At 41.6% G+C, this 106,370-nt stretch overlaps 3 protein-coding genes across 3 annotated transcripts in view; 2 read left to right on the top strand and 1 right to left on the bottom strand.

Moving 5' to 3' along the window:
• Window positions 1–2,635, bottom strand: part of fgb (fibrinogen beta chain) — a 15,813-nt gene extending 13,178 nt beyond the window's left edge. The window contains exon 1 of the mRNA XM_067991666.1: window positions 2,464–2,635. Within this exon, the coding sequence (XP_067847767.1) occupies window positions 2,464–2,559 (96 nt within the window). The 5' untranslated portion in view covers window positions 2,560–2,635. The remainder of the gene's footprint in view (window positions 1–2,463) is intronic.
• Window positions 2,636–24,713: 22,078 nt separating this feature from the next.
• LOC137344586 (fibrinogen alpha chain-like) lies at window positions 24,714–30,813 on the top strand. The gene is made up of 6 exons (XM_068007691.1): window positions 24,714–24,821; window positions 25,101–25,211; window positions 25,299–25,482; window positions 25,978–26,123; window positions 28,417–29,434; window positions 30,688–30,813. The coding sequence occupies exons 1-5, from the start codon at window positions 24,768–24,770 to the stop codon at window positions 29,410–29,412; spliced, it is 1,491 nt and encodes a 496-aa protein (XP_067863792.1). The 5' UTR covers window positions 24,714–24,767; the 3' UTR covers window positions 29,413–29,434; window positions 30,688–30,813.
• Window positions 30,814–57,142: 26,329 nt separating this feature from the next.
• On the top strand, window positions 57,143–105,404 carry plrg1 (pleiotropic regulator 1). The gene is made up of 15 exons (XM_067991680.1): window positions 57,143–57,298; window positions 64,228–64,334; window positions 67,320–67,453; window positions 73,435–73,488; window positions 75,585–75,678; window positions 80,370–80,460; window positions 80,611–80,712; window positions 85,098–85,190; window positions 91,000–91,149; window positions 91,279–91,380; window positions 92,579–92,681; window positions 101,072–101,180; window positions 101,376–101,515; window positions 102,078–102,271; window positions 104,881–105,404. Exons 1-15 carry the CDS (start codon window positions 57,290–57,292, stop codon window positions 104,938–104,940), a joined length of 1,542 nt encoding a protein of 513 aa, XP_067847781.1. The 5' UTR covers window positions 57,143–57,289; the 3' UTR covers window positions 104,941–105,404.
• Window positions 105,405–106,370: the final 966 nt, after the last annotated feature.

Here is a 106,370-nt window from a genome sequence, read left to right on the forward strand (position 1 = left end):
CCACAGGACGCACTGCAGCAACTCGCCAAGGGTTCTTCGACAGCACCTCCCAAACCCGCAACCTCTACCACCTAGAAGGACAAGAGCAGCAGGTGTATGGGAACAACACCATCTGCACGTTCCCCTCCAAGTCACACACCATCCTGACTTGGAAATATATCGCCGTTCCTTCATCGTCGCTGGGTCAAAATCCTGGAACTCCCTTCCTAACAGCACTGTGGGAGAACCTTCACCACACAGACTGCAGCGGTTCAAGAAGGCGGCTCACCACCACCTTCTCAAGGGCAATTAGGGATGGGCAATAAATGCTGGCCTCACCAGAGACGCCCACATCCCATGAATGAATAAAAAAATTATGGTTAATATAGCTATTATGAGCAAGATATTTTAAACTTCATTCACTCAATTGAGTGAGACTAGATAGATGCAACCAAGGTTAGTTATATGGTAAACTTTGCCAGCCTCTCTTCCCACCCCACCCCCTCCACCTTGATATATAGCTTTGAGGACATGTCTCAGTGCCGACCCCGATGCTCAGTGCGACACCAAGAAGCCTAAGAGGACCTTTGCCACCTGACAGTAGACATAGGTCTCTTACTGGGCCTTACCAAGACCCCAAAAAAGCTTACTAAGATCCCGTTAAACTAATGGCCAAGTTTGCCATTAGGTAAATTAAGAAATACTCATAGTTGTTTTTTTTGGCCCTATAAGGGCCTTAGACTCGGCCATCGGAGCAACATAGTGTCACTCTGATTTCCTGGCTGGCAGTGTAGGCAGTTGCCTCTGTTGTGCCTGTAGAGACACAGACCCTACCCCCACCCCACCCCAACTATGTTCATAATCTAAACTGCAATGTGCATTAAAAGCTGAAGAAAATTGGCATTAAAAGGCCAAGTTTGGTATACTTATACAAGCTTTATTACATAATTATAATTTCTTAGTCAACACCAGATATTGTATGGCAATAAAGGAAATTTGAGAAAATATTTCTTTATCCAATGATTTTAATGGATTACATTTTAAACAAAGTTTTTGTAGGAATCAAATATATTTTAGCTTGAAGTCTGGATGGATAGCAGAAATAAAGATTGCACAATGGGAACAGCAGGAATTTGGTTAACTTCAGACATGAGGAAAGGCTCTTAAGTATTGCATTCTTTAACATTTTATGTGTTCTTTCAATGACTGACGATGACATTGCTTCAGACATTTACTTTGTAAAAAAATTTAGCTTTAATGTAGATTATTACAAGCATAGAGAGCACTTTAAAACTCCACTCTGGCTCATGTGAATTATCTCTAGCAGTGACAGGTTGACATCTTAAACATCCTGTTAGTGGGGGATGAAATATTAAATTCATGGCCATAAGGCCTCAAACATTGTGACTGTCATTGCTCCATAGAAAGAGAAAAACAAATTAGAAGATTTTTCCAAAAATGCTGTCAGCAGCTGTGAGGAAACACTCTTGCATGACGTGAAGATGCCAAATTTACTGCAGAAACCTAAGAGGCAGAAATGGCTCTGTTAACTAAGGCTGCTATTATGCTGCAGATCCCTAAGACCAGTACTTCCTTCAGTAGCTGTGCAAATCAGTGTCACTGAGTTATACTGCCAGCTCCACACTACTCGCATCAAGGAAAATCGGAACTCTGCCCCATAATATTTAAATACATACAGGAGGATCTTCTACTAGCACTGGAATGTTGATGCAATTTTTAATATGAGCGAAGAGTTTGCAGCACAGTTGGCCCTTTACTAAGGGTTAAAGAATTAGGCTAGAAATTAAGCTGTGTGATATTAGCACATGGATGATTAATGTGTTCTTTGCTATTTTAATGGAGGAGTTAATCCATTTATTTTAATGAATGCACCAAGCACCTATGTTTTAATATCACATCATATTATTGCAGCCCCAGGGAATTTTTCAACCTTTAATTTTAAAAATTGTTATCTCACACTGGTTGGTTGTATATTGCAGCAGTATGAACCCCAAGTGATTTGAGACTCATACCTGGTGGTGGTCTCACACCCAAAGTCAAAACCCAAATTCACACTATTTCAGATACTATTATACTGCACATTCTGCGTTATTGAACAGCTTAAAGCATTTCACAGCAATGTATAATGTTATATTGACTGATTCATATAAGGCAATCAATTTTATCACACATAGGGGTAACCTATCAGTGTACTTTTCTTAAGAGTTCTGTGGATTTTAACTTGATAAAGCATCGCCCTCATTTCTGAAAGATATCTGAAAACAAAGTTTTGAAAAAAGTGCCATACATGCAAACTGTTCACGTTGAATACTAAGGTTTCTGTGTAGAAGGAATACAAAATGTCAGAAAAAAAATAAAGGTTTGAACTTTGCAAGAGCACTAAAGTACAAATGTGTGTGTTGTTCAGTAAATTCACCACAGACACCACAGACACTACAGCACAGCATAAGTTAAATTTCTCACCTCAACATTTGGTGTTTCAGTCTCATCCCCATCGTATTCGAGAAACACTGCTCGAGCTGTTGAGATGCAGAAAAGAAGCACCAAAATCAGTTTCATGGTGCTTAAGTGGTGAATTTTCTTTGCTGATTTCCCACTAAAAATCTTGCTCTTGCTCTCAAACTCTTTCTCAAGTCTTTATCACTCGTTTTTATATGTTTCAACTGCTGAATTTAGGGGATGGAGGGTAGAGATTGGAGCAATTGGTTGCCACATCATCAATCTTTATCAGTGAGTTAATATTTAAACACTAGCACTTGTTTACTATAATCAGATTGGTGAACAGAGCACTTGTTTCATCCTTCACTATTGTAACATGACTGATGTGTCACAAACAGAAATGTAAACTGATAAATGTTTAGGGTCCTGAGGATCACTCTTGTTTCAGGAACATAAAATATATAAAATCTCCACATATAGTATCATATCTACCGACATAATCTAAATGTAGTTAGGTTCCAGGTAACAAAACAATTAATCAGCAGCATTTCAGGATGAATAAGATTAGAATGATATCCTGTTTCTCAATGTTTCCTTTAACCTTTACTCATAGGATGTTACAGCACAAAAGGAGGTCATTTGGCCCATCATGCCTGTGCTGGCTCTTTGAAAGAGCTATCCAATTAGTCCCATTCTCCTGCCCTTTCCCCATAGTCCTACCATTTTTTCCCCTTCAAGTATTTATCGAATTTCCTTTTGAAAGATTTTATTGAACCTGCTTCCATCACCCTTTCAGGCAGTGCATTCCAGATCATAACAACTCTCTGTGTTAAAAAAAAAATTTCCTCTTCTCGCCTCTGGTTCTTTTGCCAATTACCTTAAATCTGTGACCTCTGGTTACCGACCCTTCTGCCACTGGAAACAGTTTCTGCTTGTTTACTCCAACAAAACCCTTCATAATTTTCTTTAATAAAGCATTTTTAAAAAATCTTTTCCGTATTCAATCTCTTCTGAGTAAAATATATAATATGTCACTTGCAGAAGTCACAACATACTTATTTTGAGTAAAAATGAATATGTGGTTTTGGTTTTACCAATAATTTCAAATGATTCCTTTCTGCAAGCTTGCAATGGTTTTCAATACTCTGGTAAGAACTGTGAATAATAGTTGACACAGACTTTCACCTTAAGCTTTAATTGTAGGATTTTAGAGTATCATAGAGTATCATTACATAAAAATATTACTGATATTTTGCGAATTTCAGCTTGAACAATCAGGTAAAACTCCCTTTAGCTCATATAGATAGACACATACGTATTTGCAACCTATTTTGATAAACTGCGCAATTACACTATTCTGATTAATGCATATTTTTCAACCTGGTTTAAACATCTTTTCTGAATACTGTACACTAAAACCTTGCATAGAACACTGGTTTAAACACCTATTCAATTCAGTACACTGTTAATAGCAGTACACCATGAAATTCAGTGCATTAGTTCAAAGAGAATACTCAAGGAAGTGCAATTATTTGGCTGCTCGCACATGATTTACTTGCAGATAAGCATAACTAGGGTTGTGATTAAGATATGTGCCCCATTTGCATTGCTTTCCTCCACTTTACTTAATAACAGGGCCAGTTTTACAAAATCACACTGAAAATGGGCAGCCTCGCCCATTGTGAGTGTGGTTTTGTAAAATCAGTCTTGCTATTAGGTAAAATGGAAGCAAACAATGCAATGCCATTTCAACATTTCACTATTTGGTACCAATGCCAACTTTTTCTATAAAATTATTGACAGGAAGAATTTTACCCCATTAGAACCCTGAGCCTCAGAATCATCTTTTGTGCTCTTCTCTGAACTCTTTCCAACTTAGGGTGTTTGAAACTGAATCTGATGTTCCAAATATGGCCTCCCCGAGGATCTACCTAAAAGTCAGAATAACTTTTCCACTCATAGAGCCACAAATATTTTTGAGTTGGAGACACTCTCCACTGCATGAGATTTATTCACTCTAATTCCTTTCCATTTGTTACAAGGTGTGTGTTGCAGCTATAACCCAATTACATCTGCAGCAAAAGAAAATGACAGAATATTTCTCAAACACAAGCAATGGTACAAACGTAGATACCATCAATTAAAAAAAACCAGCTTTGACATTTTGCGAACTGAGCCTTTTTGATGTTGGGTGACTTGGTGACAAGTGTACCTGGAGATAACTGGAAGCAGGGCAGATGTTTCTTAAAACTGACCTTCGAAGTTGCTGAGGACACACATAAGCGTGGAAATTGTTGTGAGCAATGTAAGTGTGAAAAGTTAACACCTTCATGTCAAATTCCTTTCTCTGTAATTTTATTTAGAGACATTGAACAATTTCAAATAAATCTGAATGCTTCTATTAAAATAGTGGGAAGAAGATTTGATATGAGCACATTTTGCATTTGTATGATAACACTGCACACAGTAATTTCCAGGGTTTAGATAAATTATAGTTGGATAAAAGTGGGACTCACATTTCACACAGTCTAACCTATACTACAATCATCCTAGCTCATCAAGTGATGGGTACCTTCCTGAATTTGAACTTCTGCAAACAAAGGAAGAGTTCCAGACAGTGGCATGGTCTGGGAGAAATGTAAGGAGTCTTACAACACCAGGTTATAGTCCAACAACTTTATTTGAAATCACAAGCTTTCGGAGGCTTCCTCCTTCGTCAGGTGAGTGTAGGATTCCATAAAGGTACAGCATATATAGTCACAGAACAATGCCTGGTGATTGCAGAAAATCTTTCCAACTGCCCGTTATCAAAGCAATCAAAGGAGTTGAATGGTGTTCAGACAGAGAAACATTACATACAAGACTACTGAATACACAAACGGTCAGAACACAAAGACAGAGAGAGAGAGAGAGAGAGACACCCGAAAGGCAGAGAAAGAGAGAGAATGACCAGTTGTATTAAAAACAGATAACTTTTTTTCACTGGTGGGGTTACATGTAGCGTGACATGAACCCAAGATCCCGGTTGAGGCCGTCCTCATGGGTGCGGAACTTGGCTATCAATTTCTGCTCGACGATTTTGCGTTGTCGTGTGTCTCGAAGGCCGCCTTGGAGAACGCTTATCCGAAGATCGGTGGCTGAATGTCCTTGACTGCTAAAGTGTTCCCCGACTGGGAGGGAACCCTCCTGTCTGGCGATTGTTGCGCGGTGTCCGTTCATCCGTTGTCGCAGTGTCTGCATGGTCTCGCCGATGTACCATGCTCCGGGGCATCCTTTCCTGCAAGGTATAAGATAGACAGCGTTGGCCGAGTCACAGGAGTATGAACCATGTACCTGGTGGGTGGTGTCCTCTCGTGTGATGGTGGTATCTGTGTCGATGATCTGGCATGTCTTGCAGAGGTTGCCGTGGCAGGGTTGTGTGGTGTCATGGACGCTGCTCAGGAGAACAGCGTCCACGACACCACACAACCCTGCCACAGATACCACCATCACACGAGAGGACACCACCCACCAGGTACATGGTTCATACTCCTGTGACTCGGCCAATGTTGTCTACCTCATACGTTGCAGGAAAGGACGCCCCGGAGCATGGTACATCGGCGAGACCATGCAGACACTGCGACAACGGATGAACGGACACCGCGCAACAATCGCCAGACAGGAGGGTTCCCTCCCAGTCGGGGAACACTTTAGCAGTCAAGGACATTCAGCCTCCGATCTTCAGGTAAGCGTTCTCCAAGGTGGCCTTCGAGACACACGACAACGCAAAATTGTCGAGCAGAAATTGATAGCCAAGTTCTGCACCCATGAGGACAGCCTCGACCGGGATCTTGGGTTCATGTCATGCTACATGTAACCCCACCAGCGAAAAAAAGTTATCTGTTTTTAATACAACTGGTCATTCTCTCTCTTTCTCTGCCTTTCGGGTGTCTCTCTCTCTCTCTCTCTGTCTTTGTGTTCTGACCGTTTGTGTATTCAGTAGTCTTGTATGTAATGTTTCTCTGTCTGAACACCATTCAACTCCTTTGATTGCTTTGATAACGGGCAGTTGGAAAGATTTTCTGTAATCACCAGGCATTGTTCTGTGACTATATATGCTGTACCTTTATGGAATCCTACACTCACCTGATGAAGGAGGAAGCCTCCGAAAGCTTGTGATTTCAAATAAAGCTGTTGGACTATAACCTGGTGTTGTAAGACTCCTTTCATTTGTCCACCCCAGTCCATCACCGGCATCTCCACATCATGGTCTGGGAGAGTTCTACACAGCAAAGTGTTAAATGAAGCATTGTATTTTGTGCAGGCTAAATATATTGAGATTTCATTTGGCAGAATGGTACGGTAGTATAAATAGTGAAACTGGGGGATAATTAATGGTTGATTGATTATTGATTAGAATCTTGACAGATCAGAAACTAATACATCCCTAATGTGCTATGCCGCTGGTAAAATAACTGTTTGTTCATATAGTTTCATATTAATCTGTTAAAATGAGCCTTAATTTAACATATAGTACATAGAAAACATAAGTCAAATCAATCATTTGATATTGGCAAATCACAACAAATATTTTCTTTCTACCACAAAGACAGTATTTGCAATTGATTTAGCAGAAAGTTATCAGTAAACTCTCACATCAGTAAATGTTTTCCATCATTTCACCAGAGCCACATTATGCAAGACTGATAAATCTGAAAAAAAACGCTTTATTTGCTGAGAGCAGTGCAATATCCTTTTTCCACTTGACCAGTTGACCTTTATTGATTAAAAAAAAAGCTTGACCTTGCTGTACCAGTACATTTTTCTACTTGAAACTGCAAATTTTAGTTTGCTAATCAATAAAAGTCAATTAGCCAATGAAAGCTCAGTCAGTGTTTGTCAACATGCACTGCCATTAATAAACATTTACTGTTCTGAACAACATGATTCATTGTTACAAAAATGACTAAGATTTATTGTACAATATTAAGGGGCAAGTGTTTTTCCAACTGCATTATGAAATTCTACTTATGAACGACAAACTGTGTCAAAATCTAATCATGAGTGGCATATGTCAAAGTAACATTCAACACTAGAACCTGGTGATCGTGCATTTCAAAAGTTTTGGTCATTGGAATAAAACCAACTACAGTACATTCTGGAGAAAGACCAGGTCCCATATTGCTTTATAGTCCTCTCCTTCATTCAAATTTTCTCTCTTCCCTACCTCTACTGAATGTATTGGTTTCCTCACTGGGATATGGTTCCATGGGTGTCAGCAACCCTCTGGCATCTTACTCAAGTAGCCACTTTTCATGCATGAACCTTGACACTGAATGCTAGCAACCAGCCTAACTATGGAGGACATCACAGCCAAACCGGTTATGTACTCACCTGGCTTCTTGAGTCATTTTAATGTTATTTCTGTCATAAGATTGATTAGCTTGTGTCTGGCTTAATTGGTATTTTATGATGTCTAGTACCATGGCATGGAATGGTGCAAAAGCTTCACGTCAGTTGGATGATACCTCCTTTAGGTGTTCAAAGCTATTGCGATCAGTGTGGCAAATGATCCAACTGTTGATTGATATTGATACCTGGGGTCCAGATGGATGTCAACTCCAGTTAGGTCACGACCCTTTGGGACCAGGCTGAGAAGGGGAAAAAGGCACATCTTTCTTCAATGACAGCACACTAAACTTATGGCATATAAGATAATTGTTCCAACAGTTTCCCTTCATGGTTCAGAACTCCGAGGCATGTAACAGAAGGGCTGCCTCTAGCCCATCTGTGAGATTCAGAAGAAACTAGGAACTGAATTTGTGGCAAAAAAAAGTGAAGCAGTTGCAGAGGGTGAGAGCTTCAGCCTTTGGCAACCTGCCATTGAGTACCCTGGAAGGGAGTCAGCCTCATAACAGGCACATGTCTGACAAAACCGCTTACATGAGGCAATTGGTGATGAGTAACCTGGTATGCAGCATGATTGGGTTCCATGATTGGGCTCCAAAAAAGCAAGCAGCAGTTGTGAAGCTCTGCACTTCCAATTGGCTGAACCATTATTTAATGGAATACATTATGTGTCCTGGAAGATGGTGTCAATTCACTCATACATTTATGGTGAATTGTGCTGCTCACCCTACTGATCATGAGGAGCACCTGGTTCCTTCTGTCCACCTAACAACGGTTTTCAAACCTGTAGTTGTTAAATATCTGATGGCCAGTTAATGACTACTGTCTGGGGATGGTGGTGGGGGGGTGGGATTTAGTGGAGTTTCTTTAGGTTCAACGTGGTCTCAACATGATGTGCCTAGTGATGGGATTTCAGAACCAAGCCAAACCTCTGTGACAGCCTCTGCAATCCGGTACCTGAGCCACACAGGCCTGCAGTACTCCAGTGTACTGTTGATAATTGACCAGTCACCCAGACTCATGAATGGAACATGGAGGGGCTGACCTGTCACTGGTGCTGGGATTTTTCCCAATCGGCCTCAGATAATCATGTAAGCATATGGTTAGGGTGCTCCTGGCTGGACAATCAGCAGAAAGTTTAACAGTATTCCATGCCTGTAGGCTCCTAATTTTACTTGTTAAGCTCCAGCAGGACCAATGTGACCATTTGAGGGGTGCTAATCTTTAGCTTTGTTAACCAACACCTAAGCCATCTGAACTTGGAAAGTGATGTGTGTCCTTACACGGAGAGAATATCCACTGCAAATAGAAAGCCTAACTGTATGGATTTCTCAGTAGCTTGTTTGGGGGCTCTTAAACATCATAATGGATTTCATGCATGTCAGACTGACCAAAAATAATGATGATCTTTAGAGGGAAAAATGGACACAATGAACACTATTCAGTAATCATAGCCCCTAATGTTTTAATCAAAAAAATGTTCTGCCACAGTTAGCAGATTGAATTCTGTTGTACAAGGATCAAGAAGTATGCAGTTCCCAAATGTGACTTATTACACAAGCTGCCTGAAAGCTTAAGCTCAACAAAGAAAGGAAGAAAGCAACAAAGTGTTTTGTATTAACAACTTTCTAATTGTTGGAAACGTTCAACGTAGTTCAACTTTCAATTAATGATCAATAATCACATCAATTTATTTTTCTTTTCTATCTTTGCTTGGACACTCTAGCTTGGTCAGTAAATGATCAGTAAATGGTACGACATTACAAATATTCTTGTTCTGGTCATTTATGAATAGTGTGAAAAGTATTTTAAAAAAGCATCACCAGGACAGTATTTTGAAAGTTATTTAAATACCTATGGATACCTAACATGAGAGTGCAGCATTTTATTATTGAAGAAAATATGTAAGGAAAGTCACAACAAAGATTTAAAAATAGATTGCGCAAAATGTTGAAGAAACATCCTCTAGACACATCTTTTGTTTCTCTAATTTATCTCATTATCACCTTCTTTTACTTTGCACCATCATCATTTTCATCATTTAATCATCTCCTGCCTTCCACCAAATCATGGACCTCACATTTCTTCTTTTCCTGCCCCCGTTTCCCAGGCCTGTTTAAAAGATGTTCATCTGCATCATCTTCCAGTACTGATGAAAGGTCATTGACACGAAACATTAACATTAACATGAAATATATTCAAAGATTTATTCATTTCTGTCTCTATACAAGAGCTGCACTCTTGTCATGAGCATGAAAATATTTCAGTATTTTTAAAAAAATGCTTAAAAAAGCATTCACACACTCAAACCCACAGGGGACAGGATTTCCACTTGCTGATAAAATACACCTCCTAGTGGTTTCATGTAAACTGTCAAAATATTTTCATATGAGTGTCATCGAAAGAATACTCCAAAACAGTTTATCGGCTGTAAGTTCTGCCCCCATTCATATTTTGAGTGCCAAAGATCAGCTTTGAATGCTGTCATTACTTGAACGATTCTGAATGCATGCAAGTTGATTTATTGATTAGAATGGACAGCAGACTAAGCAGCTGGGTTAAAATTGATCATAATGCTTGTAATGCCTCCACCTGCACGGGGTTACATTATCTCTCTTCTCTACTTTGCTATTTATGTCGGGCAGAGATCTTCCGCAACCTCATCTCTGTCCCTTGTTTTTTTTTGGGAGGGGGTATGGTGGTGTACTGGTTATGGTGTTGGACTAATAATGCAGATGTTTACGATTTCAAATTCTCCCATTCCCTAAATGTGGTCATTAATGGACCAGTACCAGGAAAAATGACCATGAAACCTGCCATTTTGTTGTAAAAACCCAGATGGTTCACTAAAACAGTTCAACAAAGAGAACATGCCATCCCTACCAGGTCTGGCCTATACATGACTCTAGTCCACACTATGTGGTTGACTCGTAATAACCTCTGAAGATTCCTAGCAGGCCACTTGGTTGTAAAAATTCATGACTAAATAGAATAATAAGAAAAATATTAAACAAACCTCGGCATCACATCCGGCAATCTCAGTTTAGTCCCCACTACACTTCCCACTCTCACCTGCCTCAAAACCACCGCAACACGGGCAGTAAAAAAGTGGGAAAAAATCTGTCCGTAGTAACTAAGTGATAAAACGTGCAACAATTATGTGAGGCAAAGAAGTCTTTTCCCTTTAGTTCTGAAGTTACAGCTGCAGTTTTACATGGGCCTGGAAATTCGGTGGAGGTTCTCATGATCTGCAGCTGTAACTTCAGTGGGAGACCAGCCGAATCCCAAGGGAAACAGCATAAATGGCTGTTTATGGCATAAACAGCTGAAATGGCAGAGAGATTGGAGCAGGTCTCTGTAGTAGACAACTACTTCCAGCAATGGACGCATCCTGCTAGTGTCCAATTTTGGTTTCCCATATCAACAGCCATAAAGTCCCTCTACACAAGTTTACCTTCAGCTCCCTTCCAGCACTGATTCATTTTCCATGATCCTATCCAACAAATACTTTCGATAGAAAGAGGAAGTAAAAAGGATATCTGAAACTCTCTTCCCCCCAAAAGCTGTTGAGGTTAGGTCAGTTGAAAATTTCAAAACTGAAAATGATAGATTTTTGTTAGGCAAGGCTATCAAGGGATAGGGAACCAACACAGGTAGATGGAATTAAGATACAGATCAGCCATGTTCCTTTCTATGTTCCTAATAAGATCTAGATTTATCAAGTATTATTTACAATGAACATGCGCTCTAAACCCACACTTGGTGATCCTGCAAAGTTTGTTTGTCGTACTACTGTGTTGACTTTGAGAAGCTTCGGCCCCCACACCCCCGATTCCCGCCTTGAGTTAAAATCGGGGCTACGCGAATTGAAACTGCAAGCCTTGTGCTAAACCAAGCCACTATTTAACCGGCACGGGCTCGATGGGCCAAATGGCCTCCTTTTTGCTATAACGATTCTATGATTCTATTTCACTAAATACGCAGTATTAAGTTTACAAATTCAGCAGATTATTGTTAATATTTATTGTTGAAGGACCTTCAAGGTTATGTTTATATTTAGCTATTTTGGACCTGACATTTCACTTGTACAACAGTGACCAAACAAAGGTAAATTTGTCTTTCTTAAATGTATCATTTTGTCAATATTTAAAAGCTACATCCTGTGTTCATTTTTCTTTCCCAACGCCTCTTGATTAAAACAGCATTAATTAATGTATTTAGCAAGAGAACAAAAGGTCATTGGTTTCTAAATCAATGTGATAAGCACAGTTCAGGAAGAAGTTTGCAAGCAAATATATTGATAGTTAAGCTTCTTTGATAAACATCCTGCAAAGCTTAGTGAAAGATTGGCAGTGAAATTCCCCTTATAACAAAAATGGGCAAATGCCTTTATGTCGCCATAATTAATTGTGTTGTCAGAAATCATACACTTCAAAGCCACACATTTTTGAGATTTGATTGGCAGGTAATTAATTACCTGGAAAAATCAGCGCTCTCCTGTTTTTTGTTGAGAGAGGAATTTCACCCCTAATCTTTAATGTTATAATAATGCTGCCAATGTTCCCACCTGTACAGCGACTCTGCCATTGTGGTATGGCAAAAGTGACCATGTAAGAATGATAGGAGAAGCCATTGCAGGAAATGTGCTGACTATAGGAATGAGACAGTAGGAGTGGAACCATGAAAGGATGGTGCCACAGAGATGAATCAGGAAGATGTATGGTCTTGAGACAGAAACCACACTGAAGAGATTTGAATAGGGAATGATTAGAGAGATGTGCACAGAGGTGGATGGCAATAATACTTTCAAGGGCCTTAGATTGGAAGGGGAAACTAGATATGGTGTGCTGGTTGGAGAGGACAGAGGAGATGAAGGTTAGCTTTTTAAGGAGGGTGATAATTATACCAGTTTTGGGAGGAGGGTAAAATGTTAAGCAGACAACTGAAGCCCTATTTTGCCACTTAATTAAGCTACATGATTTCAACAGGGACCAACACCAGCACCAGCGGCAGCTGCAGTTTGTACCATATTAATAATTTACTCAAAGTACAGAGCATCAGTCATTGTACACATGTAGCTATTCATGCATTTACCAACAATCTTTAGACATACCTAAATAGCAAGGTTGATTGATCCATCGACAAGCAAATGATATGGGATACTTGCCAGAAAATAATTCCCCTCAGTGCATGCTTCCTAGACGTGCACATGATGCTTTTATTTGAAGGCACACAAATATCATACCTTTTTGAAGAAGAAGGAACAATGGAAGACTAATTCATCAGAGATATGAGTTGCACAGCTCAACCATTGCTGACGACACCTCATTAGAAAATAGAGATAATGCATATGGCAAACCAGAGTCCTCACTGAGCAACCACTCACATGCTAAAATAAGACTTCAGGTGTTTGGACTTGTTGAGGGAGCCTCACAGCACACCACTGTGAAAATTGGATGTTATAAATGTACGTTGCATATCGCAATGTATTGCTGTGGATGGAGGCCTCACCATGAAAATGAAAGAGCAGTAGCAGCAATCAATGGAAGACCAGGAGAACAATGGTCCACAACAGTCACCAGCAGCAGACCACCCATTGCAGGCAGACAGGCATTATTGAGCTATTGCTTTCTATTGGATATGACTGCAATAATGGAAATAATATTTATTTTACCCATTTAGCATTTGCAATGAACTGAACATGTTCATTGTGTTCTATTTGGGAGAACTTATGCTTTTTGTTCTACTCAATGACATGTGACAGATTGCAGGATTTATTTTTTTAAAACATTTTTATTGTGTTTCAATGCCAATGATGTTTCAATGATTGAGGTGTACTTGTTCGGTATGTTTTTGGCTGCATTTACCCCTTTTGATTTGTATACCTCTGCATGTTCCTTCTGTATGTGAACTATTGCTAAGTGCTCCTCTAGCCAAGGAAGTAACAGTGATGATAATGGGTGACTTCCTCACTCACATCACTATATAGGGTAATTTTGTGAGGTTTTACTTGCAGTACAAAAGTTTGCTGGCCAGGACCATGTGCCAGAGAATCAGATGCTGAGGAATCATAGTGCACTATGTTTCATGGCAATCAGGCTGCTGACCAGCACAAGCCTCATTCAAGCTTTGAATTTTATTCAAGTGGTACCATGGTGTCAATTTTCCTCAGTACTTTCTCTGGCAAAATGATGTAACCTGGCAGGCAGGTGCATGAAATGGGACAGGGAATCATTATATCCACCCATTTTTGCGCATGTCAGAAATGGGGACGGGCACAAAAAGCCCTATGAAAATCATCCATTTGCCATGCATCTGGAGGAAGAAAAAATGAGAAGGAGTAGAGGGAGGAAAGGCTCATCTAACATCACAGGAGAAGGATGAACACCTCCTGACAGTACCAGTGACCAGGGTCTACCGGCCTCAGTGCTCATACCTACAACTGAGCCAAGAGCTCTGTATGAGGAGCCTGCACTTCAGCAGGGAATCCTGGATGACCATTTGCTACAACCAGACCTCCAGCCCACCTCCACCATTTGGACTGCTCTGTCAATGACTGACATAGCCAGCACAGCCCTGAATTTCTTTGTCACTGGATCATTCAAGACTGCTATGGGAGCATCAAGATTATCGGCCAATCTGCAGTGTGTACCTGCATCCAACATATCACTGATGCCTTATTTGCCAAGGACAGGCAGTTCATCAGTTTTAGAATGACCCCCAATCTGCAGAATGACAGGGTCATTCACTGCTACACAGTTGCTCGCTTCCTCAAGGTACAGGAGTTTATGGATGGCATCCAGGTTACCATATCGCCACCATCTATCTATCCATTAAATCACCTAAACAGAAAAGAAATCTATTCGGTGAATGTGCAGATCACTTGCAACCAATATCACTGCATCCTTCATGTAGATGTTGGTTATGCTGGCAGTTGCCACAATGCCATTATTTTAAGTCAGTCGTCCATGGAAACACTGTTTTACTCGGATAGCCAAGTGTCTGGGCGATGACTTGGCAACCAGGGATACCTTTTGTTTCCTTGGTTTATGACACCTGTGCAAATGCCTACCACACCTGCAGAACATCACTACAATGAGGCCTATGCTGCCACTGCAGTCCTCATCAAGCACACAATCAGAATGCTCAAGGGTTTTTACAGGTACTGGATCATTCTGGAGGAGCTGCCCGATAAAATCTGGCCAGAGTTTTACAGATGTTGGTTATGTGTGCATGTTGCATAATTTCACTCTGCAAAAAGGCCTGGTTATGGACTTCACCAAGGAGGAAGGTGAGGCACTCTGGTTGGATACAGACACTGAGCAGAGTCATTGTGAGGGGGGGACGACAAATAATACACTATCAACTGCAAGATCCATATACAGCCAGATAATTAAGGAGGCCTTCTCTGGTGACAATAGTTTGACACTACCTAAACAGTCCTGAGTGCACTTACACACTCCCTCTCACCTATGTGTCCAATCTCCAGACTATGCTGCTCACTGGACAAGACAGACAGCTTTTTTCATTCATCACATTGGAAATATTTCCAAAACTATGCTCGTAATAACCACACTAAGTTCACATCTAACAAAATTAATATTATCTTACCCCCTACTCTCCCATCATTATAGTCCTACTGTTTCTTACCACCAGGCTTTCCCTTCTAGGGCTAGGTCACAAGAGGTGGCTAAGTCTCTTAGGATTGAGGGGGCCCTTGTCTTAGGACAGCCAAGTCCTGGGACAGACATGCTTCAGGCTGCGTTTCTGCTGCTGCTACTTGGCAGCCTGACTCTGCCGCGTTTCTGTCACATCTGAGTGAGCTGACTGACGAGCTTGCATGTACTGCTATCATGAGAGATGGTGGCATCATATGAGCAAATTCCTGCCATGACGCAGGACCCTGGATCTGCCTGGCCACTGATCAGTAGGAGAACTAATCTAATTATTCCAGTCAGATGCTGGAAGCCCTGAGAGATGCTTTACTAGATCCCAGCCCCAGTAGAATGGAGGCCAGAAGATGCCGCTTTCTCAAATCTCACACCCTCAATGGCAGCAGTCTGCACATGCATGAAAGATGCACTGACTTGACTTTGGGTTTTTGTGTTAAGACATGCCTGCAGCTGCCACATGCTGCAGTATGCTCTGCAGTTCTGAGAAGCCTTCCTTTATGGTGCCGCTTAGAATGACAGTGGATTCTTATAGGACTTCTGATTTCTTCTGCACATTCTGGGAGACAGTCCTTCGTGTCTACATGTATGTGTAATGTTAGGCAAGCATCCTTCTTTTCAAAGCAGAACCCATGAGATGGCTGTTCGTCCAAGGGTTAATGTCTCCTGAGCCTCTTCTGATAACAGAACTGAGATGTTATCAGGAAAGATCAAATAGAAGCCTGGTGGTAAGAAACAGTAGGATTATAATGATGGGAGAGTAGGGAGTAAGATAATGTTAATTATGTTAGATGTGAAGTTAGAGTGGTTAATACATTTAGAAAGGATTAATCAAGGACAGTCAACATGGATTTGTTACGTGAAGGTCGTGTCTGACTAACTTGACTGAATTTTTTGAGGAGGTAACAAGGAGGGTCGATGAGGGTAGTGCATTTGATGTAGTCTACATGGATTTTAGCAAGGCTTTTGACAAGGTCCCACATGGCAGAATGGTCAAAAAAGTAAAATCCCATGGGATCCAAGGGAAAGTGGCAAATTGGATCCAAAATTGGCTCAGTGGCAGGAAGAAAAGTGTGATGGTCGACGGCTGTTTTTGTGACTGGGAGGCTGTTTCCTGTGGGGTTCCGCAGGGCTCATTACTAGGTCCCTTGCTTTTTGTTGTATATATTAATGATTTAGACTTAAATGTAGGGGACATGATTAAGAAGTTTGCAGATGATATAAAAATTGGCCGTGTGGTTGATTGTGAGGAGGAAAGCTGAAGGCTGCAGGAAGATATCAATGGATTGGTCAGGTGGGCAGAAAAGTGGCAAATGAAATTCAATCCAGAAAAGTGTGAGGTAATGTATTTGGGGAGGGCAAAGAAGGCAAGGGAATACACAATAAATGGGAGGATACTGAGAGGTGTAGAGGAAGAGAGGGACCTTGGAGTGCATGTCCACAGATCCCTGAAGGTAGCAGGACAGGTGGATAAGATGGTTAAGAAGGCATACGGGATACTTTCCTTTATTAGCTGAGGCATAGAATATAAGAGCAGGGAGGTTATGCTAGAACTGTATAAAACATTAGTTAGGCCACAGCTAGAGTACTGCGTACAGTTCTGGTCACCACATTACAGGAAAGATGTGATTGTACTAGAGAGGGTACAGAAGAGATTTACGAGATGTTGCCAGGACTGGAGGATTTTAGCTATGAGGAAAAATTGGATTGGCTGGGGTTGTTTTCTTTGTAAGAGGAGGCTGAGAGGTGATTTAATGAGGTGTATAAAATTATGACAGGACTAGATAGAGTGGATAAGAAGGGCCTATTTCCCTTAGAAAAGAGGTCAATAACCAGGGACCATAGATTTATAGTAATTGTTAGAAGGATTAGAGGGGAGCTGAGGAAAAGTTTTGTCACCCAGAGGGTGGTGGGGGTCTGGAACTCACTGCCTGAAAGGGTGGTAGAGGCAGAAACCCTCATCACATTTAAAAAGTATTTGGATATTCACTTGAAGTGCCATAACCTACAAGGCTACGGACCAAGTGCTGGAAAGTGGGATTAGGCTGGGTAGCTCTTTTTTGACCAGCACGACACAATGGGCATCCTTCTGTGCCATAAATTTTCTATGTTTCTAATAGGCTGGAGCTCATTTTTCTAGAAAAGAGAAGACTGAGGGATGACCTGATAGAGGTCTTTAAGGTTATGAAAGGGTTTGATAGGGTAGATGTAGAGATGTTTCCACTTGTAGGGGAGGCAAGAACTCAGGGCCATAAATATAAGATAGTCACTAATAAATCCAATAGGGAAGTCAGGAGATACTTCTTTAAGAACATAAGAACATAAGAAATAGGAGCAGGAGTAGGCCAATCGGCCCCTCGAGCCTGCTCCGCCGTTCAATAAGATCATGGCTGATCTGATCCTAATCTCAAATCTAAATTCATGTCCAATTTCCTGCCCGGTCCCCGTAACCCCGAATTCCCTTTACTTCTAGGAAACTGTCTATTTCTGTTTTAAATTTATTTAATGATATAGCTTCCACAGCTTCCTGGGGCAGCAAATTCCACAGACCTACTACCCTCTGAGTGAAGAAGTTTCTCCTCATCTCAGTTTTGAAAGAGCAGCCCCTTATTCTAAGATTATGCCCCCTAGTTCTAGTTTCACCCATCCTTGGGAACATCCTTACCGCATCCACCCGATCAAGCCCCTTCACAATCTTATATGTTTCAATAAGATCGCCTCTCATTCTTCTGAACTCCAATGAGTAGAGTCCCAATCTACTCAACCTCTCCTCATATGTCTGCCCCCTCATCCCCGGGATTAACCGAGTGAACCTTCTTTGTACTGCCTCGAGAGCAAGTATGTCTTTTCTTAAGTATGGAGACCAAAACTGTATGCGGTATTCCAGGTGCGGTCTCACCAATACCTTATATAACTGCAGCAATACCTCCCTGTTTTTATATTCTATCCCCCTAGCAATAAAAGCCAACATTCCGTTGGCCTTCTTGATCACCTGCTGCACCTGCATACTAACTTTTTGATTTTCTTGCACTAGGACCCCCAGATCCCTTTCTACTGCAGTACTTTCCAGTTTCTCGCCATTAAGATAATAACTTGCTCTCTGATTTTTCCCGCCAAAGTGCATAACCTCACATTTTCCAATATTGTATTGCATCTGCCAAATCTCCGCCCACTCACCCAGCCTGTCTATATCCCCTTGTAGGTTTTTTATGTCCTCCTCACTCTCTACTTTCCCTCCCATCTTTGTATCATCTGCAAACTTTGATATGTTACACTCGGTCCCCTCCTCCAAATCGTTAATATAGATTGTAAAGAGTTGGGGACCCAGCACCGACCCCTGCGGAACACCACTGACTACTGGTTGCCAGTCCGAGAATGAACCATTTATCCCAACTCTCTGCTTCCTGTTAGATGACCAATCCTCCACCCATGCCAGAATATTACCCCCAATCCAGTGATTCTTTATCTTGAGCAATAATCTTTTATGTGGCACCTTGTCGAATGCCTTCTGGAAGTCTAAATACACTACGTCCACTGGTTCCCCTTTATCCACCCTGTACGTCATGTCCTCAAAGAACTCAAGCAAATTTGTCAGACATGCCTTCCCCTTCGTAAAGCCATGCTGACTTTGTCCTATTAAATTATGTTTATCCAAATGTTCCGCTACTGTCTCCTTAATAATAGACTCCAAAATTTTACCCACCACAGATGTTAGGCGAACTGGTCTATAATTTCCAGCCTTCTGCCTACTACCCTTTTTAAATAAGGGTGTTACATTAGCAGTTTTCCAATCTGCCGGGACCTTTGCCGAGTCCAGAGAATTTTGGAAAATTATTACCAAAGCATCCACACTCCCTACTGCCACTTCCCTCAAGACCCTAGGATGTAAGCCATCAGGTCCAGGGGATTTATCCGCCTTGAGTCCCATTAATTTACTGAGTACCAATTCCTTAGTGATTTTAATCGTATTTAGCTCCTCCCCCCCTAGGGTGGTTAGAATGTGGAACTCACTACCACAAGGAGTAGTTGGGGTGACTAGCATAGATGCATTTAAGGGGAAGGGGAGAAAGGAATAGAAGGATATGCTGATAGGGTTAGATGAAATAGGGAAGGAGGAGGCTCGTGTGGAGTTTAAACACTGGCAAGGAGCTGTTGGGCCGAATGGCTCGTTTCTGTGCTGTACATTCTATGTAATCTATGTAATTTCAGGGCCATCTTCCACTCCAAAGTTCTCTGGCTCACTCAGGTTCAGTACTTCGGCGAGTGCAATCTTCCTATCTATGCTATATATTTCCCCCCTGGTGGATCTCTCTGCACTGACGAGTGGTAGAGATAGCATGAATGACAACATGGGTGAAGATGTGGTGGCACGTCATGAAGCGGATAGGCCTGGCTTGCGAGATGAGAGGTCGCTGCACTTAATCCAGATTTTATGGCTTCAACCAGGGAAAGATTGAGAACCAGACAATTCTAGTTATTTTTTTTAGAAGAGATGCAGAAATCAAAGGGGGGAGAGGGGTAGCAATACTAGTTCTAACAATTATAAAAAAAGGATATTGTCAAAGATGGTGCTCAGAGTAAGAGGTGGATTATCTTGTTAATTTTGCTGCTGGAAATTTCGAGACGCTTATGTATGAATTTGCAATAATCGCTTTTGCCCCACCAAACTCTTATGCCCAGAGCTGAAGAAGAAAATCTTCCCCTGAGACTCTCTGGATTGAATTCCCTGAGACTCTCTGGATTGAATTAAGGAATAATATATAAAAGTTTTGCAACAATATTGCACATCCATTATAAACTGTTAAAATGTGAGAAAGAAATAGAGAAAGAGAGTTACAGATAACTCAAAAAGATATATAGAAGTGATAGAGCTGTAGTAATGGTAAGGGCTTTATCCAGAGTTAATACAGGGTAAATTTTATGATTCAGCACTCTAGGCTCAGAGCTTAACAGGGCAGGAACGTATATCAGGAATTTGGGCGCAGAGGGCAGCGTGCCCCAATTTATGTCCCATATAATTTTTCCATTTGTTAAAACTAATGGATGGAATATCATGTCGGCCACTGATCTCTACACTCAAATTCAAGATATGTTCCCATCGCATGAAGATTTACGCCAGGAGTGGTAAATCATTCAATTTACCCCAAGTCTCCAACACAAAGAAGAAGAAACTTGCATTTTTAAAAATTTGTTCATGGGATGTGGGCGTCGCTGGCAAGGCCGGCATTTATTGCCCATCCCTAATTGCCCTTGAGAAGGTGGTGGTGAGCTGCCTTCTTGAACCGCTGCAGTCCGTGTGGTGAAGGTTCTCCCACAATGCTGTTAGGAAGGGAGTTGCAGGATTTTGACCCAGTGACAATGAAGGAACGGCGATATATTTCCAAGTCGGGATGATGTGTGACTTGGAAGGAACATGTAGGTGGTGTTGTTCCCATGCGCCTACTACCCCTGTCCTTCTAGGTGGTAGGGGCCGTGGGTTTGGGAGGTGCTGTCGAAGAAGCCTTGGCGAGTTGCTGCAGTGCATCCTGTGGATGATACGCACTGCAGCCACTGTGCACCGGTGGTGGAGGGAGTGAATGTTTAGGGTGGTGGATGGGGTGCCAATCAAGCAGGCTGCTTTGTCCTGGATGGTGTCAAGCTTCTTGAGTGTTGTTGGAGCTGCACTCATTCAGGCAAGTGGAGTGTATTCCATCACACTCCTGACTTGTGCCTTGTAGATGGTGGAAAGGCTTTGGGGAGTCAGGAGGTGAGTCACTCACTGTAGAATACCCAGCCTCTGACCTGCTCTTGTAGCCACAGTATTTATATGGCTGGTCCAGTTAAGTTTCTGGTCAATGGTGACCCCCAGGATGTTGATGGTGGGGGATTCGGTGATGGTAATGCCGTTGAATGTCAAAGGGTGGTGATTAGATTCTCTCTTGTTGGAGATGGTCATTGCCTGGCACTTGACTGGCGCGAATGTTACTTGCCACTTATCAGCCCAAGCCTGGATGTTGTCCAGGTCTTGCTGCATGCGGGCACAGGCTGCTTCATTATCTGAGGGGTTGCGAATGGAACTAAACACTGTGCAATCATCAGCGAACATCCCCATTTCTGACCTTGTGATGGAGGGAAGGTCATTGATGAAGCAGCTGAAGATGATTGGGCCTAGGACACTGCCCTGAGGAACTCCTGCAGCAATGTCCTGGGGCTGAGATGATTGGCTCCAACAACCACTACCATCTTCCTTTGTGCTAGGTATGACTCCAGCCACTGGAGAGTTTTCCCCCTGATTCCCATTGACTTCAATTTTACTCGGGCTCCTTGGTGCCACACCCGGTCAAATGCTGCCTTGATTTCAAGGGCAGTCACTCTCACCTCACCTCTGGAATTCAGCTCTTTTGTCCATGTTTGGACCAAGGCTGTAATGAGGTCTGGAGCCGAGTGGTCCTGGTGGAACCCAAACTGAGCATCGGTGAGCAGGTTATTGATGAGTAAGTGCCGCTTGATAGCACTGTCGACAACACCTTCCATCACTTTGCTGATGATTGAGAATAGACTGATGGGGTGGTAATTGGATTTGTCCTGCTTTTTGTGGACAGGATATACCTGGGCAATTTTCCACATTGTGGGGTGGATGCCAGTGTTGTAGTTGCACTGGAACAGTTTGGCTAGAGGCGCGGCTAATTGTGGAGGACAAGACTTCAGCTCTTCAGCCAGGATGTTGTTGGGGCCAATAGCCTTTGTTGTATCCAGTGCACTCAGCCGTTTCTTGATATCACATGGAGTGAACCGAATTGGTTGAAGACTGGCTTCTGTGATGCTGGGGATATCGGGAGGAGGTCGAGATGGATCATCTATTCGGCACTTCTGGCTGAAGATGATTTATATAGCACAGCACCACATTTTAAAGGTGCCCCAAAGTGCTACACATCCAATTAATTACTTTCGTCAATGTTATGCTGGTAAATGCTGTAGCCAAATTACACAGAGCAAGATCTTTGTACGGTAAATAAGATGAATGACCAGTTAATCTGTTCTTTTTTGTGGGGTATTGGTTGAGGGATAAATATCAGCCAGGGCACCAAGATATTTCCCTGTTTTGCTTCAAATAGTGCCAGATGATTGTTAATGTCTCTTGAGCAGGCAATGGAGCTTAACATCTCATATGTAAAATGGCACCTCCAAAAATGCAGTTTAGGAATACTGGAATTGCTAGATGAGAAAAGACCAAAGTTCATCTAGTTCACCTTCCACCATCCAGGTAGTTGCATAATACAACAATAATTGGGTTGTTGACTAATCACAGCAATCAATCGCTATCAATTAGTCTACAACAGACCAAGACATGAGGTGAGGAAACCCCCAAGTGGTGGAAAGCTTTAGGAATCGTGGGAATGAAATTGGATCGTGCCGGCCCACCGGCACAAACTGGCCGCAGGGAACGATCCGGAATGGATGGGCCAGAGGCCCAATCGAAATTGTAGCAAAGGGCTGGAGAGTGGCAAATGTTACATCCTTGTTCAAAGAAAGAAGGGGTAAACCAGGTAACTGTAGACCAGTTAGCCTCATGTCAGTAATAGGTAAACTACTAGAAACCAAATTAAGGGATAACAAGAATGAATACTTCGAAAGATTATTGGCTAACTATTGGGATTTGTAAAGGGCAGATCATTCTTGACTAATTTAATTAAATTCTTTGAGGAAATTACCAAGTGTATAGACAAAGTGAACACAGAAAATGTGATATATTTGGATTCTCAAAAAGCTCTTGATAAAATGTTACTTACGAGACTTGTTGCAAAGATTAAGGCTCATGATATTAAGGGACCGATAACATGGCCCCAACACAGAGGTACCAGGGCCACTGCTTCTTGGGTGCTGTGTCTCTGTGGCATGGTAAACTTATTTTTTGCTATAATGTAAGGTCAGCTCATTTGCATAATGTACTGAGAGCACCACAGTGTCAAGGTACCTGTCATCCAGTGGCAGCAGCTCTTAAAGTACTGCTGGTTGCCCCTAAAGCTGTCTCACTCCCGAACAGGAGAAGAAATAGCTCAAGCAAGTGCACAGTAGGATGACTCCATTTAATGAGGCAGCTTTGGAGATGGCACTGGAAAAGATCCTACAAAAGAAGGTAGTTCTTTTTCAGCTGAGTCACTTCCAGTGTTCAGGAGAAGACCCTGAAGATTTTGAGCATGGAAGTATTTGAGGATGTGGGAAGGAAAAGGTTGGAGGTCTTCTCCAAACTCAGGGCTAGTACCATCATTTGTTTTTCATTATTTTTTTCCTTTTTTCTAAGTTTCCTTACACTTTGTTGCTCACATTCGTTGCTGCACTGCAGCACAGTACACTGGAGTGTATTCTACATAAGCTCTTTGTCAAGGGATATCCTACTGCCAGCATTCTGAAATATGTTCTTCTTCTGCTCAAGTAGGTGCGCAAGAGGAAGAGATGGCTGAGCCCAATATGCAGTTTCAACTGAACACCTCACAACACCCGGCATCACCCACTTCTACAGTGGCAATCATCATCATCAGAGACACAACCATTCTGAAGGGGGCAGGAGGTCAGTTACTGAGTTATCAGAGGGAGCACTTGGTGAAACATAGCATGGATGAAGAGCAGCAAGTGCAGGTGACACAGGATAAGCTATAACCTACTGGCTGAAAGACTTTCTCAAAGGCTCCTGCAGTTGCTGAGCCCAGGGATTTGAACCTGATAAGGCTGCCTACCAATGCAGTTTGGTAGCTCAGCATCAGCAGTTCATACAGTCTTTTCAGAATGTGTCAAGCAGCCAGTACAGTTCGGAGCATCCATGGAGGAGCCCACAGCTCACAGTGCAGTGCTATATGGCCACCTGACTGCATTGCAGGCTACCATGAAGAGGATGCTCTCTGCACTTGATCAAAGTCCTAAGCTCAACTATGGCTTCCTTAGTGAGTGATATGACTGGGGCCTTTTTTCATTAAAATTTGTTGTTCATATTAGATTATCTTTGCAGAGTAAAATATTCCACATACCAATTCTATGAGGCGCATGTCGTAATTGTAGAAGAATATTCTGGCCATGAGTGCCCACTGATCTTTGATGTGTCAACAGATATTTCGAACGGTCAAAGACATGGACAGTGCATTGTGCAACAGTTGAATGGTAAATGATTGACAGGGTCTCCGCATTTCGGGTAAACAGGATGTCTACGTATTCACTGATGCTGATTTTAGGATTGAAACTTGATGAAAAGGAGAGAGAAGAGACATTTCCTCAAGTCGTTGCTGCGGAGCTGGTAAAATGAGAACAGCACTGGCCTTGAGTTTGATGGTGTGCCTCACGATAATTAATTTGGTAAGTTTGGCCAAGAACTAAATGCAGATTTAGCTGTTCAGTGAGTCAAAATGGCACATTTTAGTTTTCTTAAATTGCTTCTTGCACATATTAAAAATAAATGAGAGTTCAGTATTTCGATTTCAATTTGTTTAAAACAGCAAACTCTTCATTCACACTCTCAAGATTTATTTGGTTCACTAGAACCTAGTTGGATGAAATGTTTGTAGCTCAATGTTGTATGTGTAAAACCAATGCCCTTTTCTTTGATTTCTTACAAACTCACAATTGAAAATTCAGTCAGAGACCAGTCTTGCACCTCGCGGTCCTCGGCCTGTCTTACAGCGTGAACATTACAGATCTAAACAGTGTTCAGAGAATGAATGGCCGAGTTGTACAGACGATGAGTGGGTAAGTGGTTCAGTTGGCATCTCATTTTTTTGTGAAATGATACATTGCAAAGACCTAAATTAATATAATTCTGCATTATTCAAATAGGGCCCGAAATGTCCATCTGGATGCAGAATGCAAGGATTAATAGAGACCGAGAATCAACAAAACGATGGCAGAGTACAAGAGGTTCGACAGCTGTTGGAAAACTATTCCAACATGTTTGGGAATACTCACGTTACTGTGACTGAAACTGTCAAAAGAATTAGACAGACCCTGGACGGAATGGGAAGTGAGTGGCTGCTGTTTTTATATTTCACAAAGAAGGTTTCAGCTTTTGTTTCCACAGAGAAACTTACGGAGTTTAAAATTGTTCCTATTTGGTGCTTACTGATTTTCGCCTTAAAATTGAATTACTAATTCACTTGAGTTTTCGAAATTTTGGGATTTTTGTGACAAGTGAGATTTTTCTCTTGTGTCTGCAGTTACCCGTACAGTATTGTTACGTTTCTCCCTGCACCCGCTAACATTTTGTATAGCCTAAATAAAACAAAACTACCAATAAATATTGAAAAATTCTATCAGACGACATTAGTAAGTAGGAAAGGTTCTTGCTTAGTTTTTTTGTAACTTTGACTTCCTCCCTCTCATTCAATTTTACATCTGAAAAATATAACGTTTTCTCTCATATTCTTTGGACTTTTAAAAAATGAAGAACTCTATTCATAGCCTGTTTCAATCACAATAATTTCTAACAGAATTCTTGTATCATTTACTACATTTATAGGGTTTGGGGACACCTACTATCAGCTGGTGGATCATCTGAACTCCAGACTTACCATCTTGCAGACCAGAATCAATGAACAAATTTACAAAATAAAACTTCTACAAAACACTATATTGGAACAATTCAAAGAAATCTCAAGACTGGAGGTAAAGACTTCATTTGCTTTTTATTCCCCTACTTTTGGGGAGGGTGTTCGAGCTCATATTTTAGATTACCTTGCTTAAATTCATAATTTCTGTGGCATATTAACAAAAACTATTTTTTTTGATGATTTTTGTTTTGCTATCCCTTAAATAGTTCACACTTCATTGTGAGGGCATGCATTTATCCTTCACATGTTCACAAAATTGTAACTGTGCACATTTATGAACATCAAATTCACTGCACTTCTGTCGAGTGCAAATCAAATTTCTATCTGTTCAGAATAGAAATAAATACACAAGGATAGTTTATGCAAACTATGCTGGAGTACAAAAAGTTAATGTGTTTGGGGAACTGCTGTTTATACCTATATTTGAGATAACCTAAGACTGAATTGTTTTTGTTAGGTACAGTAAGCTGGATTTTAGCAGATGTTTATAGGTTAGCATTTCCAGTGATGAAAATAGTGTTATAAACTTCAAAGCTATGCAATCAAAAGAAAATTACATCATATATTTGACAAGCATGCTTTGACTGAAAAGAACAAAACAAAGTTGCTTTTAACAAGGAAAACGACAATTTAATGAGAATATATTTGAAGGAAAGGTTATATGCAACAGAAATACTTTCAATTGTAAATTTGAATATGCTGCTAATCGAACAGCGTAGGTGAGAGGGAAAATTTGATTTTTGATGTTATTCTCACTATTGCTGGAGCACCATGATTCGAGTCTCGAATGACTAAACAGTACTGAGTTGGAATTGAATGTTCCAGGCTCAGAGACCTCTTTGGGATTCAGTATGGAAAAGCATGCTGATTCCTGCTGGATCATATGCAATTGTTTACTGACATGGTCCATAATTTACAATGGCTGAGTGGCAGAGTGATTCGTTTACACTTAAAACCTGCAATGTTTTCAGAGCATCTAGGGCACTGTTGGGGCGGGAGGAGGTGGAAATCATGTTGGAAGCTAGTTGGGTCTGGTCTGGTCCCCTCCATTACTTGTACACTGGGGGTAACCTCAGCCAAAAGAGGTGGGCACTTCTGGGGGGTTGATTTTCCCTCGAGCGATGTTCGGGCAGCCAGCCGGTGCCACCCGATAGTCCTGACAGGATGCACAGTCGATTTTGAGAGCTGTACCTCGTTAGCATAGGGCTGGCGAGCTGCGGACAGAAAACAAACGCCCCGGACCAGCCGCTGGCTCCGGGCTGCCACAAAACCGGCAGGCCTCTGGACATGAACAAAAAGGTGGGGGGGGGGGGAGGGAGGTCAGTTCTCGGGGCCCATTGCGAAGCAGCCTAGGTTGCATTGGTGGAGCCAGAAGGAGCACTCCTGCTTCTCTCGGACCCACAAAAATAAATTAAGACTGTCCTCGTGGGCTCCTCTTCGGCTTGACGGCCAGTTGAAACAGAGTGAAGTGTGCACGTAGCATGCTTTGCCCAGTACTGTCCTAAAATGGCAATCGGGATCCTATATACCCCATAGGATCCTGATCTGCATATTAAATAGCCTATCGCCTGTCGTAGACAGGTGCTCCATCCGCCCAGCGATATGCCCTGGGGAAGACAGGGATAACCACACCGTTAGGGAGAAAAGGCCGGTAAATCATTCCCCACCATTTTCGGGGCACTGCTGTCCCATTTGCACTGGGCGGGAGGCCTCAAAATAGCCCTCTGATGCCTGCCCCCTTTACAGTTAACACACAAAAAAGAGATGGAACTGGCATAAAGCTGGCGTGCATTACTCAACACTGGTGGATGTGGGGCTCTCCAGATACTGATAAGCTTGATTCCTTACAGCAGCCAGTTGCAAAATGACCAGCGCTGTAAGGAAAAAGGCCTTCCTGGAGAGGAAGCAATTTGAGTTTGGTTTCCATGATCTTTGACTGGACCTGCTACCTCTTGACCCAAACTGCAGCCCAGCGCCATGTATTCCTATACCCCAATTAGCCGCAACCCCAGCTGCGATGCTACTATTGCAGCGCCCATCCATTATATACAAATTACCTGATCCCGGAAATTCAGATAGGGTCAGGCATTTAAGTAAATGGTGGGTTAGAAGTTTTGCTCTATTGTTGTTATGGTGGCAGAACGGGATCACAGGTTTTCAGGCCCAGCGGAATAACATTTTGGCAACAGCAGCTTTGCTTATCTAAATACAATTAAGTGGCATTTTTTTCAAAAATAGTTCGGAAGTTGGCAAAGAAAACGATTTCAATTTGCAATGCCATAATAAGATATTTCTCAATTTTTTTCTACAAAACTTTAAAAGACTTCTAAATTATGTTTTTTTGTTAGGTTGACATTGATATCAAGATACGGGCTTGCAAAGGATCTTGTGAAAAATCATTTGTTTACAACATTGATAGAGAAAGTAATGCACAAATGGAGAAAAATCTTAGATCAGTGATTTCCATCAGAGTGGAGACGATTCAATATGGGAAACCAACACGCACATTCAAAATAAGGCAACTAAAGGACGCTCCAACAAACAGCAATTATAAATCTGTAAATATAAATGACAAATATCCTAGTTTCTGGGAACATACAAATCGGGATATTTATTTCCTAGAAGCAAGTACAAAAGTTCCAAGTAGTAGTGAAACTAGTCATGCCTTTAGCAATGTTAAAGAAGTCAGTGCAGTTCCATTTTCGGGTAGAAAAGAAGTGGCTGTTACAACAGGTGATGAAACCACGCACCTCTTGGAAAGCGATCAGAAAACTGGAGAACGATATTTCACAAAAGGCATTGGCAGTGAATATTCAAGCCAAGGTTTTGAAAGACATTCTATGACCAGTCATGTGAGCACCAAAACGATTGTTTCAAAAGATGGTAAAGTTACTGAAACAGTCACGACGGAGACCAGTGGCTCCCTCCCAGATTCAATTAAATCTGCTTTGAGTAATTTAGATTTACTGTCAACTTCAGGGGTTAAGACTTCTACTCTAACTAAGACAAGTACATCTAGACATGACATACCTGATATTGAAAGGCTTACTGTTGGTAGCAAAATTCACACAAAGACAATTACATCCAGTGGTACTTCAGATCATTTAGCTGAATTTTCAAACTTAGGGGAATACGGTGATGATAGCCTTTTAATTCACAGAGAGTTAAGTGTCAGAACAGATGAGGTTCCAGTTGCTCATGACAGCACAGCGCAACACTGGTCCGGTAGTTCTAAGGGACTCAAAAGTCTCTCTGTTTCGAACATTGACATGCATGTGGCCCATCTGACTGATGATGAAACTGGAGATACTGATCAGAGTGCCCATATGTTTCAAAGAGGCTGAGATGAAAACAACATTACAAAAGGTAGGTTCCATTAAGTGTTCCTTTAAGTATATGTTCAGAATTGCTTATTCTTTTTATGTGCCAAATCAGAGACACAGTACAGCAAATATATGAACAGAAACTACATAATTTCATTGGTCCAGATTAGCTTTGATAGATGAGTGTTGTACTTTCAATTACAACAGAATTAGGTGGTAACCTCAAAAAATAACAGTTCAGGCATTTTTCACACACTTTTAAAGAAGTCTCCAGTAATATCTAAGATTTTAATCTTCAAGTCTGATAAGTTTGATATTTTTCTAGGATCATCAGGGAAAGGACAGTGTGTTTCAGCAAAGAGTCACATTTAGACTTCCTAGTTATTATTTTCTTCAAGCACACACTGTGCAATAACAGAAAGCAGAGCTTAAAATACACAATCTAAATTTCAGATATCCTACTCAATGTCAATCCTACATTTTCGTTAAATACTATTGCGATTGACAATCTTTATGGGCCAGATTATAAAAACCACTCATGACAGTAACAGTGCCATCTTCTCGCTTGTATGGGGAAGGTCCTTCTTGACAACAACAGCACCAACTTGCATTTATATAACGCTTCTAATGTAGGAAAAGGCCCAAGACACTTAGCAGCATAATCAGACAAACATTGACACCAAGCCAAAGAAGGAGATATTAGGAGGGGGTGATTAAAAGCTTGGTCACTAAGAGTTCTTTAACAAAACCTACAGGTTTGTAAAGTACCTGTTTTCAATATTTGTTGAGAAAAATAAATAATCCAAAAATAGATGGGATGAATAGAATTAATTCGAACTGTTACAGTTTTGATTGCATCCAATACTTCAAAGGAAGGTAGCTGAAAGAAATAGAAAGGAGAGATCCCTGTTTGTCCATTTGGTCTATGATATAATGCTGACCGTATTGGTTTCACTCTTTGTAGAAGAGGTTAAAGAACTTGCATTTATATAGCGCCTTTCATGACCTCAAGACATCCCAAAGAGCTTCACAGTCAATGAAGTATTTTTGAAGTGTAGTCACCGTTGTGATGTTGGGAAATGCAGCAGCTTATTTGCGCACAGCAAGGTCCCACAAACAGCAATGAGATACATGACCAAATAATTTGTTTTATTGGTTGAGGGATAAACGTTGGCTAGAAACCAGGAAAAGCTCCCCTAGTCTTCTTTGAATATTGCAATGGGATCTTTTATTAGCATTTGATAGGTGCAATACGATTTGTATAAAATCTTAATGCATATCTGGTTTATTTTCCAGCAATTCAACGGAGTGGAAAGCTTCTCAATCTGATTCCCAGCCCTTATCATCAATTAATCTAATTTCCATTATTACTTAAAGAAGCCATGCTTACCTAATGCATGCCAATAAAGAGATTTTACAACACAGGAGCTGTTTTTTGTCCTCTTTCTGGTTATTTCTAATATGTTGGAGCCCTAAGTTGCCTACAAAAAGAGCAATTATAAAAAATCAATTTGATCAAGTTTAAACTAAGCTTTAAGTTGTGTGAGCAATATTAAAATTCTGCTAGCTAATAAATCAGCAAAGCACTCAATATCCTTGCAGAGCTGACCATGAATTCATGTTTCTGTGTAGAAGGGCAAATTATATGTAATTTTATGCAGAGGATAAGGTTTATTAAATTAAAAAAACAAAGTGAAGGGGTAAAAGCATAGTATAGGACACCATCAAGGTTGACAAACGTAAAAGAGAAAATTAGGTAAATTAGGAAACAGTGATTATGTGGACAGCAGCCTTGAGTTTGAAAACCCTTAAAATTGTGGGAAGAAGGAAAGAATGAGGGAGGCAAGCATTTTCATGCATTTGAGCTCCTGGAAAGGAATTATAAAAAATGCCGATCAAACAGTGGTAAACACCTGATATGTTGAAGTGCATTCCAGCACCCACAGTATGACCGGCCAGTGTGGAGCATGCTGGAAGCCTGCACGTCAAGAGTGCACTCGACTCATTTTGGCTCCAAATCCTATTAAGATTAGGGCTGCTTCCCATAATACAGCTGGAGCAGCTGAGCAGTGCTCCTGTCACTGAAGGGGAGGCTCTATTTAAATATCTTGCTTTCTTTGGTGGCCATGACCTTGTACTAGGGTCACTCTGCCTACCTCCTGCTCGCTCATTGAGTCTCAAAAGACTAATTTTCCTCCAGCACTATGATCCTTTCCATCCTCCAACACACAACAACACCTTATGTTCTGCTTGTCCCTGAAATCTTGTCACCATGGACTTGCGCACTCCCAGCACATATACACTGGAAGCAACATTTCAATATTACATCGAATTGACCTCGCATTAAGGGGTGAGGTCAGCTTGTTTGGTTTCAGTACCTCTAGCACAGCCTCAATGAGTCTGAGTAGAAGACTGTGCAATGAGTCCTGAATTCAATGCAGTAGGGATATAGGGATGTAGGACTATATTTGGAACTTATGTTGAACGGGAGAGGAACGTTCAGAGAAGCACTGACAATAGTAGTATCCATAAAATAGAGAATACCAAGAAAGATAGGTTTGAGGCTAGAACTGAGAGGGATAGAAATATATAGAAATTACAACATGGAAACAGGCCATTTGGACCAACCAGTCAGTGTTGGATTTTACTCACCACACAAGCAAATGATTATAATCATATTTATCCCTTTTTCCTTCATCCACCTATCTAATATAATCTTGAATATTGACATTATTTCTGCCTCAAGTACTGACCCTCGAAGTGAATTTCACACCCTCACAACTCTGTGTAAACAAAGTTTCTCTTGCTCTCTGTTCTAAATCTCTTACATTTAATCTTGTATCTATGGCCCTCTCATTCTAGACCCCTTAACTACTGGAAACAGTTTGTTTATATTTACACTGTCCCATCATTTCATAATTTTAAGCATTTCCATCATATCGCCTCATAATCGTCATTATTCTAACGGAAAAAAACTAAATTTTTCAAGTCTTTCAATGTATCTGTATTTCCTCGTGGCAGGTATCATCCTAGTGAATCTACTTTGCACCCTCTCTAAAGCCTCAACATCCTACCTATAGTGTGGAGTCCAATATGCATACTGTACACCACCTTTATATCGGCTCATCATTACCTCTAGGCTTTTATATTCTATACCTCCTGTGATATAGCCTAGAATTTCATTAGCTTTTCTTTTACTGCTTTATCAACCTGAGGTATTACCTATACTTGTAAAATACTTTACTGTTCCCTTTGATGTTTTTGAAATGTCTCCCTCATGATGCCTCTTAGCTTTCCTTATCTCGCTCTTATTTGACTGCAGATTTCCTCTTCCATTTCCTTCCCACAATTTGGAGGTCTGTATTACCCCCCATCTAATATAACATGTTCTTTTTGTCTATGAGTAACAACCATATTGACTCTGACTGTACCCCTTGTCCACATCAACCCTTTCTACAGCATGTATTCCCTCTTTACCATATTGCTACTCCACATCCTTTCTTATCTTTTCTCTCTCTCCTAAATTATATCCTGATAAGTCTATGTCCGTTCTTGTCCAGTTTGCAGCCAGGTTTCTGTTAATGCCATTAAATCTAGATTTTCCTGTAAAATAATTGCTTCCAGTTCCCCAGTTTATTTCCCACACTGCATTGCAATACATACAATTTAACTTTTTTTTGCTTTTTTTTTAACAATTCTCCTTTACCCATTTTTTTGATCTAAGCTACACCCTACCTTTTCCAAAGGTAGCCTTTTCCCCTATCTTAATTTCAGTCTTCTCTTTTAAGACTAGTCTATTTGATTTTATTCTCCTAGTCCATATCCCTCTTGCTAAATTATTTTCTGTATGAATATTATCCTCATCTGTTTCTCCCTTCACTATTAGCTGATACTGTTTGGTTTTATTTTCCTGGCATCCACCCCCCTTCCAAGTTTAAATACCTCGTTACTTCTCAATTGAATAATTTTTCCAGTTTTTAAGCACCCTCCCTGTTCAGACATAGCCCATCCTTATGGAATAGCTCCCACTGGTCCCAAAATTGATGTCAATGCCCAATAAAGCAGAATCCCTTTTCCTGACAAAACACCTTTAGCCATGCATTGATTTCCCTAATCTCCCTGTCCTTCCCAATTTTAGCGCACAGGTGGGGAAATAAACCTGATATTTCCACATATGAAGTCCTGCTCCTAAATTTCTTTTCTAATCTCCTACATTTATCTTGCAGGACTTCAGGCCTTTCTTTACCAACACCATTGGCTCCCACATGGACCACAATGACATGCTCCTCTCCTCTTGCAAAATCTTTTCCAGTCTATGCAATATATTCCTTACTCTAGGGCCTGGAAGGCAGAAAAGCAACCAGGACTACTGGTCTGGACTGCAAAAAATCGTGTCAGCCCCTTTATTGAATCCTCTCTCACTACTGCATTTCTAGCTGTGTTGCTAATCTCTGCACCCCCCCCCCCCACTCCTCCCCCAGCCCTGCCCAGTCCTTATTTTCCCCACTAGAAGCTAGAGCTTCTGGGCGCACCTTGTTCTAACCTTTCTTTCTTGCCTTTCCCTGCCCCTCACACAGTCACACATCTTTCCTCCTCCACCACTACTCCCTATCTCTCATTGGTGTGACTACCCTCTCCAACTATGAGTCCAAAAACTTCACTCCCTCCTTATGTGTCAGATTGTCTCCAACTCCTTCTCAATTTCTGTGATTTTGAACTCAAGCAATGTGAATTGGTGACACTTTGCACAGATGTGTTTACCTGTGTCAACACCGAGTGCTCAAAACTTCCACATCTTGCAGGAATGACACATCACTGTCACTTCCTAAACTGTCATTTGTGATTTAGCTAGTTTGTTCTATTTTAAAATTTATATTACTTATGTATAATAACTTAGCATCTCCTTCCCTCTCTGCATCAAATTCCCACTTTCTCCAAATTCTCATTTTAGAAGTTCTTACTCTGATTCTGTTCCTACCTCACTCCGTTAACAGCTCGCTCTGCCCACCTACTAGATACCAAAAGTAGTATGTGCTCAATTCACTCCACTGTTGATCCATATAAATTTCTTTCGAATTATTGGAGTGGATTTTCTCCTAGACCAGTCTCCAGGCGCTGACCAGCAGAATGCATCGGCCACCCACCTGGTAGTCCAGCTGGGAGGCCTGATCCATTTTGAGGAGCAGGTCCCATTGAGCCGTCAGACTGCAGGCGGAAACCGAGCACCCCGGGTAGCCCGCTGGCTTCGGGCCAGAGGAAGGTAGGTCCCTGTTGGGGGGGAGGGACCCAGAGCGGCAGAGGCCCAGGCTGAGTTTGTGGGGCTGGGAGGAGTACTGCTGCTCCTCCTGGCCGACAGAAATTAAGAGGAACTCACCTTTTGGGTCCTCTTTGGCTGGACCACCACCTGATGCTGGTCGAAGCGTCCATGGCGCAAGCTCTGGCCAGATCAGTCGAGAAATGACAACTGGGATCCTACTGACAGCATAGGACTCGATTTCCAATTTAAATAAACCTACAGCCTGACTCAGAGGGCTGCTCCATCCACCCAGTGGTAGGCCCCTGTGAACATTACCACGGCCACAGTGAAAGCAGAAATGGGGCCTTAGGTGATTGCCCACCATTTACAGGACGCTACCGCCATGTTTCTGCCAGGCGGAAGAGAGTATTTACTATAGACCCCCAAATAATGAGAAGGACATAGAGGAGCAAAACTGATGGGCAAATTTCAGAGAAATGTACAAATAATAGAGCAGTAATAGTCGGGAACTTCAATCACCCTAATATAAACTGGGAAAAGTGCAAGGAGGATGAAGAATTCCTAAAATGTGTACAGGTGAACTTTCTTAATCAGTATGTCTCTAGCCCAACGAGGAAGAAAGCAGTGCTGGATCTAGTTCTGGGGAATGAAGTAGGGCAAGTGGAATGTGTCGCAGTGGGAGAACATCTGGGTAACAGTGATCATACTATAATTAGGTTTCAAGTAGTTATGGAAAGGGATAAAGAAAAATCAACAGTGAAAATACCCAACTGGAAGAGAGCCAATTTCATTGATTTGAGAAGGGATCTAGGACAGGTGGACTGGAAACAAAGATTGGCCAGACAAACAGTAAATGAGCAATGGCAGGCCTTCAAGACGGAGATAGTTCGGGTTCAAACCAGGCATATTCCCATACAGAGGAAAGATGGGGCATCCAAAGCTAGAGCTTCCTGGATGACAAAGGAAATAGAGGTTAAAATATAACAGAGAAAGGCTTATGGCAAATGTCAGGTACAGAATACAGTCGAAAACCAGGCAGAATACAGAGAGTGCAGGGGGAAATTGAATAAGGATATAAGAAGGGCAAAGACAGAGTATGATAAAAGATTTGCAGGTAACATAAAAGGGAACCCAAACATATAAAAAGTAAAAGGATAGTTAAAGGAATGGTGGAGCCCATTAGGGACAAAAAAGGAAATCTTCTTGTGGAGGCAGAGGGCATGACTGAGGTACTAAATTAATACTTTGCACCTGTCCTCCCAAAGGAAGAGAATGACGTTAATGTCACAGTAGAAGATGGGGGTGTAGAGATATTGCTAAGGATAAAAATAGATAGAAAGGAGGTGCTAAATAGGTTGGCATCACTCACAGTTAACAAGTCACCAGGCCCAGATGGGATGCTTCCTAGGTTGCTAGGATGGAGAAAGCAGAAGCTCTGACCACATTCTTTCAATCATCCTTGGATATGGGAGTGGTGCCAGATGACTGGAGGATTACAAATGTTACATCCCTGATCATAATAGGGGAGGGGGATATACCTGGTGACTACAGGCCAATCAGTCTACATCAGTGGTGGGAAAAACTACTAGAGACCAAGGACAAAATTAATTCTCACTTGGGGAAGCATGGTTTAATAAGGGACAACTAGCATGGATTTGTTAAAGGCAAATCATGTCTAACTAACCTGATTGAGTTCTTTGATGAAGTAACAGGGAGAGTTGTTGAGGATAGTGCAGTAGATGTATATATGGACTTTCAAAAGGCATTTGATAAAGTACCACATAACAGACTTATTCGGAAAATAGAAGCACACGGTATTAAAGGGAGATTGGTATGTATTTGGCCAAGGGATAGGGGGCAGAGAGTAGTGATGAACGGATGCTTTTCTGACTGGAGAGAAGTATGCAGTGAGGGTCCCCCAGGGGTTGGGATTAGGAACATTGCTTTTCTTGTTATATATAAATGACCTGGACTTGGGTATAGGGAGTACAATTTCAAAGTTTACAGATGATACAAAACTTGGCAATGTAGTAAATAATGCTGATAATAGTAGACTTCAGGAGGACATAGATAGACTGATGAAATGTGCAGACACATGGCAAGTGCAATTTAATGTGGATATGTGTGAAGTGATGCACTTTAGGAGGAACAACATGGACAGGCAATGTAATCTAAATGGTACTATTCTGAGGGGGTGCAAGAGCAGAGGGACCTGGGGGTGCATATTCCAGGTGGCAAGGCAAGTTGATAAGGCGGTTAAGAAAGTATATGGAATACATGGCTTTGTAAATAGGGGCATTGAATACAAATCAAGGAAGTCATGCTAAACATTTACAAATCGCTGGTTAGGCCTCAGCTGGACAATTGTGTACAATTCTGGGCACCACACTTTAGGAAGGATGTCAAGGCCTTGGGGAAGGTACAGAGGAGGTTCTCCAGGATAATACCGGGGATGAGGGACTTTAGTTATATGGAGAGATTGGAGAAGCAGGGATTGTTCTCCTTACAGCAGAGAAGGTTAAGGGGCGACCTAATAGAGGTATTCAAAATTATGAGGGGTTTTGATAGAGCAAGAAGGGAGAAACTGTTTCCTCTGGCAAGTAGGGTCAGTAACCAGAGCTCATAGATTTAAAATAATTGGCAAAAGTGGGGAAATGAGGAGAATTTTTTTCACACAGAGGGTTGTTAAGATCTGGAACACACTACCTGAAAGGATGGTGGAATCAGATTCCATAGGAACTTTGAAAAGGTAATTGGACATGTACTTGAAGAGGACTAATTTTCAGGGTTATGGGGAAAAAGCTGGGGTGTGGGACTGAATTGGACAGCTCTTTTAAAGAGCTGGCACAAGTATGATGGGCCAAATGGCCTCCACCTGTGCTGTAAGATTCTATGGGGCTCCCGAAATAACGGAGGAGCTCAACAGTGCTTTCCGTTGTTAGTAGCGAATTGAAGGAGCAAGTTCTGGCGTTCGCACATGCGCAGTGAAACTCACTCCTAGTGGTTCACCGGTGATATGACAGCTTCGAATTAAAGGGCGATTACACGATGCAATCAGAGAAATCATTAAAAAAGTGCCAATTTGCTTATCTGCCCAGCTGGAAAGTAACTAATTATGCCACCAAACAGGTACGCTTAAAAATACAGGTCTAAACTAAGTTTTAACAGCGTGGTAAGTCTTAATGTCTGCCAAACAACTAAAAATTAATTTTTTTAAATGTGGAGTTTCATATTACTCCTCATTTTAAGCTTTTGGTCATTACATTTTTTTTTAATTAAATTTTTTTTTTTTACTTTCCCTTTCTGTCCCTTTTATTTAATTAAATTATTTCTTTGACTTTTTAAAATTTAAAATTTTTATTTACAATTACATACCGAATAATAACTTTCAATGAATGAAGTCTGCGTGCCTGTGTGAGCAATGCAGGCTGAATCTGTGGCTGTGACTTCTCCTCCTGACAGATTTTGTGGGTGTGTCTTCTCCTCTCAAACTTTTCCAGCCGCGGCAACTCGCTGCTCAGAAGCTGGGTTGATAGCGCACAATTTTTTTTAAGTTCAAATTCAAGCAATTCAACGTCACAGAGCCGCAATAAGTAATTTTGTTAATTTAATTCGCAGGAGCGCTGGTGACCGTTGGTTGTCTCGTCGCTCCGAGTGATTTCTGGTCCTATGATTCTATGAAAGATTCTTGGTTTTGTTCCAACAAGGATATTGATTGGTTTTTAAATTTAATGAAAAGGGAAAAATGTCAAGTTAACAGCACTTTAATCTGTTGCTAAATTATAAATACCACAGTTGCACAGCCAAAAGGGTTAGTCCAGCTCTCTACCACCAATTGTTTCTTTGATATTTGTAATTACTGTAGTGCCACTTTCATTCAACAGAAACTTAGAAAAGTGTGAGGTTCTCAAAATTTGAATAAGTTTCTGTAAGTAGATTTCTCCCGTTACTGTCACAACTATAGGTTGTTAATCCATCAACAATAAGTTCCGCTTGCTTGTAGCCCGAGTGGTTATAAAATAGCAAGTTTAACAGATTGACTTGTAACAGAGTTGCACTACAGCTGTCTTCAACATTACATTCAACAATATTATAGTTATAATACAACTGTCTACAGATTACATTAATGACAAGCAATCAATACAACCTTACCTGTCCGCGAATCCAGGTACGATCAGACCTGACCTTGGCGGACTGCCTGTGGCAATGGACTTCCAACTGTCCCCTCTTGAGAGCTCTAACTTTTGGGAGGGAGCACGCCCTATCTTTATACTATTCGGCTGCGTTGTTCTGTATGTAAGTACCGCTGGTCTTATCTCATGGTCGTAAACCATTCCACTTTGCTGACTCTCAGAAACCACCAAGAGTTGTTTAATGTCTTAGTGTTTATCAGGTCTTAGTATGTCTATACTAGGTTAGGACAACCTGCCTCTTAAATTTCACTGTTTTTCTCTATTCTAATGCCTCAGGACTCTTTCAATGACCTCTTGGGTTTCTGTAAGTTATTTTCCTCACCGAGATGTGGACCTTTGCCATCCTATTTTCTATGCTTTTTTAAACCATCTCCTTACAACTCACTCCTCTTAAACCTGAGTGGAATCACTCTGGTTCAATTATAGCATCTAAAAATGGGCCATCTCTTGACCTTTGGGTGTTTATAGTTCTGAAGTTTCAGCATGCTCTGTCTCTTAAAAACTGTCGTTCATACACACACCGGGACATGACCTCACCACCTCCCCCATTTCCTATTAACACAACCCTCTTGCTAAATGTTTGGGAGCTTTATGCGAGATGGGATATTGCTTGGCTTTAAACCATATTCTTACAGTTTCTAAAATAAGATTTTGTTCCATTTTGTTGGCTATTTTTGTTCCCTTCTACTTAGGTCATCCTGCACCATTTTAAGAGTAAGAGAGCGGGTTCCTATTCTCTGACAATAATACTCTGAAACCAGAAAATCAGAGATAAGAAAGTGTGTTATTCAACCTGTAACTTTCCTTCATTTGCGATGCTAATTTTCCTTTATTTGCTGTGCAGAAAGACTACGCCCTTGTCTGTCTATTGCTTTTCTCACAGCCCTGCTGAGATTTGGAAATCAACATGCAGGAAATCATAGGTTTAATGGGGAAACTAATGAAAAGCACCTTAAAAAGATTATAGGAGTCTGGTGGATATTTATTTTCACAACAATGATATTGTTAAAAAGGGTACGTTTCCCATAGTCTCAATGAGCAATTTCAGTTATTTGGAGGTTTTTCTCACAAAGAATTTATTAATAAGGGAATATGTGCCTGGAGGGAATGTAAGAAAAGCACTATACAAACTTCTGCATTATTAAACCTTATGTTAAAGTAAAATATACGTTAGTTAGCTGTGAATAAAGGGCTTGCTGTCTTTATCAAACAAGCTTTTTACGACCTTATAAAAGAGCAGGCCTCTGTGGCTGCGTACACTGCGGAATGTCCAGTTCTTCTCCCAAAGTACTTTGTCTAATAAACTGCATGTTGAATCTTTAAGTCTGACTCCGAGTGGTGATTTTCCCACAACAAATTGGCATAGTCGGCAGGATCTCACTGCTGGTGAGTTGATCGGTTGGCCTTGATCAGCGAACTGGAGTAGAGATTATTGAACTGTGGAAGTCAGACTGAGCCAACAATGCAGTTAAAAATGGGGGAAAGTTGGTGGAAGTTATGAGACTGTTGGGTATAAACAGGAACTGATTGCTTGTGCTGATTGATTAAGGACAAGGAAGTGCCTGTCTCAAACGTGCAGCCTTAGACCGGTTGTTAAGAGGGGAAATCCCACACGCGATGGTCAGGACCATGATTTGGGCGTAGAGGCACAAGGGCACTTAGGATTGTGAAGCACAAGTAGTCAGGACCATCCAGCATCAAACTCTGTAGTGGCGAACAAATGCAGAGACAATTAGAGCATAAGTTATTTCACGATGTGTACTGTCTGAAGTTTTAATGTCTGAAGTTTTAAGCAGTGCGGTAAGAATACGGTAAGGAGCTGACCACCCTGACCTAGAGCCGGACTCCGGTGGAGAACACGTTACCAAAACGGTAATCATGACCGTGAGTATAAGTAGAAGTTTAAGTTAGATCCGGTGGTTTAACACGTTACCGAGTGGGTAATTGTGACCGGGAGATCCGGTGGTTTAACACGTTACCGAGTGGGTAATTGTGACCGGGAGATCCGGTGGTTTAACACGTTACCGAGTGGGTAATTGTGGCCGGGAGTTGAGTTTAGTGATCCGGTGGTTTAACACGTTACCGAGTGGGTAATTGTGGCCGGGAGTTGAGTTTAGTGATCCGGTGGTTTAACACGTTACCGAGTGGGTAATTGTGGCCGGGAGTTGAGTTTAGTGATCCGGTGGTTTAACACGTTACCGAGTGGATAATTGTGGCCGGGAGTTGAGTTTAGTGATCCGGTGGTTTAACACGTTACCGAGTGGGTAATTGTGGCCGGGAGATCCGGTGGTTTAACACGTTACCGAGTGGGTAATTGTGGCCGGGAGTTGAGTTTAGTGATCCGGTGAGTGGCAGGGATCAAGTAAAGTGAGTGGCAGGGATCAAGTAAAGATGACAAGTGGGGAAACTAAGTGGGGACCTGCGGGTTCCCTCATTGATAAATATATGACAGACAGACACTCGCTGATTAAGCAGATGCAAAGGGATGGCTGGGATGTTTCTCAGACCTTAGAACAACAAAGAAAGTGGGTAGATGGGGAAAAGAAAGACAGAACAAAAAAGGCAGGGGTATTACTAGTCCACCAACTAGCTGGACTAATAGGACAAGTAGGCGCTTCCACTAGAAAGTGGAGCGAAGATAAGGATAAAATTAGGGAATTAGAATCTAGGGTAAGGGAATTAGAAAAAAAAAAGGAATCAATTACAATGTTTAAAAGACAGAGACCCGGAAAAGAAAGTTTCTTTGTTTTTAGTGTACTGTCTCTTTAAAAAGCCTGTCCTTATTGTGAGTGTTTTCTGTCGGGGTTGCGGGCCACACCCCCTTCTTACTGCATCTTACGTGTTTTCTTCTTTTGCGTAATGTATCTGTTTTGTCTTGTGTTCAATTCTGATATTGCTGAATTAAAATTGGAGTTATTGAGGTTAAGTGACCTATTAAATTCTGGTTCTTATAAAATGTGGGCATGTTAAATTCCAGACATGGGATCTTAAAAAAAATTGGCATTTTGAATTTTTATCTTGTGATTGGCTGTGGTTTAAATAAAAGAGTTTGAAGAAAAATTAACGGGACAGATAAAAAAAAGCTATCTGGTATCACCGTGATAAGAAAAGTCGGAAAGCTGGAACAGCTCGGAGAGTTGGTTATATTCATACCCACGAAAAGTATGTAAAAAAAAATGAATTGGACAGCAAATTATAAAACTTACGAAGCAATGTGAAAATTGAGGGGTACCTAAAACAAAAGTTGATATAAACTAAAATGTACGATGGGAGATGTTGTTTCCCGGTATGAATTTTTTATGAAAATTACGTTGACGTATGCTGAGAACGCTGCGTGAATCTGATATCTGGCTCCGTCGTTTTGTTATAAAAAAGTTAACCCCTTCCAAGGACATCTGTTTTCAATTCACCAAGACAAAATGAGGTTTAATTGTAAAAGAAATGATAAAGTGCAGATTTAAAGAATGATCTCTGGTTATAAATTAAACTGATCTTCGAAGCATTTTGTGCTATTGTGATTGATTAAACACTATGATCAAAATATATAGTGTAAAGCAATCCACAAATGTGAGAAGTGAAAAAATCAGTCAAACCTGTGTGAAGAGAAATTTTGAAGGTGAAATGTGGAAACTTAATCTCAAAGGGAGAAGTATCGAATTACTGCTACCATGAGAGCAAGTTAATATTAACCCCTTCCATCCCAAGAAGCCAGACTGTCATGCCAAGAGCAGTTCAAACAGATAGAAATGACCCAATCGGTTGAAAACTGTCTGAGGCTTGCCCAGAACACAGGTTAACATGAGGTAACAATTGGTATAGGTTATATTATTAAAATTGACCCAATTACTCGGAAATGCCAAAGGCTACAATTGACTGAGATATAAGTTTCCACACAGACAATGTTACAGTGAGAAAAAATTGATAAGAAAGGAATGTAAAACAAATCGTATGAAGAGAAAGCATAGGTTGGACAATTGGAAGTCCATTACTTGAGCTATGTACTGACACAGGGTACTAAACGCCTATCAGTTTTACCCCGCCACAGTATGATAAGGAAGTTCGACAAGTTCTGGGGCTATTCAATTTTATTTGAAACTATTCACGAATAGTAGCTCCAATACAAGATCTGACCAAAGAGGGGAGACCTTCCCTGACAAATTATATAACTCGCATTGAGAATGCTAAGAAAACTCAACAATTATATCAACACCTCCTAACTCAAGCGTTAAAACAAAGCACGACATGGAATGGAGGTGGACATCGTAAAAGAGATAGACAAATATGGAGACGTAAAGATCTGTGATAAGTGATATAGCAACTGCCTTTAATACGGGTGCCCCAGTTGTTAACACCATTGAGTTGGACATCTTGAAAACACGGAGATTAGGACTTGGAGTTGGGAATTCCAGTCTGCAGTCCTACGTACATCTGTATGTGGGAGAGACAGTGTTTATTTCAGACAGGTTGCGAGCTCCAGAGAGAGAGAGAGAGAGAGAGGGACTAGGCAATCTCTCTCTCCTGTTTTGTTTTCTGATTTTGTTTCGGGTAAAGGGATTATTCCTTTGGATAAATAAATAATAAATGATGATTTGACAAATTAACCCTTTGGGCTCTCAAGAAGAGCCGCAATGGATTTTCTGTGTTTCTTTTAAAACAGGTGACCCTGGTTTTTGGGACCACGTGAGTGTTGATGGTGCAGGATTACCAAGAGTAGTTCTTTGACATAAAATGGCTTTACAAAGTTACGGTGCAACCTTTGCTGGAGAAATTTGGTGCAGGAAACGATCCAGTGGTGTCAAAAATTTAAGACTTTAGCTGCAGACATCAGCAGATACCAAATGTCACAGCGTGGTGATCTTCTTTTGAAAACATTTTGATTTGTTTTGTTTTAACCCATTTATTGTCTTCCGAGACAGAGTGCTCGAGGTGGGGAGATATGGGAGTTACATCCAAAAGTAATTACGAGCACTTCATCTCTACTATAAAACCACAAAGCCTGGACATAATTTGTTTCTGAAATTGGAATTGATAAGAAAAATTTATATGAGTTGCTGTTCAAGCACTCGAGAAAGAAAAATGTACTTGTAATTTAAGGGGATAATCAAATTATATTTTAAATAAAAGAAGTCCAGTCTAAATGGTTCCTATTGAATGCTGTGTATCAAGGAAGAATTCTTTCGGGAGGGAAGAAAATTTTACATTGACAAGTCCTGTCAGTCTAACAATACTGCTCTCAAGTTGGGATAATTGTGAAATGATAGAAGGGACTCGGGCACAATGTAGTGGGATATTTTGGGAAATGAAAAGCGGTTCAAGAAGAAATTATGTAAAATAAACAAATTTTGGGATATTGGACCGGACTGTAAATATTGTATCGGACAGTAACAATCCTCCAGGACTCATGATAGGTAATATAATGGGTTATGTAAATACCCGAAAAGGCTGTGTATTAAGTGCCAGACCAATGTTGCATGGACTCTATCGTTATTGGTCTAAATGATTATTAAGCCATAATCATGACCAAAAGGGAGGACTGTTAAAGTAAAATCTAAGCTGTTGATTTAAAGTAAAATTTAAGCTGTTGGGTTAAAGGCAAAGATGACCTTAGGCGACTAGTGTGTGCGTGGCTGCGGTCACTGCCCCGAGACCACACTGAAATGCGCCTTGCGCAGACCAACATAACCATAATTAAAGCTTAAACATAACAAATGATGATTAACAAATTAATGTACTGCTAAACAAAATGGATTCTGCTAGACAAGATGGACCCTGTGAAAAGACATTAAAAAAATGCTGACTGAGCACAACGAACTGATAAAAACTACAGAACCAGACTGAATAGACAAAGACCAGACTGTCTTAAAGTTGATAACAGTTGTTTTAATGTGATTGGAGGTCAATTGTTGCTGTGGGGGCCTAATTGGCTAACGTGTGACTAACCAAGGCTAATAATGTAATAGCTGCTGAATGTCTGTACTTGTAACATATAAAAAGCTCAACGACCATTTTAAAATTGAGAAGGTGGCTGCGTACACTGCGGAGTGTCCAGTTCTTCTCCCAAAGTACTTTGTCCAATAAACTGCATGTTGAATCTTTAAGTCTGACTCCGAGTGGTGATTTTCCCACAACAACTTGGATTTCCAGAAAGCTTTTGACAAGGTGCCACATCAAAGGCTACTACACAAAATAAGAGCTCATGGTGTAAGGGGTAACATATTGGCATGGATAAAGGATTGGTTAGCTAACAGGAAACAGAGAGTAGGCATAAATGGGTCATTTTCAGGTTGGCAAGATGTAATGAGTGGAGTGCCACAGGGATCAGTGCTTGGGTCTCAACTATTTACAATCTATATCAATGACTTGGATGAAGGGACCGAATGTATGGTTGCTAAATTTGCTGATGACAAAAAGGTAGGTAGGAAAGTAAGTTGTGAAGAGGACATAAGGAGTCTGCAAAGGGATATAGATAGGTTAAGTGAGTGGGCAAAAATTTGACAGATGGAGTATAATGTGGGAAAATGAGAACTTGTCCACTTTGGCAGGAGGAATAGAAAAGCAATATATTATTTAAATAGGGAGAGATTGCAGAACTCTGATGTAGAGAGGGATCCGGGTGTCCTAGTACATGAATCACAAAAAGTTAGTATGCAGGTACAGCAAGTGATTAGGAAGGCAAATGGAATGTTGTCATTTATTGCAAGGGGAATGGAATATAAAAGTAGAGATGTTTTGCTGCAGTTGTACAGGGCATTGGTGAGACCACATCTAGAATACTGTGTGCAGTTTTGGTCTCCTTATTTAAGAAAGGACATGATTGCTTTAGAGGCGATTCAGAGAAGGTTCACTGGACTGATTCCTGGGATGAGGGGGTTATTTTATGAGGAAAGGTTGGACAAGTTGGGCCTGTATACATTGGAGTTTAGAAGAATGAGAGGTGATCTTATTGAAACATATAAGATCCTGAGGAGACTCGAAGGGGTAGATGCTGAGAGGATGTTTCCCCTTGTGGGAGAGACTAGAACTAGGGGCCACGGTTTACAAATAAGGGGTCTCCCATTTAAGACAGAGATGAGGAGAATTTTTTTCTCTCAGAGGGTCGTGAGTCTGTGGAACACCATTCCCCAGAGAGCAGGATCATTGAATATTTTTAAGGCTGAGTTAGATAGATTCCTGATTAACAAGGGAGTCAAAGGTTATAGTAGGTAGACGGGAAAGTAGGGTTGAGGTCTCAATCAGATCAGCCATGATCTTATCGAATGGCAGAGCAGGCTCGAGGAGCTGAGTGGCCTACTCCTGCTCTTAATTCGTATGTTTGTACGGAAGGGAGGGAGAGTGAAGGGGAGAAGGAGAAAGGAGTGTGGGGTGTGGAAGAGAGGCAATTGGGGAAGGAAGATGAAAATGGAGGAGGACAGGGAGAAGGAAGAAGGATGAGGAGGATCATGCTGAGAAACATGCTTTGATTGGGCGGGGGGGGAATGCCCAGGAAACATATTTAGCATGGAGGGAGGTATTGTATAAGCCTAGCTAATGTGCTTGGCAGGGTGGTAGAAGGGTGAAAATACCATCTGGAGACCACATGTTCTGTGTGGTTCAGCTAAGAGGGGAAAGATCGTGGCTCTGGAAGCAGAGAGACTTTGCGTTCCAAATTCAGTCAGTGAAGGCATGGATGCAGCTGGCTGAAACATTACTGAAAGAGATGCTGGAATGTTATTTTGGGCTTGATGATCCCCTAATTCAAGATCAAGCCTGTCAATATTAATGCTCAGTGGTGAAGTAGAGGAGGAACTTAAAGGAACGAAAATTGGACGAGTTCTATAATGGGTAGTTGGTCCACCCTGCGGTGAAGGTGAAGATTACCTCCAAAGACTCCGAAGTGATGTAATGTATTAGATCACGTTATTATCTGAACCATGTACATGGAAACGGTCTGCATTGCCTGCACATGAGATCAATGCTCCAGAATTATTGTTCTTTTGAAGACTGGGCCCCTGAGATCTGGGTCCCTAGGCTCCTCCGTCAAGGGTGATCATTTCTCCCCTGTCCTTGGAGGAATACCACTATCCCTATCTTCCACTTCCAGATCTTTATTCTCACGAGGGATTCTGACTGTCTAATTTCTCACAAAGGGGTGTATCTATGCTGGTAAATCGCCAAGTTGGAGTTGGTAAAGGTGGATCTGGAAGTGCCTGGTTGGTCATTGGAATGGCTGGCTTCTTCCTCCAAGGCAACCCCTATGATGTGAAAGATAAAAGAGCTTGTTTAGCTGTGTACATGGTGACATTTGTCCTTGAAGAAATAGCAGGTGAGTCTAAAGGAATTGCAATAACTTTAAGAAAGCAAAAGAATCTGAAACTATATACGCTCACCCTTGTCAAGCTTTTGCCAATTTTCTCTTGCAAGTTAATCTCCAACCATGCCATTTCATACAGGCTGTCATGTCCATCTGTCTATTAAATGTAATGCCTTCTCTTCCTCTGGACTCAGGGTTTTCACTGATGGCATGTTCCCCTAATGGTCCTTCTGTGGCTCTGGGTGTATACAATATTTTCCTTTGGAGGAAGAGAAGACAATGTTATAGGCCATTCAATGTCACGAGGACTTCCTCGATATGAGGTCATGCATGTGTGGAAGTGCATGAAGGGATACTTGACCATATTAATGTGGAAGTGCATGAAGGGATACTTGACCATATTAACTCTTTATTAACTCACATAATAGGTTTAGCTACAGCACACAGAGAAGTACAATTGTGTAATTATGTTTAAGCCTTGGTATGTTGATAATTAAGTTAGCTGAACAGGTGCTTAGTACATTCTGGCCTCTCTAGCAGATAAGGGTATTGCTGACTACAAGAATATAATGAGAATACAGTTTCTTGAATGGCCATGTGGCCTTGAGACTGACTTCAGCCCTACTGATAACTAGGACAGGAATGTAGGGAGGAAGGGAATGCTCAGGCCTACGTGCAAAAGTAATAGGTGGCTATGGACGTTCGGGGGGCAGGCTCACTACTTGATTGACCAACTACCTGAGCCAATAAAGAATGTATGTGTACGCCCATATTCTGTAGCAGATGGGCGTTCTTATTGAACTGTATAAACATGAGCGGTTTCACTGACTCGAGGAAGATGTATCCTCAACCATTGTCTTGAGGTGCTCTTCCACTTGTATACAAGTCGGGGTTCAATAAAGTTTCTCTTTGTACTACTTGTTTGGATGTTAATGCATTGTATAGTAATAAGTAATATTAAGTTTCTACACATGCCAATGATAATCAGATATGAAAGGTGCCTTCAAAAGTAAAATACTGCAGATGCTGGAAATCTGAAATAAAAACAGAAAATTCGGGGGAAGCTCAGCAAGTCAGGCCACGTTTGTGGAAAGGTGCCTTGTCACTTTAAAAGAATTGTCCATGAAGATTAGCAGAAGCCCCTGTGGCAGGCAAAATGAGGTGAGAGAGTGGTTTTGAGTAAAGTAGGTGCACGAGTGTTTGGAGCGGTTGCCCTTGGCAAAATTGAATTCCTCTAACGTCCAAATGCTGCAAAAGAGTGTGATAGGTGAGTTTTTTTTTATTCGTTCATGGGATGTGGGCGTTGCAAGGCCAGCATTTATTGCCCATCCCTAATTGCCCTTGAGAAGGTGGTGGTGAGCCGCCTTCTTGAACCGCTGCAATCCGTGTGGTGAAGGTTCTCCCACAGTGCTGTTAGGTAGGGAGTTCCGGGATTTTGACCCAGCGATAATGAAGGAACAGCGATATATTTCCAAGTCGGGATGGTGTGTGACTTGGAGGGAAACGTGCAGGTGGTGTTGTTCCCATGTGCCTGCTGCCCTTGTCCTTTTAGGTGGTAGAGGTCGCGGGTTTGGGAGGTACTGTCGATGAAGCCTTGGCGAGTTGCTGCAGTGCACCCTGTAGATGGTACACACTACAGCCACAATGCGCCGGTGATGAAGGGAGTGAATGTTTAGGGTGGTGGATGGGGTGCCAATCAAGGGGGCTGCTTTGTCCTGGATGGTGTCGAGCTTCTTGAGTGTTGTTGGAGCTGCACTCATCCAGGCAAGTGGAGAGTATTCCATCACACTCCTGACTTGTGCCTTGTAGATGGTGGAAAGGCTTTGGGGAGTCAGGAGGTGAGTCACTTGCCGCAGAATACCCAGCCTCTGACCCGCTCTTGTAGCCACAGTGTTTATGTGGCTGGTCCAGTTAAATTTCTGGTCAATGGTGACCCCCAGGATGGTGGGGGATTCGGCGATGATAATGCAGTTGAATGTCAAGGGGAGGTGGTTAGATTCTCTCTTGTTGGAGATGGTCATTGCCTGGCGCGAATGTTACTTGCCACTTATCAGCCCAAGCCTGGATCCAGGTCTTGCTGGATGCAGGCACAGACTGCTTCATTATCTGAGGGGTTGCAAATGGAACTGAACACTGTGCAATCATCAGTGAACATCCCCATTTCTGACCTTATGATGGAGGGAGGGTCATTGATGAAGCAGCTGAAGATGGTTGGGCCTAGAACACTGCCCTGAGGAACTCCTGCAGCAATATCCTGGGGCTGAGATGATTGGCCTCCAACAACCACTACCATCTTCCTATGTGCTTGGTATGACTCCAGCTGCCTGAGTGGTCGAGGATGTTTATTTTCAGCAGAGCCGACTTACCTTGGCCATCCTTGTGAGTTCATTGAACCTTTCTACATTGTGTGGCAGTTCTTGGGTGGTGGAGGTTACATTGACTGTCTCTGCCACCTCTCTCCAGGCAGACTGCACCACTTTTCTATGGAGCCTCTTGTCCTCAGTGCCCATCAGACGGTCTCTCCTGGCCCTCACTTCTGCCCGCAGCTCCTTCACGAACGCATCATAAAATTTGGAGGCCTTCCAGCTGCTGACATCCCCATAGCTGCTGCTCCTTCTGCCATCTTGCTGAGAAGTGACACGTAAGAAACATAGGGAAAGGAGTAGGCCATTCAGCCCCTCAAGCCTGTTCTGTAATTCAGTAAGATCATGGCTAAACTGTACCTTAACTGAATTTACCCGCCTTTGTTCCATATCCCTCGATTCCCTTACCCAACAAAAATCTATCACTTTCAGTCTTGGAAATCTCAATTGACCCAGCATCAATAGCTTTTTGGGGGACTGAGTTCCAGATTACCACTACCCTTTGTGTGAAAAAGTGCTTCCTGAGTTCACTCCTAATGGCCTAGCTCTAATTTTAAGATTATATCCCCTTGTTCTGGATTTCCCAAACAGAGGAAATAGAGTCTCTGTATCTACCCTATGATTCCCTTTATCATTTTAAACACCTTGATTAGATCACCCTATAGCCGTCAAAATTCAAGGGAATACAAGCCAGGTTTATGCAACCTGTCCTCATAATTTAATCCTTCAAACCCTGGTATCATAGAGCAGTGTAGCCATTTGGGTAAAGATAAGCAGAGTGTCAGGAAGGGACAGAGAGTTTAACAGTAAAAGTGCATCAGTGAATAAGGTGAAATCAGGGAAAAATAGTAAAACGTTAAAATTAAAGGCGCTTTATCTGAATACACAAAGCATTTGTAACAAGACAGACAAATTAATTGCACTAATAGAGATAAATGGGTTTGATCTAGTAGCCATTACTGAGACGTGGTTGCAAGGTGACCAAGTTTGTGAACTAAGTATTCCAGGATACTTTACTTTTCGAAAAGACAGACAAAATGGAAAAGAAGGGAAGGGGTGGGTAGCCCTGATAATAAAGGATGACATAAAGACAACAGTGAGAAAGGATCTTGGCTCGGAAGATCAGGAAGCCGAATCAGTATGGGTGGAGATAAGAAATAACAAGGGGCAGAAAACACTGGTGGGAGTAGTTTATAGGCCCCTCATCAGTAGTTATACCGTTGTACAGAGTATTAATCAAGAAGTAAGAGGAGTTTGTAACAAAGGTAATGCAATAATCGTGGGGGACTTTAATCTTCATATAGACTGGGTAAATCAAATTGGCAAAAGTAGTTTGGAGGACGAATTCATGGAATGCATTCAAGACAGTTTCCCAGAACAATACATCATGGAACCAATCAGGGAACAGGTTATTTTAGATCTTGTCTTTTGTGATGAGACAGGGTTAATTAGTAATCTCATAGTAAGGGATCATCTAGGGAGGAGTGATCATAATATGAAAGAATGTCACATTGAGTTCGAGAGTGACGTACTAAGTTCAAAATTAGAGACTTAAACTTAAACAAAGCCAATTACATAGGTATGAGGGGCGAATTTGCTAAGGTTGATTGGGAAATTAGATTAAAAGATATGACGGTACATAAGCAATGGCGAACATTTAAAGAAATATTTCATAATTCTCAACAAATATACATTCCATTGAGGAAGAATAACTCCATGGGAAAAGTGATCCATCCATGGCTAACTAAAGAAGTTAAGGATAGTATTAGATTAAAAGAAGAGGCTTATAACGTTGCCAAGAGTAGCAAGCCTGAGGATTGGGAGAGTTTTAGAAACCAGCAAAGGATGACCAAAAAATTGATGAAGAGGGAGAAAATAGAATATGAGAGTAAACTAGCAAGTAATATAAAAACGGATTGTAAGAGCTTCTACAAGTATGTGAAAAGGAAGAGAGTAGCGAAAGTAAACATGGGTCTCTTTGAGGCTGAAATAGGAGAAATTATAATGGCGAATAAGGAAATGGCAGAGACGTTAAACAAATATTTTGTATCAATCTTCACAGTAGAAGACACAAAAAACATACCAGAAATAGTGGTAGCAAGGGTCTAATGAGAGTGACGAACTTAAAGTAATTAATATTAGTAAAGAAAAAGTACTGGAGAAATTAATGGGACTAAAAGCCAACAAATTCCCTGGACCTGATGGCCGATGTACTAGGGTTCTAAAAGAGGTGCCTGCAGATATAGTGGATGCATTGGTTGTAATCTTCCAAAATTCTCTAGATTCTAGAATGGTCCCAGCGGATTGGAAGGTAGCAAATGTGACCCCGCTATTCAAGAAAGGAGGGAGAGAGAAAACAGGGAACTACAGGCCAGTTATCCTGACATCAGTAGTCGGAAAAATGCTAGAATCCATTATTAAGGATGTGGTAATGGGGCATTTAGAAAATCATAAGATAATTAGGCAGAGTCGACATGGTTTTATGAAAGGGAAATTACTTTTGACAAGTCTATTAGAGTTTTTTGTGGATGTAACTGGCAGGATAAAAGGGAACCAGTGGATGTAGTATGTTTGGATTTTCAAAAGGCATTCGATAAGGTGCCACACAAAAGGTTGTTACACAAGGGCTCATGGGGTTGGGGGTAATATATTAGCATGGATAGAGGATTAGTCAACAGACAGAAAACATAGAGTAGGAATAAATGGGTCATTTTCAGGTTGGCAGGTTGTAACTAGTGGGGTGCCGCAAGGATCAGTGCTGGGGACTCAGCTATTTACCATCTATATTAATGACTTAGATGAAGGGACCAAGTATAATGTATCCAAGTTTGCTGATGATACAAAGCTTGGTGGGAAAGTAAGCTGTGAGGAGGACACAAAGAGTCTGCAAAGGGATAAAAACAGGTTAAGTGAGTGGGCAAGAAAGTGGCAGATGGAGTATAATGTGGGGAAATGTGAGGTTATTCATTTTGGTATGAATAGAAAAACAGAATATTTTTTAAATGGTGAGAAACTATTAAATGTTGCTGTTCAGAGAGGATTGGGTGTCCTTGTCCATGAAATACAGAAAGTTAACATGCAGATACAGCAAGCAATTGGGAAGGCAAATATGTTGGCCTTTACTGCAAGGGCGTTGGAGTACAAGAGTAAGGAAGTCTTACTACAATTATACAGGGCTAGGGTGAGACCACACCTGGAGTACTCTGTACAGTTTTGGTCTCCTTACCTAAGGAAGGATATACTTGCCTTAGAGGGTGTGCAACAAAGGTTCACTAGACTGATTCCTGGGATGAGAGGGTTGTCCTATGAGGAGCAACAGATTACAAAATGAGTATTAGCAGAACTGATAATGAACCTGAAGGAGTTATTTGTACAGTTACACGGGCTGCTTTTTCTGAAGTAGGCTGGCTGGAGAGTCAAGAACTAGGGGACATAGTCTCAGGATAAGGGGTCCCTTTAGGACTGAGATGAGGAGAAATTTCTTCACTCAGAGGGGTGTGAATCTTTGGAATTCTCTACCCCAAAGGACTGTGGATGCTGATTCGTTGAGTATATTCAAGACTCAGATCGATAAATTTTTTGACTCTAAGGGAATCAAGGGATATCGGGATCGGGCAGAAAAGTGGAGTTGAGATCAAAGATCAACCATGATCTTGTTGAATGGTGGAGCAGGCTCAAGGGACCATTTGGCCTACTCTTGCTCCTATTTCTTATGTTCTTATCATTCTGGTGAATCTGCGCTGTTTCCTTTCCAAGGTTAACATACCTTTCCTGAGGTTCAGTGCCCAAAACTAAATGCAGTACTCCAGATGATGCGATGTTGCGCTTTAACTGGGTGCTCCAGAACCATATTTCTCTCCCGTGCTCCCAGCGGTGGTAAGCCAATGAAGGTCAGTTATCTGGCTTGCAAATTGCTATGCAAGGCTAATGAAGGTTCTGGGAGGAAATAGCAGCAGGTGGTTGTATGTTGGCAGGTGTTACGATCACCCCACCTCAAACCCACTGATGGAACATTTTAAAAGAAAAACTTTCAGAAAAAGCAGCCCATATAACTGTACAAATAACTCCTACAGGTTCAGGTTCATTATCAGTTCTGCTAATACTCATTTTATAATCTGAGGAACAGCTAGTAATATTTAAAGTTGCTATCAAAGCTCAACCATTTTTGATACATCACGGTGGCCAGATCTGGGTTGGTCCTAATTAGAAGTATCAGCAAAAAACATTTAGTGTTAGTCCCCAAATGTCCTGTCAGACTAATTCTCAAACAACAGTCCTTGCCCCAGAAGGTGTTGGCATAGGTAATGGGTGACAGGGACAGATGATGAAGCCAGTGCAGTATTGCTTCCTGAAACCTGATACACTTTCCTGCTTACTCTTTGCTCTTTCCTCTCTCAGCCATAACATTGCCAACTCTGATTGGATTTATTCCTGGAGATCTCATCACATGATATCCAACCTCCAACCCTTTACCCCCATTCTCCCACGATTAGTTGCACCTGCATTGCATTGCCTTCCCACGCCAAATGGAAAGTGAACAGACTCTTCATTGCCTTTTTTTTTTCCTTTTTTTTTATCAGAGCAACAAACCACTCCAACTAACACCAGCACCGGGAACAAACCTCTCACTACAAAATCCCCCATGATACCAAACAACTCAACGATCACTTTATCCACCAACCAGCACCTTTTTTTTTTGTGTTTTTAGGCCCCCCTTTTATAAGGGGGGGTGTAGGGTGTGCTTAAATACTAAAAACCAAATAAAATGAAACCAGGTATCAAATTAAAATTTTATTTTCCTCGTTCAGAATGCACTCCAGCCCCTGCGGTGCCCACCGGTCGCGGAAAGCCTCAAGTGTACCGGCAGACACCGCGTGCTCCATCTCCAGGGCCACCCGGGCGCGGAGCATTCCATGGAAGAGAGGCAGACAGTCCGAGCGACCGCCCCCACGAGCAACCTGGACCTGTGGATGGCCACCTTGGACAGGCCCAGGAGCAGGCCCACGAGGATGTCCACCGACCTGCCCGCCCCCCTCCTCACCGGGCGGCCAAAGATCAGGAGCGTGGGACTGAAGTGCAGCCAGAACCTGAGGAGCAGCCCCTCCAAATAATCAAACAGGGGCTGCAGTCTCTCACACCCCGTGAACAAATGAAACACGGACTCATCCAGGCCGCAGAAATTGCAGGCGGCCTGGGAGTCCGTAAAATGGCGTAAACGCCTGTTGCACGCGACTGCTCCGTGCAACACTCTCCACCCCAGAACCCCGATGTGACACGGGAGGTTCCCTGAGTAGAGAGCCCCCCACTGGGGACCCCCGTCTCCTCCGGACGGCAGGATGGTACGCCAGGGCGTGTCCGGGCAAGAGACGAGGGCAAGGAAGTGGAGAGTGTGCAGGAGCAGCCCGTACAGGAAATCCCTCCGCGCGGAGGGAATTTCCGAGAGACGGCTCAAGTTGTGAGGCGCAGCCCTCCGAGGGAGGTTTCGGGGCCTGGCGCCGATGAGGAATTCCGTCCGACCGGGGGTCAGATCGGACGGGATGGCTCCACACCCCGAGTGGAGTCAGGGCCGAGCGCCGATTTCAACGCCCGGATGGCGGCGGCCGCGTCCCCAGCACGCCATGAGGACATCCGTGCGGCAAGCGCCCACGGCTCCAACCAACCCGACCCTCCGCCATCCAGGACGTCCCTGACTCTGGTTACCCGACCGGCCACGGCCATCTGCTCCGTCAGCCGCGAGCGGCCGAAGCCGACATCGCGGAGGAACGGATTCCCGAGCAGCGGCTCCTGCAGGACGGCCGCTACCCCCGACGGGCGAGAGCACCGGCTAGAGGCAACCATGTTCCAGACCCTGAGCAGATCCTGGTAAAAGACAGGCAGCTCCCGCAAAGATGTGCGGCCGCCCAGCAGCGAGACGAACAGGAGCTGCGTGTCGTAGTTCAGGCCATGCACCTGGCGGAAAAAGTACGTCGCCAGCGCACGCCATCTAAGAGGACGCTCAACGTACAGGTATCGCTGCAGCGACCGAAGGCGGAAAGTTGCCATCTGGGTGCGGACGCACACCAGCCCCTGACCGCCCTCCCTAAACGGGAGACTCAGGACCGCGGCAGCGACCCAGTGCATCCCTTTGGCCCAGAAGAAGTCGACAAACTTCTTCTGAATCTTGGCGACAAACTCAGGGGGAGGGGGGGTGGTCAAAGTGACCAACCGGTACCACAACATGGCGGCCACCAGCTGGTTTATGACCAGCACACGACCCCTGTAGGATAACACTCGGAGCAGTCCTGTCCAGCGCGCCAGGCGAGCGGCGACTTTGGCCTCCAGCTCTTCCCAGTTCGCCGGCCAGGCTTCCTCGGCAGGGCCGAGGTAGACTCCCAGGTACCGGAGGTGCGTGGTACTCCAGGCGAAAGGCCTGAGCTCCTCCGGCAGGGAGTCCACCTGCCACTGACCCACCAGGAGTCCGGAACATTTCTCCCAGTTGATCCTTGCGGAGGACGCGGCAGAGTATACCTCTTGGCACTCGCGCATCCTCCGCAAGTCAAGGGGGTCGGTGACCATGAGGAGCACGTCGTCGGCGTAAGCCGAAAGGACGACCTCCACGTCCGGCTCGCGCACAGCCAGTCCCGACAGCCTCTTTCGCAAAAGGCGCAGGAAAGGCTCCACGCAGACGGTGTATAATTGGCCGGACATGGGGCACACCTGACGCACTCCTCTCCCGAAGCGAAGGGGCGCCGTCAAGGATCCGTTAACCTTAATCAGACACTCCACGGCGGCGTACAGAAGTCGGATCCGGGCGACGAAATGCGACCCGAACCCGAAAGCGCGCAGAGTCCCGAATAAGTACTCGTGATCCACCCTGTCGAACGCCTTCTCCTGATCCAAGGAAAGGAAGGCGACCGACAGACCAGCTCTCTGGGAATGGTGGATCAGGTCCCGGACCAGGTGGATGTTATCCTGGATCTTTCGGCCCGGGACCGTGTAGGACTGGTCGGGGTGGATCATGTGGGCCAGCACGGCGCCGAGGTGAGCAGACATCGCCTTGGCAAAGACCTGATAATCCGTGCTGAGGAGGGAGACCGGGCGCCAGTTTTTAAGGTTGCAGAGATCCCCCTTCTTAGGCAGCAGGACCACGACCGCCCTGCGCCACGAAAGGGGCATCTCCCCGGTCGCCAGACATTCCCCCAGGACCCGCGCGTAGTCGCCCCCCCCCAGGACGTCCCAGAAGGCCCTGAGCATTGCCTTTCAGTCTTTTTTCCCCATCTCTAATATTTTGTAACTAATAAATTAAAGTGTTCAAAGAAAATGAAAGAAACAAATACCCATTTTATGGTGCCCCTATGATTTTTCTCCCCGGCTACAAGGAGCAGTGTCCAGGAGATTAACCATTAACTCTGTCCGCTGTTGGATCTTCCGCTCGCTTTGACCCCGGGTCTGATTACAGCCACCTCCACCTATCCCCAGCTTGTGGCAAAATAGCGACTCCGCTTTTGAACTCAGGGACAGCGGGGGCGAGAAATCTGTCGTTTTGAGCACTCCAGTTCACCCGTATATCCCGTCGACGGCCGTGTCGCTGTAGTTGGCGGGCAGGAATGATACTGTGACGGGGCTTCTCTTTCTCGTTTCCTTAACTCCCTCTCCTAATAGCCGCCAAAGTTCGAGGGTTGATCTCGCGGTAATGAGCGACAGGCGCGCGGTTTGCTGGGTGTCCGGCGGAGAAAAGTGACGGTTTTTGCCCGAAATTCGAACTGCTTTCGGAAGCGGCACGAGCTTCTGCCGGCAGTGAGCGCGAGCCGCAGCCATGGTGGAGGTGGGGTGTTGTTTGTTTTGAATGTGAATATAATATAATATAATATAAAAGTTTGTGGTTCTCTTGGTTGCCCTGGGGCTACGGGCCTAGCTCTGTAAGCGCAGCGTGAGCTGCCATTAATAAGAGGGTCTGAGAGCTTCGGCAACTACCCGGTGTTGCTGCTCGCCGTGCACAGAAAAGTAATAAGGAAGTAAAAGGGCTACTTTCAACATCTTGGACAGGGAAAAGAAAGGGGGGAGTTTTTACTGTTAAAGATGAAAGCCTCCCCATTGTACAATCAAAAATAAAATGCATATTGATTGAGTGCAATATATATTTCTCCCTCTTCCCCTGCCCCCTCTGCTTGTTGCTGGTCCACTCTAATACCGACACAGATGGCGAGATGTCCTGGATGCAGTGGGGCTACTGCAATGAATCGCACTAATACTCTGTAAGCTGGTCGCATAGCCGTGTACCTTTGAACCAAAGGCTCTCCGTTTTAAACAATTTTTTTGTGTTTATGGACATTTTACAACTGCTTTTTCATTTGCCTGCCCTTTGCAAGTTAAGATTTGTGTGACTGAACATTGGTCATGCCACCATGTATCATAGAATGATTACGGCATAGAAGGAGGTAGACGGGCCCGTTGAGCCTGTGCCAGCGCTCTGCAAGAGTAATCTCGCTAGTCCCACTCCCCCGTCCTTTCCCTGTAGCCCTGCAATTTTTTTTCCCTTAAAGTATTTATCCAATTTGCTTTTGAAAGCCATGATTGAATCTGTCACAGGTAGTGCATTCCAGATCTTAACCACTTGCTGCGTTTTTAAAAAAAAAATTTTCCTCCTTTCGCCTTTGGTCCTTTTTCCAATCACCTTAAATCGGTGTCCTCTGGTTCTTTACCCTTCAGCCAGTGGGAATGTTTTCTCTCTATCTACTCTGTCCATACCCCTCATGATTTTGAACACTTCTATCAAATCTGCTGTCAACCTTCTCTGCTCTAAGAACAACCCCAGCTTCTCCAGTCTATCCATGTAACTGAAGTCCTACATCCCTGGAACTATTCTAGTAAATCTTTTCTGTACCCTCTAAGGCCTTCACATCTTTCCTAAAGTGCGGTGCCCAGAATTGGACACACTACTCCAGTTGTGGCTGTACCAGTGTTTTATAAAGGTACATCATAACTTCCTTGCTTTTGTACTCTATGCCTCTATAAAGCCCATGATGTGGAGATGCCGGTGATGGACTGGGGTGGACAAATGTAAGGAATCTTACAACACCAGGTTATAGTCCAACAGTTTTATTTGAAAATCACAAGCTTTTGGAGGCTTTCTCCTTCGTCAGGTGAAGTGTGGGATTCCATGAAGGTTACCGCATATATAGTCAGAGAGCAATGCCTGGTGATTACAGATAATCTTTCCAACTGCCTGTTGTCAAGGCAATCAGTGTTCAGACAGAGAGATATTACATACAGGACCACCGAATATACAAACGGCCAGAACAAAAGACAGACAGACAGAGAGAGAGAGAGAGAAACATCCGAAAGGAAGAGAGAGAGAGAATGACTATATATGCGGTAACCTTCATAGAATCCCACACTTCACCTGACAAAGGAGAAAGCCTCCGAAAGCTTGTGATTTTCAAATAAAACTGTTGGACTATAACCTGGTGCTGTAAGATTCCTTACATCTATAAAGCCCAGTTTCCTGTATGCTTTTTTTAAAATCCACTTTCTCAAACTGCCCTGACACCTTCAACGACCTGTGCACATATACCCCCAGGTCTCTGTTCCTGCACCCCCTTTAGAATTGTACCCTTTAGTTTATATTGTCTCTTCTAGTTCTTCCTACCAAAATGTATCACCTCGCACTTTTCTGTGTTAAATTTCATCGGCCATGTGTCCGCCCATTCCACCAGCTTGCCTTTGGACTCTTGAAGTCTATCATTATCCTCCTTGCTGTTCACTATACTTCCAAGTTTTGTGTCATCTGCAAATTTTGAAATTATGCCTCGTACGTCCAAGTCATTAATATATATCAAGAAAAGCAGTAGTTCTAGTACTGACCCCTGGGAAACATCACTGTATACCTTCCTCCAGTCAAAAAAACAACTGTTCACCACTACTCTCTGTTTCCTGTCACTTAGCTAATTTCGTATCCATGCTGCTACTGCCCCACATCCATGTAAATGTGGTAAGACTTGGAAAATTGGGACTGTTTTTGTTAAAATAGAGATTATGGGGCTATTTGATTAGAGGTATTTAAAAATTATAAAGGGTTGGGACAGAATAGATGGAAACCGACTGTTTCCATGCTTGAAGGGTCTAGAACGAGGGGATGTAGATATAAGATCAAATGTAAGTGATTTAGAAAGGAGAAACTTTTTTTTACACAAGGTTGTGAGGCTGTGTAATGCACTACAGAAAGTAGTGATTGAGGGAGAGACCATGTCAACATTTAAGAATAGGTTGGATGGTTGAAGAGGATGAAGGACTATGGGAACGGGGACAGGCAGATGGGATTAGGACTAATCATCGTGTGGAAGATAAACACCAACATGGACCAGTTAGGAAGAGAAGGCTGTTTCTGTGTAATTTCTATGTAATTCTATGACTGAATATTAGGTGAAGATTTACTGCTCTTTCTCTTTTTCCACCCCCCCCCCCCCCCAAAAAAAAACTCCAGGATTCTGACATTGTTATGAATATGTAATGCACTTAGGTGCTACTCGTCATTGGGGAAAGTGGAATTTTCATAAACAGGTTCTGCTACTTGCTCTCAGACATGGAGACCCGGGGAAAGTTAATTAGAGGTGGTACTCCCTCATGTTCTGAAATTGGCCTATTACCAGTATAAATTGATGGATTTTCAAGTGCTTTGACAGTATTTGGAGAGGTTGTAAAATGCAACTATCCCATTGCTTATTCACTAACATTAAAAATGCAATTGCCATTTGAATGCTGAGCTGTGTGCAGCTTGTAATCAGATGTATGTAGAACTTTACTTTGTCTGACCATGATGCGAGGTGGAGCTGGAAATATCTGCAGTATAACAACAGTTTGAGTTTTAGGACCAAAGTGCTTCTGAATTTCAAAAAGGAATCAGATGAATAATCAAAGGGAAAAGATTTAGAGGGCTATGGGGAAAGAGCAGGGGAATGGGACTAATTGATAGGTCTTTCAAAGAGCTGGTACAGGCACGATGGGTCAAATGGCCGCTTCCTGTGCTGTACCTACAATGATACAATGAATTTTAGCTTGTGGCTTCTAGCCATGAGCGTATTAATATTTTGCTGTTGAGCTACTCTAATAAATTCTACGCTATAAACAAAGAAGTTAAACATCCAGTGAAGGATGTGACATAACACGTGACATAAATGTGGCCATAAACTATAGGCCTAATAGGAAATGAGAGTACCCATAGTAAAAAGGATGATGAGGTGACAGCGCGAATGTGCATTTAATTTTATGTTATATGTTGCAGTAAAGTCCAACAGTTTTGCAGGTTTTCTTCAATTTTTTTAACCAATTTTATATAAAAATAATTTTAGACAAAGTATGAAATGGAACTTTATCATTTTAAGTTCACATTTGACATGCAAAGCTTGCTGTTTCGAAGTGGGGCCCATTTCAGAATTTTTCATAATTATATATGGTTTCCTCTGACTCCCTTGAATCAAGCTCATATGCGAAGTAAAGCTCCCTTTGGCTCTACCCCAGCAATGTTCCTTAATAACAACAACTTGGATTTATATAGCCCAACCTCGCATACAGAAAGATGGCTTAGGGCACATTATAATAAGAAGGAAAGGAATGCAGTGAACACCAAACATGGCGAAATCGGAGGGAAATGGAAATACTAAAATGGGGATCTGACAGAATGGTTGAAGAGAAGGGTTTTTAAAATCAAGGGAAGATAGCAAAATAGAAGGGACTGGATAGAGAATCCCAGAGAGCAGGAGAGTAATGGCAAAATTAGTGGCTACCGATGGAATTGAGGGGCAAGATGAAGTCTGGTGTTAAGAGGAGCGAAAGGTACATACAGGAAAGTAAGGCACCAATGTTCCACACTTCCTGACGTAACTTAAGTTGGCAGTCTGGAAGGTTGATAAACTCGAGGACTGAGGTTTGGAACTGCTTATGATCTGAAGAGGATGGCGTCAATTTTGTCAGCGTTCATCTGGAAAAAGTTTTGGCTCATCCAGGTCTTTATCAGGCAGGAAATTTGAGAGTTTGTCAATAATCATTGGGTCAATAGATAAGGCAGCAGGATGGCATACATGTCAAAACTGACACTACTTATGGATAATGTGGACATTGAAAAGGAGGGACCGAGAATGGATCTTTTGGAGTACAGTAGAGATCACTGAGCAGATAAGAAACTAATGGCAGTGGTGTAGTGCCTGCATTGTGTCCGCTAAGAGCAGAACTGGAAAAGAGCGCTGCGCTGGAGGTGGATTGCAGACTATTGGAGGAAGATGGAGTGGTCTGTTGAAGATAGCAGAGTGGTTGAGGAGGATGAGGAGAGGTAGGGAGTTATGGTCACAGTGGCACAAGATGTAAGTTGTGAGGAGGATGCAGAGGGATATTGACAAGTTAAGTGAGTGGGCAAGAAGGTGGCAGATGGAGTAGAATGTGGGGAAATGTGAGGCTATTTACTTTAGTAGGAAAAATTGAATATTTTTTATATAGTGAGAAACTATTAAGTGTTGGTGTTCAGAGGGACTTGGGTGTCCTTGTACATGAAACACAGAAAGTTAACATGCAGGTACAGCAAGCAATTAGGAAGGCAAATAGTATGCTGGCCTTTATTGCAAGGGGGTTGGAGTAAGGAAGTCTTGCTGCAATTGTACAGGGCTTTGGTGAGACCACACCTGGAGTACTGTGTACAGTTTTGGTCTCCTTACCTAAGGAAGGGATATACTTGCCTTAGACGCGGTGCAATGAAGGTTTGCCAGGTTGATTCCTGGGATGGAGAGGGTTGTCCTATGAGGAAAGATTGAGTAGAATGGGCCGATACTCTCGAGTTTAGAAGAATGAGAGGTGATCTCATTGAAACATATAAGATTCTGAGGGGGCTTGACAGGCTAGATGCTGAAAGGATGATTCCCCTGGTTGGAGAGTCTAGAACTAGGGGACATGGGGCCAGAACTTTCACAGAGCACCGTGGCAACGATCGCTGCAGCTCCTGTGAAATAAATTTATGAATGTACTTACTGTGGGCTCTGTGGCGTCGACTTGCGTGATTTTGAACTTTTAAAGAATTGTGCGCTATCAAACCAGCCTCTGAACAGTGTAAATTGATTTGCATGGAAATATGTGAGAATAGAAGATACGCCCACAAAATCTGAAAGGAAGAGAAGTCACGCCCAGACTTCATTTAAAGTTAGTGTTCTGGAGGTCATTGTAAACAAAAATTTTATTTTTTAATAAAAAGCCAAAGAAATAATTAAATTAAAGAGCAAAAGGGAAAAGTTTTAAAAAAAAAATAATTTTTAATTTTTTTTCAATGACCAAAACCTATTAAAATAAGGAGTAATATGAGACTCCACATTTTTAAAATTAAAATCTTAGTTGTTTGGCAGTCATTGAGTTATCATGCTTTTAAAGATCAGTTTAGACCTTGTATTTTTTAGCATACCTTTTGGTGACGTAATTAGTTACTTTCCAGCTGGGTGGATGAGCAAGTTTGCAATTTTTCAGCGATTTCGTTGATTGTAGAGTGCGATGGCCCTTCGCAGCTGTCAAATCGCTGGCAAACCATTCGGAGCAAGTACAGGATTTCCGGGTTTTAGTGCACATGTGCAACCGCGAGATCTTGCTCCTTCGATTCGCCATTAAAATCGGCTATTATTTCGGGAGCAATTTCTGGCTCATGATCTCCGGGTAAGGGGTTGGACATTTAGAACTGAGATGAGAAATTTCTTCACTTGGAGGGTGGCGAATCTTTGAAATTCTCTACCCTAGGGGACTGTGGATGCTCAGTCGTTGAGAAAATTCAAGATTGAGATTGATAGATTTTTGGACTCTAAAGGAATCAAGGGATATGGAGATTGGGTGGGAAAGTGGAGTTGAGCTCAAAGATCAGCCATGCTCTTAGTGAATGGCAGAGCAGGCTTAAGGGGCCACCTACTCCTGCTCCTATTTCTTATGTTCTTATTTGAGGTTGCTGGGGATTTTGGGTGAGTTTCTTGAGGGGAGATATTTCAGCTGTTATAAAGGAAGTGGGGCATTGCTGGACAAGAAAAACAGCTTGAAGTATTGGGGTTAGAAGTTGAAGTTGGGTGATCAGGAGCTAGGATAGGAAGGGTTTTGGGGTTGGCTTCATGGCTGAGATAAGTAGGCTGATCAGGTGATAGGGGAGAAACTGCAAAAAAGTCAGGATAAGGGGACCTGGGAGTTTGGAGGGGTTGAGGAGGCAGTAGGCGCAGTGCAGGTGGCCACAATTTTGGACACAAAAAAGCCCACAAGATTTTCCCATTTTGAATGTGAGGTGAAGTGGCAGTTAGTGGTGGAGGAAAGGAATTTGGAGTTGTTTCTGCTCTCCAGGATAACCTGAAGAGCACTGCCACTCACACCAGTGTGGACGTACAATTTCCCATGCCAACCATTTTTATGGATTCCGAGTTTGCCATCTTGGTAGTTTTGTGATGTGGGCCTATTCCCACTAGGAGCTGTCCAAACTCATGTCTCATATGATCCAGTAGCAAGAGGAGACTTATCTCTTCAATTGTTTGATTACATGTCCAGAGATGAGAGGTCATTGTACTAATCCACCATGCCACCCAATCCCACATTTTAAGGTTTCTTGAAGTGTCTACAAGATATTTTCTAAAATGAATCAGTACATTTTGTTCAGCAATTCCACCACATTTGAACTTGTTTTAAACATTAGTTCAGTTATGTTTCAAATTTTAATTCTGAAACTTAATGTTAAGAGTTTTTTCTCTTTGTCAGGAGGTGCAGAAACACTCTGTACACACACTGGTGTTCAGATCTCTGAAAAGAACCCATGATATGTTTGTTAGTGATCATGCCAAGCCTATCGCAGTAGATGAGAGGAGGTGAGTGCATACGCTGATCTTTAAGTATAATATATTTAATGTTTACTAAAGGCTTAAAGATATCTCATTGGACCGTGAGCGCATTTATACAACTGGAGGCACTGACTGGATTACCATGAATGACCAAGCCACAAGAGTTTTATGTCTGGTACACAAGGCATATACATTTTGCAGAACGTTTGAACCTGTCGTTTCCCTTTACCATGCCTCGGTCTCATCTGTTGAAACTACTTACTATTTGTATTTGAAATGGCTGATTATATTGTCGCCCTCCACAGCCTCTCCTCTGTTTTCCAATGCCGTGGGGCTGCCCTTGCATGGTTTCACTCCTATCGGTCTGGATATAGCCATCAGACCTCTAGCAGCGGGTTCTCTTCCCTCACTTGCTGTGTCACCTCAGAAGTTTCCCAAGGATCTTTCTTTTTGTAATTTTTGTGCTGCCCCTCAGCGACATCATCTGCTGGCATGGGATCAAGTTGCACATATATGCTGACCATACCCAGCTGTATCTGCTCCACTTTTCTGGACCCCGCACCCACTTTGTTACTGTTCCATTGAGCCCACAGCAAAGAAACAGGCCATTCAGCCTAACTGGTCAATGCCAGCATTTATGCTTTACACAAGCCTCCTCCCTCCCTACTTCATCTACCCCTATCAGAACACCCTTCTATTCCTTTCTCGTTTGTGTGCTTATCTAGCTTCCCCTTAAATGTGTCTATACTATTTGCCTCAACTACTTGTGATAGTGTGTTTCACATCCTTACCACTCTGGGTAAAGAATTTTCTCCTGAGTTCCCTATTGGATTTATTAGTGACTGTCTGTCTCATATTTATGACCTCTAGTTTTGGACTCCCTCTCAAGTGGAAACATTTTCTCTAAATCTACCATATCAAACCCTTTCATTATCTTAAAGACTTCTATTTGGTCACCCCTCAGCCTTCTTTTATAGAGAAAAGAGCCCCAGGCTCTTTAGTCTTTTAGTTTTAGTCTTAGTCTTTAGTATATTCTCTCAGTTCTGGTATCATCCTTGTGAATCTTTTTTGCACTTTCTCCAATGCCTCTATATCCCTTTTATATGGACACCAGAACTGCGCACAGTACTACACAAGTTTAACATACCTTCTCTGCTTTTCAGTTCTATCCCTCCAGAAATGAACCCCAGTACTTGGTTTGCCTTTTTTATGGCCTTATCAACCTGCATTGCTACTTTTAGTGATTTGTGTATTTGTACCCCAAGATCCCTTTGTTCCACTACCCCATTTAGACTCTTAATATCCAAGCAATATGTGGCCTCTATATTCTTCCTACCAAAATGTAATGCCTCACACTTATCTATATTGAAATTCATTTGCCAATTGCATGCCCATTCTGCAACTTTGTTAATATCTTCTTGCATTTTAACGCATTCTTCCGTTGTATCAACTACAACCCCCAATTTCATGTCAGCAAAATTTGAAATTGTATTTCCGATTCCCGAGTCCAAATCATTGATGTAAATATTGACTAACAGTGGTCCTAGCACCGGTCCCTGCAGAACACCACTTCCTACCTTTTGCAGTCTGAATAGCTACCCTTAACCCCTACTGTCTGTTTTCTGTTTTGTAGCCAGCTTGCTATCCATTCTGCTACCTGTCCCCGACTCCATATGCTCTAACCTTAAGTCTACAATGTGGTACCTTATCGAAGGCCTTTTGAAAATCCAAGTATATTACATCTATTGCATTACCCTAGTCTACTCTTTTTTTGTTACTACTTCCAAGAATTCAATAAGGTTGGTCAGGCATGGCTTTCTCTTCCGAAATCCATGCTGACTACTCTTTATTATATTTTTGTTTTCTAAATGTTTTTCTATTACATCTTTGAGTAAAGATTCCATTATTTTTCCTACCACCAACGTTAAGCTAACTGGTCTATAATTCCGTCAACTTTTTCTATCTCCCTTCTTAAATATAGGAATAACATTAGCTGGCCGCCAGTCCTCTGGCACTCTTTCCTTTTCTAATGAATTTTTATGTATGTAATAGTACCTCTGCTGTCTCTTCCCTAACTTCTAATATGTGCGGATGCAATCCATCCGGACAAAGGGTTTTATCCTCTAAGTTTGATTAATTTATCAATTATATTCCCCCTTTCTATCTTAAATGTCTTTATACCTTTTTTGGTTTCCTCTTCTAATGTTATACTGCTTGTCCGACATAGTCTTAGATGAGTTACAACTTCCTTCAGCTTAACACTAGCAAGACTGAAGCCTTGGTTTTAGGTACTTGCCACAAACTCTGCTTCCTTACCACTGACTCCTTACTTTTCAGCAAAACCATGCATCACCATAGCATCTTGTTCAACCTTGGGCTTAGCTTCAAACCCCATATTCTCTCCATCACTAAGACTGTTTATTTCCAACTCTGACACATTGCCTGCCCTCTGCTGCAGAAATGCTCCATGCTGGCCTTTATTCATCCGTGCTCAATAAACTTCAAATTGTCCAAGATGCAGGTGCTCGCGTTAAGTCCTGCACATCCAATGCACCACCATGTGGTTGTTGGGGTATGTAGATGATCTGCTTCCCAACCTCTCCAAGCATCACGTTGCAGTACTGGCCACAAGGAGGTGTGAGAGACCAATCCAGTGACACTTCTTATTTTTCTCGCTCTCCATTCTGAGGAAATTCCTGGTCTTTGCCTGGCACCTCCCTCATTTGCAAACTGAAAATATAGAAGTTGAAGAACAATTTTTAGTTGGGTTTGGAACAAAATTGTTGTAAATGAAAACAAATAAATAGTAACTGCCATAAAGTAATAAAAGAAAAGGAGGATTTAATTTCATAATTTATAATTGTAGCTGAGATTGCATTCTGTTCAGTATATCAGCAATGAATGCCTTTGAACTGTTATGTGAAAGAGCTTTTATAATACATAGCTGTTTCAGGGAGAGTTACTATTCACTTTTGTATTAATCTGATGTTTTTGCACTTTGTATTTGATCAGTTACAAGCTCAAGATGAATGTGAAGCTTCAAACAGAGTACAGTCCTGTGCTTCACATGCCTATACTTAAAGAAATCAGAGAAAAAAGTTCACAATCTGATTCCTACAACCATGGACATTATGACCTAAATCATGGTATGCTTTTAACACTCATTACAGAAAATATTTTCAGTGTTACTGTAGTGAATTTAATTGGATGTATCCTTTATTCTATTATTTGTGACCTTATTACACTACATACAAGATGAAAACTAACATCTGCATTTTTAAAATCTGGAGTATGAGGTGCAGTTCCAGATTTCTTTTATGATCTCTGTGGGTGAAACTAAGTGGCTGTGACTTTGGGAGAAAACTCTTGAATTTAAATAGTTTTCATTTGTGAACTGTGAAGTCATAGAGGTTTAAGAACAGTTTTCAGTGGGGCTTGGAACAAAATTGATGTAAATGAAAACATATCTAACTGATGGATTAGTTAAAGAAAATAAATATTTTTGTAATTAAAGAAAATGTTGACTGTTGTAGTAACTATGGCACACAGGCCCTGAAATTCCACTATTCATAGTATCAGTAAAATGAATGTTTCTGCGGAGAAATTCATAGTGTCAAAAGTTATATCGATTTCCTCTGTTTTGGCTGCTAGTTGTAAATTTCTGCCTTGAAGTGATTTTCTCACCCTAATAGTACCACAGATCATGTGTAACTGCAATTAAGACTAATTGTTTAAAAAGTATTCCAGAAACATTGTGGGAAATCCTGCTGCTTACTGTGTTACAAGATTTACACAAGAATCTCCCGTCGTAAAAGTTGATGGACAGCAACATTCACAGCAGGCATATCAGCATTTCCTTGGTACTGACAAATTTTGCTTTATTCATTTTACTAGTTGATCTTCTATGATACCCAGGGAATCATGACCAAGTGCTGTATGCAGGTGAGGTGAAGTTGGAAGATGGGATAATTGGACCATAACAGGACAAGAGGGGGGAATCATGGTGGAGGGAGAGGCAGGAGGGAGAGAGAAGGGGGAAGCAGATGGGTAAGAAGGAGGGAGGAGATAGGAGAATGGTCACGTGGGGGGGGGGGGTGCGAAGAGCAGAAAGGAGATGGGAGCACAAAGGGGACCTGGGGGGTGGGGGTCGGGGGGGAAGAAGTGTTCAGGGATGGAGGGGGCAACAATTGGGAAAATCTCACTGGGAGGGGGTAGCCTTGGCTGCCTTAAGCTTTCATCGGAGTGGGGTGGGATGTTAACCTGGCATAGTGTTAAAGCTGCCAGGAAGGGTGGTTAGCTCCAGGTTTCTCTCCCAGGCCGGCATTTTCACCTCAGTGGACAATCAGAGTTAATCTATGCTTGGCGCAACCGTGTAGTGCATCTTAACTTTATGGGGGAGGGGGGATACCGAAAGAGCGGTGGTGAAAGGCCAGGTTACGATCATGATGCGCAATTATGAGAGCTTAGGATGCAATTCCTACAGTGGAGAGGAGGAGGCATTTGATGGGAACGGTACTGCAGGGAGGGGATGGAAGAGTAGTGTCCACAAATATTTTTTAGTCAGGGGAGGTGGGACGTTGAATTTTGGCACCGTCGGCAAGGGTTATATGCTTTACAGCAAGCATAGAAATTATGCAGGCAACTCAGTGGAGGGGGGATGTCGAGGGGTTTTAATGGTGAGCTGTCATTGGGCACGTAACCTCAATTACTCCCAGCAGTGGTTTTTGGGGAAATTTAGATAACAGGGTGCCTACTTCAGAAGGATTTAGAAGGTTGGTGTGGAAGGAGTGAAAAGAATGTCAGTTAGATAGGGGATATTAGGCTTTTCAGGAATGCTGATAAAACATTGTAAGAACATAAGAAATAGGAGCAGGAGTAGGTCATAAGGCCCCTTGAGCCTTCTTCCCCATTCAATAAGATCATAGCTGATCTTCAACCTCAACTCCACTTTTCTGCCTGATCCCCATATCCCTTGATTCCCATAGAGTCCACAAATCTGTTGATCTCTGCCTTCAATATACTCAATGACTCAGCATCCACATTCCTCTGGAGTAGAGAATTCCAAAGATTCGCAACCCTGAGAGTGAAGAAATCCCCCCTCATCTCAGTCTTAAATGGCTGACCCCCTCATATCCTACGACTATGCCCTCTAGTTCCACGCTCTCCAGCCAGGGGCAACAACCTCTCGGCATCTACCCTTTCATGCCCCCTCAGAATCTTGTATGTTTCAATGAGATCACCTCTCATTCTTCTAAACTCCAGAGAGTATAGGCCCATTCAACTCCACCTCCTCATAGGAGAACCCCCTCATCCCAGGAATTAATTTAGTGAACCTTTGTTGCACCGCCTCTAAGGCAAGTATATCCTTCCTTCGATAAGGAGACCAAAACTCCAAGCAGTACTCCAGGGGAGGTCTCACCAAAGCCCTGTACAATTGTAGTAAGACATCCTTATTCTTGTACTCCAACTCCCTTGCAATAAAGGCCAACATGTCATTTGCTTTCCTAATTGCCTGCTGTACCTGCATGCTAACTTGTTGTATTTCTTGTACCAGGACACCCAAGTCTCTCTGGACATTGACAGTAACTTGTTTCAATTTTGCTTGTTGAGTCTCCAATTAAGGGCTGCAATGACAAGAATATCTTAATTTTTTTTGTTGGCAGTGACATTTATATACTGCATCCACTAATGTACGGTCCAAAAAAATTGGCTTTTGCCCTAATTATTACTGTATATGTTAGGGCCAAACGGATTTGTTCCTGGCTTCATACAGGGACTGCAGAGTGACACTCACTTTAAAAAAAAAATAACGTGTCAATATTGAGTTTGGAACTGATGTTTAATGTGACAATCCTTTTATCATTGTAAATGCCAATCACAGCACCTCCTGCAGTCATAACAGGTACAGCAGGTAAATGTTGACACTTAACATGGATTTTGTCATGCAGTACCTAACATAGGAGTCTTTAATGTATTATGAAATGGAATGTTTTTATCCATTGGCATTTTGAATATACAAATAGTCGATCTCCTGTGGTGTTGCATATGGGGAGTTGAAACCAACTGCAATATTCAGGTCAGAGGACGGGGGATAACTGGGTCCAAATGCAGGAGCGGAAAGGGAGGCGGCGGATAGGAGAGATAGGGGAAGGGATGGGACAACAAGAAAGGCCTGGGAACAGGACAGGAGGAGGAGGAAAGGGGAGGTGGTGGGGTAGGGGGACAAGGAGAAGGGAGGGTGAGGGAGATGGGGAAAGAGGGATGATGGGATGCATAAAGAAGGGAGTCTATGACTAAGACTGTAGTGACCCACATCTGCAGCTTGTTACAGGAAACATGCAGACATTCTCGGCTGCACACAACATTGCCAGTAGCGTTCAAGGCCACCCCTATTCATTTTTATATTACTGGCACTTTCTAGTCCCTGATAAATCTAACATAAGTCAGCCTGTTGTTCCCGGTGCATCAAGGAAGTTAATGAACAACCTTTCCTTCATGCAGCTGTCTGCATCAGATTCTCCTGTACATGCAGCAGCAGATGGTAGACTGGCTGTCACCATGTATCTAGATATGAGGGTGCAGGAGGTTATCGATTGCACCCATATAGCCATTTATGCCTCACCAATGATCCAAAGGCTTATGTCAACCATCAAGAGATTTCAGTTCCTCAATATGCCACAATGTGACACATCACCCAATTCTCTGGCACTTCACGATGCCTTTTTGTAGAATTTCTGAATATATCTTTTCAGTAGAGACAGCAGAATAGAAGGGTGGGTTTTGAAAGCCAAGAATAACGCCCTGCTACTGTGGCTTACATTTCCGCTGGCAACGTCATGCAGCAGAGAATCGAGCACATTAGAACAAGTACCATCAGAGGTCAGACTTTTGTCATCTGGGTCTGCCAGGGGGCACTTTATAATATGCCTTGAAAGAGATGGAAAAATATGTGGTAGTTTGCTGCTTGTTGCGCAATACTGTCAAGGAGAGATGCATTAATGAAGCGCCATAGCTGGAGATGATCAAGTCAGCAGCAGGAGATGATAGTGTGGCAGAAAGATGATGATTGTCAAATCTTGATCACTGATTTCTTTGCTTATTGATTTATATAGTCAGTATACCTCACCATTAAATGAGGAACCTTTCATGCTTTTATAACCATAAATGATGTACTCCAAAATGTACCATTGCCTTGGTTCCTTACTTTGGTACTTTTCATCAGTCAAAAACTACTTGCACACATTCTCTCAGGTGTGGCAGGCCATGACCACAGTATTCACTCTCATGCCATGCCTGGCAAATGAAAATCAACTTCTGAAGGTTTCCCTCTGACTCAAACATCACAGTTTGGCCCTGCTGTGCCCTGTATAACATTGTCTTCAATGCGGATTTTTTTTTTTGAACAACTTTCTTTTCCATGTTTGGAAATTCACCTGTACAATATAAACTCTTGCATACAGACTGGTCATACTGCATAAGCAGCCTGTCATAGGATTTAATCTGCTGAACAAGTATAACAGCATTTACTTCCAGCAAATGAGCGATCCAGGACAGGAAAAAGTAAGAACTTGGGTATTCTGAGGTGCCTTACGTCACACCTACAATTTAAAAAAAAGTCAAGAAGCTCAACACCATCCAGGACAAAGCAGTCCGCAAGATTGCCGCCCCATCCACTAGCTTAAACTTCCACTCCCTCTCCCACCGATGTACTGTGGCTGCAGTGTGTACTATGTACAGAATGCACTGCAGCAAGTTGCCAGTGCTTCTTCCGCAGCACCTCCAAAACCCGCGACCACCTCCATGTAGAAGGACAAGGGCAGTAGGTGCATCGGAACACAATCCTATCCAAGTCACACATCATCCTGACTTGGACATATATCATTGTTCCTTCATTGTTGCTGGGTCAAAATCCTGGAACTCTCTACCACATGGACTGCAGCAGTTCAAGAAGGAGGCTCACCATCACCTTCTCAAGAGCAACTAGGAATGGGCAATAAATGCTGGCCTTGCTAGCAATGCCCACATCCTGTGAATGAATTTTAAAAAAAAACATATGTGCACTAAGCAGGATTTAGCAGCCTATAGACTTTTGAAGAATTTAAATGTGAACTGCCTTGTCAGTAATATTTCAATAACAATGAATGGTCTATACTATAGTGTTTGCTCTGAGGCTTTAAAGAAATCTTAGTTTTTAACTCTTTCCTTTTCAGCAAAATAATTTTGAAGAAATCACATTCAGCATCATAATCAAGGCAGCCCTTCGAGTCTAAGATGGGTAGCTTCAGAGTGCAAACTGCAGTTATATATCAGCTGCAAAATTGCCCTTTTCCTGTTAGGGCAAGCTGATGCACAGAGCTGTCATCTAACAGCTGCTATTTAATTTAGGAAAGTGCAGGTGGCACCATAAGTTTCTGGTATCATTGGAGAAACTCAGTACTAAGCTTATCTAGTGTCTAGGAGATACTGGGTTTACACTGGACAGATTCTATCTAGTGCCAAGCCTAAGCCTCCCATTGGAGGTAAAAACTAACTATCTGCAGTTGCCATTTTTGCAATGGTATATACCCAAAACTGCATTGTGTTGATACAAAAATGGCAATATAAATGTAGCCCAACTTTATGCCTAAGTTCTAGGATAATCTTCTGAAGGATGTTACCAGGTTAGAATTAATGATGACTGAAACTGCAAGAGTGAAGATCAGACATCAGAGCCTCAAGATAATGTGAAACATAATCCACTGTGCTATTTGGTATAATGTGTACAGCTGAAGTTTGTGGGACAGTTTTGATCAGTTTTTGGTATCAATTTTGTTGGTAGTGTTGTGACAGATAGCAGGTGCCCACAATTATAATTTGAACTGAAGTGCTATTGGAGCAGCAATGATCTTGGGTTTAATCAGTGGCTAGCTATAACACATCCCACCGTTTAAAGTTGTGTTTTAATGTACTTAAGCAATTTTGCTTCAAATTTAAAAGGCATTTTTTCCTAAATATAATTTCTTAAAGGAAGTGATATTTCAATACATTTTTATTTAAATTCCAGTTATAAAATATACTTTATTGTTTTTTAAAATTACTTTCTGAAGTCTAAGATGAAGATCTACTTCTTGGTTTTACTGTGTTTTAGGTCAGGAATCCGAATACATTATAACTGGTACACATCCGTACCCATCGGGTCCAGGTCAGTAGCATTTCTGAAAGATTTTGCTTTTGAGGCTTATAATCTGTAGTGAGTTCCAGCACTGACTGAGTTGAACTCTTCAGTATCTGACTGGCTGATTCCTTGTCAATACGCCAATACGCCAAAACAAAGTAACTGCTGAAAAAAAAAAGAAATGAACATAGGAACAGGAGTAGGCCATTCAGCCCCTCGAGCCCGCTCCGCCATTTGATAAGGTCATGGCTGATCTGTGATCTAACTCCATATACCTGCCTTTGGCCCATATCCCTTAATGCCTTTGCTTGCCAAAAAGCTATTTCTCAGATTTAAAATTTGCAATTGAGCTAGCATCCATTGCCATTTGCAGAAGTGTGTTCCAAACTTCTATCACCCTTTGTGTGTAGAAGTGTTTTCTAATCTCACTCCTGAAAGGTCTGGCTCTAATTTTTAGATTGTGCCCCCTAGTCCTAGAATCCCCAACCAGCAGAAATAGTTTCTCTCTATCCACCCTATCTGTTCCCCTTAATATCTTATAAACTTCGATCAGATCACCCCTTAACCTTCTAAACTCCAGAGAATACAACCCCAATTTGTGTAATCTCTCCTCGTAACTTAACCCTTGAAGTCTGGGTATCATTCTAGTATACCTACGTTGCACTCCCTCCAAGGCCAATATGTCCTTCCGAAGGTGCGGTGCCCAGAACTGCTCACAGTACTCCAGGTGCGGTCTAACCAGGGTTTTGTATAGCTGCAGCATAACTTCTGCCCCCTTGTACTCTAGTCCTCTAGATATAAAGGCCAACATTCCATTAGCCTTATTGATTATTTTCTGCACCAGTTCATGACACTTCAATGATCTATGTACCTGAACCCCTAGTCCCTTTGGACATCCACTGTTTTTAACTTTTTACCATTTAGAAAGTACCCTGTTCTATCCTTTTTTGGTCCAAAGTGGATGACCTCACATTTGCCTACATTGAATTCCATTTGCCACAATTTTGCCCATTCACCTAATCTATCAATATCCCTTTGTAATTTTATGTTTTCATCTACACTGCTTACAATGCCACCAACCTTTGTGTCATCGGCAAACTTAGATATGAGACTTTCTATGCCTTCATTTAAGTCGTTAATAAATATTGTGAATAATTGAGGCCCCAAGGCTGATCCCTGTGGGACTCCACTAGTCACATCCTGCCAATATGAGTACCTACCCATTATCCCTACTCTCTGTCGCCTTTCGCTCAGCCAATTTCCTATCCAAGTCTGTACTTTTCCCTTGATTCGAGGGACTTCTATCTAAGCTAACAGTCTCTTATGTGGGACCTTATCAAATGCCTTCTGGAAGTCCATATAAATAACATCCACCATTTTAGTCACCTCTTCAAAAAATTCAATCAGGTTTGTCAGGCACGACCTACCTTTCACAAATCCATGCTGGCTGTCTCTGATTAACTGAAAATTTTCGAGGTATTCAGTCACCCTATCCTTAATTATAGTCTCCAGCATTTTCCCCACAACAGATGTTAGGCTAACTGGTCTATAATTCCCTGGATTCCCCCTCTCTCCTTTCTTAAAAAGCGGAGTGACGTGCAATTTTCCAATCCAGAGGGACGGTTCCTGATCTGGAAAACTTTGAAAGATTATAGTTAGGGCATCTGCAATGTGCTCACCATACTTCCTTTAAAACCCTGGGATGGAAACCATCTGGTCCTGGGGATTTGTCACTCTTGAGTGCTATTATTTTCTTCATTACTATTGTGGGGAAAATGCTGGAGAATGCAAACAAATCGTTTTACTCTTTAATTGGGATTAATGTGAAATTTGTAAATAGGTAATCCATTCATTATGTGCAAGCAGCATTACCACAGATTTTTACCAAATCAAATTCAGGACTTTTAAATATGTTCGTTACAGGCAGGGATTTATTAATAATGGGCACATAGTAACCAGAAACACTGCAGTATTTTCAAAGTAACACTAAACAGTAATATCATAGGTTTAGAAAATAAGGATTTTGCATTAGTACTTATTGGCACAACAGCATGATTGAGAAATTAAATGTGTACTTACTGTGCCTTAACATACAGTATTCATTAAGTCTCTGTGAATTATAGGAGTAGCTCTGACAGCTGATACACAGGTGCAGAAAATTCCCACTGAGGCAGGTACTCAGGCCTTGGCTATAGCGCTTCCTCCTTCACAAGCCAGGTAAGTTTTTGCTGAAGAAGTTCTGGGAACAAACGTCAGTGTATTAACAGTTCTATCTTTTCTGTGACGCAAAGAGGACCCTAAAGTTAATAGTTGCTTAGAAATGTTTAATATTTTGCAGTTTAAATTAAGAAAGTTTATTGTGAAGCTGTTTAGTTGAAGGCTTACAGTTTTACCTTTAACTGGTTTGTACAAATAAATATATAAAGCAGTTTGATAAAATTATTCACTTATTCACTATTGATCAACTCCTCAAGTCTACTAAATTATATCTCACTGAATAGATGTTTGACATGTATAACATTTTTTGTTTTTACTGTGATGATTCTTCCTTTTATACAACAGCCACTTGTTGTGCTAACAGTATGAAATGACTAGATTATGTGGAAATAATTTTTAGTTTGTTGTAGAAAAAATTTATCAAATGAAAATGAGGAATAGCACACTGATGCAAAATGTTATCATGTCAAACTGTATAAAAATACCTTCCATAGTTAGAGGTTGTGCTGCTATGGGGGAGTGGTTCACATCTCCAGAATTTTAATGAAGTTTGTTGAAGATTGCCCACATGACAGTGAACCAAATGTTTTTAATTGGTTCCTGGAAGTGTGTTTCCCTGCAGAGAGAGAAATAAAATTACTGCATGTAATATGCGAAAGTACTTTCATAGTAATGATTTGGAGCAGCTCTTTACTTTTACTGTCCATCTGTTTAGGACATCTTTCTTTCTTTACTAAATAACTGTGCAACAGTACTTAGGATTACCAAAATGTTCTATTTAATATACATGTTTAAATCAGGACCGTTTATTCAGGATGTATTATTCAGGTGTATATATCCTTCCAAACCTTGTTAATTTTTCATCAGAACTGTGGTGGTCTTTAAATTCTGAGTGTAAACAAATAAAAGAGGCAGTTTCTCACATTGGCAAAATATAAAGACCTGCTCCGAGTCATTCCTGTCCAAGTACTTTCCTATTTGCGAGTTTTCTTCTCAGCTGTTTCTGTTAAGCTCTTGACTATTAGTTGCCAACTATATTTAAGGGTCATCAATCAGCACACTTTTTTGCTTTCGGTTACTTACGAAAAAGTTGGAGTTCATGCTTTTTTTTAATGCTTTATATTAAAATTACATTCACTAATGGCTTTCTTGGCGGTTTTCATTCTCAGTAATTTTGCTCTGATACAGTAGAATGAGAAAGGGGTGGGGATTACAAACAGCAGGGCCTGGCATGCTCTGAATGGCCAGTTTTACTTTTAATCATTAAGTGTACGAGGATTTTCAAAAAATATTTTAAATGATTTTAGACCTTTTTATTTTTGGTAGCTGGTGCTGATTGCCCATTTTGACTTTTTAGATCTTTAAGCTTCATGGTTATTTTGATTTCATTCCTGTTGCATCTAAATATGTTTCCAACCTATTTAGTTGTGATTTGTTCCTGTTTGTGTGGTGCCAAACTGACTGACAAATGTGCTAACTTAAACATTTTTGTTTGAATATACTACTGAATCTGCTGTGGTACTGCTTGTTGTAATTGAAGGTGCACTGGTTTATAAGGACTGAACATCTATGATATATTAAATATGCTATGTATGTGTGTACTCCTTACCTGGAGCATCACCATTTTGTGATGCACAATCACACCTGCTGCACACTTATACCACTAGATTGAGCTTCAGCAGTTGCAGATCTTCATACCAATGCCTACTGCATCATTAATGTATTATGAGGGAAGTTTGCTTTGTTCTGATTTTCTGTGGGCCACGACACGGGAGATTCAACAGATATACCATGTAAATGCAATGTAGTATTCTGCTGGGTTGTGTCCCTTTTAAGGGTACTGAAGTCTAATTGAATGAACATTGGGTGAGTTCGTTCAAATGTTATTACGGCTGGATGTCAGAACCCTGGCTTTTTTGTGGGAATGTCAAGAGCATGTAGCTATTGTGACTCCAATATTTTGTTTCTGAAGAGTTTTTCAGGACATGCAGATAACTGCCTTTGTTTCTTTTGGACTTTTTAAACAGAAAAGTGTGACAGAAATTTGACTAAGACGATGTGTGACCGAAAGAGTGACTAATGGAAAGTTCATACAAATGTAAAGTAGTAGATCTCCTGTGCTCATTGGTCATGGTCAGTTTAGACGATTTGCAGTTTTAAAACAATAGGGGTGTTTGTCATGCAGGGGATAACAAATCAAGGCTACTGATGTTCAGTGACCAAGTCAGATTCCATTTTTGGAATGTATTTTGGGGATCAAATTTCACTATTCTGTCCATTATTCCATGAAAACTGCAAACTAGTGGCCTTTAGATACTATTAAAAGCATTGGGCACAACATTCTGATATTGTGCTTGTAGGTGGGCACTGTGAGGGCCATTTATGTGACCCATGAAGTATAATGGGGCTCCACTTATGTAACATGACAACCCTACCGTACTAACCAAGTAGAATGTTGCAACCTCGGTTACTGCCCACTGAATTGTTCTTGTCTTCATCCTTTGTTTCTTCCCAACAGTTAACTCCAGAAAGTGTCAATTCCCATACTGTATGGGTATTTTCATTGGTAAACTTTGCGATCCAGAGGGTTCTAAGTAAATCCATGCACTGTAATCTCCAAAGCGCTGTTCTTTGATGGCAAGGTTGTCTGTGTTAAACTTTTTCAGCAGCATCCTGGAAAGGAATGGTAACATGTCCCTTGATAAAGAATTCACCTTCCCTCAACCCATTGACAAAAAATAAACATGTTGGTTGCTGGACCATCTTGCTCTCTGAACTCTGGCTGCGGATCGCATTTTTTATTGTGTTTTGGCACTGGGGTGTGCTTCCTTTTCTCCATGCCCTGCAACAAGCCACGTTCCCCCTGTCACTTTGCGGCCCACTCTCACTATTTCCCCCCATTCCCCCAACTGAAGTTCCTATGAGCCATTTCTCCTCCCCGCCCCATCCAGCTGTGGCCCAGACTACTCTCCTCCCCCCCCCCCCTTCCCCCTTACTGAGGTACTTTTTGATCCCTAAACCCCCCCCCCCGCATCGAGTTGTATGAGGATTCCCTATGTCTAAAGAAACTGAGGAGGAGAGGAGAGAAGAGATCCTAAGGCAATTTCAGGCGCAATGTGTACTGGGTCAGTTCCAAACACTGGGGAGGCGGGTGGGGTGGCAGCAAGCGGCGTGCCAAATAAATCTAGGAGTCCACAGTCCAAGGATATGTCACATTTCAAGATTTTTTGACCATTCTTCCACAAAGGGTTGTGATTTTAAGTAGAATGTATTCATACAAGTTTGTTTTAAAAAGTCACCTAAGATGAAAGGTGGTTAAAATGTTAATGAGCTGGGCATTGATGCTGTTTTCCCAAAGACTAAATAATAAGCAATTTGGAACTCTATCGGTAATTGACAAATACCTCATGCCCATTGTGTTAGGCAATCACTAGTCCTGGACGTTCAGCGGGAACTGCCTGGCATAGGCCTTCCCCTCGAGTTATGAACGCAGAGATGAAAGGAACAGAGAGGTATGCTGTCAGTAAATTTTTTAACCATATGTAGAGGTTAGAATGGAGGAAGAAAGTTAGAAGTTATATTGTTTTAAGTCCAGCAAGACGAACCACTGATGTAGGGTAGCGATGTGTGTTCACTATTTGTATTATTATGCAAAGACAAGATATACTGATTGAATTAAGTGAGTACAATCATACTGTTGCTCTGTGTGCTCACTTGATGTGAAACACAAGAGCTTAAGTATTTGTCTTAAATGTTTTCTCTCTCTGCCTTTTGGAAAGAATTTAGAGTTGCACATGGGGGCATAAACGAAAGACACAAATATCCAGTTCAGATCACAAGGGGATACTATTGTTACACACTGGGTTCCACTATCATGTAGTTGGATATTGGGCAATACAGGCACACCCCTAAACATAAGAAGCTCAGATGGCTTACGAGAGTGACTAGCATTGCTGTACCTGAGAGATTATCTCTTAAGGCAAGACCCTGAATCCTGAAGTGCCAGTTCTATCAGTTTGTGTTCTTTTTTCCGATATGCTCCAGAAAGAATAGGAAATCAAAACATGAATTTTAATTGGCAGTAAGAACAGTTTTTAGGCATTCAGTAGAGGGCTTATTTGAGTTTGACATAATCTTGTCGTAAAAGCAAACAGTCCAACTCAAGCTGTTTCCATTTCACGACAATAATGAAACACTGTTGGATCAGAAAATCGGTGAGATAACAATGAACTGAGTTCTCTGATAGCACTGAGGGTTTGGCAGGATGGTTTGAAAACGAATGGAAATGTAATTTGATTTAACTTCAAAAACAGTAAGATCAATCTTGATGCTGGTGGTTTGAAAGCTCAGTAGCCATAGATTTCAGTGGAATCTGCAAAAAAAAAATCATTTTTGTGCAATGCAGTGGGAATTCTTAGTCTGTGGTTTGCATTAATTCACCCACTGATTTGGAGCACTTATTAATTGCAGCTGTGTAAAGGAGGTGAACTACCTATAAATTTGAAGCTCGAACACCCTTGGCTGATACAATATTTCAGCATTTGCTGATTAAGCAAAAAAAAAAATTTAAGTGACACTAATCAGGGGGAATAGTTGGGTGACTTTTCTAATTTTCTATTTTTTAATGGCATACTGACGTTGGCTCTTCTCTAATTTTATTCATTAAATGGAATGTCTTATTTCACTTTCAGGCAAGATGCTAATCGTAATGCAGCCAGTGTTGCTGATATCCACAGACATGCTGGCATTGCTGAACGTTCACAGCCTCCAGTGTCTTCCATGGTAAGATTCCTTTGATAGTTACAAGAAATTATAGATACTAGCATACATTGCTCTGATGAAGTGACAGAATTTGGTGAATAGATTTTAAGAGAATTAAGATACTCAAATCTATCTTTTCTTATTTGTGCTTGTGTTTGATTCATGTTGCAGGCTCTAATGGAAGCTGGAGGCCCAAAGAATTCCTCACTGATTTCAAGAAAACTTCCTACAATGCCAAAACCACAATGGCACCCACCTTGGAAGCTGTATAGAGTGAGCAAATCATAGTGTGAATCTTTTGTACAAACAGTAACCTATTCCTAGATGTTGAACATCACAGCTAAAAATTGTTCAGTGTGTGGCAAGAAAATGTTAGTTAAAATGTTGTCCTTTATACAAATTGCTTAACTATAATACAAGAATGATTTTCAATTCAAAAGCGATTTTTTAATATAAATCTCTATACGAGCAGAACTGAGTCACTGGGCCCTAAGGGGTACTTAAGGCTGTTGAAGGAGGAAGAAAGCAGAGGTTCTGACCACAATTTTTCAGTCCTTTTTAGATATGCAAATTGTGCTAGGAGACTTGCGGGTAGCCAGAGGAAAACCTCTCCAGGGAGAGAAGGATAAACCAGGAAACTATGGGCTACTTAGTATAATGTCAGTTATGGGCAAACTCTTTGAATCTGTAATTTGAGATAAAATTGGTGAGCTTTTAGAAATACAGTGCGTAATCAAGGATAGCCAACACAGATTTGATGACGTGATCGATTTGGATAGGTAACGGGAGTGCAACAGAAGTACTGTATATGGGTTTTCAGAAGACATTGAATAAGTTGTCTCACAAGAGCCTTGTTAGAAAAATTCAGTGTATGTATGAGGAACTGTGCAAGAATAGAAAGTTGGTTGACTTATAGGAAACAGTGTTACTGTTGATGGGTGTTGCTCGAATTGGAAAAGGCTGGAAGTGGTGTACTCCAGGAGGTCAGTGCTGGGTTCACTTGTTCTCTGCAAATATGAATGATTTGGACATAAGGAGCACAATATCAAAATTTGGAGGCAACACAAAAGTAGGGGATTGGGCAAGAACAAAGTGGACTGTAAAAGACTCCAGGAGGACATACAAGGTAGCAAAATGGCCAGACAGGTGGAAGAGGCAATTTAATGTGTATAAGTGTCGGGTAAAACATCTTGGGAGGAAAAACGAGGATTGGGAAAGTTACTGAAGGATGTGAATGAACAGGAAGATCTAGAGGTTCAAATACATAATGCTCTGCAAGTGCAGGTAGATGAAACGATTTTAAAAAAAAGCCAACAGTAATTTGGGTTTTATTAATAGGGTCTAATATAAAAGACTAAAGAAGTAATACATTTTACAAAACATTGGTTAGGCCTGTGTGCAGTTTTGGATGTCCCATTATAGAAAAGAAATTAAAGCCATAGGTGATGTCAGGGATGAGAAACTATAGTTGTAAGGAAAGAAGTGAGATGCTGGTATTATTTCCAGTGGATCAGAGAAGGCTAACAGATTGAAGAGATTTTTAAAATTATGGGGCGAATACGGAAGGACTAGAATCATTGAATCGTTACAGCACAGAAGGAGGCCATTCGGCCCATGGAACCCGTACCGGCTCTTTGCAAGAACAATCCAGTTTGTCCCATTCCCTTGCTTTTTCCCCATAGCCCTGCAAATTTTTTCCCTTCAAGTATTTATCCAGTTCCTTTTTGAAAACCACGATTGAATCTGCTTCCACCATTCTTTCAGGCCGCGCATTCCAAGTTTTTCCTCACATCGCCGTTGGTTCTGTGTCCTCTGATTCTCGACCCTTCCGCCAATGGGAGCAGTTTCTCTTTCTTTACTTTATGTAAACCCGTCATGATTTTGAACACTTCTATTAAATCTCCTCTCAACCTTCTCTGCTTTAAAGGAGAACAACCCCAGCTTCTCCAGTCTATCCATGTAACTGAAGTCCCTCATCCCTGGATCCATTCAAGTAAATCTTTTCACCTCCTTCCTAACGTCCGGTGCCCAGAATTGGACACAATACTCCAGTTGTGGCCGAACCAGTGTTTTATAAAGGTTCAACATAATTTCCTTGCTTTTGTACTCTATTCCTTTATTTTATAAAATCCACGATCCCATATGCTTTCTTAACCGCTTTCTCAACTTGTCCTGCCACCTTCAAAAACTTGTGCACATATACCCCCAGGTCTCGCTGTTCCTGCACCCCCTTTAGAATTGTACCATTTAATTTATATTGCCTCTCCTTGCCCTTCCTACCAAAATGTATTGCCTCACATTTCTCTGCGTTAAATTTCATCTGCCATGTGTCTTGCCCATTCCACCAGCCTGGCTCTGTGTCCTCTTGAAGTCTATTACTATCCTCCTCACTGTTTACTACACTTCCAAGTTTTGTGTCATCTGCAAATTTTGAAATTGTGCCTGTACACCCAGATCCAAGTCATCAATATATATTAAGAAAAGCAGTGGTCCTAGACCCCTGGGGAACACCACTGTATACCTTCCTCCAGTCTGAAAAACAACCGACCACTACTCTCTTTCCTGCCGCTTGGCCAATTTCATATCCATGCTGCCACTGCCCCTTTTATTACATGGGTTTCAGTTTTACTGACAAGCCTATTAAGTGGCACTTTATCAAACACCTTTTGCAAGTCCATATACACAACATCAACTGCATTGCTTTCATCAACCCTCTCTGTTACCTCATCAAAAAAACTCTATCAAATTAGTTAAACGCGATTCGCTTTTAACACATCTGTGCTGGCTTTCCCTTATTAATCCACACTTGTCCAAGTGACTATTAATTTTGTCCCGGATTATGTTTTCTAAAAGCTTCCCCACCACTGAGGTTAAACTGACTGACTTGTAATTGCCGGGTTTATCCTTGAACCCTTTTTTTCAACAAGGGTGTAACATTTGCAATTCTCCAGTCCTCTGGCACCACCCCCCTTATCTAAGAAGGATTGGAAGATTATGGCCAGCACCTCTGCAATTTCCACCCATACTTCCCTCAGCAACCTAGGATGCATCCCATCTGGACCGGGTGACTTGTCTACTTACAGCCAGCCTTTCTAGTACCTCCTCTTTATCAATTTTTACCCTATCCAGTACCTCAACTACCTCCCCTTTTACTGTGACATTGGCAGCACCTTCTTCCTTGGTAAAGACAGAGGCAAAGTTCCCATTTAGTACCTCAGCCATGCCCTCTGCCTCCATGGTTAGATCTCCTTTTTGGTCCCTAATCGGCCCCACCCCTCCTGTTACTGTTTCCTCTGGTTGGGGAGTCATTGATGAGGGGCCACTCTACTGCCCGTATCCTAACTCAAACCAAGCCGTGTGCTCTCATCGCCCTTGTGCTTGCTGACATTCATTGGCTCCCGGTCCAAGAGTGCCTCGATTTTAAAATTCTCATCCTTGTTTCCAAATCACGCCATGGCCTCACCTCTCCCTATCCCTGTAACCTCCTCCAGTCCTACAACCCTTCCAGATCTCTGCGCTCCTCCAATTCTTGCTTCTTGGACATCCCTGATTTTAATCTTTTCACCATTGACAGCCGTGCCTTCTGCTGCCTAGCCCCTAAGCTCCGGAATTCCCTCCCTAAACCCCTCCACCTCTACTCCTCTCTCCTCCTTTAAGACATTCCTTAAAACCTACCTCTTTGACCAAACTTTTGGTCATCTGTCCTAATATCTCCTTACATGGCTTGGTGTCAGATTTTGTTTAATAACGCTACTGTGAAGCGCCTTGGGGCATTTTACTATGTTAAAGGTGCCATATAAATGCAAATTTTTGTTGATGTGAAATATTCTCAGAATGAGAAGAGTAGTACAGAGAAATTTCTTTGTGCAGAGTCAATAAAACATTTGTTGCTTTGTCACGGGGAATAGTTCATAGTATCATAGTAGGTATAGCACAAGAGGAGGCCATTCCGGCCCATCATGCCTGTGCTGGCTCTTTGAAAGAGCTATCCAATTAGTCCCATTCCCCTGCTCTTTCCGCATAGTTGAGGCGGACTGTTTGCATCTTTTCAAGGGAAAATTGGATAAATATTTAAAACAGGAAGATACAGGGCTAAGTGAAAAGAACCAGGCATTGAGATTTCTTTTGCATTACTCTAACAAATAGCCAGCATAGACACGATGGGCTGAATGGCTGTCTTCTGTGCTGTAAACTTTTATGGGATGGTGGTGCAGCAGCGTACCAGTGTTAAGATGTAGGTTTGCACTTGCAATCCTAATATAGTTGATTCTTCCTCTTCAGCTGTGCTATCTGAAGAAGTCAGTGGATTCTTTCCTTATATCACATATTGCTGGATAGCAATAGCCTATGCCTAGGAGTATGTCCGTGTCATAGTGTGGATATGATGTGTATTTCTTGGAAATCCATGGACTTATCTATAAAAGCCTTTATAAAATGATTTCAACTGGAAATTGTGAATGTTATGAAAAGTGATAGGAGGCTGTTGAAATCCTGTAAAACGACATTCAAAAAATGTGCAGAGATTTTATTTTTCGTTAGCAAGAATGATTAACAAAGTAGATGTTTTATAATATCTTTAGTTCATCCTTTTGTACAGGTAGATGATGAAAAAAGTATGATATTGTGTTGCTTATCTTGAATCTCTCATTAACCTATAGGTAATCAGTGGACATTTGGGCTGGGTAAGATGTCTTGCAGTAGAACCTGGAAATCAGTGGTTTGTTACTGGCTCAGCTGATAGAACTATTAAGGTAAGGTTGGATGTTGTAAATACAGTATTTAAAAAAAAAATTATTTTGTTGTAGTATTCTGGAGAAGTCTCCTTTACTTTCATCCCTATTTTTGTCTTCCTGGTCTGATGCATGGAGCTGATGGGGAAGGCACTAGGCCTGATGCCAAGTTTTTTTTTAAAAAGCGCCATAACTGACCTCCGTAATAACATAAGAAATAGGCGCAGGAGTAGGCCATAAGGCCCCTCAAGCCTGCTCCGCCATTTTAATGAAATCACGGCTGATCTTCGACCTCAACTCCACTTTCCCGCCCAATCCCCATATGCCTCGATTCCTTAGTGTCCCCAAATCTATTGATCTCGGCCTTGAATATACTCAACGACTGAGCATCCACATTCCTCTGGGGTAGAGAATTCCAAAGAATCTCAACCCTCTGAGTGAAGAAATGTCTCGTCATCTCCGTCCTAAATGTCCGCCCCCTTATCCTGAGACTGTGCCCCCTAGTTCTAGACTCTCCAGCCAGGGGAAACAGCCTCTCAAGCCCTCTCAGAATCTTGTATGTTTCAATGCAATCACCTCTCATTCCACTAAACTCAAGAGAATATCGGCCCATTCTACTCGATCTCTCCTCATAGGACAACCCTCTCATCCCAGGAATCAATCTAATGAACCTTTGTTCCACTGCCTCTAAGGCAAGTATATCCTTCCTTCGGTAAGGAGACCAAAACTGTACACAGTACTCCAGGTGTGGGTCTCACCAAAGCCCTGTATAATTGCAGCAAGACTTCCTTGCGCTTGTACTCCAACCCACTTGCAGTAAAGGCCAACATACCATTTGCCTTCCTAATTGCTTGCTGTACCTGCATGTTAACTTTCTGTGCTTCGTATACAAGGACACCCAAATCTCTATGAACACCAACATTTAATAGTTTCCCACCATTTAAAAAATATTCTGTTTTTCTATTCTTCCTACCAAAGTGAATAACCTCACATTTCCTCACATTATACTCCATCTGCCACCTTCTTGCCTACTCACTTAACCTGTCTATATCCCTTTGCAGACTCTTTGTGTCCTCCTCACTGTTTACTTTCCCACCTAGCTTTGTATTGTCAGCAAACTTGGATACATTACACTCGGTCCCTTCATCTAAGTCATTAATATAGATTGTAAACAGCTGAGGCCCAAGCACTAATCCTTGTGGCACCCCACTATTTACAGCCTGCCGGCGTGAAAATGACCCATTTATTACTACTCTCTTTTCTATCCGTTAACCAATTCTCTCTCCATGCTAATATATTACCCCCAACCCCATGAGCCCTCAGCTTGCATAACAACCTTTTGTGTGGCACCTTATCGAAATGTCTTTTGAAAATCCAAACATGATGGTTCCCCTTTATCTACCCTGCTAGTTACATCCTCAAAAACTCTTAAGATTTGTGAAACACAATTTCCCTTTCATAAAACCATGTTGACTCTGCCTAATCATATTATGATTTTCTAAGCAACCCGTTACCATGCCCTTAATAATGGATTCTGTCATTTTCCCAACTACTGATGTCAGGCTAACTGGCCTGTAGGTTCCTGTTTTCTCTCTCCCTCCTTTCTTGAATAGCGGTGATACATTTGCTACCTTCCAATCCACTGGGACCATTCTAGAATCTAGGGACTTTTGGCAGATTACAACCAATGCATCCACTATCTCTGCAGCCACCTCTTTTAGAACCCTAGGATGTAGGCCATCAAGTCCAGGGGATTTGACAGCTTTTAGTCCCATTAATTTCTCCAGTACTTTTTCTTTACTAATATTAATTACTTTAAGTTCCTCACTCTCATTAGCCCCTTGGTTCCCCACTATTTCTGGTACATTTTTTGTATCTGCTACTGTGAAGATTGATACAAAATATTTGTTTAACGTCTCTGCCATTTCCTTATTTCCCATTATAATTTCTCCTATTTCAGCCTCTCAGAGGCCCATGTTTACTTTCGCTACTCTCTTCCTTTTCACATACTTGTAGAAGCTCTTACAATCCGTTTTTATATTACTTGCTAGTTTACTCTCATTCTATTTTCTCCCTCTTCATCAATTTTTTGGTCATCCTTTGCTGGTTTCTGAAACTCTCCCAATCCTCAGGCTTGCTACTCTTCTTGGCAACATTATAAGCCTCTTCTTTTAATCTAATACTATCCTTAACTTCTTTAGTTAGCCATGGATGGATCACTTTTCCCACAGAGTTATTATTCCTCAATGGAATGTATATTTGTTGAGAATTATGAAATATTTCTTTAAATGTTCGCCATTGCTTATCTACCGTCATATCTTTTAATCTAATTTCCCAATCAACGTTAGCAAATTCGCCCCTCATACCTATGTAATTGGCTTTGTTTAAGTCTCTAATTTTGAACTTAAGTACGTCACTCTCGAACTCGATGTGAAATTCCTATTTTCATACTTGTAGAAGCTCTTAGTTTATTTTTATATTTCTTGCTAGTTTATTCTCATTCTTTTTTTTCTCCCTCCATCAGTTTTTGGGTCATCCTTTGCTGGTTTCTAAAACTCTCCCAATCCTTAGGCTTACAACTCTTTTTGGAAACATTCTAAGCCTCTTTTAATCTAATACTATCCTTAACTTCTTTAGTTAGCCACGGATGGATCATTTTTCCTGTGGAGTTTTTATTCCTCAATGGAATATATATTTATTGAGAATTATGAAATATTTTCTTAAAAGTTTGCCATTGCTTATCTACTGTTATATTGGGAAATTAGATTAAACAATCAGCCTTAGCCAACTCGTCCCTCATACCTATGTAATTGGCTTTAAGTTTTAAGACTCTAGTTTTGGACTTAAGTACGTTACACTCGAACTCGATGTGAAATTCTATCCTATTATGTTCACTCCTCCCCAGAGGATTCTTTACTATGAGATTACTAATTAACCCCCATTACACAAGACAAGTTCTAATATAGCCGGTTCCATGATGTATTGTTCTGGGAAACTGTCTAGAATACATTCCATGAACTCATCCTCCAAACTACTTCAGCCAATTTGATTTGCCCCGTCTATATGAAGAGTAAAGTCCCCCACGATTATTGCATTACCTTTGCTACAAGCTCCCCTTATTTCTTGATTTAATACTCTGTCCAACTGTATAACTACTGTTAGGGGGCTGATAAACTACTCCCACCAGTGTTTTCTGCCCCTTGTTATTTCTTATCTCCACCCTTACTGATTCTACTTCTTGATCTTCCGAGCCAAGATCCTTTCTCACTACTGTCTTTGTCATCCTTTATTATCAGAGCTACCCCCTACCCTTTTCCATTTTGTCTGTCTTCGAAAAGTCAAGTACCCTGGAATATTTAGTTCCCAACCTTGGCCACTTTGCAACCATGTTTCAGTAATGGCTACCAGATCAAACCCATTTATCTCTACTTGTGCAATTCATTTGTGTATTTTGTTACAAATGCTTTGTGCATTTGGATAAAGCGCCCTTAATTTTAACTGCCCTTGACATCAGGGCAGCATTTGACCGAATATGGCACCAAGGAGCCCTAGTAAAATTGAAGTCAATGGGAAGCGGGGGGAAAACTCTCCAGTGGCTGGAGTCATACCTAGCACAAAGGAAGATGGTAGTGGTTGTTGGAGGCTAATCATCTCAGCCCCAGGACGTTGCTACAGGCGTTCCTCAGGGCAGTGTCCTAGGCCCAACCATCTTCAGCTGCTTCATCAATGACCTTCCCTCCATCATCAGGTCAGAAATGGGGATGTTCGCTGCTGATTGCACAGTGTTCAGTTCCATTCGCAACCCCTCAGATAACGAAGCAGTCCGTGCCCGCATGCAGCAAGACTTGGACAACATCCAGGCTTGGGCTGATAAGTGGCAAGTAACATTCGTGCCAGGCAATGACCATCTCCAACAAGAGAGAGTCTAACCACCTCCCCTTGACATTCAATAGCATTACCATCGCTGAATTCCCCACCATCAACATCCTGGGGGTCACCATTGACCAGAAACTTAACTGGACCAGCCACATAAATACTGTGGCTACAAGAGCAGGTCAGAGGCTGGGTATTCTGCGGCGAGTGACTCACCTCCTGACTCCCCAAAGCCTTTCCACTATCTACAAGGCACAAGTCAGGAGTGTGATGGAATACTCTCCACTTGCCTGGATGAATGCAGCTCCAGCAACACTCAAGAAGCTCGGCACCATCCAGGACAAAGCAGCCCGCTTGATTGGCACCCCATCCACCACCCTAAATATTCACTCCCTCCATCACCGGCGCACAGTGGCTGCAGTGAGTACCATCCACAGGATGCACTGCAGCAACTCGCCAAGGCTTCTTCGACAGCACCTCCCAAACCCACAACCTATACCACCTAGAAGGACAAGGGCAGCAGGCACATGGGAACAACACCACCTGCACGTTCCCCTCCAAGTCACACATCATCCCGACTTGGAAATATATCGCCATTCCTTCATCGTTGCTGGGTTAAAATCCTGGAACTCCCTATCTAACAGCACTGTGGGAGAACCTTCACCACACGGACTGCAGCAGTTCAAGAAGGCGGCTCACCACCTTCTCAAGGGCAGTTAGGGTTGGGCAATAAATGCTGGCCTCGCCAGCGACATCCACATCTCATGAATGAATAAAAAAACTTTTTACTTTTTTTTGTGATTTGACCTTATTCACTGATGCACTGTTACCGTTAAACTTTCATTAAACCATTAAGGACCTGTGGACTGCCAAGGTGAGACATTCCACTTGCTAAGAGATGTTGTAGTCTTTTTTAAATTTTGATTGTTCTATATTTTGAAGTTCATGGTTGCTGGTTTCCTAAAACTTGTCTTGAATATTTTACAGATTTATTGTTCATGTTTTGCCTGTACTTTGTTTTTGGCTTCTTCTCTGTCTCTTCCCAGCCCCTCTCTAGCAATCTACTACCATTGAATTTTCTATGGAGCCTTTGCAGACATTACTTCACATCACAGCTCTTATTGCACAGAAGTAATTATATGGCACGTATTTTACAGAAATAGCAAAACATTTAATGTAATCAGTATGTGCCATTGAAAAAGAAAGAGGCTGCAAAGGGAAGATGTAACAAGAGAAAAGGGGAAGGAGGCAAACCAGAAAAATTGAAGTATAGAAAATTAAAAAAAAGAAAGCTATAGAAGGAAGTAGTTCAATGCCAGGTCATTACTACTAGAAAGAAATAGAAAATGGCAGCAATTGAAAGATGGTTCAATATAATTCAGTGAATGCTGCTCTGAAAGTTGACTGCATTTTATTTTATAATCTTTTTAAGAATGTAGTACACCCAATAAAAATAACAGATGAGATTGAAGTAAAAAGCAACTACTGCAGATGGTGGAAATTTGAAACATAAATAGAAAATGCTGGAAACACAGCAGGTCAATCATCATCTATAGAAAGAACAGACAGGTTGACATTTTGGATGTAGACCTGGTTCTGAAGGGTCTTCATCCGAAACATCAACCTGTCTGTCCTCTCCACAGTTGCTGACTGACCTGCTCTGTGTTACTGGCATTTTCTGTTGCTGAGATTAAATGCTGTTTTGAAATGACATATTTTATGGTTGACTGCATTTCTCTAATTGTACTTTACAAGAATCCGCATTACAAACTTGCAGAAAATAATTCTGTAATTGTAGAACAACTAAGCTGTTGTTTTAGGAACCTGAAACTCTTGTAAGATCTAGCAAGTACTGTGATGCGAGAGACCACACTGATTGACTTTACACCTTTGATACGTCACTTTAAAGCTGTTTTATATTATAGTGAGAAACTGTTTCTCATTTTTTTCTGCATAGATCTGGGATCTGGCCAGTGGTAAGCTCAAGCTCTCTCTGACTGGGCATATCAGCACTGTACGAGGAGTGGCAGTTAGTTCACGCAGCCCATACCTTTTCTCCTGTGGAGAGGATAAGCAAGTGAAATGCTGGGATTTGGAATATAACAAGGTACAGCTTTTCATAACATGGGCACTGCTAAAATGAATGTAATGATGTTCTGCTGTTCCCCAATTTGGCGCTTCACTTGGTACTGAATGTGTGTCATGTTAATTTATTTCTGCATTTCCTGTTTTCTAGGTTATCCGACATTACCATGGTCATTTAAGTGCAGTGTATGGGCTTGATTTACATCCAACCATCGATGTCTTGATAACGTGCGGCAGAGATTCAACTGCAAGGGTAACTTGTTTCCCAAATTCATTATGCAACTCAGTGTCCTTGGCCCAACCATCTTCAGCTGCTTCATCAATGACCTTCCCTCCATCATAAGGTCAGAAATGGGGATGTTCGCTGATGACTGCACAGTGTTCAGTTCCATTCGCAACCCCTCAGATAATGAAGCAGTCCGAGCCTGCATGCAGCAAGACCTGGACAACATCCAGGCTTGGGCTCATAAGTGGCAAGTAACATTCGCGCCAGATAAGTGCCAGGCAATGACCATCTCCAACAAGAGAGAGTCTAACCACCTCCCCTTGACATTCAACGGCATTACCATCACCGAATCCCCCACCATCAACATCCTGGGGGTCACCATTGACCAGAAACTTAACTGGACCAGGCATATAAATACTGTGGCTACGAGAGCAGTTCAGAGGCTGAGTATTCTGCGGCGAGTGACTCACCTCCTGACTCCCCAAAGCCTTTCCACTATCTACATGGCACAAGTCAGGAGTGTGATGGAATACTCTCCACTTGCCTGGATGAGTGCAGCTCCAACAACACTCAAGAAGCTCGACACCATCCAAGATAAAGCAGCCCGCTTGATTGGCACCCCATCCACCACCCTAAACATTCACTCCCTTCACCACCGGCGCACTGTGGCTGCAGTGTGCACCATCCACAGGATGCACTGCAGCAACTCGCCAAGGCTTCTTCGACAGCACCTCCCAAACCCGCGACCTCTACCACCTAGAAGGACAAGGGCAGCAGGCGCATGGGAACAACACCACCTGCACGTTCCCCTCCAAGTCACACACCATCCCGACTTGGAAATATATCGCCGTTCCTTCATTGTCGCTGGGTCAAAATCCTGGAACTCCCTTCCTAACAGCATTGTGGGAGAACCGTCACCACACGGACTGCAGCGGTTCAAGAAGGCGGCTCACCACCACCTTCTCGAGGGCAATTAGGGATGGGCAATAAATGCCGGCCTTGCCAGCGACGCCCACATCCCGTGAACGAATAAAAAAAATACATAAATCAAGTATTAACCTGATCAGCATAGATTAATACCCTTTTGGCTTTTGCTGAGCTGATGGATCAAACCTGCTTTACTTGTTCTGAATTTTCTTAGGGATACTCAAGTTTGGTTTTGCATTGCAGTTACAGGAACTGATTAACTTCTTTTCCTTCAATTTTTTTTTTGTTTTTGGTGTAGGTATGGGATATTCGAACAAAAGCAAATGTACACACATTAACAGGGCACACGAATACAGTAGCAACTGTGAAATGCCAAGCTGGAGAACCACAGATTATTACGGGTAAGTGTAATTGTACATTGATTTAAAACATTAGCTGGTTGAAGTAAGAAAATATATATCTTCTCTAACTCCCCTTGATAGTTAAGACTATGCACATTTAACTTACTTAGAGTATTTTCACCTCTCGCCTACCTTGATTTACATGAGTTTTAAATACAGGGTAGTTTTATTAATGCATTCATTGGTAACTGTAGACCTTCCCAAATGGGAAATTTTGTAAAGACTCATTGAAAATGCCTGATCTTGTTAACTTTTTTAAGCTCACAGATGTCATTAAAATTCTGATTTTAAAGTTGTTGGGGGAGGATTTGGCTATAAAATTTAGGGTTTTGAAAGCCATTTTGCTTTGTTTTACTTCACTGATTCAATTTGTTGGTTTACTCTAAAACTGCCCAAATTGTCCAGTAGTGGCCTGTGAAAAGATTTGCCTTGTGTAGTATTGCAGAGCATTAATAAAGTGTGTTGGTGTAACTGTGGTTATGGTTCTAAAGAGGATATAGCACCTTTTAATATCACACTGTTTTGTGGGGATGGGTTAGGCCGATGTTTATGCTTTAGCAGGCCACTGGCGTAATAATAGTACATGTTAACGGTAGTCTGGTTTGCAGCTGATCGGCTTTAATACACCATTAAAGGTCTGATTTTTTTTCTTCTTATCCATGTATTCCATATGATTGGTTGCTTTCATAAGTTCTTAGTAGCTTCTCGTTATAGATTCTAACCACTTTCCTTGCTTTTGATTTGTACATTCTCTGCCTCTGCCGTTCTGATTTGCTGCTGTTTTACTTTGAGCAAATCAACAGTCCCATGTCAATGGTGTGACCAGCAGGATACATACGACAAACAAGAAATACAGACTAGATGCAGAGTCGCAAATCAGTGCATCTGTCACATCTCCAATGTGAACACCTCCCTATGAAATTTTCCATTTTTTAAAAATGTCTCTGCACCTGTTTGTAACGTTTGCATATAACCCTTTTCCTATGTTTCCTGTCTGGTTTTACCTGGAATTGTGTATAATTGTACAATATGGCCATAGGCTGGCTTTTCCTGACATATTGCTAAATATGCTTTTTGAAAAATTTGATTTGAAAATTTTTGCCCTGCCATTTTTTCCCCCGGTAACAAAATTTTAATTTTCAAAACAAAGGTTTAAGCAAAAATACATATTTCACAAAAATGCGATTAAATTTATCTATTGTGTATTTTGTCTTTTAATGCCTTCATTAAAATTTTTACTTGAAGACCTCAAGCTCTCCCAAAAGCCTGGCCTTGGTCTTGATATTGTTGCCCAGAGCTGTGAGTGAATTTGCAATATGCAGTCTGAGCAGAATGCCTTAGTACCACTTAGTCAGCTGCACTGATGGGAATATTTTTCTTTTAATTTCTTACAGTTTCTTCTCAGTTGTTTTTCAAAAGCTTTATTGAGCTAAAGTTTCTATTAAGTGTAAACTTGAACATTATTTATACAATAATTTAGTGAATAGCCGTCAACATGGATTCAGAAGGGGAATCAACTTCCTCAAAGTGGCCTAGGAGGTGACATTCCAGAAGAACTGTGATAAGCTTACCATGTGTTCTCCTAGACGTCCAGATGGCATATGACAAAGTTTCTCACAAAAGCTGAGTGTTCAGGGTAAATCTCGGGTGTGGATGACAAATTGGTTGAAGGGTAGAAAACAAGAAGTACTTGTCCAAGAATTTGTGTTGGGGTGGGGTAAGTACTGAATGGGGTGCCTGGAGTTTGGTGTTTGGATCATTACTGATTTGAATTTACATCACTGACTTGGACTTAAGAACCCTATGCAAGTTGGCCAAATTTGCAGGTGATGCCTTAAGTTATCCTTAAGCCCCTCCTCCCCCCCTCCCCTCCTCCCCCCCTCCTTTTTGCTGGCTTCTAACCCCACTTCACCTTCCCCACAGACAGCTTCTAACCCTTCTCCACCGCCCCCTGGCTTCTAACTCTGCTCTACTTTTTCCCCCCGGCCTCCAATTTCATTCCACCATCTCCCTCCAGTGTCCCAGTCCTGCCCTGGTCTAATTATCCAGTGGTCTGCTAACCCCATAATATTTTGTTACATTTGGATTTTTTTGACCATTTTTCCATACAAGATTTGGGAAATGGAGTTGCATTTAAATGGTGTATTTTAAATTAAAGTGGGTTCACACAACTTTAGATTTTTCCTCACAGGCATATTCTGCGGTCGCTGAGACAAAATGGGGATTGATCCGATAATGAGCTGGATATTCTTACCATTTTCCCTAACAACTGGGGATTAGTAATTTGTTACCTTGCTTCAGGCTAGCAGTAAGCCATTCCCTCGTGACTGTATTCTTCGGTGCCCAGCAGGGAATTGTCTATTGAGAATGTCAAGTTAGAAGTTCAGGAACTAGGTGGGAAATTAAAGAGCAGGACCTCAAAGGTGGTAATCTCTGGATTGCTCCCGGTGACACATGCTAGTGAGTATAGGAGCCATAAAATAAGGCAGGTTACTGCAGTTACTACCAAAATAAGGCTGGAGAAATGGTGCAGGAGGGAGGACACCAGATTCTTGGAGCATTGGGACCAGTTCTGGGGCAGGAGGGACCTGTACAAGATAGAGGAGCAAATTTCAGAAAGATGCAAGAACTATAGAGTAGTGATAATGGGGGACTTCAATTATCCTAATATAGACTGGTAAAATAACAGTGTTAAGGGCAAGAGAGGGAAGGAATTCCTGAAATGTGTATGAGAACTTTCTTGATCAGTGTGTTTCCAGCCTAACGAGGAAGGAAGCAGTGCTGGATCTGGTTCTAGGGAATGAAGTGGAGCATATTTCAGTGGGGGAGCATATGGAAAACAGTGATCACAATATCATTAGAAAAGGACCAGGAACAATCAAATGTGAAAATACTCAACAGGGTGAGGGTTAATTTCAGTGAGTTGAAAGGAGATCTGGCCCAGGTGGATTGGAATCAAAGATTGGCAGGTAAAGCAGTAAATTAGCGATGGGAGGCCTTCAAAGTGGAGATCGTTCAGGTATGGACTAGACACATTCCCATGATGGGGAAAGGAAGGGCATACAAATCTAGAGTGCCCTAGATGACATATAGAGATTATCTTTCCACCCCAGGGTTTTAAAGGAAGTAGGTGATGAAATTGCAGATGTTTTTATCATAATCTTACAAATTGTCCCTTTTAGATTGGAAAATTGCAAATGTAGCTCCATTATTTAAGATAGGTGAGAGAGAAACCAGGAAATTATAGACCTGTTAGTCTAACATCTGTTGTGGGGAAGTTATTGGAATCTATAATTAAGGACCATGTAAGTGAGTAATTAGAGACATTTGAGGTAATTAGAGAGAGCCAACATGGATTTGTAAAGGGCAAGTCATGTCCAATGAACCTTATTCAATTTTTTTTGAGACAGTAACTAAAGTAATAGACAGGGGAATATCTATGGATGTAATTTATATGGACTTCCAGAAGGCATTTAATAAGGTTCCACATAAGAGACTGTTGGCTATAATTAAAGCTCATGGAATTGAAGGCAGATTATTGACCTGGTTAAGAGATTGGTTAGGCAGTAGAAGACAGAGTGGCGATAATGGGTATGTACTCGAATTGGAAGGAAGTAACTAGTGGTGTGCCACAAGGATCTGTGCTGGCGCCTCAACTGTTCACTATATTTATTAACGACTTAGATAACACAATCCAAGTTTGCCGAAATAAAGATTTGTGACATAGTAAGTAGTGTAGCCGGGGGCATAAAATTACAAAGAGACCGATAAATTAAGTGGGCAAAACAATGGCAGATGGATTTCAACCCAGGTAAGTGTGAGGTCATCCATTTTGGACCAAAAAAGGATAGATCTGAGTTTTTTTAAATGGTGATAAGCAAGGAACAGTAGAGGTACAGTAGAATGGGCCTATACCTTCTGGAGTTTAGAAGAATGAGAGGTGATCTCATTGAAACATACAAGATTGAGGGGGCTTGATAGGGTAGATGCTGAGAGGTTGTTTCCCCTGGCTGGAGAGTCTAGAACTAGAGGGCACAGTCGCAAGATAAGGGGTCGGCCATTTAAGACTAAGATGAGGAATATCTTCACTCGGCTGTGAATCTTTGAAATTCTCTACCCTAGAGGGCTGTAGATTCTGATTTGTTGAGTAAATTCAAAGCTGAGAGAGAGAGATTTTTGGACTCTAGGGGAATCTAGAGATATGGGGATTGGGCAGGAAAGTTGAGGTTGAAGGTCAGCCACGATCTGATTGAATGGCGGAGCAGGCTCGAGGGGCCGTATGGCGTACTCCTGCTCCTATTTCTTATGTTCTAGGTCCAAAGAGATTTAGGGATCCATGTACACAGATCACTAAAATGTAGTAGTCAGATACAAAAAATAATCAAAAAGGCTAATGGAATGTTAGCCTTTATAACCAGAGGGCTAGAATATAAAGAGGAGTAAGTTTTGCTACAGCTATATAAAGCCCTGGTTAGACCACATTTGGAGCATGATGTATAGTTCTAGGCACTGCACCTTAGGATATATTTGCCTTGGAACGAGTGCAGCACAGATTCATCAGAATGTTACCAGGGCACCAAGGGTTAGATTGAGAGATTACATAAACCAGGTTTGTATTCCCTGGAATATGGAAGGTTTTTAGGATTTTGAAAGGAATTGAAGGGTAGATAGAGGGAAACTTTTTCTGCTGGTTGGGGAGTCCTAGAACAAGGGGACATAACCTTAAAATCAGAGCCAGGCCAATCAGGAGAGAAGTTAGGAAACACTTCATGCAAAGAGCGGTAGAAGTGTGGAACACTCTTCCACAAAAAGCAGTAGATGCTAGCTCAGTTAATAATTTTAAATCTGAGATGGATAGATTTTTGTTAGCCGGGGTATTGAGGGATATGGAGCCAAGGCTGGTGGATGGAGTTAGGATATATATCATCCATGATCTCATTGAATGGCGGAACAAGCTCGAGGGGCCGAATGGCCTACTCCTGTTCCAATGTTCCTAAAATGAAACGGAAAAGGGAAACCTATGATAAATGTCAGGCTCATAATACAATAGAGAACCAAACTGAATACAGCAAGTATAGAGGAGAACTGTAAAAGGAAATCAGGGGCAAAGAGGGTGTATGAGAATAGATTAGCAAGTAACAGAAAAGGGAACACAAATGTCTTTTATAAACATGTAAATGGGTAGTCAAAGGAAGGGTGGGGGCGATTAGGGACCATAAAGAAGATAATCTTGTGGAGGCAGAGGGCATGGCTGAGGTACCAAATGAGTACTTTGCATCTGTCTTAAATAAAGAAGAGGATGCCACCACTGTCACAGTAAAAGAGGAGATGGTATTGAAAGTGTAAAAGATAAAAATAGATAGAGAAGGTACTTAAAAGGTTGGCAGCGTTCGAAGTAGAAAAGTCACTGGGTCTGGATGGGATGCATCCTAGGTTGCTGATGGAAATACGGGTGAAGATAGCAGAGGCTCTGGCCACAATCTTCTAATCCTCCTCAAAAATGGGAGCATTGTCATAGGGTTGCAAATGTTACACCCCTGTTCAAAAAAGTGGAGACGGATAAATCCGGCAACTGCAGGCCAGTCAGCCAAACATCGGTAGTGGGGAAACTTTGAGACAATAATCCGAGACAAAATTAATTGTCACTTGGAAAAATATGGGTTAATAAATGACAGGCAGCACAGATTTGTTAAAGGCAAATCGTGTTTGACTAACTTGATTGAGTTCTTTGGTGAAGTTGTGCGGTTGATGTGTATATGGACTTTCAAAAGGGGTTTGGTAATTTGCCACATAATAGACTTATCAGCAAAATTGAAGCCCATGGGATTAAAGGGGCGGTAGCAGCGCGGATACGAATTTGGCTGAGAAAGCAGAGAGCAATGGTGAACGGTTGTTTTTCAGACTGGAGGGAAGTATACAGTGGTGTCCCCCAGGGGTTGGTAATAGGACCATTGCTCTTTTTGATACATATTAGTGATCTGGACTTGGGTATATAGAACATCATTTTAAAATTTGCAGATGATACGAAACTCTAATGTCGTAAGCAGTGAGGAGGGCATAGACTGGTGAAATGGGCAGATACATGGCAGATGCAATGTAATGCAGAGAAGTGTGAAGTGATGCATTTTGGTAGGAAGAATACGAGGCGGCAATATAAACTAAATGGTACAATTTTAACGGGGTGCAGGAACAGACACCTGGATACGTACATACACAAATCTTTGAAGGTGGCAAGACAAGTTGAGAAGGTTTTTTTTAAAAAAAAGCATGCATGTCCTTTGCTTTATAAACAGAAGCATAGAGTACAAAAGCAGGGAAGTTATGCTAGACCTTTATAAATCACTGGTTAGGCCCCATCTGGAGTATCCAATTCTGGGCACCACACTTTAGGAAGGATGTCACGGCCTTAGGGAGGGTGCAGAGGCGATTTACTAGAATTGTTTGAGGTGTGGCTCTTCAGTTCCGTGGAGAGATTAAAGAAACTGGGGTGGCTCTCTTTAGAGCAGAGAAGGGTAAGGGGAGACTTAATAGAGGTGTTCAAAATTATGACAGGTATTGATAGAGTAAATAGGGGAAAACTGTTTCCAGTGGCAGGAAGGTTGGTAACCAGAGGACAAAGATTTAAGGTAACTGGGAAAAGAACCAGAGGGATGATGAGAATTTTTCTTACGCAGCGAGTTATGAGGGAATGTGCTGCCTGAAAGGGTGGTGGAAGCAGATTTAATAGTAACTTTCAAAATGGAATTGGATAAATACTTGAAAAGGAAAAAATTGCAGGGCTATGGGGAAAAAGCAGGAGAGTGGGATTAATTGTATAGCTCTTTCAAAGAGCCGGCACAATGGGCCAAATGGCAGCCAGTGCTGTATGGTGGGGAAGTAGCTGGTAGGTTGACTGGTCTACTGGTGAATTCCTGAATGAAGAAGTCGTCGGGGTGGCAGCCCTCCCATTTCCTGTGAACATGGGAAAAGGGAACATGTGAAGTCAATCCAGTTAGGTCTGGGAAGGGAACTGGGTTTAGCTGGGAAAAATTTGCTGCTCATAAGGTCTGAGTCAGTCAGGACCAGAGTTCTGACCAGGAAAAATTAAGTTACTACTAGCATGGGATAGTGTGGCATGGTTTAATATTTTTCTTATTCACGAGGAGCAGTTTTAAGTTTAGCGAATTTTGATGATAACTCACTGTACATTAACTTGCTGGCTGTAAATTCAGCAATACTGACTTGTGCCTGATCTCATCTGGCTAAACTGTTTTTGGTCCACCTACTGACTGACAGATTGGGATAAGCGCAAGTGAGGATAGGTGTGAAAGCCACAATATCCACTACAGATCACAAGGGGGTGCTATTTTACATCCCCAGATTATACTATTGTATGATTAGTTGTTGGGCTGTATGGGCACACTTCTGAATGTAAGATGCGAGACCCTCTTGACTGCTTATGGGAGTGACTAGCACCACTGAACCAAGAGACTATCTAAGGCAGACCCAAAACTTGATATTGACTTCCATTATGCAACAACATGGGAAATTGGCTAACATATAAATGTTGATGTATGTGCCTTGCATATGGTGCGTACTTTCTATCCACAAACTAACATTGTTGATTTTTGAGTAATGCTTTTATGTTCACATTTGTGACGCAAAACCTCTGGAACATACCAACATTTTCCCATCGCATTTTGTTTTTTAAAACTAATTTCGGCCACCATTTCTTTTGGTGTTACTTAAGTTTCTAATACCCAATATTAAGTTGTGACTGTCACAAAAAATCCTAAAATTACATATTTGACAATAACATGATAAATTTACCCATGGCATTGTCTTGTCTTTTAATATCTTCAATACAGTTTTTACTTCAAGGCATCAATCTATCTTAACCTGGATTTAACTAGATTTTTTTTTATCTCAACAGTCGTCCAGAGCTTTCAAGCACATCTGTGCAGTTTGCCTAATTTCCAAGCATATATTTTATGCATCAGAATGATATGAAGGGGAGAAGAGTGTGTCCCCTTATTCATTGAGGATTTGTGAGTTTTTGCTTTTTGCAAAAGACTTAGAAATTGAATTCTCAAACCTTTATTTTAAGGCAAATGTTATTAACAAATGGTGTATAATAAACTGCGCAGATAGACAACACTTGTGACATGTAGCATCTATTTTCGTGGCTTCTTTGTTTATGGAAATTTATATTTATTAAAGGCTGTATAAGTCACAAACTTATTAATGGTGTACTAAAAGGTAAATTTTCATGCTGGCACATGCCGAAGTACATATCAGTAAATGTGCACCAGTAGCCCATGTTTTTCTGCCTGTTTAAGAATTTTGAATGCACTGATGTTTATGTAACAGTATAAAGTGAATGCTACAATAAATCTGTTTATTTCTCGTAGGAAGCCACGACACGACCATACGACTCTGGGACTTGGTAGCAGGGAAAACTAGAGTCACATTAACCAATCACAAGAAATCTGTGCGTTCTCTCATTCTGCATCCAAGACAGTATGTCTAAAGATAATCTGTTCCTTCAGTATATTCTTATTGTATGTCCTGGCTTGAACCAAGTTTGCAAAAATGTACTTTATATAGTTGGGGGACATGCATAGATAGAAGTTCATAGTTTAATTTAAAATAAAATGTATTTACAACATTTTGAATATTGCACGCTTAATATCAAAGTATTCCTTTTTGTTATAGATACACCTTTGCTTCTGGTTCTCCGGATAATATAAAGCAGTGGAAGTGCCCAGATGGTGTTTTTATTCAAAACCTACCTGGTCACAATGCTATCATCAACACACTTTCTGTCAATTCAGATGGTGTGCTAGTATCAGGAGGTAAGTTGTAGAAAAAGGTGGAATGGAGGCAAACTGCAGCAGCGCAAAATAAATATTTAACATTTATATAATGTTTTAATATTAATTCAGGTACAAGAGAGAAATTATTTGGCCATATGTTTTCCCTTCATTAGCAGTGTAAATTAAAATTTCACACACTAGTTACAGCTTAATATAGTACAGTACCTCGTGAAAGGTGTGGTTAGAATGAACTTCATTCTTGTTAGCTACATTTAACACAAATAAATCTGTCACATTGTGTGGTGTCCTGAGGTGGCCAAGTTTGGCTCAAACGATTCTATTAATGTTCAGATAGTCGATGGGTTTTTGCAATCTTTAGAAGAGAAGGAAAGGTGTTAGCATTTGGTCTATTGGAAGAAGAATGTTCTCTTTCCAAAAATGTAGTGATCCAAAATGTAATGCAAAAAGTACTTGTAGCAGTCATGCTGCACCTTTTAAGCAAAATGGTGTAATTTCAGATAAATTATTATAGATTTTTTTGCATTTTTTGCATTTAGCCATTTATGCCTAGTCAATCTTTACATGAAATCTATATTAACAGCTGATAATGGTACCATGCACCTGTGGGACTGGAGAACTGGGTACAACTTCCAGCGAATACATGCTGCCGTGCAGCCAGGCTCCTTAGACAGTGAATCTGGAATCTTTGCATGTACCTTTGACCAGTCGGAAAGCAGATTACTTACAGCAGAGGCCGATAAAACGATCAAAGTCTACAAGGAAGACGACACCGCTGTATGTATAGATTTTAGTACAATGCTACAATGCCCTACAATTGTCCAGTATTTGTTTCTATGAATTGGCATTAGTAGGGACTGCAGTGGGTTAGACATTGATATTTTGCTTTTAGGATCTTTGTTCAAATCCAGTCCAGACTACTGGGGGTAGAAACCTCCTTTTATCTGCTAGCTGTAAATGTGCCAGAGTCTTAATCCAGTTTGTTTTGGGTATGCGCCCACAGCATAAAACTGCCCCTAACTTGGTACTAAATTAGTAATGTGACTCTGAGATTGCTGGGGAAGAGTAGAAGGAACTTTGCATCTAACATCTCTTGCATCGGAGAGTGTTTGATGCTGACAGGAGATAACTGAAATGGAAAGTATTCTATTCCACAGCAGTAAAATTGCTCGCCTTGACATGTACAAAAATTCACCAAAAAAATTATTAAAAAAAAAAGACATCTGCATTATATTTTAGAATATGTCAAGCCTCACGAGTTATTTTTGAAATTTAAGCTTAAAAACAAAAGATGAATTCTGAGCTGAATCCTTTTTTCCCCCCACAAATTTTATTTCTCCCTTGCTGCAATGGTTCTCTTGTGCCATGTGCCTTTTTCCCAAACAGGAAAGATTGCAAAATAATTGCAGGGCGGTGACATTTCTAAGCTTTGCCTATGGCATTCTTGAACTAACCATGAGAGTTGCCTACAAGAAGCATGGCGTGACACATTCTCGGGAAGTGCTGAAGTGCTTTCAATGCTTCTCCCAAATGGTCCCACTAAATGGGAATTTGTAAGGGAAATTCTCAATTTTTAATGCTGTGATGAAAATAAATGTTTTGTCAAGATTAATGTGATACCAAACTTTTATAATGAGGATATTCAACTGCATAATGAGCAACAAAGCTTTGTGTTCTCTCATCATGTAATGATTTATGTAATTGCACAATTTCTGTGGGGTTTATCATCTGTACATTTAACCTTTCAGAAAGTAACAAATAATTGGTAGTGCAGTATGCTGAAACAAAATGGAAAAATGCTGGGCTAGCCCTTATTCTGCATTGTGTGATGTAAATTATGCGGTTGGAGAAGAACAATCAAGTTGTTATCAAGCTACTGATATACATCTTGTGCCCTAGATCAAGACCAGAAAAATAACAACTTGCATTTATATAGCACCTTTAACATAGTAAAACATCCCACGGCACTTCACAGGAGCGTTACCAGACAAAATTTGACTCTGTGCCACATAAGTAGATATTAGGACAGGTGACCAAAAGCTTGCTCAGAGGTAGGATTTACGGAACGTCTTAAAGAAGGAAAGAGAGATAGAAGCAGAGAGGTTTAGGGAGGGAATTCCAGAGCTTAAGACCTAGACAGCTGAAGACATAGTCGCCAGTGGTGGGGCGAAGGAAATCAGGGATGCACAAGAGGCCAGTATTGGAGAAACAGAGTTCTCGAAGGGTTGTAGGACTGGAGGAGGTAACAGTGATAGGGAGGGGCAAGGCCACAGAGGAATTTGAACAGAAGGATGATAATTTTAAATTAGAGGCATTGCTGGAACAGGAGCCAATGAAGGATAGTGAGAACAGGGGTGATGTTTGGACAGGACTTGGTGCGAGTTCGGATACAGGCAGTAGAGTTTTCGATGAAGTGAAGTTTACGGAGGGTGGAAGATGGGAGGCCGACCAGCAGATAATTGGAATCATCGAGTCTGGAGGTAACAAAAGCAGGATGAAGGTTTCAGCAGCAGATAGGCTGAGGTAGGGGAAGAGACAGACAATATTATTGAGGTGAAAATAGGCGGTCTTGATGGAGAGGATATGAGGTCGGGAGCTCAGATTAGCATCAAATAGGATGCCGAGGTTGTGTACAGTCTGGTTCAGCCTGAGAGTGGTCAGGGAGGGATTCGGTGGAAAGGGAATGGAGTTTGTGGTGGGAACCGAAGATAATGGCTTCGGACTTCCCAATATTTAGAGTAAATTTCTGCTCATCCAGTACTGGATGATGGACAAGCGGTGTGACAAATCAGATGATGGAGGGGTCGAGTGAGGTGGTGAAGTAGAGCTGGGAGTTGTCACCGTACATGTGGAATCGGAAGTCGTGTTTATGCATGATGTTGCCGAGGGGTAGCATGTAGATGAGAAATAGTAGGGAGCGAAGGATAGATCATTGGGGGACTCCAGAGGTCACGGTGTGGAAGCAGGAAGAGAAGTTCTGAGTGTAGGTGACAGCCCACCTTCTCGCTATTTAATCTGAGAGTAACTAAAGTCGAGAAGAAAATGTGATTAAAAATACACTTCAAAAAGTCTTCAACCAAAAATTTTAGAGTAACCAATTATGAGAGTATTACCTAACTAGTCCAACAATGTGGCATAACGTGCATCTTAAAAAAAAATTGATGTAGTATTGCAATTCACATGACCTTTCATTTAATTTATCACAAGTTTTTTTTGCTTAATCGCTGTCAATGTTGGGTTGAGCAAGCTGTTATGCAACATGTGACTTAGTTCCTTGACATGTTGCATTTAGAAGGAAGTCCTAGAATCTACAAAGTTTTAACTAAAGAATATTTCTTTGCTAATCTTACCATAGCTAAGTAATATTTTATTTTTTTAAATCCTAGACGGAAGATACTCATCCAGTCAACTGGAAACCAGAGATCATCAAAAGGAAGAGATTCTAAGCGACTTTTACTTACAATCCATAAAGACATTATGCTGCATTTTAATGTTTTAAGTAATTTTCTCCCTTTAGATTCTCCCCATTTCCTCTGCCCATCCAAAACCATTCACTGGCTGAGAAGCAGACTTCTCTTGGACCACTACCATTGTCACTTTGTAACCTGTTGCCAGGAGAATGGCCAGTAGATTTTTTTTATTTCTGTTGGAGAGACGCCTACTTTGTTTAGCACTTGTCCAACATCCAGCAAAGATTATGGAGGTGCCATGTAGGGGATCACAGATGCAAACTAGTATCCTATCAGTCCATGGCACAATGAGTACATTAATGCAGTTGTCCTGAGCCAATATTAACATTTTATTTTGTGATTTTGCTTCCAACTAAAAGATGACTAAGTAGTTGGACAATGTTTTAAGTTTGTTTAACTCAGTTGTACATTGTTTTCCTACAATAAACTGTACAAATCTGTGTCAGTGATGAAAGGCCAAACTACCTTGTTGAGGACAGGTGATATTTAAGGAGCTGCTCGAAACTGAGAAGTTAGTTAAACTTACAAGAGAGGCAGTTCAGATTAGCACAGTTCCTGCAGTGGAATTAAATGCTGTGTAGAAGTTATTTACAAAATAGTACTTTTATTTTCATTTTGGGGAGCTAGATAGGATTTCTACTGTAAATATAAATATTTCTGCTTTGTTTTTAAATTTGCTTAATAGTTTAAAGCTTAAAGAGCTCTGATGTGCTTTATCGCTCACTGAAGACTAGAAAGAGATCTTATAAAGATATAGGATAATTCCAGTAGATCAAAATAATTAACAAAAAGGTGGTTCTGTTTATTATCCCAGGCTTATTATGGAAGCTTACTTTGATATCCAGGCTAGTGAAGACTCTTTAAGCCATAGGCAGTATGTTAGCGCAGTGGTTATGGTAAGGGACTAGCAACACAGAATCTGATAAATCTGGTATTTGTGCTCTAGCACCAGAAAATAGCCAAAGCCATATTGTTCTAAAAACCCAACCAGTTCACTAATGCCCTTCATTCCTACCTGGTCTTTGACTCCAGCCTCACACAACGGGTGATAATGTCCTCAGGGAAACTAGGATAGGCAATAAATACAGGCCAACGTTGCCCAAGCACACACAGAAAAATGCCGATCAGATTGATCTATGATGTGGGAGCTGAAAATTTGAATAAGATGACCGGAAAAGACGCAAAAGTGTAACCGGCAGCAGGTATAATTTTATAGATCTCACAAAGACCATAAGCAAAATATGAGCACATTACTGTCATAAAAATATGTGCATTCAAGATTTCAGAAAGATAGATAAAGTTGGTGTTATCTCAAAACTGCCAGCGAAAGTAAAAGAACAATAGTATTAACTAGAGTTGCTAAGATGTGAAGAAGAAAGAGAACAACATGAAGGGAAAGCACACCA

This window comes from Heptranchias perlo, chromosome 1 (genome assembly GCF_035084215.1).
Source record: "Heptranchias perlo isolate sHepPer1 chromosome 1, sHepPer1.hap1, whole genome shotgun sequence".
Taxonomy (NCBI): Eukaryota; Metazoa; Chordata; class Chondrichthyes; order Hexanchiformes; family Hexanchidae; genus Heptranchias; species Heptranchias perlo.

Excerpts from the sequence above, each read along its gene's own strand:
- LOC137344586 (XM_068007691.1), top strand. The coding sequence starts at position 24,768 with ATGAGAACAGCACTGGCCTTGAGTTTGATGGTGTGCCTCACGATAATT. Across the intron at positions 24,822-25,100 it reads GCCTCACGATAATTAATTTG|TCAGAGACCAGTCTTGCACC; the intron begins GTAAGTTTGGCC and ends TTGAAAATTCAG. Across the intron at positions 25,212-25,298 it reads GTTGTACAGACGATGAGTGG|GGCCCGAAATGTCCATCTGG; the intron begins GTAAGTGGTTCA and ends TTATTCAAATAG.
- plrg1 (XM_067991680.1), top strand. Across the intron at positions 67,454-73,434 it reads ACATTATGACCTAAATCATG|GTCAGGAATCCGAATACATT; the intron begins GTATGCTTTTAA and ends ACTGTGTTTTAG. Across the intron at positions 101,181-101,375 it reads CTCATTCTGCATCCAAGACA|ATACACCTTTGCTTCTGGTT; the intron begins GTATGTCTAAAG and ends TTTTTGTTATAG.